The sequence below is a fragment of the Erpetoichthys calabaricus genome, chromosome 3, assembly GCF_900747795.2.
Source record: "Erpetoichthys calabaricus chromosome 3, fErpCal1.3, whole genome shotgun sequence".
In the NCBI taxonomy this organism is placed as follows: domain Eukaryota; kingdom Metazoa; phylum Chordata; class Cladistia; order Polypteriformes; family Polypteridae; genus Erpetoichthys; species Erpetoichthys calabaricus.
The window spans coordinates 142,502,732-142,646,910 of record NC_041396.2 but is presented as its reverse complement, the minus strand read 5'-3'; the positions used below and the strand labels follow the sequence as shown (position 1 = coordinate 142,646,910).

The 144,179-nt window shown below is 38.0% G+C and overlaps 1 protein-coding gene across 2 annotated transcripts; it reads left to right on the top strand.

The window, feature by feature from the left end:
- The first annotated feature begins 48,218 nt into the window (after window positions 1–48,218).
- On the top strand, window positions 48,219–132,706 carry ubxn2a (UBX domain protein 2A). 2 transcript variants are annotated; one of them, XM_028797378.2, is made up of 7 exons: window positions 48,219–48,332; window positions 74,204–74,257; window positions 77,791–77,905; window positions 95,799–95,908; window positions 96,495–96,632; window positions 131,089–131,250; window positions 132,250–132,706. In XM_028797378.2, exons 2-7 carry the CDS (start codon window positions 74,223–74,225, stop codon window positions 132,437–132,439), a joined length of 750 nt encoding a protein of 249 aa, XP_028653211.1. In that variant the 5' UTR covers window positions 48,219–48,332; window positions 74,204–74,222; the 3' UTR covers window positions 132,440–132,706. The 2 variants fall into 2 exon arrangements, with proteins under 2 accessions (XP_028653211.1, XP_051780895.1); XM_051924935.1 differs by lacking the exon at window positions 48,219–48,332 and adding an exon at window positions 70,469–70,513.
- Window positions 132,707–144,179: the final 11,473 nt, after the last annotated feature.

Genomic DNA, 144,179 nt, shown 5'->3' with positions numbered 1-144,179 from the left:
AAATTCATGTTTTATGTCTCCTCTTTTCATTTTTGATTATTTTATTTATGTTGATTATATTTATCATTCTGTAATTTTGGTTTTCTCTCTATATATAAGCTGCCTTTGTTATGTTCCATCTGTTTTGTGGGTGGTCCCCCAAGAAGCAAGACCACCTGCCAATCATCACAAAGGAACTGCCCTCCACCCAATAAATCCAGAGAGTTTTCCACAGTTCCTGATGGTTCATTTTGAATGTTCTTAGGTATGGTGAGTTCTTGTGCTTTTTGTAAATTCTATGTGCCTTGCAATTTTTCTAGATTTTTTCAACCTTATCCTCGTGTTTTGACCTTGCCATTCAAATCTGAAATGGGGCTAGTTTGATTTGGATTACATTGTTGTTATAGGCAATTCCATTTTGCTTTTATACCCCACAGAGCTTCAATGTGATTGGGATATTTTTTTGTGAAAATACATTTTTTGTACAAAGATTTGGTGCTTGCCCTTATTACTAGCTGGGGTTTGATGGTGATGTCCCCCTCAAGTGGGCATTATTGTAATTGTTTTGGACTATGTGCTTTGGAATTCTTTACTGCTTGAAACGTTGTGCACTGTAATGGGACAATCAACATCCCAGATCACACCTAAAATGATGACAGTGTTGTCAGTGGCCTTGCCAATCAGACAGGTCCTACCCTCGCAGTCATACCTGACCCACTACAAATGTTACAGTAAACTAAAATTCAGTAAACTGCCAGGCATCTTTAAAAGAGAGCAGTATAAGGATGACTAACTCCAGAATAAATGAAAGGCAACAAAAAATCTATAAATGGCCAACAAGTATCCTATTCCAATCTTCTGGGGCCAGTTTTTGCGATAGAAAAGGATTTATTGTAATTTGTTGCTGATTGGCAAAGTGAACAATACCAGCTCCTCCATATACCCAACTCATATGTGCAAGAAGTGTTTGAACTTGCTCACACTCACTTGTCTGCTCACAGTATGGGAGCAGATAAAACAACAGAGCATATTAAAGCATGGTTTTACTAGCCTGGCATAATCAAGAAAGTGATACACAAATAAATACTTGTATTGGCAGATTGCACTATTTAGTATTCCAAAGCAATCCCTTTGAATGCGACCAATTTAAAGACTATCATCCAGTAACTGGTTGACGTGTTTGTACATATGAACATCCCCAAAGAAAGAGATGCCCTTCACTTCTGACCTGTTTAAAGAAACTAGCAAACTTCTTTTCATTAAACATTTGAAAACATCTGTCAACAACCCCCAACCGGATCAGTCAGTGGAGAGGTTTAACCAATGACTCGAACAAGTAGTTAGGGAAGGCATGTGAGATAGGGGCCAGTTGCTCTCTCTAGTCCTTGTTGCCTATCGAGAGGAACCATAAACTATGGTGGGTTTTTCTTCATTTGAAATGTTATATGAGAAGCAGCTCAGAGGTATAGCAGTCTCTGTTAAAGAGGGCTGAAATACATGGCATAGTACATACACTTAATATTCTGAAATACATTGCCCAACTCCGCAAGAACATTTACAAAATTCACTGTTGTATGTGAGCATCTACAGTAGTGCCAAAAGTTTTGACAGGGACACAAATGTGTTTTGCAAAATTTTCGGATTCAGTTTTTGTGGTGGAAATTCACGTTGTTTTTATAATTCATTGCAAAGAGATTTATTAGCATAAATAGCTAACTTTAGCACAAAACCCATTTCCACTTGTTTTGGCCCTGGCAGAAAATGATCAGCTAAAAGCGTCCAGCAAGCGCCAGGGCTGTCGCCTTCTGAGGAGTCAGCTACAGAACCATGTTGCCTACAGTGCAGAGCTTGCTCAGTATTGGTAGCAGGCTGGTGCGAGTGCCTTTGCACATACAGTGAGGTGAAGACTTTTGGACAACAGCTTTGTGTCAAGAAGGGCAGCAAAGATGCCACTCCTTTCCAAGAAATTCTGCAGGAATTACAAGGATTACACAGCAGAAGACTGGTGCAAAGTTATTTTTTCAGTTGAATCCTCCCTCCAACTATTTGGGACATCTGGAAAATCAATTGTCCAGTGAAGAAAAAGGTGAACACTACCTACCATGAGTCCTGTGTCATGCCAACAGTGAAGCATCCTGAGACAATCCATGTGTGGGGTTGCTTCTCATCCAAGGCAGTGTGCCCTCTGACAATTCTTTCCAAGAACACTTCATAAATAAAGAATGATATCAAAACGTCCTCCAAGAGCAACTTCTCCCAGCAATCCAAGTGAAATTTGATAATGATCTGTGTATTTTCCAGCATGATGGAGCACCATGACACAAGGCAATAGTGATAACGAAGTGGCATGGAGATCATAACATTGAAAGTTTGGACCCGTGGCCAGGAAACTTCCCAGATCTTAATCCCATTGAGAAACTGTGGTCAGTTCTCAAAAAGTGGAAGGACAAGCAGAAGCCCACAAATTCTGATCAACTCAAAGCACTAAAATGGCAAGAATTGATCACTCTCAGTCAGGATTTGTCACAGAAGCTGATATTCAGCATGCCAGAGCAAACTGTAAAAGTTATGAAGAAGAAGGGTCAACACTGTAAATATTAACTCTACATAAATTTGACTGCGGTGGGTTGGCACCCTGCCCGAGATTGGTTCCTGCCTTGTGCCCTGTGTTGGCTGGGATTGGCTCCAGCAGACCCCCGTGACCCTGTGTTCGGATTCAGCGGGTTGGACAATGGATGGATGGACATACATTTGATGTGTTTGCCAATAAAAGCCTTGGAAACGTATGAAATGTTTAGAATTGTTCTCAGTATACCATGGAAATATGTAAAAAAAATAATCTAAAAATAACGAAGCAGCAAAGTTTGCAAAACACAACATTTGTGTCAGTGCCAAATCTTTTGGCCACTACTGTAGAAAAAGCTCAAGCTCATTTGTGTGATAATGAAACCACCCTCTCAAGCAGGAGATCACATTCTGATCTTGTTACTTATCTCCCACTCTAAACTGCTTGCCCATGGGCAAGGTCCATACAAAACAAAGGAGAGAACGGGACTAGTGGGCAATGTAGTAAAACAACCTAATAGGCAGTCCCTAAAAGAATGTACCATGTCTCCTCCTGATGTTTGGCAACAAATATGCTGAATTATTACCATAGGTACTTCAGCACTTTTCATTCTAATAAGAGGTCTTGAAAATCCTCCTACTAATTAGTTAAAGAGAGTGAGACACAGTCTACTTCAATGAGCTCATAGCCCATTATAAACAGGAATTGTTAACTCAAAGCATTCTGGGTAGTTTGTTACTAAAAAATTCCTTAGTATCACTTAAAGACAAAGGCTTTAAGGGCTTCTTATTATGCATTTATTTGTTACTTATTGGTACTAAATAAAGTCTTTGTTAAGATCTTGTTACATACTGTAGTAGTAACCGACTGATAGATAGCCTCTAGTTTAAAGAGTACCAAAACATTTAGTTTCTATTTTCTAAAAATTTGGAGTGAGGTGCTATCCAATGCTAGGGATCCAATCCTGTGTTCCTCACTCATATCTTTTGTGAAGATAATAATAGAAGATTTCTAAATGGAGCAGAACAACCCAAGGACTTCCAATGATATTTTTTTATTCAACGGTCTTGTTGTTCTTTTATCTTCATGCTTATAACATCCATCAGAAAATGATAATCAGTTTTTCATGTTTCCCTGGATTGCTGATTAAGTCATTTGGAGTAGCAGTGGTTAGCATTGTGTCACTACAGCTCTGGGCCAGCTGCTATCTGTGTGTAGTTTACATGGTCTCTCATTGTGCACAAGACTTTATTGACTGTACTCACTTTTTCCTATACTCTTAATAGTGGTAGGTTCAAATGATGATGCAATATGGTTGTATAAATCTGGTCCAAACTTAGTTCCTCCCTTATTCCGGAAAGTTCATTGAGCCATTCAGAATGTCTTCCTCTCTGATGTGAGCTGTCATTGGTGCTGAACACAACAGCTCTTCTTGTAATAAATTCCTGTTTAGAATATACAGTAAACCTGTGCACATAAACCTGCGAGTAACCCCACATATGTCTTTGCCTTTGTATAGCCCCATGCTAAAGCAATGTATTCCTGAGATATCCATGATTAACTGTTACAAGCCTTTAAGCTGCTTAAAAATGGCTTCCTCACTGGAAACATTAGCAGATGTTTTAAGCTCCTTTTTCTTATTTCAAATTCTGAAAATAGTTTCTTCTAAAATCCCTACTATTTTGAATGAAACTTTTGTCAAACTCCAGCCATGATTCTGTTTTATTGAGGCTCTTTTTGCCGTGTACTAGAGGCAGCATGGTGTTATAGTGGTTAACACTGCTGCTGCATGGATTCAGTGTCCCAGTAACTACAGACAGCAGAGTCATATTATGCCAAATCAGATTAAACTGATTTTCTGCAAACATGGTTATCTCAGACTTCCATACAGCATGCTTCCAGCAGCTTTAATGTTTGATTGTATTTCACACTTGTTGAACTTCAAACATAATGACGAGCTTCTGTACTCAACTGCATGTTATTTTAACTCATATGTATTATATTGAATGGAGATAATGTGTTTGATGATAAATTTAATCTGTTTTTTCTATGGAATGACCCTGCTGTCTCTAGTTATTGAATCACCATCTCTCAGTTTGAATCTCAAGCCAATTCGTTGTACTTTGGATTTTTCTCCTGGGTTTCCTCCCCCATCCCCAGAGACATGCATGTAAAGTTCACTGGCAACTCTGGACTAGCCCTCTGAGTGTGTTTTAGTGGGCCATGTGATTGGCTGGTTACTTTCTTGTACCTACTGCAGCCATTGCCTCCTGCCATGACCCTGAATTGGATTAAGCACATATGAGAATGTTCTGTTGCAAACCAAAGCAAGCATCTTTGCCATTAAAATCCACCTGAAATTTGTTTAAGTGAAATTCACAATTGCTGGACTTGAGAAGTTCACATTTTGGAGTACAAATTAATCAAATGGGTTTGCAGCAAACTCCCCATACATATAAAATTCCTTAGTTCATTCTTTTCAGAACTACCTTTTTTCCTGGCCAAACTTGACACACTTGTCCCTTTTTTCAGGAAATTGTTTCTTTGTTTTGGCACCCTTCATTATCACTTTTGTCATATTTTAATGTTTGAATCAATAAATAATTCACATGAATCTTTCTCATCATGCTAGGTAAGTACTGTATAGATTAACCAGTCTTTATTTAACATGTACAATTTCCATTAATATTTTTCTGCATACACTGCCCCCTAGAGCAAAAGTGTGGTAATACATATATAATTCTGAAAGCAGAATATCCATATCTGAACCCAATTCATTCAGTTTGGTGTTGCAGGAGTCCAGAGGCCCTCTTGGCAACTTTGGGATGGGATGCCAGTTCATCATAGGGCACATTCACACACTCATCCATGCTCACAAATCTCATCAGTTTACAACTGGAAGTTATTTTGAAACACACATCTTTGGGATTTAGGAGGAGAACTAAGGCAGTCATAAATTGAAGTCCAAACAGGGCCAGGTTGGAAACGGTTGGTTTCAGATATTAAAGAAAAGTTCTGTTTTCCATTCTTCACTTCTATTTTGGACCACAGTTTGGACCAATGGGATCCTCCACAAGCCAGAAGACATAAAAGTGGTGTAAAAATTCCTAGCCTAGTTTTCTACTAGTATGTCTATTGTCATTATTGTCACTGCATATGGAGCCTTCATAATTAAGTACTTGCTTCAATAATAATGGAAAGATACTCCCAACAAAGTCACACTTTAATTTAGAAACCACTGGCTAATGTTAATCTGTAAAACCTAGGCCTAAATCAAAACTACAGAGCCTAAATAAATGCACGTTAATGAATATACTTAAGACAAGTGGCTAAATCAATAGTGTGCAACAGCATGCAAAAGGCTGCTACTACAAATACTTCACTTTCCACATTGTATTTAATTGACTAATGTGGCCAGCTGATCAATTAATGAATTGTTGTACTGTAGCTTAGCCAACTAGTGATCTGCAAGTTGATTAGAGAGTTTTCTGGAATATGTGTTAACTAAGTGATTTCATTCCATATAGGCTTCTTTAAAAACATTCACTTTTACAATTCTTCAGAAATATTTTTTTATAAAATGTCTTATAGAAGACTACTACACACATCCTGAAAATGTGTACATATGTTCCTGTGATTCTTATATTGTTTACATTCTCTCTGCCAACTTAATGTCAGTTTTCAGGGTTCACCCAGGAAGGCTGATTGCCCTCTCTGAGAGGATGAATATATTTCTATTCCCAGTGCCATTCCTGACACCATCCTCCTTTAATCACTTTTTCCAACATGCAAGGGACAGACAGTGGCTGTATTCTAACCCAAGGTCACAAGAGTAATTCTGCACCTTGTTATATGGTTAAAAATGGAAGGTGATAAATATCCATCTGTCTGTTCTTCACATGCTTCATCCAGTTCAGACACAATGTCAGGGAATCAGAATCCAGTGAGCACAATACAGGACTCACCCTGATTGTGCAACTAGTCCACTGCAGTAGACACATAATGAAATACAAATGGGCCATTTAGAATTGCTGATGTGTTGGGATTGTGGAAAGAAATAAGAAATGCACCAACACAGGAGAATCATACTGACGGAAATGAAACTGTGTGGATTTTTCTTGGCTAGAGAATGTCTCTTATGTTATGAGAACTCCCTCTGAAAAAAATGGGACATTGTAATGTATTATGGATGTCAGAAGCGTTGATTGCTACCAAGGATGCTTGTCATTTTAATGAGAAACAAGAGATTGGGAAAGGGGGTCACCACAGTGAGGTTTGGAAGAACTGTACATGAATGCTTAGAGAATACCACTAGCTTTGGAAGTTGTTCCAGGACTGCCCTATTAGACAGTCAGTAGATGACTTGGGGGGAATGTTCAACAGGTTTGGATGTTGGAGAGAGAAAGAAATAAATTGGGAGAGTGAAAGATAGAGTGTTTGGTACACAGGTCTGGATGGTGAGTAAGTGGGTAAGCTACCCCACCTTGTAATCAAGAACGAGGCCTACTATACTTAAGCTCAGGTAGGAAATCACAGTTTGACATTTACATTTCAGTGTCTGTTTCTGTTGTTCTTTTAATCATTCCTATCTTGTGTTTTTTGCTTTAATAAATCAGCCACTTTGACACATTTGACTCTCGTGTGTCATGTTGTTATGGGTTGGGGTATTACAACAGTAGGAATCACGACTCCAGTTAAGAAGAAAATGTCAACACTCCTGCTTTTATATTTTTTTGTGTTCTTCTGTGCAAAACTGTTCACCCTTCTTTGTACATTCAAGTGACCATTGTTGAAAAGCAGTTTTAAAATTTTGCCCTCTATTCTGGAGTGAACTTAGGTTCAAGCCACCACAATATCATCTTTATTGTTCTTCAGCCACTTTAATGTGCATGTCTTTAGATTCATGTATTTCAGCGGTTCCCAACCTGTGGTACGCGTAACCCTGGGGGTATGTGGCAGACCAGTTGGGGGTACGCAAAAATAACATTGGTAATGGCGGAAAACTCCAAAAAATGGACAAATGATAAATGATCAAGAAATTAGATCTTTGGGAATCATGTATCAAAAAAGACCAGTGTGAAGTTTTTGAGACACTTCACAGTTTCTTATCTAAGAAAGAGCTGACATTGTCAAAAACAGTAAAAAGTAGTATAATAGCTCACTTAAAAGGACTTAAGGTGTCGTTCAGATAGTATTTTCCAAAGTGAAATAGTGAAGACAACTGGATTTTAAATCCATTCAACGAATTGTTTTTTCAACAAGCCAAAAAACTATCAGTTTCTGAAAAAGAAAAATTGATTGAACTTTCGACTGATTCTTCTTTACAATCTGATTTCAAAAAAAGAAATGTCATTCAAGTTTGTCATTTTAACAAGGGTATATTTCTTATCTGAAACCAGCGAGAGTTAAAGTGGCCCGATTTTGGATTTAACTCTTTAGATGCACGTTAAATCCCATAGTTCATTGGTGTAGATAAGCGATTGAATGTGCCAGGTTTACCAGTGCATTAAAATAGTGAACCCACATTGGACTGCATAAACTTCACATGTACTCAATACGTGAAAAATGAATTCCTTTCGTAACTTGTGTGAATAAGAAGCTGCGAGCTAGTAAGTAGATGGCTAACTAATGTCATTTCCTTTTACTATAAATTAGTGCAGTGGTTAGCTTTGCTGCTTCACGGATTTAACGATCTGGGCTTGAATGCATAGCCTGCTTTTATAAACTTGCCAGTATCCATTTCTGTGGACTGTAACTGTGTGAGGAAAACATCAAACTGTTCAGTGATATGTCCTGTTTCCAGAAAATGATGTACAGTAGCACGTGATGGCATTTGGTGCTCGTCTGACTGTATGAGGAGCACACGTAGTATTGGCCGGTGCGACCTTAAAGCACCTGGTGCACAGGCTATGGTAAGTGGTGGGCACGATATATATACATGGTGGGCATGAGATAGTAAGTTGTACGCACTAAATTGTTTCCCAGGAAGAAAAAAACACCATATCTCCTCAGGTGCTCCGTACGAGTGAGCAGACGAATATCTGTAAACAAAGCACGTACCCAAACCCTTACCCCCCCCCACAAGCCTAATCTTAACCATAGTGTAACGGGGTATACGATGGGCATTTCGTGACTGACGTTCTGGGCAGTACCTGACATACGTCATAGTTATTGCAAGCTGCAGTTAAACCCATCTCCTACCATCCCACACTCCTTTAATAAATAAAAGCCCAGCCGTCTGCATTTTTATATCACCACGCTACAAGAGCTGGAAGTGACGTCAAACTGAAGCGCCAAAGCCTTGGTAAAGGCGTAATTAAGTAGCCCCGAAGCGCACTTTTGTAATATTTTAATGTAACTTTATCTCATACGTACGTGAAAACATGTTGTACGTACGTGAAAGTATTTCGTACGTACGTGAAAACATCTCGTACGTACATGAAAGTATCTTGTACGAACATGAAAGTATCTTGTATGTACAAGATATTTTCATGTACGTACGAGATAAGGGTTGTCCCAAATTTTTTTTCACTGTGCGGTTCAGAGCTTCCGTAGTGAGTAATATGGAAAAAGATGATCTGCTGTGCCAACCCTTAACGGGAGCAGCTGAAAGAAGAAGAAGATGCAGTGAGAGTTACAACGCTAAAGCAGTTATGGTATTTGGAATACTATGGCTATTCCCTGGACTCGCACTGCTTTGACGCTGGGTGCCGCCAGTCTGCAAAACCGATTGGAGAAATTGCTTACGCCAAGGTATGAGTTACCGTGGAAATGTGCGTGGCTTTACGCCAAGTTTAGGTTTTATACATCGCGATTTGAGCGTGGAAACGGGAGTACGCAACATTTCTGTGCGTACGCACCGTTTATACATGAGGCCCCTGGTTTCTATAACTGCAAGACCAATCTTGGTGGCTACCATTATTGGGTTCTCATGTTGGAGAATACTTTTGTATACAAAATTACTGTTCCACCATCCTGCCTGCATTTACTTTAAAATAAATATTTTTGAGTGCTGGGGGATTTTTTTACATTTATTATCCAACCTGATAATCCAGTTCAGGGGCCTCATGTATAATGCCGTGCGTAGAACTCACACTATAACATGGCATAAGCACAAAAGCGGGATTGTGCGTATGCACAGAAAAATCCAGATGGAGGAATCTGTGCGCATGCAAACTTTCAAGTTCTTCCACTACATAAATCCCGATCAGCGTGAAAAGTAATGCACGTGCACACGCCTTCTGTCTCGCCCCAACTCCTCCCAGAATTACGCCTCTTTGAATATGCAAAACAATATAAATAGCTTTCTGTGAAAAGACAATGGGAAAAGCAAAGGGGAAAATATAAGAATTTCAGCGAATACCAAGTGGAGGCAAAGGAAAAACGTACTATTTGTTGGTTTAAACAGTGGTATAATCAACAAAAGAAAGTTGATCGAGTGACAGAGTGTCGGAGAAACTCGAAGGCTCAAGTTCACAAAGTCGCACAGTGCCCGAAATAAAAAAGAAATCACATATCAAAGTCGCTGTGAAAAGGCGAGTCGTAGCGGACCGTCTGAGTGTCATATGAAAGCTTATTAGGGTACAGACAAAAAAAAATAGGCACACAGTGGGAAAAAAGCACGAAATGTCAACTTTAATCTCGAAATTTCCACTTTAATCACGTAGTTTATTTTGCCATTAAAGTAGAATATCATAAACTTCATCTTAAAATCGTTTAATTTACTAGTTTCTCAAATCCCATTGTAACTAAAGTGGCACGTTAAATGCTTTGTTCTTTATTTGATCTTCTATGTGCTCTACATGTGTGAATCACTACCTGCTTTTTAAACGGGCTTTCTCTTTCTCCGACAGGACACATAATCCATTACATTCGTGAAATTACAGCTCTCTGAATAATTAAAATACTGAGATGTATACGTGATATCTTTTTCATGATGGTAGGAATGAAAGCATGTTATTAAACATGGGAACACGGTGGCGCAGTGCTTGTTCATGTCTCACGCAAGAGGCTTACTGCGCCATGCGCGACCTTCAATGAAATAATTTATCACAGAAGTACTGTCTCTTTCAAACGTACTAACCTCCAATTCCTGTCCTTACTTTTCTTTCTCCAAAAACCCAATCGCCACACAATCAGCTATGTAATAGACGTGAAGCCATCTGTAAGCTTAGAACGCCAATTCTTCAAAACTTTTAAGGAACATTGAAATATCTTCGTAGTACATGTTTAATTATTATATCCGTCTATCTTTCCAGTGTCGCGTCAGCACCAGCAAGAATACAACGCAATGCAGGAACAATTACTGAACTAGCTAGCGCTGCGGCACCGTGTCCTCACATGTTTAATTATTAACAATACAGATTATTTAAATGAAGTTAAAGTTTTATCTGTATAATATAATCAACATATTTTGCTGCATTTCATCTTAAAAATGAATACCGTCATCATATGTAAATACGCGCTTTCTAAAGTGGCGCAGGTTGTGCAATATTATAACTGTATCCCAAGTTTACAGTGAGGTGATTGTACTTATAAGTACAAACAGTTCTACAAGGAGCACTTGATGGACTGATTTAGTGCGTTTATAGTTCTTGGGATGAAACTGTTTCTAAACCGCGAAGTCCGTACAGGGAAGTCTCTAAAGTGTTTTGCTGTGGCCCAGGCAGCGTCTGCTTCATGCTGTGTACCGATAATTCTCTTTCCGATCAGCTGCTGCTGTGATTTCCCACTCAGATACAGTGATATAAATACTCCGAGTGGTGCAGTGAGAGTAATATGGAAAAAGATGATCTGCTGTTACAACCCTTAACGGGAGCAGGTGAAAGAAGAAGAAGATGCAGTGAGAGTTACAACGCTAAAGCAGTTATGGTATTTGGAATACTATGGCTATTCCCTGGACCATTATATTGCTGCAGGTTAATTACAATCAGATGCATTACACTAATAAACAATATGCAGTTAGTTTCAGTATATTTATAATGCCGTGTCAGGAATGTGGATCTAGGAAAGAAAGGGTGACCACACAGGAACAGTAGCACTGCTTTGACGCTGGGTGCTGCCAGTCTGCAAAACCGGGCGGATAAATTGCGTACGCCAAGGTATGAGTTACCGTGGAAATGTGCGTGGCTTTACGCCAAGTTTAGGTTTTATACATCGCGATTTGAGCGTGGAAGCGTTCCTACGCAACATTTCTGTGTGTACGCACCGTTTATACATGAGGCCCCAGGACTGTTGGAATTTACAGTATTTTGCCAACAAAGCCACAAACATTCCCACATTTAAACCAGGCAAATTGAGAATTTAGAATTAAAGATTCTGGCCATCTTATACAGATAGTTTTCTCCATACATCAATATGGCATATGGTATATTTGAGCCATTAGGTACCGAGATAATTTTTATCCACATGGTCATAAGGTTACTCACCAGTCATTCACAGTGACAAATGCAGGTTACATCTTGCATACATCACCTGACATTGAGTTTAACACTTTGTATTTTGTTAAATTAATTGTCTGTTGTTGGTTGGCACCATAATCCATTCTTTGGAAGACATACAAGTAGGACCTTCAATGTGCTATGTACTCATATCAATAAACGTACACAATTGATTTTCATTCATCTTTGAAGATGTGAAAGGAAACACTCATATGAACACAACATACAGACATCTCACAAACAATGAATGGGCACAGGATATAGACCCAGGACACTGGATCCACTGCGCCACTAAGGTGCGTTTCAATGCTTTTTCTTCACAATGTAATTTTTTCTAAGAGCTGTTTTAACTGTGGCACTTCCCAAAAACAGATGCATATAACTGTACACACATGAACTATGATCAGATAATATGACTTTCAATTTGTGTTTTCTGAACCAGATTGTAGGTGTGTCATAGTAAAAGCAGTGAGTACTTACAGAATATGTTTTCATGGTTTGCATTTAAAATTCATTTCAAATTTTTAGAAGGATGTCACAGTAGAGAAGTGGTTGGAATTGATGTCCCACTTTCTAATGACCTGGATTTGCATCTCAGCCTGGTCACTGCCTATTCACACGGGCTGTGATTGTTACATGGGAGGGAGACGACAAATCACAGCTTCCCGCTTTCTAATCGGGCCTGTGATTGGTGCTTTGACAGATGCCCAGATCCCACAGTATCTCCCCTTAGGAGAGGCGTTAGGCAAGTGTAATTGAATAGCGGTGCTGCAAGTTTAGCTTTACACCTGTTTTTAAGGCTTATTGACTGAAAGGGGCTTTCATGAAAAAACTTAGGGCTTTGCTACAGGATACACCCTCCACAAGTTAAGGAAGTAAAAATAAAGGTATATATTTCTGTTTTATTTAAACCTTTTAAGTTTGTATGCGGGCGGTATGGTGGCGCAGTGAAAGGTGCCAGTTAGGAGACCCGGGTTCGCTTCCCTGCGTGGAGTTTGAATGTTCTCCCCGTGTCTGTCTGGGTTTCCTCCGGGTACTCCGGTTTCCTCCCACAGTCCAAAGACATGCAGGTTAGGTGCATTGGCGATTCTAAATTGTCCGTGGTGTGTGGGTGTGTGTGCCCTGCGGTGGGCTGGCACCTTGCCCGAGGTTTGTTTCCTGCCTTGTGCCCTGTGTTGGCAGGGATTGGCTCCTGTATTTAGGATATAGCGGGTTGGATAATGGATGGATGGACATTTGTATGCATAGCCCCATTTGCCCGTTTTTGTTTTTTTTCTTGTCTTTTTTTGTATTTCAGCAAACCCGGAGGTTGTCAGTTCAAATCCTGGTACTGACACCACTGTGTGACCCTGAGGAAGTCACTTCACCTGCCTGTGCTGCAAAAAACAAAAGTAATGTAACAAATTGTACCTCAGATGTTGCAAGTTGCTGGAATAAAGGCATAAGTAAAATAGATAAATAAGTATTATACACATAGGAACTATTCATTTATTTTCAGTTAAGTCATCTGCAGCAAACCTTTATAAATGAGGGTTTCTCATTTTTAGATAGTGCAAACTGTTTCTTCTTCATTGAGGTTTTCTCTTGAAGAGCTTTTTTCATTTCATTGAAAATTAAAGCAGCAGCTGCCAAAATATGTAGCTTTCTTATTAATTTTTCAACATTGTGTAAAATAACTTTATAAAGTAACATAAAAGGTTTAAATACTGGCTATCCTTTTACACTAAAATATTACTAAAGAGATACAAAAAAAGTAAAATGCATATGTTGTTTTTCTTTAAGGAGATTAAATATTACTGAAGAAAGAAAAAAAACAAAAAACTAAAACAGCCAAATGGGGCTATGCATACGAACTTAAAAGGTTTAAATAAAACAGAAATATATACCTTTATTTTTACCTCCTTAATTTGTGGAGGGTGTATCCTGTAGCAAAGCCCTAACTTTTTTCGTGAAAGCCCGTTTCAGTCAATAAGTCTTAAAAACAGGTGTAAAGATATTGACAACAAGCTACGCAAACCCACCAAGACATGGAATCATTTAAATCAAGTATCATTACATCTTCCTTTCTTAAAGAGAAGTAAGGCAGTACTTACAAGCTTACATATATATATATATATATATATATATATATATATATATATATATATATATATATATATAATATATATATATATATATATATATATATAGACATACATACATATATATATCTATATATATCTATATCTATATTAAGGATCAGTTTTTTTGTGAAGCAGCCTTAACACAGCTTTTCCGCTGTTTTATAAACGAACGCCAAGGAAGGAGCCTTTTTATTAAATCCAAGGGTTCTTCGCTTTTTTTTTGTTTGTTTATTACGATTGTTATAGTTCTGTTTGTATACCACGTTGTCAGTTCAGCACTCCGGTTGTAATATGACCAAGCCGTGCAAGCACACTCTTGAGAATGCAACGTATAGTTGTACAGGAGAAAAGCAATCTTGCCTGAAATCAATGGCAACCTTTTGTAGGTCTATGAACTTAATTTAAACTTTAGGTTTGCACGGTGCTTTCTTTCCGAAGTACCTGCACTCATGAATATGTCTGTATACGTCAGTCGCTCAAATCCCCGTGCTTCGCACCGGTGAAGTACTGCTTTTAAATTTTTATTAAGAAGAAAAGAAAACCTTTTTAAATTGAGAGAAAATATACTAATAACAATTTGTTAAGGATCTGTTTTTTTGTGAAGCTGCCTTTACTCGAGTGATCACTTCAAGCTGACTTGCTGGCTAACCATAAGCATTACCTGGTAGGTAACCACCCATACAATCAGATTGTGAAACAGGCTACGAATGCCGTGAATGTAATTACCCCGATGTACATGCTGTCAAATAAATGAACCACACGCCGTGGCGCAATTTTAGGGGCTTTGCCTTTAGCGCTGACGTCCGAGGTTCGATTCCCGTAAGGGAGTGAAGTGTGCGCTTCACACCAGCGAAGTACTGCTTTTAAATTTTTATTAAGAAGAAAAGAAAACCTTTTTAAATTAAGTCTTAAAAAGAGCCGTAAAGATATTGACAATAAGTTACGCAAACCCACCAAGACATGCAATCGTTTAAATCAAGAGTCGAAAAACACCATCCCATAATATTAGTTAACGATTAACACATTTCTATATGTATTGTTAGCATACAATACAACTGATAATATGTTGTGCTTATTTATCTGGTGTACCGACATTTTTGCTTGTTTAACGGCTGAAATCCAACGTGGTTTGTGCCCTTCAGAATTAAAACAGTTTGCATTTATCTTTTTAATATAAGGCGAGCTTTTAAGCCTGAGAAATCACCCCGTAAATGCACACGTTTAATTGCACGTGTTAATATATATGCTTACACATACTTAAAAGGTTTAAATAAAGCAGAAATATATACCTTTTATTTTTACTTCCTTAACTTGTGGAGGGTGTATCCTGTAGCAAAGCCCTAACTTTTTTCGTGAAAGCCCGTTTCAGTCAATAAGTTTTAAAAACAGGTGTAAAGAGATTGACAATAAGCTACGCAAACCCACCAAGACATGGAATCATTTAAATCAAGGCGCGAGTCGAAAAACACCATCCCATACTATTAGTTAACGATTAACACATTTCTATATGTATTGTAAGCATACAATACAACTGATAATATGTTGCGCTTATTTATCTGGTGTACCGACATTTTTGTGAGTTTAACGGCTGAAATCCAATGTGGTTTGTGCCCTTCAGAATGAAAACAGTTAGCATTTACCTTTTTAATAAAAGGCGAGCTTTTAAGCCTGAGAAATCACCCCGTAAATGCACACGTTTAATTGCACATGTGTTAATATGTATGCTTACACAGTATTAAAAGACACTCAACAACGTCATTTACCTTTGTTCCCGCGTTTGATAAAAGGCGAGCATTTAAGCCTGAGAAATCACCCCGTAAATGCACACGTTTAATTGCACGTGTGTTAATATGTATGCTTACACAGTATTAAAAGGCACTCAAAAATTAACGTCATTTACCTTCGTTCCCGCGTTTGACTCGTGCTGTAAATCTCTTCCTTGTTTTTAGTTCACGTAATTACGTAGGAGGCGTGGTGACGCGATACGTGACTCCGCCTCCTCCATTAGAGTATATGGACAAAAAACAGGTTCCAGTTATGACCATTACGCGTAGAATTACGAAATGAAACCTGCCTATCTTTTGTAAGTAAGCTGTAAGGAATGAGCCTGCCAAATTTCAGCCTTCTACCTACACGGGAAGTTGGAGAATTAGTGATGAGTGAGTGAGTGAGTCACTCAGTCAGTGAGTCAGTGAGGGCTTTGCCTTTTATTAGTATATATATATATATATATATATATATATATATATATATATATATACTAGCAAAATACCCGCGCTTCGCAGCGGAGAAGTAGTGTGTTAAAGAGGTTATGTAAACATATATATACACTAGCAAAATACCCGCGCTTCGCAGCGGAGAAGTAGTGTGTTAAAGAGGTTATGAAAAAGTAAAGGAAACATTTTAAAAATAACGTAACATGATTGTCAATGTAATTGTGTTGTCATTGTTATAAGTGTTGCTATCATATATATATATACATATACACATACACATATATTATAACACACTACATTTTATATATATATATATATATATATATATACACATACAGATAGATATATATATATATATATATATATATATATACACATACAGATATATATATATATATATACACATACAGATATATATATATATATATATATATATATATATATATATACCTATATATATATACATACACATATATATATATATATATATATATATATATATATATATATATATATATATATATATATAGACATACAGATATATATATATATATATACACATACAGATATATATTATATAGCAAAATACCCGCGCTTCGCAGCGGAGAAGTAGTGTGTTAAAGAGGTTATGAAAAAGTAAAGGAAACATTTTAAAAATAACGTAACATGATTGTCAATGTAATTGTGTTGTCATTGTTATGAGTGTTGCTGTCATACATATATACATATGCACATATACACACACATATACAGATATATTATATATACATCCATCCATCCATTTTCCAACCCGCTGAATCCGAACACAGGGTCACGGGGGTCTGCTGGAGCCAATCCCAGCCAACACAGGGCACAAGGCAGGAACCAATCCCGGGCAGGGTGCCAACCCACCGCAGGACACACACAAACACATCCACACACCAAGCACACACTAGGGCCAATTTAGAATCGCCAATCCACCTAACCTGCATGTCTTTGGACTGTGGGAGGAAACCGGAGCGCCCGGAGGAAACCCACGCAGACACGGGGAGAACATGCAAACTCCACGCAGGGAGGACCCGGGAAGCGAACCCAGGTCCCCAGGTCTCCCAACTGCGAGGCAGCAGCGCTACCCACTGCGCCACCGTGCCGCCCATTATATATACATATACACATATATTTTTTATATATATATATATATATATATATATATATATATATATATATATATATACACATACATACATACATACATACATACATACATACATACATACATACATATACACACATAGATGCACTTACAATAACATAGAAATCAATATAAACAACATTAACATCATTATCATATGAGAATATGAAGTAATATATAAGAAGCACATTTCATATAAATATAAATTATTAAACAGTAAAATCTTCTTCTATAATTTGCTACCGTGGCTTTTCGTTGGTCTGTCCAGGATTTTAAATCACCTGTAGCTTGCAAACCGTTTCACCTATTGACTTCAAATCTGGTACACTGCTATCCGCTTTATGGGTGATGATTGTATCACTCTTTTTATGTTTATTTTATTTTAGAATCAACTCCTATCTGCGCACACCAGGGCGGCCGTGGGCAGATGCGTATGGTGTATTCACTCCATGTTATCGTGCATTGCGCTGTCAGTGGTATTTTGATAAAAGAATTTGAACAATATATAAGAAGCGTATAAATTATTAAACAGTAAAACATTAACATTTAAGAAGTAAAGTTACATTGAGTACTACTGCAGTGCCTTCGGGCATACCTCATTTTTTCTTTGCCCATTACATGCTTAAATGTATACATTTTTTGGTGTACCTACCCGAGAACACGCGACATATAACCGACCGTGGGAGAAGCATGGATTTTAAACACGCGTTGAGTTCATCCGCTGGTCTCCCTCGTGGAATAACTGGTAATGTTTGACTACAATGTACAGCGAGTAAAACGACATTACCTCCTTTTTTTTTTTTACGATCTCTGAGATCTTGCTTTTTTCGGTTCAAGGCTTCATAAGCTCTTTTATGTTCCATGGTGTACTTAATAAGTACTAATTATCCCAAACCATCATCTTTGAATGTTGCAAGACTTTCGCCTTGTATGTAGATCGGGGTAATTACATTCATTGCATTCCTAGTCTGAATCACAATGTGATTGTATGGGTGGTTACCTGGCACTGTAGGGTTGCCACCCGTCCTTTAAAATACGGAATCGTGCCGCGTTTGACAATGAAATTGCGCGTCCCGTTTTGAATCAATACTGGACGGGATTTATCCCGTATTTTTTTTATCATTTTTTTTTTAAAGCAGCGTCTCATGCAAATCATCCCACACGCATTTTATGAAGATGCCTCCTTTCCTACTTTGGATTGGGTAATACTTGATGTCATCGTTAGTTTGATTGGTGTTTTTAACTGTCCACTGAGGAGGGCGTGTCTTTTAAGTACAGTCTGCAAAGTGTTGGCACTGAGATGTGCCGTCAGCGCCATAGTTGAAGCCCCTAACGTTGCGGTCAGCAAGTCGGCTAACATCCGCCATGTGCCGTCTTTCAGTTGCGAGAAGCAGATCATAGAATGGTTGAAACTGTTGCCCCTAACATTGCACCACGGCGTGTGGTTCGTTTATACCTCGTGTCTTCTCATTAAACTTTTATCTCGCGAATATGTTATTGCAATTCGCAGCGGGAGCGTTTCTATAAACTTAATTTAAAGTAACGTTTTACACCGTGCTTTGTTTCCGTTATGAACATGCTTGTATGCTTCACTCGCTCTGTTCTCAATTGTTTAATTAATTTTTTGGTCTTCGCTGTTTCCGGCTCTTCCTCCATTTCCCCCTACTTCGTTCTTTTATCTCGCGAATATGTTATTGCAATCCTTAACGGGAGCGTTTCAATAAACTGATTGAAAATAGTTTTGCATTTACCTTTTTAGTAAAAGGCGAGCTTTTAAGCCTGAGAAATCACCCCGTAAATGCACACGTTTAATTGCACATGTGTTAATATGTATGCTTACACAGTATTAAAAGACAGTCAAAAATTAACGTCATTTACCTTCGTTCCCGCGTGTGACTCGTGCTGTAAATCTCTTCCTTGTTTTTAGTTCACGTGATTACGTAGGAGGCGTGATGACGCGATACGTGACTCCGCCTCCTCCATTACAGTGTATGGACAAAAAATATGTTCCAGTTATGACCATTACGCTTTGAATTTCGAAATGAAACCTGCCTAACTTTTGTAAGTAAGCTGTAAGGAATGAGCCTGCCAAATTTCAGCCTTCCACCTACACGGGAAGTTGGAGAATTAGTGATGAGTCAGTCAGTCAGTCAGTCAGTGAGTGAGTCAGTCAGTGAGGGCTTTGCCTTTTATTATTATAGATAAACATATATACTTATATACAGTGATCCCTCGCTATATCGCGCTTCGCCTTTCGCGGCTTCACTCCATCGCGGATTTTATATGTAAGCATATTTAAATATATATCGCGGATTTTTCGCTGCTTCGCGGGTTTCTGCGGACAATAGGTCTTTTAATTTCTGGTGCATGCTTCCTCAGTTGGTTTGCCCAGTTGATTTCATACAAGGGACGCTATTGGCAGATGGCTGAGAAGCTATCCAGCTTACTTTCTCTCTCTCTCTCTCTCTCTTGCGCTGACGTAGGGGGGTGTGAGCAGGGGGGCTGTGTGCAGCTGCTTCCTGAAAGGACATGCTGCACGGAGCTTCGCATACTTAAAAGCTCAAAGGGCACGTATTGATTTTTTTATCTGTCTCTCTATCTCTCTCTATCTCTCTCTCTCTCTCTCTCTTCCTCTCTCTTCCTGCTCCTGACAGAGGGGGTGCGAGCTGCCGCCTTCAACAGCTTTGTACCGGCGGTGCTTCGCATACTTAAAAGCCAAAAAGCCCTATTGATTTTTTTTTTGACTGCTTGCTTTGCACTCCTTTGAAAAGGAAGATATGTTTGCATTCTTTTAATTGTGAGACAGAACTGTCATCTCTGTCTTGTCATGGAGCACAGTTTAAACTTTTGAAAAAGAGACAAATGTTTGTTTGCAGTGTTTGAATAACGTTCCTGTCTCTCTACAACCTCCTGTGTTTCTGCGCAAATCTGTGACCCAAGCATGACATTCTAAAAATAACCATATAAACATATGGTTTCTACTTCGCGGATTTTCCTATTTCGCGGATGGCTCTGGATCGCAACCCCCGCGATGGAGGAGGGATTACTGTATACATATCTACATATACACATATCTACATATATACATATATATATACATATACACATCCACATATATATACATACTAGCAAAATACCCGCGCTTCGCAGCGGAGAAGTAGTGTGTTAAAGAGGTTATGAAAAAAAAGGAAACATTTTAAAAATAACGTAACATGATTGTCAATGTAATTGTGTTGTCATTGTTATAACTGTTGCTGTCTTTTATATATATATATATATATATATATATATATATATATATATATTATATATATAATATACACACACACATAAACATTTATATACATATACATATATATACATATCTACATATACACATCTACATATATATACACACATACATAAACACACACATAAGACTTACTGAGTGAAACGGGCTTTCATTGACAATCATGTTACGTTATTTTTAAAATGTTTCCTTTTTTTTTCATAACCTCTTTAACACAGTAGTTCTCCGCTGCGAAGCGCGGGTATTTTGCTAGTATATATATATATATATACATATACACACATACATGCAGTTTTAATAACACAGAAATCAATATAAACATTAACATCATTATCATATGAGAATATGAAGTAATATATAAGAAGCACATTTCATATAAATATAAATTATTAAACAGTAAAATCTTCTTCTGTAATTTGCTACCGTGGCAATTTGTGTGTCTGTCCAGGATTTTAAATGACCTGTAGCTCGCAAACCGTTGCACCTATACACTTGAAATGTGGTACACATATAGTACGTCACGTGTACTATCCGCTTTATGGGTGATGATTGTTTTAGTCTTTTTATCTTTATTTTATTTTATTGTAGAATCAACTCCTATCTGCGCACAGCAGGGCAGCCGTGGGCGGATGCGTATGGTGTATTCACTCCATGTTATCGTGCATTGCGCTGTCAGTGGTATTTTGATAAAAGAATTTGAACAACATATAAGAAGCGTATAAATTATTAAACAGTAAAACATTAACATTTAAGAAGTAAAGTTACATAAAGTACTACTGCAGTGCCTTCGGGTATACCTCATTTTTTGTTTGCCCATTACATGCTTAAATGTATACATTTTTTGGTGCACCTACCCGAGAACACGCGACATATAACCGAGCGTGGGAGAAGCATGCATTTTAAACACGCGTTGAGTTGATCTGCTGGTCTCCCTCATGGAATAACTGGTAATGTTTGACTAAAATCTACAGCGAGTAAAACGACATTACCTCCTATTTTTTTTTTTACGATCTGTGAGATCTTGCTTTTTTCGGTTCAAGGCTTCATAAGCTCTTTTATGTTGTATGGTGTACTTATCCCAAACCATCATCTTTGAATGTTGCAAGACTTTCGCCTTGTATGTAGATCGGGGTAATTACATTCATTGCATTCCTAGTCTGAATCACAATGTGATTGTATGGGTGGTTACCTGGCACTGTAGGGTTGCCACCCGTCCTTTAAAATACGGAATCGTGCCGCGTTTGAGAATGAAATTGCGCGTCCCGTTTTGAATCAATACTGGACGGGATTTATCCCGTATTTTTTTTATCATTTTTTTTTTAAAGCAGCGTCTCATGCAAATCATCCCACACGCATTTTATGAAGATGCCTCCTTTCCTACTTTTGATTGGGTAATACTTGATGTCATCGTTAGTTTGATTGGTGTTTTTAACTGTCCACTGAGGAGGGCGTGTCTTTTAAGTACAGTCTGCAAAGTGTTGGCACTGAGATGTGGCGTCAGCGCCATACTTGAAGCCCCTAACGTTGCGGTCAGCAAGTCGGCTAACATCCGCCATGTGCCGTCTTTCAGTTGCGAGAAGCAGATCATAGAATGGTTGAAACTGTTACCCCTAACGTTGCGCCACGGAGTGTGGTTCGTTTATACCTCGTGTGTTCTCATTAAACTTTTATCTCGCGAATATGTTATTGCAATCCGCAGCGGGAGCGTTTCTATAAACTTAATTTAAACTTACGTTTTACACCGTGCTTTCTTTCCCATATGAACATGCTTGTATGCTTAACTCGCTCCGTTCTCAATTGTTTAATTAATTTTTTGCTCTTAGCTGTTCGCGGCTCTTCCTCCATTTCCCCCTACTTCGTTCTTTTATCTCGCGAATATGTTATTGCAATCCTTAACGGGAGCGTTTCAATAAACTGATTGAAAATAGTTTTGCATTTACCTTTTCAGTAAAAGGCGAGCTTTTAAGCCTGAGAAATCAGCCCGTAAATGCACACGTTTAATTGCACATGTGTTAATATGTATGGTTACACAGTATTAAAAGACAGTGAACAACGTCAGTTACCTTTGTTCCCGCGTTTGATAAAAGGTGAGCTTTTAAGCCTGAGAAATCACCCCGTAAATGCACACGTTTAATTGCACATGTGTTAATATGTATGGTTACACAGTATTAAAAGACAGTGAACAACGTCAGTTACCTTTGTTCCCGCGTTTGATAAAAGGTGATCTTTTAAGCCTGAGAAATCACCCCGTAAATGTACACGTTTAATTGCACATGTGTTAATATGTATGCTTACACAGTATTAAAAGACAGTCAAAAATTAACGCCATTTACCTTCGTTCCCGCGTGTGACTCGTGCTGTAAATCTCTTCCTTGTTTTTAGTTCACGTGATTACGTAGGAGGCGTGATGACGCGATGCGTGACTCCGCCTCCTCCATTACAGTGTATGGACAAAAAATATGTTCCAGTTATGACCATTACGCTTTGAATTTCGAAATGAAACCTGCCTAACTTTTGTAAGTAAGCTGTAAGGAATGAGCCTGCCAAATTTCAGGCTTCCACCTACACGGGAAGTTGGAGAATTAGTGATGAGTGAGTCAGTGAGTCAGTCAGTCAGTCAGTGAGGGCTTTGCCTTTTATTATTATAGATATCAACATATATATACACATCACATACATACATACACACACATATATATATATATATATATATATATATATATATATATATATATATATATATATACACATACAGACACATATATATACATATACATATTTACATATCTGCATATATATACACATATATATATCTACATACATACACATATATCTCTGTCTATCTATCTATCTATCTATCTATCTATCTATCTATCTATCTATCTATCTATCTATCTATCTATCTATCTATCTATCTATCTATCTATATACATATATGTCTCTATCTATCTATGTATATATATACATCCCCATGCTTTGCAGCGGCGAAGTACTGCTTTTAAATTTTTATTAAGAAGAAAACCTTTTTAAATTGAGTGAAAATCTACCAATAACAATTTGTTAAGGATCTGTTTTTTTGTGAAGCTGACTTCACACAGCCTCTCCGCTGTTTTATAAACGAACGTCATATAAGGTCTTCCTTTTTCGTTGCTTTGCCAACGGAAGCAGCCTTTTTATTTAATCCTGTTTTTACGATTGTTCTGTTTGTATATCACGTTGTCAGTTCAGCACTCCGGTTGTAATATGACCAAGCAGTGCAAGCACACTCTTGAGAATGCAACGTATAGTTGTACAGGAGAAAAGCAATCTTGCCTCAAATCAATGGCAACCTTTTGTAGGTCTATGAACTTAATTTAAACTTTAGGTTTACACGGTGCTTTCTTTCCGAAGTACCTGCACTCATGAATATGTCTGTATGCGTCAGTCGCTGAAATCCCCGTGGTTCGCACCGGCGAAGTTCTGCTTTTAAATTTTTATTAAGAAGAAAAGAAAACCTTTTAAAATTGAGGGAAAATATAGCAATAACAGTTTGTTAAGGATCTGTTTTTTTTGTGAAGCTGCCTTCACTCGAGTGATCACTTCGAGCTTTAAGCCTGAGAAATCACCCCGTAAATGCACACGTTTAATTGCACATCTGTTAATATGTATGCTTACAAAGTATTAAAAGACACTCAACAATTACACAGTATTAAAAGACACTCAACAATTAATGTCATTTACCTTCGTTCCGCGTTTGACTCGTGCTGTAAATCTCTTCCTTGTTTTCACTTCACGTGATTACATAGGAGGCGTAATACGTGATGACGCGATACGTGACTCCGCCTCCTCCATTAGAGTATATGGACAAAAAACAGGTTCCAGTTAATGACCATTACGCGTAGAATTTCGAAATGAAACCTGCCTAACTTTTGTAAGTAAGCTGTAAGGAATGAGCCTGCCAAATTTCAGCCTTCTACCTACACGGGAAGTTGGAGAATTAGTGATGAGTGAGTCAGTCAGTCAGTCAGTCAGTCAGTCAGTCAGTCAGTCAGTCAGTCAGTGAGTCAGTGAGGGCTTTGCCTTTTATTAGTATAGATATATGTATATGTATATATATGTTTACATAACCTCTTTAACACACTACTTCTCTGCTGCGAAGTGCGGGTATTTTGCTAGTTGTTAATAATAGGGTAAATCAAAATAGATTGCAGATTAAAATCCTAACCCATCATCTTGAAAATCCCATACATTTGATAATGAGAGCAATGTGCTAGCTGAAATGAACAAAAGGAGCATTAGAAGAAGCAGGAGAACACTGTTTTTAAAACAAAAAGAAATAAGGACACTTTCCCCGCTACCATACACCTGTCATACATCCAAACAAATGGATTTAGCATATTCACAGATAGCTGCCCAGCAAAGGTAGCGACCATAAGAGGCAGAAACCATGAAAACATTCGTGTTCACATCACCTAAGATTAAAAGCTCAGGAAATTTCATTTTAAATGTATTTAGATTTGGTTCATCATTTCTTAATTATTTAATGAACAAGGAAAATGAGGTAATGTATGAAAGGATGTAGCCTAGTGTCTTGTATATTCAGACAGTACCATTTTTAGTGGAACACAATGCTGCAGCAACTGAATTAACTTCAAAATAAAGAATCTCCTTATTATTGCCAATTTCATAATGTGATAAATAAAAGAAAGCAATTTTAATATTTTGAAGCTGGATAATTCTCTCTGACTATATAGTGTATTTTTTATGTTTTAAATTCAGTTATTTTCATCATTGACTTTTCAGTATAAACATGATCACCACAGCCGATAACACTCCATTTTTGCTAACAAATCCTGGCTGAATAACTGATATTTCAGCCATCTGTCATGTACTCCCTTGATCGGAACAAATCAACAATACATTTTCTAGGACTGTAACCACTGAACTACAAAATGCATTAAATTAGCAGTATTACAACTTCACTGTCTTGTATTTATTTGAAATTACTTTAATTTAAAAAGTGTTTAGGTATTGAGGGAGTGTTTTGCTGATAATTAGCAAAAGAAGTAAAATATTTCTGTAGCATATTTTAAATGACAATGCTGTATGAGAGTGCATAAGAGTCTTTTGCTTATTTCAATTTAGATGACAATAACATTGTTTTTATGTAAATCTGCAGAACATTAAATCAAGACTGCATGAATGTTATTAGGCTTTTTGTCTTTTTTGTCTGCTTTTTGAAGTCATCTTAAAAATATAGTACTGTGCAAAATGTTTCTTTAAAGGAATAATATGTAATGAAAATGCCTTCAACAATAGAAAAGTTAAAATTTTCCAAACATCAAAATATTTACTATTAAGAGCAGTAAACAGTAACAAACTAAACCAAATCAATATTTGGTGTGAACACCATTTTCCTTTGAAACTGCAGTAGTTCTGTTGGTTCCACTGTTGTGCAGTTTAAAAAGGAAATTGCCTGGTGGTTCCAAAAATCCTGGAGAACTTGTTCCAGTTGTTCAGGACAGTTGTTCTTCTGTGTCTCCAAATAATCCCACACAGCCTCAATGCTGAGATCACAGTCTGTTGTAAGAGTCTTTGTTCTTGTCTTTGCTGAGGATAGTTCTTTATGTTGTCACACATGGGCATTTGAGGATCATCGTCCAGACTGAGCTAAGGTATACAATACCATTCCGGAACAAGAGGGGTCAGTGTCACAAACCGTATCCTCTGTTCGCGCCTCTAAGATGCAGAGATGATACCCAATAATTGCAACTGAATCTTCCCGAGAAGCACCCCCTGTTCCGGTCAGGACCCTATAAAACCAGACATCTCCAGAAAGTGGCATCTCATTTTGGACTTGAGTCTCCGTTTGATGGAGCTCCCCAAACCAGACCCGCTCAAGAGAGATGCTTTAAGTGAATCAGCCCACTTGGCTGTTGAGGTAATTGAGGCAGAAGTGCTGGTTTTCTGTTGCCACTGAGCTCTTGCTTCTTTTCTGTTTTTTGGTGTCTTGCATGGGGTGACACGGTTGGCATCCTAACTCTTCACAACGTGTTTGGGATTGTGATGGATAACACCAACTCTGTTAAGTGAAATGCAGTCCCAAACCTGCAGAGAACCTCTGCCATGCTTCACTATTGGGTGCAGACACTCTTCCATGTAACACTCTCCCGCTATCCTTCTTGTAAAAGGGCTCCTGCTTGAGTTAAACATTTCAAATTTTTATTCATCAATCCAGAACACAAGCTGTCATTGTTCAGCACCCCAGTCCTTGTGTTTCTGTGTGGTGTGGACATATTTCATCTTAAAGAAATAGCATAAAGGCTTAGTAAATGTCAGAAACCTTTTCAGGCACACCAGGAAACCAGATAAAGGTCAAGTGAACAACAAAATGTACACTGAAATATAAGAATTGGTTTTGGAAAATACTGAGCTGGTCAAGTAAATGATGTGGCAGAAGAAAGGTTGATGTAATATACAAAATGTACTGAAGGATGACAAAGAGATGACTAAGAAATCAGCAGATGTCCTACAAATGAGAACGGGCAATTGTCATATGCACAGAAATTTCAAGGGTGGCGGTGCAACCAGAATATAATATAACAGACTTTTGATTTACATAAATCATTTTCAGTGTAAACCAATGAACCAACCAGAGTAAAATGTATGCATTGATTTGACACTGCATGTAAATTCAGTAGTTTATAAAATGAACCTCTGTGTGTTTTCTCAGACCATTCTGATCATTCTAACCATGCTGTAATAGACTGCTTTTAAAGAATGCTCCCTCCAAGGCATATTGCTGAGGAGTAATTAAAAGATACAATGAACAGATTTTCCCCTGCCTGATTACTTGTCCTGTTAGAGGATGTTTCTTTCTTTAATAAGATGTTAAATTTCTACTACAGTGGAGCTGAGTCTCTTGGCTTTGTTGCCACTTCTTACCACTACTTACCTGCTTCTGAAAAGACTTTCCTAAGAGGAGCATGCATGGGCGTCAGTGGTTTCTGCATCTTCAGAGCTGACAGCCGTTCAGCAGTTGTCTGCTGCTCCTACTTCTGTAACTGACCACTGCCTGTCTGCTCCTCAGTCTTACTTGTTTCCTTCATCTTTTTTTCTGAGATCTTGGGCAATACATGATGAAATTTCTGCTTGAGAGAGACCTTGCTGATGCAAAATAACCACCTTGTGTCTTATTGCTATGTTCACTACCATCTGGGTTAAACTGTCAAATCTGCTGCAGCATGTCCTATGAGTTGTCCTTTGCCCATTTTGATTCTTTCTACTTCTGTTCCTGTTACAGTTAATCAGTTTGGTTCAATCAGTTCATTATCTCACTAATGGAATACAAAATACTATAATTCTCTTAACATTTTAGTTTTTAAAAATAAATGTTTGGAATTTCTTCTTTGTCTACTAACACCATAATGTGAAAGTCATAATGTAAACATCAAAGGCAAAATGTTTGTAAAATTCTAGAATGTGTAAGACTTCTGCACAGTATGTAACTATATACACTTTTCTTTCAAAAAGCAGAACAAATGTTTATTTCATTTTCAAATCTTTTTTTTTCTTTAAAATACAGCCTTTCTGCTGTGCCAAGGTTAACTGGACTAAAGAGCAAGATATGCAGGTTTCTTAGAGTTGGGTTTTAAATTGAAAGAAATATAACAGTAGCAAAGGGGCAGCACAGGCATCCGCTGATTAGTGCTGCTGGCCTCATGTTCTTTGCATGCTCTTCTTCTGTTTCTGTTTTTTAGTTTAATTGGCTTCTCTAGAGTGAGTGAATATGGAGGTGTGTGAAAGTACCTCTAAATCATCTGGCTCGCCTCAAGGGATTGGTTCCTACCTTCCATTGGTGCCTTATGCTTCTGGGATAGGCTCTGATCTCTGTAATTCGAGATTAAATTAAGAAGACTTGCTATTTGAATATATGAACGCAATTTAATTCCTGCTGATGTTAATTTTCTCAACTTCATTTAAGGCCACATGCAGGAACCATTACTTTATATATGCAATAGCCATTTTCCTTAATGGACACACAAGCTAATTGAGCTAGTGCTAAAGTAGTTTGATTTCTTTTGTTCTGACTGCAGGGCAAATAACAGAGGTAAGCATTTTTTACTTCAGCAGTTATTTGGATGGGTGAGGGGAAGTAAGTTTTTAACTTTTGAGTCTGATATCTAAATTGTGAAACAAAGTGGTGCCATGGAAATATCACAACATAAAGACAAAAAACATTAACCTGAAAATTATTTAAATGTAGAAAATAACATAATCTAGGACCAAAACACTAAGATTTGTGACATTTTCAAGCTACAGTATCACTTTTTAAAATATATTGTATATCTTAAGGGTGAAAAACAAATGTACAAATTAATCCAAAGTTTCAAAATCCCTGTGACATTCACTATGGTCTCTTTTGATTTTTATCTTTCAAATGACACAATGAAAATGTTAAAAACAAACAAACAAACAAACAAACAAACAAACAAACAAACAAACATTAAGCCCTGTGGTTAAGTTTGGACTTACAAAACAAATTAAAATAAACAATTTGCAGGCACTATTAACATTACTCCAGTAACTGCAGCTAATATGACTTTATCAGACCATGGATTTTGTGCTCCTAAACATCTAAATCTGAACTCTGGATCCTTCTTGTTATATGACTAGAAATAAGTGCTTCTGCTGAAAACAATATGGTAAAGCTGATGAAAAACAAGTACAAATGGTGGTGCTTATTAAATAAAATTGCAATGTAATAACATAAAACTAATAAAAAAATAGAATGACAAAATAGAAAAAAGATTCTCGTCGTCTTAGAGAGTAAAGGCTGGGGGCGTCAAATAAGAGGGCCTGTTTATTTGACATAAGCATTGCTTATGTGATTTTGGGCTATACAGGAAATTACTGTTGTTGCGAGATTCTAAATGTCACATTTTGTGATGCTCGGCATTGTTAGTGCATGTTGTGGATACATGATTCATGAACGTGCAAAAAGCATGACATCACCATGGCTGCATTTTAAAATAATGACACGTTGATCATTTAGTGTCTGCGTTGTATTTTTCAAAGAAAAGTTTCATTGGCACAAAATGTTTTGCTTCTTGAGCAGTTTTTAGTTTTAGTTTTCTTTATAGATTTTTTTAAATTTTAACCTACAAACTTCACAAATTCTGCATAACCCCTGTGGTTTTTATCACTGATAGTCAGAAAGGCTAGATTTAATCTTTTATATCACCCTATAAAAACCTCTTGCCATTTTCTCATAACTAATTATATGCTCTGTATGTTTACATGGACACAACAATTCTATTTCAAAGTTTTCCTTTTTGCCTTTGTATCCATATTTTAAAATGCTTTTCTAAATAACATGGAATTTCCTTTTTAATCTACTGCAGAGTCCCATTAGAGTGTTTGCTTTAACAGTTAGTGATGCTCATTTATTTATAGATTACACCATGCAGAGAAAAGCACAAAATGTAATTTCAGATATTTATTGTGTATTATTTTAATTAAGTGAAGAGATCACAGATCCAGGAGTATGGGTTAAGTTCCCAGCCCAGTCACTGTCTCTGTGGATTTTGCATGTTTTCCCCCACATCTTGCAGGTTTTTTTCTTTAACAGTTTTCCTCACACACCCCAATGATGTCCAAATTGGTCCCATACTACTGTGTGTGTGTCTCCTAATGTCCAGGATTGCTTTCTACATTGCACTCAAAGCTGCAATGGGTGGGCTCCTGCTCACTGTGATCCTATAATCACAAGGTTCAGGAAATTGATCAATGCAATTAAATGCTTCCTATAACTTAAGTCTTCTAAAGATTCATTTTGATAAGTGTCTAAAAAGGAAAGAAATTGTATAAAACTTTTATTTCAATGCATTATCTTTTGTGACATTACTTTACTCATCAAACAGGGTAATTGTTAAGTTTTTCATACTTTAAGGCCATCATGTTTTCTTTGCACCTTTTTTCCTTTTTATACTCTGTTATGGTGCTACAGCAAAATGACAACAAATGTAAAATTCAAGTGCTTACTTCTAAGAGCTCGGGCTATAGGCAGATACCACCAGTATCACCTTTCAACTGAATTTGTAGCTTATGACAAACTGTTACTGTATTTTTCAGAAAATAGTTTGTTTTTGTCTTAATTCCCCCATGTTCTGGTAAAGACTTGGCATGCATAAAGCCAGGCAGCTGCATGCTGGTCTGCGTACCAATCTGTTACAAATCAGGGGCTCTGTGTGAAACAGAACTGTGTGCCTTGCCCAGTGGTAACAGGTGGGAGCAACAAGACGTGTGATTATTAAAAGTCAAATAAATAAAATCACAAAGTTTAAAATCTGTTCTATAGACGGATAAATAAATGAGAGGACATATTGTACAGCATATAAATAGTTTACATACTGAATAATGTTTGAATTTACATACTGTATAAAGAAATGATTTACCTTCTAGATCTGTAAAATATATATGAATCAAGATAAAGAACTTCTGTTGTATATTTTTCATTAAAAATTATAGTTTGTGTTTATCACAATGAGACTACAGGCTGTAAGTTTGCTATTGCTCAACTTAAGATAAGGTCAGGTGAGGCCTGCGGAAAAAAAAAGGGCAAATATATATTCTTGTTTTAGGCAGCTTTGTTTTGATTCATCATGTACATTAGATACAGGCTATTAAAATTGATCATGGATCAGAACATGTTATTTTTCAGTTAATTTAGCAAACATCATGATTTATATTTTATATAAAGCATAAAATGCAGTCAAGTAGATCTTACAAAATATTTGCACATTGAAGCTTTAAAAGACCTGAGCTGAGTAGCATACCTTGCTTTGTTTTATTTGTTCAGTTGCTCAGCTATACAATCTTGTGTTTGTTAGTTGTGTTCTGTTATAAATAACCAGCACTTCAGCTGAGTATGCGTGTTGATAACATACCTGATTCAGATGGCAGGGCTTTGAAGATGATGGCAAGCACAAGGGCTGCTTTATACATTGCTGATGCATAGCCTGAGTCTTTCTGGTTGAAGTCTCTCTCTCTCTATGAGGCTGAACTCTAAAACATCACAACACCTTCTGGAACAGGTGCTTTGGAAAATGGATGGTGTCTGTGTTATCTCACAACTATTTGCCAGACTTAATTGTTTGTTTTGTTCTGGGAAGTGTTATATTGTAGCAATGTAGAAGTACTTTTTTTTACTGTACTTGAATATGTTTTGAGAATATTTAAATTAAGAAGCTTACTCTTGGCATTCAATAAAATGATTGTGTTGATTCACAAAGGAATGCATTGTATCACAATGGTATTGCCTGCTGCAGTCGGTATCATTGGGCTTACACATGCGCATGTCATCTAGTGACAGCTAGTGTGGGTGATGTTAAACTTGAGCACAGCATGTAATCAAGTGACAACAAACATTGTTGGTAAGCATTGAATCCTGCATGTGCTGAGGGTTGTATTTAATCCTTCCAGTTTAGGGTCTGTGATAAGAAGTCAGTGGTGAAGCATGATTTTAATAATCAAGAGTCCTGGAGCGTGCAGGCTCTAAGTGGGTGCAGGTGCATGTATGAGCATGCGCGTGCTGCTCTGTGATTTATTGGGGTGCTTGGATGATCATGCATTCATGTGCAAATGTGTGTGTGTCAGTCAAGTGCTTCAATCACACCTCAGAGCAGATGGAGGACAGCACCTTCGTCCAATCGGGGCTACAAAGGAAGCCAGTATAGCAGGTGAGGGGTACAGGAAAGAAAGAAGGAAAAAGGAAGTAACGGAGGTTTAGGGAGAAAGGCAGGATCGAGAGAGTCTGTGCTGGGAAGAAAGGCGGCAGGTGGTCGGGAGTATGCAAGCAGCAGGCCTGCAATTGATTGTGGGGCTGAGAAAGGGGCACTCCTGTTGAGCTATGCAAGGCAATAGGAGCATGCCGAGGCATCCCATGTCCCACAGATGCTGAGGGACTGGTGGTGGGAACCTGAACCTGGTTTTAAAGGATAATTGTACCTGTCAGTGGGTGTCTTCTATTGGTGCTGAGGAGATGCCAGATTTTGGAAAGAAGCACTGGGGCTCATGGTTTATATAAAGGAAGAATTTTAACCTTGTTTTTATTGGATTAATTGTTCGACATTTTAAACCTCCACTTGAACTTCATTTTTATTTGATTATTTATTGACTATTTGAAACATTGCACTTTTGGACACTTGAAAATAAAAGCACCAAAATATGTTACACCACCTCTTGTTGAGTGTGTGTGTCCTCTTTTGCCCGTCTCATCTTTTGGGTACATTACCAGGGGCTCCAGGTTCAAGAAGCTGCTGGAATCAACCTTGTAGTGTGGAGCTAACCAGACCATCAGAGAGTTACAAACAGCCAGTTATTCTCACAGCAGCGCTGGATGTAAGGCAAGAAGCAAACATGGTGAATGGTATGCTGGTTCTTTGCACATCACAATCTCAAAGCCAATCAGAAAAGAGTGGGCTGCAGAGATCTATAAATAAAGCATTGGTTTAGTTTTAATCCAGTTACTTGCTGTAGATATTTTGAAACAGCTAGTGTTGATACTTTGAATCTTCAGGGGCTTAGGTTGGGAAACAACATTTGATAGACATGATATGTAGTGTACCTATGTTTCACACATTATGCTATTTCATTTTGTCTGCATAACTTGCTTTGCTTTTCCATCACAATAAATAGTGAAGCATTATGGAGAGGAGTCCAAGGACCTTGTGTAAGAAGGGCCTTTGTAGTTGTGTTATACTTGTGTTGTGACTGGGGAGTTCCAAAAGCACAAAGGCTCCAAAGCACTTTCAAATAATCGCCCTCTAGTGGGGGAAAATACTGTCAAACCCTAACAAAAAAGAACCTTGAAAAATCTTAAAAGATATAGGTTTATTTTACAAAACGCTTTGCGACACAAGAAACTCTGAAGAGTTCAAAGGAGTTAAAGCAATCACAGTAAGCAAAGTCCAAATATAGAATCTAGGGGTGTGGTCAAAAAGTAGAGCAGAGGTTCAAAAATCTAGAAAAATCATAAGGCAATAACAGAGGCACAGATACAAGAAACTCTACTCCCTAGCATGTTTGAAATGAACCACCAGGAACTATCGAAGGCCCTCCTATAAATAGGGTCAAGGGCCTGGTGGTGATTGGCAGGTGTCCCCACCCCTTGGAGAACCATCCACAAAACGCATGGGACATAACCTTTGCCTAATCCACTTACACAAATCCAACAAAAAATGTACCCAATAAATAAAATAGACATTGATACCAATAAATGACATAAAATTAGACAACGCGAAAAAGAAACACAACTGTGAACCCCAGCCAGGGGAGAAATGCTGGCTGAAACATGACAACTTATAGAAAGTGATATGTAAACCACAAACAGATTTTTTGGAAGTAGGGTTTATACTTCACTGAGGTCGATTGCTGGAGATAATTTCCAAAATTAATTTGGATTGTTTATCATTATAAATAAGTTATTTCATGGATCTGCAGGAGAGATAATAGAGCTGAGTTATCAGGAAACACTAGTTTAAAAATAGTAAGTAATGATAGTAAGTCTGATGGCCCAGGGTAAAGTTTTCTTTAGTTTGTAGCGGGGCTACATAGTAAGTGTTTTCAATGTTTGTGCGGAGTGCGTTTTGTTTCCATCTTCCTGTTTGCTGTTTATAATATGTGTGTCAGTGAATGTTGTCCCCGTAAATACAGAGGGGACGGATGATGGAGAGAGACCGCAGCCTCAAGATGGAAAGCACCTGTTCACAATCAATTACATCCAGCTCTTTACTATTTAAACAATCAGGAGAGAAAAGAGAAGAAAGGAAGGAGAAAGACAGAGTTTTCAATTTATGACAACAAACCACCATTACCTGCTATTTTTCACATCGCACTTTTGTATCCAGTTTGTTTTTCATTCTGCCGGATTTACTTCAGCTCAATCATCACCAGAGACCCCGGGGTTGGACTTCATTATCCACCACACGTCGAAGAACTAACACGGTGAGATTGTTCAATTTTCCAGGAGATTCAAACACATCCATTCTTTCAGTCATCCGTATTCGGGACAGTAATATACCCGGACTCAAGTTCACGATCATTGTCATTTCCGTATTCATTCATTTTTGTTATTCGTGTTGTTTGTTATATGTTACAGGGGCAAGGGAGCGTTTGTTATTGTGTATATATATGGTGTTTTCACGTTACTGCTTTGGTGGAGGGATATACATATATTTGCTGCGTGGGGAATGTGCAGTAGTGTTTTGTTATGGTGTTCCATTTAATATATTTATTCACTTATTTGACATACCTGCTTTTGTGTGCTTGTGTTTAAACCGTCGATTGAGGGGAAAATATTGTTAGAGGTTCGGCTTGAGAGAGAGAGATATACATTATATTATATATATATATATATATATATGTATATATGTATATATATATATATATATATATATATATATATATATATATATATATATATATATATATATATATACATACTGTATATTATTCATCTCAGTAATTTATCCAGGCCACAGGTCTTCATAGTGTAGCTGCCGGCTGGATAAGAGGTCGGCCGTTACAAGTTCACTGGCCATCATACATTCAGGAAGACAATAAAGCAATTAAACAAGTTAGCTTTCAATGATGACTCTTTTCCTTATCACATTTTATCTTCTGCAAACTGTCCTATTGAAAGATTATTTGTTGGCTTCTCGATTAAACTAATCTTAAGTTCATCATGATCTTCAATATTGTTATTATGGCTCCAGAGAGGAGCAACATGATGTAAGATTGTTGAACATACAAGAATTTCACTACTCTGTGGATGTGACAATACAACTACAATGAAAATGCTGTTTGTTTCAGATTCCCCGGCATGTTTTTTTTTTTCCTTGTGTGTTTTTAGATAATATTGTTACTGTGATCATTTGTAATATTTATTGATGCTCAACATACAATATATTGTCAAGTTATCTTGACCCCTGTGTTAGGGTTTAAATTTTGTGTAGAGAGGGTTAAGCACAGCTTATAGCAAATAAAGAAACAATGTCTTACCAGGGCGGCACGGTGGCACAGTGGGTAGCTCTGCCGCCTCACAGTTAGGAGACCCAGGTTCGCTTCCTGGGTCCTCTCTGCGTGGAGTTTGCATGTTCTCCCCGTGTCTGCGTGGGTTTCCTCCTGGTGCTCCGGTTTCCTCCCACAGTCCAAAGACATGCAGGTTAGGTGCATTGGCGATCCTAAATTGTCCCTAGTGTGTACTTGGTGTGTGTGCCCTACGGTGGGCTGGTGCTCTGCCCGGGGTTTGTTTCCTGCCTTGCGCCCTGTGTTTTGGGATTGGCTCCAGCAGACCCCCGTGACCCTGTAGTTAGGATATAGCGGGTTGGATGATGGATGGATGGATGTCTTATCACAGAAGGCTGGGGGGTAGACCCAGCCGGGACGCCTGGAAGGACCGGGAGGCGGGTTATTCGTTCCCCAGGCCACGAGGGGGCAAACGCCCTGGATAAAGAAGGGACCACGGGGACAGAGCCAGGAGGCTCAAACCCATTGGGGCCTGTGGCCGCCGCCAGGGGGTGCCCCGACCGTCATAGAGCCGGGGAAATCTGTACTTCTGCCACACCTGGGTGGAGGAAGAACCTTCCGGGTGCTTGTGCAGCACTTCCACCACACCAGGAAGTGCCGCCAAAAGGTCATCAATGAGCACCTGCCGCACGTCCAGGTGAACATAAAAGGGGCTGCCTTCCTACAATCTGGGACCTAGAGTCGGTAGTGGGAGCAGGGTGAAGCTCCCGTGAGGAGAGGAAAGGCAGCCCATGGAGACTGACAGAAACCTGTGAGGAGGGTGATTGGTACTGGAAGCACTGTGTGGGACTTATTTAATAAACCCGTGTGTTTTGTGTAAAGTGCTGGTGTCTGTCTAGTGGTGTTCAGACCCGTGTCTCAGTCTGCTTTTTAAATATAAATTGGAATGCGACTTTTGGTCCTAACCTTTTGTGTAGTACTTGTGCTTTAGGCCAGCATTACAGAAACAACCACCCCAGAATAGACCAGTCCACCGTGGATCTCAATCAGACACTCAGGTGTGCAAGTCCAGTTTAGAATTAACTTAAAACACACATTTTTGACATATAACATAAATTTATTGATTTAGATATCATTGTATGAAGAAATCTTGTCCAAAAGATTGATTAACCTGGTCACATATGTAAGGATAGGATGCCTAATTACCACGTGTTCCTGTATGCAGACAGCTCTCTGCTTCACATTTACCTAACTGCTTGCCTAATTTCTAAAGAGAAGTCCTCACTCAGTAATAGTAAATCACATAAGGCTTTAGAACATCTCCAACGCCACAATGCAATGTTTAATCTTCATTTATGGGAAAAGTAATTTGCTCCTGGCTTTTACAGGACAGAATCAAGCTGAGATAAATGAAAAATGTACATAAGAAAATAAGACATTCTCTTGTAGCATTATTTTGTTAATACTGCAAAGAAAATATCACTGCCTTGAAAGTGTAAAATGTTTAATTATCATCACATTTGAATCTCCTTAGACAGAAGGGTCTTACAAGAACATTGTCATCCTTTCCCATTATGGCAGGTGCACACTCCAAATGAACCAGGCACAGATTTCCACTCATCTGCAGGATTTGATTTCTTTCCAATGATATAACAGTGGACAGTCTGATGGAATAAACACAGAAGCAAGTCTGACTAACCATTTATACACACCTTGCCAGAAGACTGTGCCTGCAAATTAAACAAATAACAGATGCGATCAGCAAAGCCTGCTTTTCATATTTCTCTGGGATTTAGATACTACAATGCTATTGAATTGGTGGAAACATTTGTGTTGTATTAACATACAAAACTGTGGTGGCATGACCTCACCAGTAAAAACCCATGTTTTCTGTTTAATGGTTTTCATACATGAATCAAGGATGCTTGGCAAGAAGATAAAGAATCTATGGGGCACACAGCCCTAAATGGAAAAAGATGGGATCATGTCAACAACAACATTTATTTTTATATCACATTTTATTCACATGATGAAGCTCAAAGTGCTTTAAAAATGTCAAAAGAATAGCTGCAAGAAAAAAATTAAAATTAGATAATATTCATAAATAAATCTCTCTATTATGTAAAACAATCTTGGGTCGAGACTTCTCGGAAAGAAATTTTGACGTCCCGCGAGAACAACTAATTTAAAACAAGAGCAACGAATCAAAAAGAGACCCAAAAGCGTTGGAGAGAAAAGAAGGAAAAAAAAACGCAAAAAAGAATAATCTATGTGCAAATTCTGAAAAGAAGGAAAGTAATAATCAGCCCGGACCAAATAGAATTGAAAATTGGCACGATACACATGCAGAGCAGGTTAGAGATTATGAAAGCAGTGGAATTCGAAAGGCTTAAAAAAGTTTTTGCCACGATACACATGCAGAGCAAATTAAAGAATATAAAAATGGTAGTAAAATTCTAAAGTATCAAAAAAAAGAAAGTAAAGATTGCATTAGCACAAACAGAAATTACTCTGAAATAATGGAACAACAAAAACATTGAATATATGGACATAGGTGATATGTCAGAAGTATTTAGATATTGTAAGGGTTTAAAGTTTAAGTCGGAGACTTGTGGATCTTCTAATTCGTGTTGCCATCAGGGAAAAGTAGTGTTGCTTCCCAATGAAGAGGTGTATCCACGAGAATTAAAAGATTTGTTGTTTGGTGAAAGTGAAATCCACAAACACTACAGGCAAAATATCCAAGTCTAAAATAATCTTTTCACGTTCGCAACATTAAATGCTCAAAACGTAGATTTACACAATAATGGACCATATGCTATGGGAATCTGTGGTCCCACAACAATTAAAGCTATGACAAGTTTAATTTCAAAGAAAACACAATTCGGTCAGGTGTATATTTATGATCACAGAGAAGCGATGCAACATAGCATCAAAATAGTTTGTTATGTAACAATCTCTTTAAATGGTATATCTGGTTAACCAAACCCAGGGATGGGTGAGCGAAGCGAGCAGAGGGCAAAGACCCCAGTAACAAAATAAAATCAATACAGACTTACATAAAATAGATATATAATTAGTAGAAATGTACAGTCCTTGTACATAGTATCATATTCAAAACCTCTAAAGATGAGTACAGTGATAAGTTCAGATGGCCAGAGAGAATAGAAAAAATAAAAACTCCCAAAAAGCCACAGAAAAAAAAATTTGCAGGGGTTCCTAGGCCAAAAAACCTCGCTTAGCCCCCACTGGATATTGTATATACCACAAATGCTCATTCATAATTGTTTTTTAGACTTCATCCTAGGGATTTATTGATTCATTTGTGCATAACAGGCAGCTGCGCAGGACTTCAATAAGGTGATGGTGGCGGCAGAATAAGCGTAATCAGAGAAAAATAGAAATTAGTAATGATTGCAAACCCATTACATTTATAATAATTCTATGTATGTATGTATAGAATATTAGGCATAGAGGTAAAATGTAGCTACAAAATTACTAAATTTAAATAAATTAATTTTTAGACATTTTTTAAATGTTCCACAGTATTACCCTAGCACATCTCTATTGGTAACCTGTTTCAGATTTTTGGTGCATAACAGGAAAAGGCTGCCTCTCCAATTTTTATTTGAAGGAGAAAGATTTAAGAATTTGTGACACCCCATCTAGTGGCAAAGTTGCAATCAGACCACACAGTGGGCATCTTGTAGTGCTGGACCAACTGGGACAGATCCATGAGAAGTCAAACATGGAGACACGGACACAAAAAGGTGGTCTTTACAAACAAGAGTGGGTTTATTTACAGGTACAACAAAAATGCCCCCCCCCCCAAAAAAAACTCGCCCTCTCCAATATTAATATATATATAAGTTTCCAGTCTCAAAAATAAAAAAAGACAAAAATGCATACACAAAAAAATGGTCTTCCTAAAAGAAAAGTTCAGGAAGAAGCTACACAAATAAAGTCCAAATTAAAACAAAAAAAGTTACGAAAACAAAGTGCACCAAAAACCAAAATCTATATAAATACCTCCACCAAAATAAAGCTAAACTAGGAGACATCTCTAATATATTTTAACCCCCTATTTTAACTATATATATATATTTTAAATATAGTAGTAAATGATTTACAGGTTAATAAAGATAGAGACCATTTATCTGTTCTCATCCTCTTAGATCGGAGTGCAGTATTTGATACTATTGATCACAATATTCTTAGAAATCGCCTTAGTCAATGGGTGGGCATCTCTGACAGTGTCTTAAATTGGTTTGAGTCCTACCTGGCAGGTAGAAAATTTTGTTAGTTGTGGTAATTATACTTCAAAGACACAGGATATTCTATACGGTGTTCCACAAGGATCTATCCTGGGTCCACTGCTCTTTTTGATCTACATGCTCCCATTAGGTCAGATTATCTCAAGGCATAATGTAAACTACCATAGCTATGCTGACGACACACAACTGTATTTATCAATAGCGCCTAATGACCCCCGACTCTCTTGGTTCATTGACCCAGTTGTGCTTCTAAATGGATGAGTAGTAATTTTCTCAAATTAAATAAGGAGAAAACAGAAATCTTAATGATTGGCAAAAAAGGACAGTGAGGGTATTGAAATAAACTCGATCCATTAGGCTTAAAAGTCAAGACAGTTAAAGACTTTAGTGGTAATTATCAACTCTGACCTGAAGTTTAAATCACATTAGATTACCAGGACAACATTTTTTCACTTAATATACCAAAAATTAGATCCCTTATAACTTTTCAAGATGCTGAAAAATCAGTTCACACTTATTTTTAGTCAATTAGATAACTAATGCACTCCTCTCAGGACTACCCAAAAAAATATATCAATCAGTTGCAACTAGTGCAGAATGCAGCTGCCAGAATCTTAACTAGGAAAAGAAAATCCAAGCACCTCTCTCCAGTTTTGATGTCATTACACTGGTTACCTGAGCCATTTAGAATTGACTTTAAAATACATACATGTGCATCTGGGGACCAATTTCCTGGCTCTAACTAAGTAAACTGTACCAACCTGGGATGAGAGGGGGAGCTAACACTAAAATGATCTTCTCCTTCCTCTTCAGCAGCCAAGAAAAAATGCTCAAGAGGGATGACAGATCCCTGACCAAGAATAACTCTACCTCTTTTGGTCTCCACATTTTAAAGCAGACCCATTCCCAGAAGGTGATGTCAGATACCATACTGACTACAGCAGAGGACAGAGCTCCTGCTAGCCTTTACTGCATTTGGTGTAAAAAAAACTTTTGTTTTGAGCTACTCTGGCTGTCTTGTGTTTTGTTAAATTGGGCTGCCAAGGTGGTATTCCAATCTTTCTTTGGTTCTCTGACTTCTCTGGCCTGGTCACCTCTTACAATATACGCATTTTCATGGAATAAAACTAAGAAATAAGACACATTTTGATGAGACGTTCAAAAAAAAAAAGTCCATAAAATATTTAATGAAGATGGATATCTGATCTGGAAGTGCATGGAGGTTAAATGTGTGATTTATCTCAAAGTCTTTGTCTGTTTTAGGTCTAGGAGATGGCGTGTCTGATCATGCTTCTAATCATGTTTTCTGCCAGCCAGTACAATCATTCAACCATTGCCTCAAGTTATTTAATCTTGACAACAATCCATTTAAAGAGGTGTCTAAGGATATTTTAGAATTTTAACAAAAACGGTCTTAATCATGTATTTTCCAAGTTCCTTGCTTTTTGTTTTTTCCAGTCTTGAACATTTTTGAGCACCTTGATTTTTGTTTTGTCTTTTGGTTTATACTTCAAATTTCTATGTACATCTATGTATTTTCCCCTTGTAAATACCAACTTTAGCCAATCTAACCATGTCACCATATTTTTCATCTGTCTTTTGTATTTGTATCCAGTGGTTAACAAAGCTGCTGGCAGCGTCCAACTACAAGCTCAGTCAAGTCTGCTCTATCCAGTAAGAACCTGATGCCTATCTGATTAATCTTGAGAGTTAACCGGATATTATGTGGCGTTACTATTCTGGGACTTGAAAGGCCAATCTGTTTCCAACTGTGCCCACTCGGGTGGGAGAAATAAAACTGTCATAGATAAACTCTGGATGTTAATTTCTGTTCAGGAAAAGTCTAATCAGTTATTGTGTTCACTAATATGTTGTGTATCACATCAGATTTAAGATTTTTTCTTTTTAGATGCTCTACCACAATTGAAGACTTGTGTGTACTGGATGGTCTCCTTTAATTAGATGTTAATCTATTAACTTATTTTATGTATATTTTGGAATATGTTTTGCATGTAATGATTTGTGGAGAGCCTTGGGCTTCCCTGATAGCATCGGGTACAACTGAAGCGGAGCCCAATCTACCATTTGGCAGTTCTTTTAATGACCATGTGAACTGAAATTTACCACAGCGTTCTTCCAAAGCCATTTCTGTTAGTTGATTCATTTAACTGGAGTGCAGATTTTCACTCGGCAAGACTTGTTCAGTTCACCTGGACACCAAAGGTAATTTATCATCCATAAATATTTATGTCCATAAATATTTGAACAGAGACAACTTTTTTCTAATTTTGGTTCTGTACATTACCACAATGAATTTTAAATGAAACAACTCAGATGCAGTTGAAGTGCAGACTTTCAGCTTTAATTCAGTGGGGTGAACAAAACGATTGCATAAAAATGTGAGGCAACTAAAGCATTTTTTAACACAATCCCTTCATTTCAGGGGCTCAAAAGTAATTGGACAAATTAAATAACAGGAAATAAAATGTTCATATCTAATACTTGGTTGAAAACCCTTTGCTGGCAATGAAAGCCTGAAGTCTTGAACTCATGGACATCACCAGATGCTGGTTTTCCTCCTTTTTAATGCTCTGCCAGGCCTTTACTGCAGTGGCTTTCAGTTGCTGTTTGTTTGTGGGCCTTTCTGTCCAAAGTTTGGTCTTCAACAAGTGAAATGCATGCTCAGTTGGGTTAAGATCAGGTGACTGACTTGGCCATTCAAGAATTTTCCACTTCTTTGCTTTAATAAACTCCTGGGTTGCTTTGGCTGTATGTTTTGGGTCATTGTCCATCTGTATCATGAAATGCCACCCAATCAATTTGACTGCATTTAGCTGGATTTGAGCAGACAGTATGTCTCTGAACACCTCAGAATTCATTCGGCTGCTTCTGTCCTGTGTCACATCACAGAACTCATATATATATATATATATATATATATATATATATATATATATATATATATATATATATATATATATATCTGAGGGAGATTGTAATAGGCCTGTTGCATGTCACCCTTAAGGTACGGCATAAGTATGTGGGTCCACTCCGTTCTCGGCCTGTGGTTTCACAAGGCCGTTCTCTCAAATATGAGGAGATACGACTCAATGCCTTCTGACTCCGTACTAACAGGGTACTAACAGGGAGGCCGGGCAGCCTCCGACTGTGCCACCTCTTTTACAGTGAGCCGCTCTGTGGCATCGGCGAGCTTGCTTCAGTTTTCCACCACCTCATGTTTCAACATCCAGAGCTCTGTCATCATGGTACTCAGTACCGCATTCAGGTCCTGTGCTTCGCTCATTATCTGAATAGTAAATCCTGCCGGCTATGCCAATCTGTGAAAAAGAGACCAGAGAGACAGATTAAGGGTTGGGGAACCGTCCCTGTGTAGATAAACCAAATTATTTGTTTTTTTGTACAGCACAGCAAGAGTGAGCATATACATTAGCCATTGATACTGGAAAGGTATCTGGTTTTATGGTGGATGGAAAAGAAATTGGTGCAGAGATGAGATAACGTGAACGGGATGCGACAGAGATGATGTCATCAGAGGGCGACCGGGTTGAAGTCGTAATGTGGGGACGGCTGAAATGTGGAAGTTCTTCCTAGTATGTGATCGTGTTTTAGCAGAGACTTCACGTATCGGGATTCGTCTAGTCTTTGGTCTTTCTGATGAAAAAAGGAGAGAAGCATCAGTACGCCGTCTTATATCCCCGTCCGGTAATTTTTCACTTTCTGTCTGCCTCCTAATCGTGCGTGTGTGACAATACAGGTAAAATTCCATTATAACGAACTGCCAGGGACCTAAAAAATATTTTGTTGTAATGAGATTCTGTATTTGTTACTATAGTGCTTTCTTTAACTTGTATCCAGGCGTTTGCAATCATTTCAATAGCTTCTTTCACGTTACTTTTAATCTCTTCCTGCCTACAAGTTATGCTGATGAGAATTTTTCTCAGCATTTCCTTGCGATAATACACTTTCAGGGTGCGAGTGATGCCCAAATCCAATGGCTGAAGTGCTGCTGTGCAATTGGGTGGGAGGTATTCAAAGCAAACATTATCTGAATGTGGAAGCATGTTGTGGGCAGCACAGTTATCAGTCAGGAGCTAAATCACTATTTCTTCTTAATATTGTGAGGTTTCTGAACTCTTTTGAGACCCCCCACTCCCCACCCAATGGGAATGACACCCTGAAGTGCGTCCTGAAGTGCGATTGCAGCGTCTGTGGGAAATTGTTTGTCCATTGCTGGGGCAGAGCAATAGGAGGCTCACATTGCTGCAGTGAAGCGCCACAGAAGCAAATCATAAAAGATCGGGGTCGCACTATAAGTCCCTGTCTTGCACCCCAAAACATGAGGCTTAGTCTCAGTACTTTAGCAAAACCAGCTTTATTCAGCTTGAAACAGGAACGGCACAGTTATTTATTGTAGCATGATCTGCCACTCTGCTATACACAGACATAGCAGTCAGGCAGGATCGTGGCCAGGTCAGTGATCAAGTAATCCTGTTACAGTATCTGCATTTACAATTTACGTGCTCCTAACCTTGCATTACCCATCGAGATCTTTTCTGTTTACTTTGGCGGAGAGATGCAGCATATCTATGAGCCTGCTATTGCCCCGTACAGATGCGGAGATCGCACTTTGGGACACTCTTTGGCTTGCTGTCTAGTTGGGGGAGGTCCCAAGAGAGTTTACAAACCTCACATTTTCTTGAATGAGTGCCACATTAATAGGAATGTTTCTTGAACAAGCATCACTGAACCACATAAAAATGCCTTTTTCGACGTCTTCAAATGCAGCAGTTCACATATGTTTGCAAACCGAGATTTTTCTACTTTTTTTTTGCTCTGTCTTTCAAGAAAGTGGACAGTGTTGATGGCGAAATTCCGAATTCACTGGCAATGTCTTTTTTCTTTTTGCAGCAATCGAGAGCTGCAAAAAATTAACAGTTCATATTAGAAAAAAAAACGTTATCGTTTTTTCATGTCTGCTGTTTCTATAGGAGGGTGACAATGAGTTAAATTCCAATGGATGTTTTTCAAATGTTGACGAGCAATAAGTAAAAGGTATCACTGAAAACCGCAGGAAACAAAAATGGCTAAAAAAAACTACAAGGAAAGTTTAAAGAAAGAAAAAAAATTACAGTGTTTCTGTTTGGAGATTGTTGTGCACAACTGAGCTGTGGCCACAGAGCTAACTGCACTATGGATGATTCATTCAGGCATTTCAAGGTCTTTTGTGCACTTCGTTATAATGAAAGTATCTGCTGAATGCAGGGCCGGATTTATATGAAAAGAGGCCCTAGGCTATTCCACTTATGAGGCCCTTTCACCTTCCATTTTTAAGTTTGTAAATTACATGAGAGATAATAAAATTTTGCTAACAATTTGAATGTAGGCCCCTCTTGATCTTGAGGCCCTAGGCTGAAGCCTAGTTAGCCTATAGGAAAATCCGGCCCTGGCTGAATGTACTTCTTAGTAACGAGATTTCTATAGACTTGTGTCATATGGGGAAGCTGTCGGGACCATAAAAATACTTCGTTGTAATGAAAATTTCTTTGTAAAGATATTCGTTATAATGGAATATTACCTGTAAATATATGTGTGTGTGTGTGTAATAAATGCACTCACTGAACAAATTATTAGGAACACTATATTAATACTGGGTAGGGCCTGCTTTTGTTCTCAAAACAGCCTTGATTCTTTGTGGCATGTATTTCACAAAATGTCAGAAACATTCATTTGAGATTCAGGTCCATTTTGACATGATTGTATCATGCAGTTTCAGTAGTTTTGTTAGCTGCACATTCATGCTGCTGATTTTCCATCTACCACATCCTAAAGGTGTTATAGTAGATTTAGAGCTGAGGACTGGGCAGGCTGAATAACTATGCAGGAGGCATCTCGAAACTGTTATTACCAACGAAGGCTTTTCTACTTAGTATTAAATAAATTTCAGTATGCGCATTCAATACTTATTCCGTGTTATTCCACTTTATTAACCCCTAACTTAATTTATGGACTTAATTGTTTAAATTTCTTTACATGTGTGGATTACTTGGGTTGTTATAGACATCTGCTGAAAAATTCATGTCAATAACCCCATTAGATACAGTGGTGTGAAAAACTATTTGCCCCCTTCCTGATTTCTTATTCTTTTGCATGTTTGTCACACAAAATGTTTCTGATCATCAAACACATTTAACCATTAGTCAAATATAACACAAGTAAACACAAAATGCAGTTTTTAAATGATGGTTTTTATTATTTAGGGAGAAAAAAAATCCAAACCTACATGGCCCTGTGTGAAAAAGTAATTGCCCCCTTGTTAAAAAATAACCTAACTGTGGTGTATCACACCTGAGTTCAATTTCCGTAGCACCCCCAGGCCTGATTACTGCCACACCTGTTTCAATCAAGAAATCACTTAAATAGGAGCTGCCTGACACAGAGAAGTAGACCAAAAGCACCTCAAAAGCTAGACATCATGCCAAGATCCAAAGAAATTCAGGAACAAATGAGAACAGAAGTAATTGAGATCTATCAGTCTGGTAAAGGTTATAAAGCCATTTCTAAAGCTTTGGGACTCCAGCGAACCACAGTGAGAGCCATTATCCACAAATGGCAAAAACATGGAACAGTGGTGAACCTTCCCAGGAGTGGCCGGCCGACCAAAATTACCCCAAGAGCGCAGAGACGACTCATCCGAGAGGTCACAAAAGACACCAGGACAATGTCTAAAGAACTGCAGGCCTCATTTGCCTCAATTAAGGTCAGTGTTCACGACTCCACCATAAGAAAGAGACTGGGCAAAAACGGCCTGCATGGCAGATTTCCAAGACGCAAACCACTGTTAAGCAAAAAGAACATTAGGGCTCGTCTCAATTTTGCTAAGAAACATCTCAATGATTGCCAAGACTTTTGGGAAAATACCTTGTGGACTGATGAGTCAAAAGTTGAACTTTTTGGAAGGCAAATGTCCCATTACATCTGGCGTAAAAGGAACACAGCATTTCAGAAAAAGAACATCATACCAACAGTAAAATGTGGTGGTAGTGTGATGGTCTGGGGTTGTTTTGCTGCTTCAGGACCTGGAAGGCTTGCTGTGATAGATGGAACCATGAATTCTACTGTCTACCAAAAAATCCTGAAGGAGAATGTCCGGCCATCTGTTTGTCAACTCAAGCTGAAGCGATCTTGGGTGCTGCAACAGGACAATGACCCAAAACACACCAGCAAATCCACCTCTGAATGGCTAAAGAAAAACAAAATGAAGACTTTGGAGTGGCCTAGTCAAAGTCCTGACCTGAATCCAATTGAGATGCTATGGCATGACCTTAAAAAGGCGGTTCATGCTAGAAAACCCTCAAATAAAGCTGAATTACAACAATTTTGCAAAGATGAGTGGGCCAAAATTCCTCCAGAGCGCTGTAAAAGACTCATTGCAAGTATCGCAAACGCTTGATTGCAGTTATTGCTGCTAAGGGTGGCCCAACCAGTTATTAGGTTCAGGGGGCAATTACTTTTTCACACAGGGCCATGTAGGTTTGGATTTTTTTTTCTCCCTAAATAATAAAAACCACCATTTACAAACTGCATTTTGTGTTTACTTGTGTTATATTTGACTAATGGTTAAATGTGTTTGATGATCAGAAACATTTTGTGTGACAAACATGCAAAAGAATAAGAAATCAGGAAGGGGGCAAATAGTTTTTCACACCACTGTATATATTTACTGAGAAAAACGTTAACGTGTTCAATAATTTTCCCCACTTTATATAATGTATGTGGCGACTTTCCCATACTCCTATACTCAGATATTCGATGGGACTTTGAGCAAGGATTTTCAGGACATACACATTAAGCCTCCTTAGAAAAACGTTATCTATTACAAAGTAGGACAGCGACAAGCTACATTTACCCGCTAGAGAGAGTACTTGATGTCTTTGTGTTAAAGAAAGGTCCATCTTATAAATCAAACTCATCTTCCCGAGAACATTATGGATAAGTTGTAAAATACATAACCAATATCGAGAGAGTGTAAGGTGCAGTGGAGAACATGCGACCACGCGCGCTGCCAGCGTGACATAAAGCCCTCGCGGTTCCCACTTGTCTGTGTTTGTCTGACGCCGCAAGCCCGGCTGCTGACGTCATCAGTGCGGCACCGGGATGCTTACAAAAGGGAGACTGCTCGGCTGGTTGGGCGAGTCCTACTGGAAACTTCCTTCGGGTTCGGTTTTGTATTGAAGTGATAAAAAGGTGCAAATGCGAAGCCGGACACGGGGCACGTTGTGGTTTTGTGTTATGGTGTTTTGTGACTGCGTTTCTTAGACTGTCACATTTTGCTGCTTTCTGTTATGCTTGCATGGGGCATGTTTGGGAGGGGGAGGAGAGGACAAGGGCAACCCGGCTTTTTGCTTTGGTTGTTAAAGGAAAAATAACAGAGGAAAAGCTTCGTATTACAACTCTACTCCGGAAATAGCATGTCATGAGTTGCGCTTTATTGTGCAAGTTTTGTCTTAGTGTATTATGTTCATATTTGAAACGGCATGATTGCTTTTCAGTGTGTTTCTATTGTGTTTGCTTATCCTGCATTATTCAGTATGTCCTGATTTGTATGGTGTGTATTACGGGTTCTTTTCTTAATTATACTGGTATAAGTATGACGCAGTGCCGCTCAAATAACACACCCTAGGCATTTTATATAACAATACATACTGTATGAATATGTTGATTTTATATATGCGCTTGCATTTTTTAAATACTTGGCTCCCTCTTTCTCTTTTATATCCGTCCAAAGTGTAGCAGAACAAAACACAAAGAGACTGTCAATATCAGAATTCTCCAAACAGCATGGCTTCATGTTACTTCTATATTTAGTGTGCCGTTTTCTTGTGGCATGAGAAGCGAGACGAAGCAGAGCGTAGCTGAAGTAACACTGGGTGGCTGTCTGGCAACGGTATTTTATTTAAAGGAATAGCGCGATAATGCAGTTAGTCTGGTTTTTATACTGATTTTGTCATTGTGTCGGGTCTGTGCAAGCCTCCTATTTTACACACTATTTTATTCTGCTTATGCAAAGGCAGGATGCCAAGCAAGGCTTAGACAGACGTGTCAGTTTCAAACCTGTTTAATGTTGTATTTGTTTGCCGTCCACGCATTATAATTTGATTTCATGATCTGGTCAGTGTTACTGTTGCATCCATGCCTTTTATGCTGGGCACTCAAGTGACAATTGTATTTTTTCCTAGCAGTATTAAAAAAAAAACAAATCTTTGGATCTCTTCACATATCATTGAATATTGCTACATGTACGGCTTATTCATTTTGCAAGTTTTGTATTGTTTAGTAAAGTTTTTCATTGGTTATTCTGTATACGTACTCTAAACCTGTTCTTGCTTCATGATTACTGGAGTAAATCTTAGGATGCTGAGACTTAACCAGATTAATTGAATAAAAAAGTTTGTCCTGGACCACAGAATATTGTGTTGGACACAAGTAAACAGACTGGAAACATTCAGGTTTTTGCTGCATTCACTTTTATAACTTTAAAAAAAAATCATTGCTGTTAGGGGTATGTATTAGTTTACAAGTGGGCTAGGGCACAGTACGGTTGGCCTGGCACGGAACAATCATACTAGTCAAAATAAACTAGATTTTGGGGGTTTATTTGCGGACAAATGTGCTCAGGCATGGAACAAATTGCTAGTGTGAGAACACCCTTTGTTATATGCCCTGCCAGTACACTAACTCTGACATAGGAGACATTTCTTATATGGTTTAATTTCTTTTTCAAGAACTTCATTTAAATATTTTTTTGACCCAGTACAGCTTAGTATTTATTGCCAGCAGGTTTTTGGTTAAGGAAAGAAATAAAACGATATAGGTTTCAAAATCATAAAAAGTGACACAGTTAAAATCAAGGCAAGAATGTGTTTTCTATTAACAGCAGTAAATGGCAGCTAATTAAGAAAGTATTAAGAATTTTGAACTTCCTGATGTATAAGCTGATATTAAAATCAAAAATTAAGACAGACAAGAACATAGTTTGGGACACCAGATATGGATAGATGTGAAATGTGAGCAAGAGAAGCATTTTTATCAGTTCTGCTGCCTCCTAGCCATTGAATTCAGGGTTTGATTCATAACCTGGTCACTGCTTGTGTTGAGTTAGCACATTTTCCCTGTGTTTATGACCTGGGTAGACTCTTCCCTAGGTTTTTGTTTCCCTTCCACATTGCAAAGATATGCGTCGTCGTATAAATAGCAAATCTAGATCAATCATTTGTGTTTTTGTGCATGAGTGTACCCTGCGATGGGCTACAGCCACCGCCAGGGTTGGTTCCTCCTGATAACTGAAAGCAAAAGAAAAACATTTATTAATATTTCACCATTATGATTGTTCCTGATATTTAAATGTTGGGAAGTGGGGTTTTAAACATGTAGCATCGTTTGGTATTAGGATGACTTTATTTCTCTTTCTCATTGTTGCCCCCTTGCTGTGCTCTTTCTCTTTTGGCAGAAGCAAAGGGGACTACAATGTGGCTTGTGACTTTTCAGAAGATTCTGTTTGTTTCTGTTTACTTTATTCCCATTTCCATAAGCTGAAAAACAAACAAGAATTTGAATAGTAGTCTTGGTGAAATTTGTTGAACTAGATAAAGCTTATTTGTGCTGGGCATAGTACACTAGTTTTTAGTTTCAACATGTGTACCCATCTCCCATTACAGCAGGAATCAATTGACCAGTGTAAGGAAGAACTTCATTTCCAAATATTTATCATTAGAAATGCTTCTCAACCGTGGGAACAATGAGATTTGCTTATGTGATATAGGGACACAAACATACGATGTCATAAACAATAAATGCACAAAATTAGGGAAAAACATTCACTAAAACATGAGATGCTAAGCCAAATTTGTTAAACAAAATGGCCAAGCCTTTTTCTTTAGTAAGGTGTGATTTGGAAAAAGACAGGACCAACTCCTTCAGCAAAAGCTGTTGACATTCATCTCTGCTGAAAGATTCCACATACTGTGAAAGAGACACCCAGCTAGTTTCTAAAATGCACTTAAAACAGTAGTGACATCAGGTGATGGAAAAGAATGCAGATGTTTTAACTGTGGTCACATTGTGTTGATAGAATATGAAACTGTGGATTCAAATTACTGTATAAAAGTAAAAAAAAAAAAAACCATAAACATGCACTTTCTCCTCGACACTTATAATTGGAGAGCTATGGCACCTGTTGTCTTTCCAGTAGGAACAAAGATAAAGCTGTAAGAATATCTACGCTTTTGTTTTAGTGTGATGGTCTGGGTTGGCTCCACTTTCCCTGGTTGCTTCTTGAAGCCCCTTGATCCCAGAACCGTCAACAGTCGTAACCAAGATGAGCCGGGCAAATGAGGACACACAGTCAGCAAGGAGTTGGTGCAGAAGTGCCAAGTGCTTTTATTAAAATCAATCAAAAGTGTCGAAAAAAACCGAACTGTTCACAAGTGCAGTGCAAGATCTTCCATAAATAAGTAAATAAATAATCTGTTAGGGGTGGGCGGTATGACCAAAATTCTATATCACAGTATTTTTCTAAATTATACCGGTTTCACGGTATTGGACGGTATTTTTTTCCCCATGCATGAGTGAATGTCAACCACATTTTCCACTGTAATTACTGCAGTAGACTGGCTACGAATAACCTATTCCACTGTTATGAGAATTGTACATTGTACAAAAAAACATTTTAATGTGCACACAAGTATTAATACAGGTTTGCATGGCCCCATAAAGTGATAGTTTTCAAGGGGGTGACACTAATGAAGAGAAGGAATCACATTGCATGACAGTTGCAGTCAAAATATAGAACCTTTTTACTGAAAAAATTTTGCAAAAACTTAAACTATGATTTTGACAACATATTTTCAACCATCCAAAGAGGCATTTAGACTTAGTAAAATATCCAGAGGTGCTTGTCAAAAGTGTTCAGTATTGCACTGAACATGTCTTAGAAAAGTAATAAATAGTAAATATTTTTTGTGAACCAACTACACTTTGTTAATTTTAACCATCTCTGTCCACTGACACGTTAAAGTGACTTTTTCAACAACTTTACCATCAATAAACTACATAATATTTAAACTAATAAATAATAACAATAAAATAAATAATAGTATTATTACTGATAGCTGCACTATTACTTCAAGACTTCATGCCCAGGTGCATTACACAGTATTCACCAAATTAAAATAAAATAAAACAAGTGCAACTTTGTGATGACATCCTTACCAACTGTACCATCATTTAGGCAAACTGCATTAATATGGACCTTGCTTCAAGCTAAGCTATATACATAAATAAAATAGCTGCAACTTGCATTTACTGTATAATGCTATTTGCCCTACGGAAGTGCATTAGGGCCACGGTGAAGAAAAAAAAAATACAGTAAAGAGGGAAGAAAAAAAACAAACTACCGGTATATGTCAAGAATAAAGTCGACATGCTGACTTTATTCTGAACATTTCCACTTTAATTTTGACGCTTATGTCAAGATTAAAGTCGACATTTCCACTTTATTTTCATAGTTTACTTCATAATTAAAGTAGAATGTCATAAACTAAACTTCATCCTAAAATCAATGTTTAATTGTTTAATGTTTAATTTACTCGATTTTCTCAAACCCCGTCATAAGTTAATGCAGCACATTAAATGCTTTGTGTTGTGTTCCCCGACCCAGTTGTTAATCACTATGCTTCTTAAACTGACTTCCTCCGCACTAAGAGGAGGCAGCAATCACTGCACAGAACCCATTCATTTCATGGTATTCCTGCTCTCTAAAAATTTAGAATGCTAAGATAAATACTTGATATCATTTTCATGATGAAATGCATTAAAGCAGGTATTAAACAAGCACGGTAGTGAGGCGGTAGAGCTGCTCCCTGGCAGTAAGGGTCCCCAGGTGTACGTTCAGTGTAGAGACCTTAATGGCAGGTGTGACGAGGCTCCAAAAAACTGGATGTATGAATGGGTATCGCACAGGTTTAACTTAAATATTGTGTAAATGTTGGGTTTGTGATCTGGTGGTCGGAGACGTGAACACAGAATTCAATGCATGTTCTTCTGAGCGGACTTTCTTTATTGCACGCGTGCTGTCTGCCTGACGTACCAAAACCCCAGTTCCTATCCTTCCTTTTACTTTCTCCACATAACCAATCACCACACGATAAATGTCTTTGTGAAATTGAAACTAGTTATAAACTTAGCCCATGGAGTCTTTAAAAATATCTTCGCTATACATGTTTAATTATGCCATCTATTCAGGGTTGCGCCCATCCCAGCAAAGGCAGGAGAAAATCCTGAATGAGTCGCCAGCACATCGCAGGGTGAATACGAGCAACACATACACTAGCAGGGTCAATATAGCATAACAAAATCCCACATCCTACATGACTTTGAAAGGAAATTGAAGCATGCCGAGTAAACCCACCAGAAACAAATGCAAATTCAAAGCAGGGAACACCCAGAACCCCTTTGCTGCGAGGCAGCAGTGTAACCTCCATGATTAATACATGCTTTAATGCATTTCATCATGAAAATGATATCAAGTATTTATCTTAGCATTCTAAATGTTCTGAGAGCAGGAATATCATGAAGTGAATGTATTCTGTGCGGCGATCGCTGCGGGTGCCTCCTCAGTACAAGAGGAAGTCAGTTTAAGAAGCACGTACTTGATTTAACATGGCTCGGGGAACACTTAACACAAAGCATTTAATGTGCTATATAACTTATGACAGGGTTTGAGAAAATCAAAATGTTCTGCTTTAATGGCAAATTACGAGAATAAAGTCAACATGTCGACTTTAATCTTGACATAAATGGCAAGAATAAAGTAGAAATGTCGAGAATAAAGTCAACATGTCGTCGCACTATTACACAGTACCCAGGTACATTACACAGTATTGAAAACAAATAAAACAAGTACAACTTGGCTTGCAGTATTATCCAGTAGTATAGAAACAGTATTTATACATTTGAACATAATGGTCCACATCTGACCTTCTAAAACCAAAGCATCTCCAGATAACGGACGCGACTCCTTTTTTTTGGCAAAAGTTATTCTGTGTCATCATGTTCAACTTTATCGTCTGCTACAGCTTCAGTTTCAGTTTCGGAATGTTCTCTGTCCATTTTCAGAGTGCAATACCTACACTACCACTACCTATTTAGTGGTGTAGCAGTGAAAAAGAGCCCCCGTGCAACACCGCTGTGATTAGCAGTGTAGCAGTGAAAAAGTTCCCCACGTGAACAGTTTCCCGCTGCGTCACGTTCCGAACATCGTTTAGGCAAATTAAACCGGTGTTGCGGTATAACAAAAATCCATATCATAACAAAAATAAAAAACGGTTTTCGTAAGAACCGTATACCGCCCAGCACTATAATCTATAAAAACAAAAGTGTCAGGTGGAGGTTAAAATTTTCAAAAAATTTTCCACTAAAAACAAGGTAAAAAACCCAAGCCCCAATGTTTTTCTATAAAATCTGGGTTCTCCTCAGCTTATCCCATCAGGACCCTGCATGAATGATGAGACGCCCGCCAACAGGGGTAGTCATCTATTAAATCATAGGGTTTGGTGTCCTTCTGACAGCATGTCGGCAGAACTCCTCACTGAACCACATGCATATCTCTGTCGGCCAGTCGGTCTGTGTCAGAAGGGAGACACTGTACAACAGGGCTGGTCCTACTCCTCTGCACTGTTCTGAGGGGCGCCCCTTCTCCAACAATGCACTTGAGCACTAGCCTGCTGCTTGCTTCCCTGGGGCATACTTCCAACTGTCTTCCTCCTTTCCTCATGAGACAGGGTCCTTACTGTCTTGCCTCTTTCTCCAACCATAACCTCTGTTATCTGTCTCTTGTTTTTGATTCTGATTTGATCCTTTTCATTTTTTTTCTGTGCTCTTTTCCCCTGTATGCTGCACAGGCTCCCTGTATACTACCTGATTGGGTGCAGGTGTTGTCTTTCACCTACTTGCATTTGCACGTGAATGCATGAGTACCCAAGTACCCAATCAACCCCAGAGTGGTGCACCAGCATGCACACTCCCACACCTGTTCAGAGTCTGCATACTCCTGGACCCAATTATTTATTTAATAATCGTAGTTAACCATGGACCACTTATCACATTTAGGTGCAATATTTTAAACACATAATTTCCTATAGAAAAAACTAAAAAGGCAAACAATGCATCAATCCATCAGCATACCTATCGGTATGTCTGTAAGCAGTAAAAAGAACTGTTCGCAGGCATCATCTTTGCTTACAATGGTTAAAACAGCAAGAGCCCACATACATCAACAAGTGTTTATATGTGATGATAAACATTGCTTATTGTATTCACCGTATTGTGTACTGTATTGCATCCAAGAAAGTGCTGACACTACTTTTTTTCTTAGTGTGCCCACACTACGTGGTGCAGTGTCTGTCTCACTAAAGTAGATTTTCTCTAGATTTTTTTCTCTTTGCTAACTGCTTGATTATAACCTTGCTGCTGCATCCATGCCTTTATTATAAAAAACACCAGTATGGGAAAACTTATTTATAAGTTCTCGTTGCGTACTTCACTGGATCTTGCAAAATTGAGGAGCTTCAGGGAGGGAGGTCTCCACAATCCATTTTACTGGGGCCTGTCAGAGATCTTGTTATGATACTTGATTTTATTTAAGTTGATTTGTACAATTCAACATGCAATTTGAGAAGGAAGCTAAATATTGTTCTCTATGTAAAGTGTATTGTGATTGGGCGAGGGGCTGAGTCTTTGGTAGGGAGGTCACTGTACCAGAATTTTTGTATTCAATACCAATTCCAGTGAAATTTTTCAATACCTGATAATGTTTCGATAACATGACAAAAACAGAAACCCCACTAAGTGGCTTTTTATTAAAGTACCTCCATTATTGAACAATATTGTGCCTTTTTCTATAATGTAATATTAAATATATAAATATTAACAACAAAATAATGGTATGTCCATCTAATAGTAATCTTATTATTGTTGAAGTAAACTGGTATTGGCATTCATAAATATCAAAATACAATACAAACCTTGAATTTTAGTATGTGGCAGAGATGAAGACACCCCCAGTATAACAACAAATAGGGGGTTCATAATTTTTGTGGGGATTTCAGCATTAGGGATATCACAATACCAACTTTTCTGTATTCAGTACCAATACCAGTAACGTTTCACAATACTTGATGCCTAATTGATACTACAGCAAAAACAGAAATTGCATTCATTTATTAAAAGGCATTTTCACACCTAGTTAATTTTTGTGTGTTTTTTTTTTTTTCAAACTCTGGTGCAATTTCCTTGAAAATCTGATTTGTTAAGGTAGATGTGAACATGCCAATCGCTCTGCACAATTACCAAAAGTTGATCAGAGCAAGACTAGCAGGTTCATTGAAACTTGTACAGATGATCGGCACAAAAATTGGGAAAGGAAAAAAAAAATCAACTGCTAAAACAACCATCAAAATACATACATACATAGTGAAAAACTAATAGCAGTGCCTTGTGATGCTGACAGTCAAACCTAATCTTTAATCACAGTAGTAATGTGCACAGATGGAGTGTCCTCTTGATGTGATTGCTTTTTGGGTGCAATGCAGAGCTGTAGGTACATCAACTTTGACAAATGTAATATGCCTGTATTTAGTGCTTGATTTGGAATCGAATGATTAGTGGTACTCTGTGGTGATACACTATCATTCAATCAGTTTGATCAAAGTTTTGGGTCACTTGAGGCCCATCATGAAATATTGGTGCACTGCCATGCAATAACTTTAGTTAGAAGAGAATGGCCCAGTGAAACTTAAAGCTCCACAATAGTATACCATTCGCTCAAAGAGTGGTGGGGTTTCTCTTGAGAAACTTAAGAGTGCCACAAGAATAGCATACTGGTACTCCAGTACGCAAACTGGAAATTGTTCCATTTCAAGCACTGAGTAAATGTTACTCAAACAATCCGAAATGAACATTAATAGCAAATATTTACAAGAGATACATATGACAGTAGGCATTTGATTATGGATAAACTAAACTGACTTTATGTTCATAATTTGGCTACTGGAGAGTACATTTGCAACTTCATACAGTTAAAATTTTGCTTACTTTGGTATGTCTTTTGTCATAAAAATGAAGCATATCAGTGATATGCCCAGAGCAGAGGTTGCCTTTTTTTTGTACACTTGCCTAATGGAAATGTTTTCTTTTCATACCATTTGTAATCGTGCATATTTTTCATCTATTCTTCTAGTTTTACAATAATAAGTTTTTTGTTCATAGAGGTTTGGTAAATAAACAAAATAATTATGGAAAATGAAGCAGTATGGAAACACAGCTAGTGTTAACCTGCAAAGGTATTTTTTTCCCAGGAAAAAATGTTTCTGGCCAATGAAATAAGTCCATGATACACCTACAGAATGTTTATTGATATATTTAGTTTGCTTGAAAGTCTGTAGTGTGAAATGTAACTAAACTAACTGGAAATTGAAATAAAGGAACAAATTATCCCTAGATTGGGAACAAAGCAAATGGACTAGGAGAGTGAAAATGCCTTAAAAGTACCTCCATTATTTAAGTGAACAATGCTGTGCCTTTTTCTGTAAACAGTACAGAATAAAAATACTAACAGTAACATCAGCTTTAAAATTGTTATATATCTTTTAAGTAGTTACCCTGCTATCATTTAAGTAAACTATTATTGGCATTCATAAATATCAAAATACAATACTAAGCTTTAATGTAGCTTATAATTCATGTAGACAAACAATGTGACAAACACTGACAAACAAGTATGATTAATTTAGCAAATTATAAAATTGTTCAGGATATTTTCATTTGAATAAATTCTTTTAAGCATTCTTTTAAAATCTGCTTTGTCATAGAACCATTATTTTAGGTTTGCAACATTTGCTATTGTAAGATTTATATTTGCAACATTAAATTGTTAAAAACTTACTAAAGATTTTTATCTAACAAATGAGTCAAATTAATTGAATTTTCAAATATCACAAACTCCTGATGCTTTAATTTTCCAAATCTCTCCCACTTTTTTATTTTTGTCCCAACTTTAAGGATTCCTGTATGAAATCAGACTTGTCAGTTTTACTTTAATCCATTATTTCAGAATTACTGTAAAACACCTTTGTTCTTCTCTAATTTGTATAAGATACCTAGAATATATTTTGTTATTGCTTATGTCCATGTATAAGTCCACAATTGAAACATTAACTGGACTGAGCTTGCTTGTATTCAATTGTTACATACTAAGCGACTGCATCCCATTTGCCAATGTACCATTTAAATATAAGATATATGTGCTTTTTCAATAAGTTCATCCAATGAAATTAATGACACAAATTTAGAGTTTGCAGGTTCATATTCAGCCATGAAGTATGCTGCTTTGGCTGTCCCGCTAATTTGCATGTGTGTCTCTGTAATTAGGCATTTCTATTAATGCAGTATATGCTGTAGTAAGTGAGTTGTGCCTTTGAACCACTGAAATGCTAAGAAAATTTTATTTTCATATGAAAAAATGTGACGGCTTATTAGGTTGATTGATAGGTAGATGGCTATCCGGCTTATCTATCTATTTGGTTTAAAACATTCTTCAATTTTTACTTGCTACAGCTGTTGTTAGTGTGCATTTTCCTCCCACAGTCCTGTTAGGGTGATTCTGGAGTGGCCCATGACCCTGTACTGTATATGCTATTTTGAAAGTGGATGGATGCTTGGATGGACATCTGTAGGTGTACACATGACAGTCTGAGTTCCTTTATTGGGAATACAGTGGTACCTCGGTATACGTCTGCTTTGGAATAAGTCCAACTTGGTATACGCCCTGTTTGGACGTGAAAAATTTTGCTTGCTGTTAAACAACACCGACTCAAGTCCTAGAGCTTTGATTCCCGATGCCTGCGAGTCGTCTATGACCCATCTTCTCCTGCTCAGGACTCCATCACTGGTTCATGGGCGTCGGACACCGGATTTAATTTCTCCATTTCAAGACAGCATCACTTTTCCTCGGCCTGCAATCGAGTAGTAAACACTGCTAATCTTCGCACGCTCACCCGTGCTCATCCTGCAACAAGCTCTTCTACCTCTATCAAGGCTGCTCTCTTGAACGTGAGATCAGTGTCTAATAAAACTTTTATTCTGCAAGACTTCATTACCTCAAATAATCTGGATTTCTTCTTCATCATTGAGACTTGGATTTTAAATGGTGACCCTTCTTGTTTTACTGACATGACTCCAGCAGGTTATTCATTTTTAAACTCTCCTCGCCTGACTCATCATGGGGGGGGGGGTATTGCCACTATTTTTAAAAGTATGTTCTTGTGTCGGAGCCTTACAAGGGGTCCGTTTAGGAGCTTTGAACTTCAACTTTTCGAAGTGTGCAGCTCCCCTTCTCTGCTGTTTGCCGTGGTTTATAGACCTCCTGTAATTAATGATACTTTCATCTCTGAATTCTCTGATCTCTTGGCTGATATTACCCTCTCTCATGATAAAGTTTTTATTGTTGGTGATTTCAACATTCACGTTTGTTGTCAATCAAAACCTTTGGTCAATGACTTTTTATCACTTTTGAACTCATTTGATTTTATACAGCATATTAATACGCCAACCCACTCTCTCGGTCACACCCTCGATCTCGTTCTTACTCGTGATATTTCAGTGAATAATATTGATTTTTGTGATGTTTCTTTTACTGATCATTTTTCAATAACGATGGATCTGAATATTACTGTTGATGTCCCGACTAATAGCTGTCCCTCACGCTGCTCGCGCTTTTTAAATTCTTCTATTATATCTGATTTTAAAACCATTTTCTCTAGTCTTTATGTGCATGACCAAAATAATGGTATCGATAATTCTGTAGTAAAATTTAATTCTTCCTATAAAACGATTTTAGACTCAATTGCTCCACCCAAGATACACAGTAATAAGGGTAGACCTGCTCCCTGGCTAAATGAAAATACACGATCACTGCGCCACGCCTGTCAAACTGCTGAACGGCGTTGGAAAAAAAAGATGGACCGATTGTCTCTAAACAGATTTTTAGGACTTCTCTTTTCAATTTCCAGGCTGAAGTTAAGATAACGAAACAAAACTTCTTTGCCGATTTAGTATCCCGTCGCTCAAAGAATCCTAGGGTCTTATTTAATTCAATTAATGCGGCTATTCACCCCCACTCTGCGATGGGATCAAATAGCATTGTTCATTCATGTGACCAGTTTCTATCATTCTTTGTCAGCAAAATCGATACTATCCGCCGTGGCATTGTTCAAACGGGCCGTGAACTTTCTACTGTTAATCATGACATTGTCTTAGAATCCTTTGATCTAGTCTCACTTTCACAGCTAAAAAGAAATATTGACACCCTTAAACCAGCCCCCAGTCCTCTGGATATTGTACCACCACGTCTCTTAGTGGAAGCCTTTGATGTGTTGGGCCCACCCTTATTAGCCATCATCAATGATTCTATTAGTTCGAGAGTTGTACCCTCATTTTTTAAACATGCTGCAGTCCGTTCCCGTCTAAAAAAGGCAGAATTAGATCCTGGAGTTTTAGCCAATTTTCGTCCAATTTCCCAACTGCCATTTCTGGCTAAAATTCTAGAAAGAATTATTTATAATCAATTGGTTGATCACCTTAACTCCAATAATTTATTTGAGATATACCAATCTGGCTTTAGGCATTATCATAGTGTTGAAACGGCACTCCTGAAAGTATTCAACGACATCTCTATTATTACTGACTCAGGTGATGCAGCAGTCCTTCTCCTCCTTGACCTGTCTGCTGCCTTTTACACTATTGACCATGAGATATTGCTGTTGCGGCTTGAACATCTTGTTGGGCTTAAAGGGGCTGCTCTTAACTGGTTCAGGTCATATTTAACTGGTAGACACTTTTCAGTGACTTTTAATTCCTCTTCTTCATCTGCTGCTCCTCTTAAATATGGTGTTCCTCAGGGATCCATTTTGGGTCCTATTTTATTCTCCATATACCTCCACCCTATTGGAGTGATTTTTAGGAAATTTAACATTTCTTTTCACTGCTATGCTGATGATACTCAGGTTTATATTCCTGTCTGCAACTCTACAACAAATCAACTCCACAACTGTCTGTCTGAACTAAGATCCTGGATGGCTAATAATTTTCTTGATCTAAATCAAAATAAAACAGAGGTGCTTATAGTGGGTCCATCAGCTAAAGCCCAAATTGGTCTTGGACTTCTCGACTCTTTCTCTGTCTTTTCCAAACCTCAAGTCCGCAATCTTGGTGTTACCTTTGATAGTAACCTCTCTTTTGAGAAACAAGTAAATTCTGTAGCCGTGAGTTGGTTTTTCCAACTTCGTCTATTAGGTAAGATAAAGCCTTTTTTATCTTCTAGGGTTCTTGAGATAGCTACTCATGCGTTTATTTTTCCTCGCCTCGATTACTTCAACTTGCTGTATTCTGGGATTAACAAATCCCTGATACACAGGTTACAGTTGGTCCAAAATGCTGCCGCTTGCTTTCTGGTTGGGGCAAGAAAGTATGACTCTGTTTCTCCTATTTTAGCTTCTTTACACTGGCTGCCTGTCAGTTTTTGAATTGATTTTAAAATCTTGCTGCTAGTTTTTAAATCTTTACATGGGCTTGCTCCTTCCTATTTATCTGAACTGTGTGTTTTACATCAGCCATCTAGAGTGCTTAGATCTTCTGGTCAGCTGTCTCTGGTTATCCCTTGTACCAAGTGTAAAACCAAGGGTAACAGGGCCTTTGCAGCTGCTGCGCCTCGCCTGTGGAACTCTTTACCTCATCATATAAAGGAGTCGTCTACAATTGAACTGTTTAAAACAAGACTAAAGACTCATTTCTATTCACTTGCATTCTGTGACCTTCAGTAATACTGATGGTTTCCTCTTTGCGATTATATAACATTACTTCTATTTTTTTATGTATATAACATTACTTCTATTTATTATGTATTTTATTTTATGTTCATATATTTTATTTCTATTTATGTTTTATGTTAATTTGTTTTGTTTTTCTTTTATTCTATTATTGTAAAGCACTTTGGCCACATTACAATGTTGTTTTAAATGTGCTATATAAATAAAAAAAAAAAAAAAATATATATATAGTGCATCCGGAAAGTATTCACAGCGCATCACTTTTTCTACATTTTGTTATGTTACAGCCTTATTCCAAAATGGATTAAATTCATTTTTTTCCTCAGAATTCTACACACAACACCCCATAATGACAATGTGAAAAAAGTTTACTTGAGGGTTTTGCAAATTTATTAAAAATAAAAAAGCTGAGAAATCACATGTACATACGTATTCACAGCCTTTGCTCAATACTTTGTCGATGCACCTTTGGCAGCAATTACAGCCTCAAGTCTTTTTGAATATGATGCCACAAGCTTGGCACACCTATCCTTGGCCAGTTTCGCCCATTCCTCTTTGCAGCACCTCTCAAGCTCCATCAGGTTGGATGGGAAGTGTCGGTGCACAGCCATTTTAAGATCTCTCCAGAGATGTTCAATCGGATTCAAGTCTGGGCTCTGGCTGGGCCACTCAAGGACATTCACAGAGTTGTCCTGAAGCAACTCCTTTGATATCTTGGCTGTGTGCTTAGGGTCGTTGTCCTGCTGAAAGATGAACCGTCGCCCCAGTCTGAGGTCAAGAGTGCTCTGGAGCAGGTTTTCATCCAGGATGTCTCTGTACATTGCTGCAGTCATCTTTCCCTTTATCCTGACTAGTCTCCTAGTCCCTGCCGCTGAAAAACATCCCCACAGCATGATGCTGCCACCACCATGCTTCACTGTAGGAATGGTATTGGCCTGGTGATGAGCGGTGCCTGGTTTCCTCCAAACGTGACGCCTGGCATTCACACCAAAGAGTTCAATCTTTGTCTCATCAGACCAGAGAATTTTCTTTCTCATGGTCTGAGAGTCCTTCAGGTGATTTTTGGCAAACTTCAGGTGGGCTGCCATGTGCCTTTTACTAAGGAGTGGTTTCCGTCTGGCCACTCTACCATACAGGCCTGATTGGTGGATTGCTGCAGAGATGGTTGTCCTTCTGGAAGGTTCTCCTCTTTCCACAGAGGACCTCTGGAGCTCTGACAATGACCATTGGGTTCTTGGTCACCTCCCTGACTAATGCCCTTCTCCCCTGATCGCTCAGTTTAGATGGCCGGCCAGCTCTAGGAAGAGTCCTGGTGGTTTCGAACTTCTTCCACTTACGGATGATGGAGGCCACTGTGCTCATTGGGACCTTCAAAGCAGCAGAAATTTTTCTGTAACCTTCCCCAGATTTGTGCCTCGAGACAATCCTTTCTCGGAGGTCTACAGACAATTCCTTTGACTTCATGCTTGGTTTGTGCTCTGATATGAACTGTCAACTGTGGGACCTTATATGGACCGGTGTGTGCCTTTCCAAATCATGTCCAATTAACTGAATTTACCACAGGTGGACTCCAATTAAGCTGCAGAAACATCTCAAGGATGATCAGGGGAAATGGGATGCACCTGAGCTCAATTTTGAGCTTCATGGCAAAGGCTGTGAATACTTATGTACATGTGCTTTCTCAATTTTTTTATTTTTAATAAATCTGCAAAAATCTCAAGTAAACTTTTTTCACGTTGTCATTATGGAGTGTTGTGTGTAGAATTCTGAGGAAAAAAATGAATTTATTCCATTTTGGAATAAGGCTGTAACATAACAAAATGTGGAAAAAGTGATGCTCTGTGAATACTTTCCGGATGCATCTATATATATAAAATCCCTGTGTGCGTCCAGGTGTCTTCTGGTGAAGTACGCATGCGCGGGGCACGGTGCGAGCGCGATATTACTGTCAGAGAAAGTTAGAGGCGAACCACACGCCGTGGCGCAACGTTAGGGGCATCGCCTCTGGCGCTGACGTCCGAGGTTCGATTCCCGAGAGGGAGTGCAGTGGAGTGTGTACACCTGATGAGCCCAGAATGAGGGTGAAACACGTGTCGTGTACTCTTTGCATTTATTTGACAGTAAAACTATTTTCAACCATATATATATATATATATATATATATATATATATATATATATATATATATATATATATATATATATATATATATATATATAATATATATAAAAATAAATAAATAAATTGACCTTTGTTTGGAATACGACTCGCGTGCTAGAACACCGTGTGTGGTATAGTGGGTCCGCGGCTTCAAAAAAAGGGCCAGGTTTTAACCCGTATAGCCGTGTCGTTCTCCGTGGGCACGATTGCACAACCATGGGGAAGTTAATGAGGTAGTTGGAGTAAGTCACACCTGCACAGGTGGGCTGTGATCGGGAAGAGTGAGACTGCATTTTTAACCTCGGATTTTATCTGATTTATTTATTGTTTTTATCCCCACAGAACACTTGTTTTTATGGATATTTATTAAATAATTATTTATTGAAACCAGATGCACTGCACTTTTTTTTTGGACACTGATTTTTGTTTTAAATAAAAGCACTTGGCATTCTTGCACTATCCCCTGACTTCATTTGAGAATTGTCCTCATTTGTCAGCTCATCTCGGTGACATTACCAACGCTTTCGGGTTCAGGACTCCCGGTAAGGATGTATGGGAGCATGGAGCGGACCTGCATTGTCACACCGCACGCTACCCTATGCTGCCCACAAGTGTCAGTATGGCAGTTGCTAGCTTTCAGTGAACAACCCGTGCTATAACTCTATGTGTAAATTTGAATTGATTGTTGAAAAGTATGAAGGTGGCATGCGTATCCGGGACATGGCTGCTGCATACCGTATGCTGAGAACGATGGTATCTATGATTGTGAAAAACAAAAACATTATTAAAAAGTAAAGTGAGGTTAAATTTTAATTTATTTCATCTAATTTGCTTTTGTATTTATGTATTTTAGTGTTAAGCTTTGTTTAAATTATTTTATACAACCCCATCAATGTATAATATGCCAATAACAATAGGAATTTTTTTCATGGGAACGGATTAATCATTTTCCCTTTATTTCTTATGGGAAAAATTCTTTTGGTATACGTCCCGTTTGATATAAGTCAAAGGATCTGGAATGGATTAAGGATGTATACCGAGGTACCACTGTATGTCAGACATTGCACTTAAAAGTTATTAGTCGCTCCTGTTAGAAATTCATGACAATAAAAGTTAAACAATTACATTGTTTTATCTGTTGCATGATTACACTTTCAAAGCACGTACAAATCTATTTCTGAACTAACTGTATAATGGGATAAAAGTGGCAATAACGTGAATGTTTTTTTAATAGTGGCATTCCCCCAGTCACATACTGAATTCCTTTCTCTTGAACACAGAGCATTTCCAGACATGACTTCTGCTGTTTTTCTTTTCAGCATGTTTTAATATGGTGGAGTAGCATCACCACTGTGAGCGGTTTTCACTTGTACTTTTTACTCAAGGTTTTCTCAGGTACAATTGTTACTTTTGAAGTAATTCATCTGCTTGCAGTCATGCCAAATGTAGCACCAACTCAATAGTAATGATACTGTAAAAAAGCTAATACTGTTAAGTGTTTGGAATTATTGTATCGAATTGGTACTGAAGTTTTGGTTCATTTGACGTTCCTAGTGGATTCTGTGATGGTGAGCTGTCCAGGCCCTGGTGCAGCAAAGCAGCTCCAAAACATTAAATTTTACCACGTGCTTCACAATTAGTATCCAGTTTTTTTGGTCAAATGTTGTCTTTGGTTTTCTCCAAACATGTCTTCAGGTACTATGGCCAAATCACTCTATCTTTGCCTTTTCTGTCAGAGTAGATTGTTCCAGAAGTTATGGCCTTTGTCCAGGTGTTAATGGGCAAACTTTAGTCTTTTTTTCACTGTTATTTTTCCTGGACAGCAAAGGTTTCTTTCTGACACACTTCTCATATAGGTCTAATTCAAGCAGCCATTTGACATTAACAGTGGCAAGAGCTACTTGTGGGTCCCATGATAAAGTTCTGCGGTTCTTAGAAACTTCTTTCAGTATTTTGCATTCAGCTCTTCGGCTGACCTTGCTGGGGTGGCCTGGACAAGTTGGCAGTTCTTTGAAATCTTCTCCACTTGTAGATGTCCCAGACAGTGCAATAGTTGATTTCCTATTGATTTGAAATCTTTTTAAATTACTTACCAGACTCCTAGGCATCTATAACTTTCTCTCTTAAGGCCTGTAGGCTTTATTATAGCATACACTTCAACAGCAAAGAGCAAAACACATTACCTGCCTAAGGTTTATATAAGTCAGGTTCCACTAAGATTTTCACTATTGATGTTCTGTTGCATCTGATTCTAATTTTAGGTGTTTGAGGTAAGGATAAGTGAAGTGTGCATTTATGTTTTTAAATTTACACTGTAAACTACTAAATGTAAATGTGGCATGATGTTTGTTTTAATAATTCACATTTATCTATGGGTACTTTTTAAAATGAACATCAAATCTTGATATTCCCACATAGATTGAAAAAACATTTCATGAAGTGTACTTCCTTTTTCACATGAGAATGGTATAACATTACTTTATATGTGGTACTTTTAGGTTTGGTTTTGTTGTGGTATGGTCTTGGAAAGGCATATTTTACATTTTAAAACTATACATACCTTACATATGCCTGAATCTAAAGTTGATTCTTGTTCTTGTTAATTTGGATCCAACATGACATAACAATGTAAACTATTGCCACTCTCATACATAATTTTTGTTTCTTCCTAGGCTAGTTCCCTTCTAGCCTAATATTGATACATTTTCTGACATAAATCTTGTAGAATTTAATCTGTCTGCATATGTTGCTATTTATGGTCTGCCATTTGACAATCTAAACCTATCAAACCTATAAAAGCTCATTCAGACAGTCTGGGATTTTCATCTTCTCTTCTTAATCTATTATTAACCAGTGAAACATGTGGACCCACAGTTCTGATATATAATGCAAATAAAACCAATTAAAGATAAGGAACTATTAACACCTCCTGTGTTTTGTAAATAGTTACTAGTTTTAGTTCATCTAGAAATTATAATGAATTTCGTCATTTCTGGTGGCTAATCTCAAACAAGGAAAATTTGACTATTTTGACAACACATTTTTTTGTTTTGAACGTACGCTAACTTGCCTTCATCTTATTTCTTGCCTTTCACCAATCACCTTCTGCGATTTGCTTGATACTCAGCAGATATTACTTCACTTCTTTTTCTTTCGCTATTATGGTGGTTATCACTTGGTTTTTCATACAATTTGCTATCATTTATTTATATTTATTAAAGTTTGATGTTCAATGATCAGTAACACAATACTTAACTTGATTATGAATTCTGAACATGTATGTACCATGTCTTGAGCGATTATCAATAGAAGGGCTAATAGGGACCATGCTAATATTACAATTAACTTTTTTTGGCCACTAGCTTTTTTGAATTTCCAGAATATATCAGGTTATATTTAGGATTACTTCTTCCTTGTTTATGTGCTTCCATGTCTTGATTTCTTATTCCTTGATGTTTAGCAGATGTCGCTAGTGTTGTTTTTCTTTCTGCCAAACACATAGCCACAGGTCACTTTGCTGTCACTTATGAGCCACTATGTTGTTGCTACCGTTTTTTTTATTTTATATATACAGTATCTATATATTTCCAGAACATAATCAGACTAAGATCTAGACTAAGACTAAGATCTAGGTTCAGCCCCAATAGTTTGCAAGTAAACATATGACAGACAGACAGGTCTTAATATTTTATATAAAGTTAATTAAAGTTAAATTAAAGTTACCATATATTTGTAAATTTGTTTGTTTAATGGCGGTAATGTGTTTTGTTAAGTTGGAGACTATTTACTCTTAACAAGTTCATCATTACATTTGTATAACGTGTACTGCTTCAGGACTGTGAAATCATTTCCTTAGCCCTATTGCTAAATATTTGGCAATCTCCATCCAGTTATCCATCCATCCATTTTCTAATACACTTATTGAGTTATCATTATATCGACTCCCGTGTGTGCTTTTGCTTCAATAAACCATGTTTTAATACTTTATTTTTTTGTGGCACATCTTATATCCAGGCCTGGGCAACTAACTTCCCCATCAGTCCTGACTACACTCTGTCCTGTTGATAATTAAAAAGCAATGGAGTAGTAAAGTAAGAAGCCTGTAAGAAAAAGTTGCCTAAGACCAACCATAATTAATTGGAATACTGTATTAGTATGTGCCTTCATTCTCATGTGTTTTTTAATGTTAGCAAAATGGGAGTTTAGTTAGTGTATTAACAAATAATGGTATCAAATAGACATACTTAATGCATGTGCTTGTCAATAACTGATATCTAGGTGTCAGTAGACTGGGGTTTCTTAATATGGCTTAAATTTACTTTGAGCTGTAGTATTGGATTAGTAGTGACATTTCCCAAGTGACTTATACCTGCTTTGGTAATATCTATTTGCCAGGTACTTTTAGCTTGGTATCTAAGCTTGGAACCTAGGTGACAATAATTATGTTCTAATGCCCTAGGTGTTTGCAACACTTTGGTGCAGTGACAGACCTGCTGTTTCACAGCTCCAGAACACTGGGTTCAAAACACAGCCCAGACTCTTTCTGTATGGTATGTGCAAGCTTTCTAAATATCTATGTAGGTTTTTACTCATGCTGTCTTTCTACTGAACAAGTAGGACTACATGATTATATGTACTTTAGGTACAGAAGAATGTGTTTGAAATGGATTAAATGACACACAAACTAAACTAACAGGAAGATTCACATTAACAAATGAAGAAGTTGGAACATGTAAAATAAAATGCAACCAGAGGTTGAATTGTTGGCTTCAGTAAGACATCTAATAGTTAATGCTGCTGTTTCTTTGTTTCAATTAATAATAGCCAAGACAGTTTTACATTGTTAATTGCTGTGCTTTTTTCAATTTGGCAGATGTATTTATGCAGCTGGCACTAGCTTAGCTGCACTTGTGTGAGACATGGGGAACTTAGCTAAGTTTAATAACTAACCTTTTGCATGTTACAGTCTTTTTTTTTCAAATTTTAGTGATATTATTGTAATCATTCCATACAAATAGATAAATTTTTACAAAAAATAGGATTGAAAACAAATCAACCCTCCCACCCCTGAGAAAGAGAGCATGGCCAACGGACTAAAACGTAAAAGCTAGTAAAAATACATAAATTGATGAGTTTAATAGGCGGTTAAAGATAAATGGAGAAGAAAAAGAAATGGGAAGAGAATCTGCTTCCTTGGTGCTTTATGAGCTTATTCTAAAATAGTTTTTTTTTTATTGATTTTATTGAAATCACACAACATTCTATACAAATAGATCAATTTTACAAGAATAGGATTGAAGACGAATCAACCCACACCCCTGAGAAAGAGAGCATGGGCAGCAGAATAAAACTTAAACCTAGTAAAAATAAGCAGATAAATAGATTATTAAGTGAATGTAGATAAATGGATAAGTAAAAGAAGAAGAGAAAAGAATAGGGAGAGAATCTGCTTCCTCATTGCTTTAAAAGCTTATTCGAAAATATTAGTGATTAGATCCTGCCAGGTTTGGAAGAATTTATGCACAGATCCTCTAAGTGAAAATTTTATTTTTTTCCAATTTCAAATAATATAAAACATCAGTTATCCACTGACTTAAAAGAGGAGAGTTATGATTCTTCCAGTTTAGCAATATAAGTCTGCGTGCCAATAGTATAGTGAAGGCAATCACAGTTTGTTTGTCCTTCTTCACTTTAACACCAAACACAGCTGTTAATGGGTTAGAAGGGATTGTGACACCAAGGCTGTCTGAAAGGCACTTAAAATTTTTTGTCCAGAATGATGTTAATTTGGTGCAGGCACAAAACATGTGATCCAGTGAGGCTGGAACTTGATTGCAGCGTTCGCAGGTTGGATCTTGCCCTGGAAACATTTTGGACAGTTTTAAGCGAGACAGATGTGCTCAATATATAATTTTGAGTTGAATAATTATATGCTTTGTGCATATGGAGCTTGAGTGAATTCTCTGCATTGCTACCTTCCACTCCTTTTCTGAGATGTTGAGTGAGAGATCCTTTTCCCATTGTCCTCTTGGATCTTAGAAATGCTGTCTGAGTCCTCGAAACTGAGCAATATTTTTTTCCAGCATAGAGGAAGGTGGGAGATGAGGAAAATCAGGCAGATTCTGTTTAACAAAGTTTCTAATTTGAAGATAGTGAATGAAATGTGTTGCTGGAAAGTTAAATTTGGAATGTAATTGTTCATAGGATGCAAAGATGTTGTCTATATAAAGATCTCTAAGTAATTTAATCCCAAATGTTTTCCAGGTCATAAAACTGCATATGTTTGTGAGGGTTGAAAAAGGTGGTTCTCATGCAGAGGTGCCACAGGTAAGATTCTCCATCTTAAAATGCTTTCTACATTGGTTCCATATTCTGAGTGAGTGAAGCACAATTGGGTTATTAGTATATCGGCGATAACTTGCATTAATAGGGGCACAAAACAGGGAATATAAAGAAGTACTGCAGGATTTTATTTCTATTGCGCACCAAGCCTTTGTATGTTCATTTATTTGTGTCCAGATTTTTATAGCTTGTATGTTTGCTGCCCAGTAGTAAAACAGAAAGTTGGGTAGAGCCATGCCACCTTTTGCCTTAGGTCTTTGTAGAGTCGCTCTTTGAATACGTGGATGTTTTAAGTTCCAAATAAATGAGGTTATGGTTGAATCTAATTGCTTAAAAATGATTTGTTGATGTATATTGGAATGTTTTGAAATAAAAAGAGAAGCTTAGGAAGGATATTCATCTTAACAATGTTAATTCTTCCAGCTAGAGTGAGATTTTGAAGGGTTGACCATCTATGCGAGTCTTGCTTAATTTTTTCCATACAGACAGTGAAATTTTGTTGATAAAGAGCTTTATGTTTACTTGTGATATTTACCCCTAGGTATTTAAACTGATCTGCAATGATAAAAGGGAAGGTGTCCAATCTAATATTATATGCTTGAGAATTCACTGGAAAGAGTACACTTTTATTCAAATTAATTCTGAGACCAGAGATCTTTTGAAATTCTGTAAGTGCTGTTAAGACTGCAGGCACAGAATTTTGTGGGTCTGATACAGTACCATATCATCTGCATATAGAGAAATTTTCTATTCCAGTCCTTCTCTGATAATCCCATTTATCTAATCAGCCAGTGGTTCAATGGCAATTGCAAATAGCAGTGGTGACAAGGGGCATCCTTGTCTGGTACCACATTCTAGTTTAAAGTAGTCTGAACAAATGTTGTTAATACAAAATGAAGCTTCTGGATTGGTATACAGTAGTTTGATCCATGCACAAATGTTCGGGCCAAACCCAAATTTCTCTAATGTAGTGAAAAGGTAGTTCCATTCAATCATATCAAATGTTTTTTCTGCATCCAGCGATAATAATATGTCTGGGGTGTTTGACTTTGCTGGTGAATATATTACATTAAACAGGCGTCGAACATGTTAGTCTTTGAACAATTATGTTCGGTATGGTGTAGGTATTTTGCCAAGGTAATGCCAGTTATTGTTTTTTTACACTTTGCCACAGAGGAGTGGATGGGGTGTATAAAATGAAGTATTAGCTCAGAAAGAAATAACTACAGTAATTTGCTTAGGATTGTTTACTTTTTTATTCTTTGGTACAATTGGTTAATTGTCTAAGGGGGAAGGTTAAGGTAAGTAGCAATCCAAAACTAACATGAAAGGTGAAAGAGTCTGGTATCGAATGAGGTTATTGTGACATCCGGAGCCCAGTGTTTGTCTGTTTTTTTGCAGGCAAGTGAAGAATATCTTACGTGAAGGCCAGTTCCAAAATGTTCTTAGTTGGTTAAAGGGATAGAGGCTTCAGCTTAATGCTGTGCATTTGGAGTTTATATAGGACTATGAGAGGGTCATTTTGACTGAATCCATTTATTCAGTTTTTTGTGTATTTGAACTGATGGTTGCTCATAAATGTACCAGGTAACATGGAACCTGGCGCCAAACATAGGTGATTAACTCTGTATACATCTCCTTTTATTTGAGGCCTATTTGTTGGTGACTGTTAGGTTAATCAAGGTGATTACCACTTGGCACTGATATGGCCCAAAGTGTCAGGGTGTTGGCTGGACAAACCCCAATTGACCCACACAGGTAGAGGTTCTACTTGGAATGCATATTGATACCTTCTTATCAGCTCTTCCACCCCTGGGGGAACGTCTCCTCACTCTGACTTTTAAAAATGTGTTTACTTTAGAGATTTTAATTGAGAAATGGAAGTGTAAAAGGAGTGTTAACGTTGTTGCTGTATATTTTTAATTGTTATTTCTTTTTAAAAGATAAACCAGTCTTTGAAAAATGTTGAAACAGTTTCATAGCTCTTATGGCAACAAGACATTTAACTTGGGCTGAAATTCTTACTCGATCTCATAGTTTAACCTCTATATCGAGGTTCTCATGATGATACGTAATATTGCATATTATATCATTTGTTCTTGGTTTATTAAGATTTTTATATTTCTGTACCTGTTTATTGCTTCCTATTGTAATTCAGAACATTGTTTCATATATTTCTTTTATTTCCGATGCAGTGCTTCATATTAGTTTGTACCCAGTGTCAGTCATTTAATCTTTATTCTCTATTTTTATTCTATTTTACCTTTTTAAAAATCTCAGTAGTGCTTTGAGCTTGTTCAAAGGCTCCATATAAATAAGTGTATTATTATTACTATTAAAAGAATGCTACCACAATTCTGTTACTTTTAATCATACATGGGTCAGTGGTATTTGTAATTGCTGTACAGCAAAGTCTGTTATACCACTTTTTTATTAAGTGAAAATCTTGTTCAATATAGCTTTAAGACTGCAGCTAGCTGTGACAAATGTTGTAGCCTAGTACGTAAGACCACGTTCACATTACTACATTTTTGTTTAAAAACGGAGACATTTGTCTCCATTTTTACCTCTCATCCACACTATACTAGCGTTTTCAACTCACAAAAACAAATACTTCTAAAAGTGCTTTCCAAAGCCGCATACTTTTAAAAATAACGATGTGGAAGGGCAAAAACAAAGCAGACTCTATCACACTCTGATTAGTTCATGTTTATTACGTGGCTCTTCCTTGACTAGATCCTGCTCATTACAATTTCTTATTCCCTAATTAGTTACCCTTCACGGAAGAAAAACATATTTCGACATATCAGGCATAGAAGAGTTGCTTTCTATGACGCTTGCTGTGTTGTTTACCTCTATGCATCTATATTGCATTTTGTATGAATCTGAGAAATCATGGTTAAGCAACTAGTCACACCACATGATAGTTGCCAGTCATATATGTGCTCAAACTACACAAGCACGTTGAACCTGATTAACAAGACATGATGTGGGTGCTCAAATTATACTCTTATGTGTAAAATTCACATTGCACAATGAATTTTGGGAAATTTGATGACATCATCAGAAAATTGGCTTAAAAGCATCTCACTATAAGACAACCGACTGAAATTTCTGACATGACAGAAATTCTTTGAATTGTGTAACAACTCAATCATAAGATGTAGTTGGGCATTGCAACCACTCTCGTACTTAATGTGAAATGACTGCTGATGAAGCTGAAATTTGGGCTGACTCAGAAAATCACACAAAAGAGGCTTAAAATCACGCCAAAGTTATACAGTATATGCCAGGTTACAGACGTTTGTGCTATGTACTTGACCAATGTAGGCAGACAATAACATCATATGCATTTTTAGATAATTTCAGTATGGATAAAAATACTTCTGTAAACAAAGTTAAAATGCTAATGCAGACAGAGATTGTTTTTGTTTGAAAATGTAGTTTTCAAACTAAAACATAGTAGCTAATTTAGTAGCCTAAGGTATTGAATAAGAAAACAAAAAAAAAAGTCTCAGTCTGATAGGTTTCTGATTATAGAAAAACATGAACACTCCATCTATACTTGACCTGCTAAAGTAACTGTTCACTTTTTGTTAATATGCTATTTTAAATATTATGTTTGTTTAAATTGCAAAATGTTCTAATAAATGAAATTTTGGTATTCTCTTTCAGATGTGAATATTAATACAAGATGAAAGATCTTGGGAACACCCAAAAAGATGGAGAGTAAGTCATTATAGTGAATTTGACTGCATGCTCAAGAGGTTTCTATAACAAGCCATAAATGTCACTCAAAAACAGAAATATTATCAAAAGCTCAGGGTCATAACAATAAGAAGAGCAACTCGTCTGATGCTATTACAAAGGTTGGGTACACCAAGCTTGAACAATGTCTCCAGCTGAATGTTCCTTCTTACTGAATTTCATCTGCTCTTCCAAAAGAAAAGATGTGTAGGAAGGGCTAGAGCAAACTATAGGCAAAAGGAAAAGGTGGTCATAAAGTCCCAGCCTAATCCTATCAGACATCAGACTGTAGCCAGTCATGGAAGTGTTACCAGGATGGTGCAAGGTTTCACAAGGACCCAGCTGTGCTGGTAAATTTTCAGTAGGTTCCCAGGAACTACAGGAAAGGTGTAATAGAAATAAAACAACATCTAGATTTAGCCTGAATTGATTCGATTCCTGAGTGTTAGTGAACAAATCGGATAATTGTTTTCTTAGAAAGTCCTAGTTTACAGTGTCAAAAAGGAAAATTTTACATTTTGTCTCATTGTGTAACAAACAAAATGTTTATGAAGTAACACATTAGTCTAAATAAAGATGTTTCATTTGTACCTTTTACCTAAGCACTCTTGTAACCAGAGAAAGAAGGATCATAAACATATTTATGACCAATTTCTGTATTCTCGATAGGTAACAGCACTGTAGTACACTTTGCAAAACCTAATTTATATAGTTTTATTTTTTTTATAAATTAACTTAAAATACAAAGGTCTCACTTTCCAATATGTTTTCAAAATGTCAACATAAAACACAGCCTTAAGCCAGACATGGTTATATATTTACTTATTTGTTCTGTACATATATTTATGTTCAAATTTTTAGACCCTATCAAATCAGTCAGAAATTGAAGTAGACTGGCTAGAAGGCTTGTAGCACTTAAATGTGTTCAGTAATTGATTTATAGATATTGCCACTTGAGGGTAACATTCGTAGACTGCTGCCTACTGATGAAAAAAAATTATAATTTGAAGATGTGAATTTTCAAATATGCTGTAGTTAGGCAGATAGGGATTCTTCCATTTTAACAAGATGCCAGTGTAATAACAACAACAACAACAACATTTATTTATATAGCACATTTTCATACAAAAAAGTAGCTCAAAGTGCTTTACACAATGAAGAAAAGAAAAGTAAAAGACAAAAAATGAAATTAAATAAGACAACATTAGTTAACATAGAAAAAGAGTAAGGTCCGATGGCCAGGGGGGGACAGAAAAAACAAAAAAAAAATAACTCCAGGCGGCTGGAGAAAAAAATAAAATCTGCAGGGGTTACAGGCCACGAGACCGCCCAGTCCCCTCTGGGCATTCTACCTAACATAAATGAAATAGTCCCCTTTGTATTTACGGTTCTCATGGAAGGACTTGATGATGATGGTCATGCAGACTTCTGGCTTTTAATTCATCACTGTTGGAACATCATGGTGCTTTGAGTGGATGGTCCACCAAAAGGACACCGGAAAAGGAAACAGAAGAGAGAGTAGGGGTTAGTACAGATTTTAGAGCCACCATGAATAGTTATTATAATGAATTGGATATACAGAGTATCAGGATTAAATTACAGTGAAGTTATGAGAAGGCCATGTTAAAATAATGTGTTTTCATCAGTTTTTTGAAGTGCTCCACTGTATTAGCCTGGCGAATTCCTATTGGCAGGCTATTCCAGATTTTAAGTGCATAACAGCAGAAGGCCGCCTCACCACTTCTTTTAAGTTTTGCTCTTGGAATTCTAAGGAGACACTCATTTGAGGATCTGAGGTTACGATTTGGAATATAAGATGTCAGACATTCCGATATATAAGATGGGGCGAGATTATTTAAGGCTTTATAAACCATAAGCAGAATTTTAAAGTCAATCCTGAATGACACAGGTAACCAGTGTAGTGACATCAAAACTGGAGAGATGATAATGAAGGTTATCTAGATGTAGTGTTCATTAAGCAATGATTTTTCCATGAAGTGTTTCCTCAAATTTGGCAATTTAAGGATTACAATTTTTGGTGATCCTGAGGATAAGGGTGAAATTTGATTGGAGTCCGAAAAAATGTAAGCAGAACATTTCCAAAACATGACACCATAGGTTGTCTGGTTTTTAGAGCAAGCTGTGCAAGTCTGGTCTGATTCAGGGTTATGTTATTGGCAACTCAAGTTGAATAAGATTTATGCAATGCATAATGAAAATGAATTTCAGTACATGGAGAAATGCACAGGTGAAAAAGAATGTATTCTCTCCAGAGCTAACTTTGATACGTTTTCCGAAAATCTAAATATAAGATGCACAGTTATGGAAGTATTGGAATAGACATGAAGTATTTCCATTGTCAGTATTAGATGCATAGTAGGAAAGTTTTCAAAACTGCTTTTAGTGAAATTATGAGTTTGTGTATAATGGTGAGTTTAGATTCAAGGTTTAAAGGATTTAGATGTACATGCATGGCATAAAGTTTTATATGGACTTTCTTCAGTTTTGCTTTAGGGAATATCATTTATACAGAATGCTTGAAGTTTAGGTGTGTCTAAACAAATAAACTTTATTGAGCAGTACTTTTGTAACATTTTGAAAACAAAAACCTCTTATAGTATTCCCTAAATGTACAGTAAATACAGTACAGAGAATTTAGCTTTCTTAATGAGCAGTTTGTGAAAACATGGGCATGCTGATTTATTTGATAAAATTCCAAGCTTCAACATGGCTCAGCCTGCTTTGTGTTCAAGTTGAGTCCCAGTTGGGTTCTCCTGGCAGCCTCTTGACAGACAGGCACCTACATTGCTTTAAGAATATTGTGAGTATAAAAAGAAACTAATTCATTAAGCATATGCATAAATTTATTATTATTTATTTATGCATATTTTCATGTTCATATTAGATTTCATTTTTTTGCCCAGCAAAGGCAATATTGTAATTTTGTTTTATTTTAACTGCTAAATTTATTTTTTCTTTTTTTCCTAATTTTTATTGAATTTATTAAAATCAAATAACACTCCATACACAACTCGAGTTTTACAAAAAGAAAAAGAAAAAAAGAAAAAGGTTTGAAACAAATTAACCCCCCATATCTGTGCTAAATTTCTAATAGCATATATTGTGTTGGTGTTAAAAGTGGAAATATGCTTTATGGTGATGAATTTAATTGATTATGCCCTCTGGCTCTCGGATTCATTCATTTATCTTTGTTCAGTTCTTATAGTTAATGTATATAGACTGGTGGCTCACATGACTAGTTGACAACTTTTCAGGATGCCAGTATTTAAATATTGAAATCACTGTTTTGGATGTTAGATTTTTTTTCTGACTTTTGGCAATGCAGGTTTTTAAAATCTTCTTCTTTCGGCTGCTTCCATTAGGGTTTGCGACAGTGGATTATCTGCCTGCATCTTGTAAGATTACATCATGCAATGCATTCAAAGCAATAAGATTGAGTAAACCGTCAGTAGTAGTTTCTTTCTCACTTTGACTAATGCTTTTTTGTTTTGTAGGATAGATGGGGAAGAAAACTGTGACGAACAAATACACATGGACAGAAGCTTTTCTGTTGAAGATTTGCTGGATGAAGTTGAAAAGATTGGCACTGTGTCCAGCAGTGAGGAAAAGGTAATTGATCGAAAAAAGATTTAATTTCCTGCCGACTATACCTCTGTAGAATAATTATTTTCATAAAATATTGAATATGTTTAGTTTATTGCAGTATGAGACTCAGCATGACAAAGATTGAAGTGAGACATTTTTAAATCAGAATCTCATACATAAAATGCACCTATAAATAAAATGAGTTATTCAAATTCAAATAAGTGATATTTGCAGGATAGATCCGAAAGTAAACTGTGAATAAAAAATACACATGGACAGAATCATTTCTGTTGAAGATTTGCTGGATGAAGTTGAAAAGACTGCTGCAGTGTCCAGCAGTGAGGAAAAAGTAATTGATCAAAAATTACTTAATTTCCTGCCAACTATACCTCTGTAGAATAATTATTTTCATAAAATATTGAATGTGCTTAGTTTATTGCAGTATAAGGCTCAGTGTGAGAAAGATTGCAGTGAGACATGTAAAGCAGAATCTCATACATAAAATGCACCTGTATCATTCATATATATATATATATATATATATATATATATATATATATATATATATATATATATATACAACTAGTCATTTAGCCCATTACATTAACGGGCGCTAGAACAGTAGTGCATAAACATTAGTAGGAACAGTCTATATTAAATGGCAAGGGACTTTGACCTCATTCATTTTGTTGGTCGTATTTTTCTTTCTTTCAGTCTTTCTTTTATTGATGTTTACATGCTGAGCTGACCGTTCTTCGTGGGCTGCCGCCGTGTAATTTTCTGTGACAGTAATAATGTCTTGTACGGCTCTATTCAATAAGGGCGCGCACAAAAAGGCGAGCTTCAAAAGGGCGACCTCAATTGAGCGCGGCGAATAAAGGCGTTCGTAGATAATTTAGTTCAAATGGCTCTGGAATATGTGAAGAGCAACAAAGGTGCAGATCTTTATTTACGTGTGCCTTTATTCGCTGCGCCCAATTGAGGTTGCCCTTTTGAGGCTCGCCTTTTTGTGCGCGCCCTTATTGAAGGATACCGGCTTGTACGTCCACTGGCTTGTACGTCCGTAATATGCCTTTAATTTTCTCTGGCGGTAATACAGGCGTGCGTGTCTGTAATATGCCTTTAATCTCCTCTGACAGTAATACTGGCTTGTATGTGGCTGTAATATGCGTCACTGTATTGTGTACCTTTAATTTCCTCTCTCAGTAATAAAGGTTTGTATTTCCGTAAAACGCCTCTAACTTTCTCTGACAGTAATATCGCGCTCGCACCGTGCCCCGCGCATGCGTACTTCACCAGAAGACACCTGGACGCACACAGGGATTTTATATATATAGATGCATCCGGAAAGTATTCACAGAGCATCACTTTTTCCACATTTTGTTATGTTACAGCCTTATTCCAAAATGGGTTAAATTAATTTTTTCCCTCAGAATTCTACACACAACACCCCATAATGACAACGTGAAAAAAGTTTACTTGAGATTTTTGCAGATTTATTAAAAATAAAAAAAATGAGTAAGCACATGTACATAAGTATTCACAGCCTTTCCCATGAAGCTCGAAATTGAGCTCAGGTACATCCTGTTTCCCCTGGTCATCCTTGAGGTGTTTCTGCAGCTTAATTGGAGTCCACCTGTGGTAAATTCACTTGGTTGGACATGATTTGGAAAGACACACACCTGTCTATATAAGGTCCCACAGTTGGCAGTTCATGTCAGAGGACAAACTAAGCATGAAGTCAAAGGAATTGTCTGTAGACCTCCGAGACAGGATTGTCTCGAGGCACAAATCTGGGGAAGGTTACAGAAAAATTTCTGTTGCTTTGAAGGTCCCAATGAGCACAGTGGCCTCCATCATCCGTAAGTGGAAGAAGTTCGAAACCACCAGGACTCTTCCTAGAGCTGGCCGGCCATCTAAACTGAGCGATCGGGGGAGAAGGGCCTTAGTCAGGGAGGTGACCAAGAACCCGATGGTCACTCTGTCAGAGCTCCAGAGGTCCTCTGTGGAGAGAGGAGAACCTTCCAGAAGGACAACCATCTCTGCAGCAATCCACCAATCAGGCCTGTATGTTAGAGTCGCCAGACGGAATCCACTCCTTAGTAAAAGGCACATGGTAGCCCACCTGGAGTTTGCCAAAAGGCACCTGAAGGACTCTCAGACCATGAGAAAGAAAATTCTCTGGTCTGATGAGACAAAGATTGAACTCTTCGGCGTGATTGCCAGGTGTCACGTTTGGAAGAAACCTGGCACCATCCCTACAGTGAAGCATGGTGGTGGCAGCATCATGCTGTGGGGATGTTTTTCAGCGGCAGGGACTGGGAGACTAGTCAGGATAAAGGGAAAGATGACTGCAGCAATGTACAGAGACATCCTGGATGAAAACCTGCTCCAGAGCGCTCTTGACCTCAGACTGGGGCGACGGTTCATCTTTCAGCAGGACAATGACCCTAAGCACACAACCAAGATATCAAAGGAGTGGCTTCAGGACAACTCTGTGAATGTCCTTGAGTGGCCCAGCCAGAGCCCAGACTTGAATCCGATTGAACATCTCTGGAGAGATCTTAAAATGGCTGTGCACCGACGCTTCCCATCAACCTGATGGAGCTTGAGAGGTGCTGCAAAGAGGAATGGGCGAAACTGGCCAAGGTTAGGTGTGCCAAGCTTATATTCATATTTGTAATTGCTGCCAAAGGTGCATGGACAAAGTATTGAGCAAAGGCTATGAATACTTATGTACATGTGATTTCTCAGTTTTTTTATTTTTAATAAATTTGCAAAAACCTCAAGTAAACTTTTTTCATGTTGTCATTATGGGGTGTTGTGTGCAGAATTCTGAGGAAAAAAATTAATTTAATCCATTTTGGAATAAGGCTGTAACAAAATGTGGAGAAAGTGATGTGCTGTGAAAACTTACCTTATGCACTGTATATATATAAATATATATATATATATATATATATATATATATATATATATATATATATATAATATATATACAGTGGGTACGGAAAGTATTCAGACCCCCTTCAATTTTTCACTCTTTGTCATATTGCAGCCATCTGCTAAAATCATTTAAAGTAATTTTTTCCCTCATTAATGTACACACAGCATCCCATATTGACAGACAAAAAAAATAATTTTTGAAATTGTTGCAGATTTATTAAAAAAGAAAAACTGAAATATCACATGGTCCTAAGTATTCAGACCCTTTGCTCAGTATTTAGTAGAAGCACCCTTTTGAGCTAATACAGCCATGAGTCTTCTTGGGAAAGATGCAACAAGTTTTTCACACCTGGATTTGGGGATCCTCTGCCATTCCTCCTTGCAGATCCTCTCCAGTTCTGTCAGGTTGGATGGTAAACGTTGGTGGACAGCCATTTTTAGGTCTCTCCAGAGATGCTCAATTGGGTTTAAGTCAGGGCTCTGGCTAGGCCATTCAAGAGCAGTCACAGAGTTGTTGTGAAGCCACTCCTTCGTTATTTTAGCTGTGTGCTTAGGGTCATTGTCTTGTTGGAAGGTAAACCTTCGGCCAGTCTGAGGTCCTTAGCACTCTGGAGAAGGTTTTTGTCCAGGATATCCCTGTACTTGGCCGCATTCATCTTTCCCTCGATTGCAACCAGTCGTCCTGTCCCTGCAGCTGAAAAACACCCCCACAGCATGATGCTGCCACCGCCATGCTTCACTGTGGGGACTGTATTGGATAAGTGATGAGCAGTGCCTGGTTGTCTCCACACATACCGCTTAGAATTAAGGCCAAAAAGTTCTATCTTGGTCTCATCAGACCAGAGAGTCCTTCAGGTGTCTTTTAGCAAACTCCATGCGGGCTGTCATGTGTCTTGCACTGAGGAGAGGCTTCCGACAGGCCACTCTGCCATAAAGCCCTGACTGGTGGAGGGCTGCAGTGATGGTTGACTTTCTACAACTTTCTCCCATCTCCTGACTGCATCTCTGGAGCTCAGCCAAAGTGATCTTTGGGTTCTTGTTTACCTCTCTCACCAAGGCTCTTCTCCCCCGGTAGCTCAGCTTGGCCGGACGGCCAGCTCTAGGAAGGGTTCTGGTCGTCCCAAACGTCTTCCATTTAAGGATTATGGAGGCCACTGTGCTCTTGGGAACCTTAAGTGCAGCAGAAATTTTTTTGTAACCTTGGCCAGATCTGTGCCTTGCCACAATTCTGTCTCTGAGCTCTTCAGTCGGTTCCTTTGACCTCATGATTCTCATTTGCTCTGACATGTATTGTGAGCTGTAAGGTCTTATATAGACAGGTGTGTGGCTTTCCTAATCAAGTCCAATCAGTATAATCAAACACAGCTGGACTCAAATGAAGGTGATCTCAAGGATGATCAGAAGAAATGGAAAGCACGTGAGTTAAATATATGAGTGTCACAGCAAAGGGTCTGAATACTTAGGACCATGTGATATTTCAGTTTTTCTTTTTCAATAAATCTGCAACAATTTCAAAAATTCTTTTTTTTTTTGTCTGTCAATAGGAGGTGCTGTGTGTACATTAATGAGGGAAAAAAATAATGTAAATGATTTTATCAAATGGCTGAAATATGACAAAGAGTGAAAAATTGAAGGGGGTCTGAATACTTTCCGTACCCACTGTATATATATATATATATATATATATATATATATATAATATATGCAGCTGGAGATCCACAAAGGGAGAAAAAATGAATCGCGTATCATAAAGTAGTTTTTATTCCTGAGCTTTCAACCCCTGCCAGGGGTCTTCATTAGAGGATAATGCTTAGACTTACAAGAATCAAAGGCAATATATAGCAAAACATTACGTGGAGGGGGTGGGGGGGTGGAGTATTGGGTGTACAGTTTATTTATTATGAACATGTTCTTCTTAAGTTTGCATATGCTGGATTTATGTCCAAGTGTCTGTTGATGGCGTTCTCAGTTGATAGCCAAGATTCGGCCAGCTCTCTGCCTCTTTTAGTACTGGCCTTAAATTTTACTTGTACATTGTCCCAGTTAAATGTATGTCCTGTTGATTTAGTATGCGTGTAGATCAATGAAAGTGAGACCTTTCTTCTGACGGCGTTGCGATGTTCTTGTATACGTATTGCGATTCTTTTTGAAGTTTGTCCTATGTATACCGCTTAGCAAGAACTGCAATGAATGCTATAAACTGCGTTTTGTGTTTCTGCTATCGATTTCTTGTTTTTAGCATTAAAGATATACACTGTATATAATATGAACATAATATGCACGAATCATGTACAGATACTTCTAGTCAGTTTTCCCGCTCTTCATTGTCTCCAGTTCTGCTGGCACCAGGACCCATCACAGTTAACACCAGAAGCACCATGGTCAATGCCAATTGGTATTGTGTTTTTAAATCCATTCATCAGTGTCACTCTCCTGTCCTTACTCAACTTTCTATTTTACTACATTTCAAAAGCTTATGTTGTCACAATTATGAAAGTTTATTCATAAAATATGATTGATTTATATAACATTTTTTTTTACACAAGAAAGCCACAATCTACTTCATTGAATGTTTCTGTACAAACAAGACAGGTTAGTACCTATTTATCACAATGTATGCTTTTCCACATGCCTGTCTTGAAACTGTCTTCTCTCTTTTATCAGCTTTTCTTTTCTTGGACATTGCAGCCAGTTATGAAGGATACCAGCGGCCTTGAAACCAAGATCAGTATTGAGTGGAAAAAATGACGTCAGCTTTAGGGCTGGCAAGTGTTTTTGCCGTAGGCAAAGCTGTTAATTGCTCCCTGTGCCATCCCCTCCCCCCATTTTTAATAAATGATGCCAGAGAAAACTAGCAGTTTACTACTAATAAAAAATTAATATAAATTTGACTTAGCATTTTAGCAACTGAGTATCTATATATATATATATATATATATATATATATATATATATATATATATATATATATATATATATATATATATAATTCACTAAGCCAGGAAACAAGTAGCCGACCATGGAAAGCACGCCGGAAGGGGCGTGGATTCACTAAACCGCCGACAAGTAAGACGCCAATGGCACACGCAGGAAGGAGCCACGCCCACCAACTCTTAGACCATTGGATACGACGAAAAAATCACAGTCACGCCCACCAACTCGGATGCGATGCCTCGAAAAACATGCCGTCATTTCTGTTTGTCTGTGCCACATTCCACTTGCAGCTCTGAGCTACGTTGACTTTTCATTAGTCAACCTCAGTGGAATCTTGGTTCACACAGAGGCAGCGCGAGAGAGAGACAGAGGCACACACAGGCAGTGCGAGAGAGAGAGCCGCGCGCGCGCACACACACACACACACACACACACAGAGGCAACGCCCGCCTCGAAAAACATGCCGTCATTTCTGTTTGTCTGTGCCACATTCCACTTGCAGCTCTGAGCTACGTTGACTTTTCATTAGTCAACCTCAGTGGAATCTTGGTTCACACAGAGGCAGCACGAGAGAGAGCCGTGCGCGCACACACACACAAACACACACACACAGAGGCAACGCCACAGAGAAACAGAGGCATACACAGACGCACACACACACAGAGGCAACGCCACACAGGCAGCGCGAGAGAGAGAGCCGCGCGCACACACACACACACACATACCACAGGATCACCTGTGACATTGCCTTCACGTTGTTTTCCTTTTATTTATAATCCTGTTGAGCACATCAGACACCCAGGCAAACAACACTGAATAATCAATAGCTCCAACTACTTTGCCCGCCCCCACTCCTCACCTGAGTCGGTTTCGTCTCTATTCAGCAGTGTTTGCCAAACTCGGTCCTGGTGAACCCCTGTGGCTGCAGGGTTTTGTTCCAACCAGATTCCTAATCATTAATGCCGGTGAAACTCATCCGGGATAAGTCGGTTTTTCAAACGCAGCCGTGTAGCAGATTAGTCTAGCAAGATGTAATAATCCCAGATGAATGCGCGGCCTCGCGCTGAGTGAAAAGCCAATATATATTGAGTCTACAAAACATGATCACCAAGTCTTTGATAAAAGAACGGGCGCATTTTTTTCACACAAGCTGAGTGGGTAGGTGTTAGTTAATTAGCAACTGGAAGGATTAAAAAACATTGAAAAAGCGGCGCGGATTGGTTTGCAGCGTGTAAAACAGTTTGTTTGTCGCGGATAATTTCCTATCCACACAGGGACAAACCGGGAAGTGAACCCACAATGTTCCACAATGCACCGGGCCACATGTTCATTTTTTCCCCTGTGCTTAAAAGACATTAAAAAACTGTTTCTCAACTGTGACTCCCGAACAACTCAGTACGCGAAAAGCGGCCACAATCGCAAACAACAATGAAAACTCTACGTGACTCACAGGTAGTGATGTGCCGTTCTATACTAAGGTTTCGACACTGTGTCGAGCTTTCAAAGCACTGCAGATTTTAATACTTGATCGAATAATGACATCTGTGATTTAAGGATTTCACATTTTCTTTCTCAAATGTGCTTACCTATATCATGTCAAAGTACAGGGATAAACCTTTATTTTCTGTCTACTCCGTTTTAATTAAGACAGACCAAACAAAACATTTAAGGCTATTAAATGTGGTCTCAAGAAAAGATCAGGGTTAATTATAGTACTAATATTGAATGTGAGCTATGGACCCGCTATACCACAGGAACACATTGCCTTCAAGCCTGCTCTCGCTCACTGTAACTTACTGGCTTTCTCTCTCTCTCTTCACTCGCTCACACACTGCACAGGGGAGAAATGCCCAAACCACGAGTCTACACTGTGAGTGCGATGATTATTTATTTAAAAATGGGCTTTTGAAGGGGAGCTGTGGACCCGCTATACCACAGGATCACCTGTGACATTGCCTTCACATTGTTTTCCTTTTATTTATAATCCTGTTGAGCAGATCAGACACCCAGGCAAACAACACTGAATAATCAATAGCTCCAACTACTTTGCCCGCCCCCACTCCTCACCTGAGTCGGTTTCGTCTCTGTTCAGCAGTGTTTGCTAAACTCGGTCCTGGTGAACCCCTGTGGCTGCAGGGTTTTGTTCCAACCAGATTCCTAATCATTAATGCCGGTGAAACTCATCCGGGATAAGTTGGTTTTTCAAATGCAGCCGTGTAGCAGATTAGTCTAGCAAGATGTAATAATCCCAGATGAATGCGCGCCCTCGCGCTGAGTGAAAAGCCAATATATATTGAGTCTACAAAACATGATCACCAAGTCTTTGATAAAAGAACGGGCGCATTTTTTTCACACAAGCTGAGTGGGTGGGTGTTAGTTAGTTAATTAGCAACTCGAAGGATTAAAAAACATTGAAAAAGCAGCGCGGATTGGTTTGCAGCGTGCAAAACAGTTTGTTTGTCGCGTATAATTTGCTATCCACACAGGGACAAACCGGGAAGTGAACCCACAATCTTCCACAATGCACCAGGCCACATGTTCATTTTTTCCCCTGTGCTTAAAATACATTAAAAAACTGTTTCTCAACTGTGACTCCCAAACAACTCAGTACGCGAAAAGCAGCCAGAATCGCAAACAGTGATGCGCCGTTCTATACTAAGGTTTCGACACTGTGTTTTTAATACTTGATCGAATAATAACATCTGTGATTTAAGGATTTCACATTTTCTTTCTCAAATGTCCTTACCTATATCATGGCAAAGTACAGGGATAAACCTTTATTTTCTGTCTACTCCGTTTTAATTAAGACAGACCAAACAAAACATTTAAGGCTATTAAATGTGATCTCAAGAAAAGATCAGGGTTAATTATAATACTAATAACAAGAGCGATTATAATGATACAGTACAAAAGTAAATACTAATTGAAAGAGCCGGGAATGCATGAGGTGAGGCGTCTTATTTTGTTTAACTCTTGCTATCGTATAGTACATTCTGCCTGTCGGCATTAGTTATATTTATATTTTTTAGACATCAGACACTAGAAGCTGCTGACGAACCCTTCTCTTCGTTGTCAGTCTGTAGCTGCGAAAAAATAAAAGCAATACGACTTTTAACAGATGTCATTGAAGTGTATCATAACTTTCTGTAACGTTAATGAAAATGGCCAGGAGGTGTCACGAGACAGGCGAGTGTCAAATGCTTCGAAGCTTCAATACGATTTCCGACACAATTGCTTCAAACATGTTGATGCTTCGCGAGGCTTCACCCCGCCCATCAACGTCCTTCCCCTCTCCTCCGGATTTTTCAAATGTTAATTTTTTCCCTGTGCTTAAAAATCATTTAAAAAGCGGCCTGATTATGCGGCGTATGGTACGCCGCGGGTTGGCTAGTAAATAATATATAACGATAAAATATAATGAATAAATTAATTGATTGATGGTAGTTCTAGTTTACAAACAGAATATCAGTTTGAAAAAGTAAATATGTTTAATTAAAAAGCTCACACATGATGGCTCAGTTGTATGGTTTTGTATTAATTTTCAGTAATTTCACTAACTGATCACATTAATATTAGGACAGAATAATCATAATGATGATAACAATAATGTTGTACAGGCATAATATGCATACAGTGGTGTGAAAAACTATTTGCCCCCTTCCTGATTTCTTATTCTTTTGCATGTTTGTCACACAAAATGTTTCTGATCATCAAACACATTTAACCATTAGTCAAATATAACACAAGTAAACACAAAATGCAGTTTTTAAATGATGGTTTTTATTATTTAGGGAGAAAAAAGATCCAAACCTACATGGCCCTGTGTGAAAAAGTAATTGGCCCCTTGTTAAAAAATAACCTAACTGTGGTGTATCACACCTGAGTTCAATTTCCGTAGCCACCCCCAGGCCTGATTACTGCCACACCTGTTTCAATCAAGAAATCACTTAAATAGGAGCTGCCTGACACAGAGAAGTAGACCAAAAGCACCTCAAAAGCTAGACATCATGCCAAGATCCAAAGAAATTCAGGAACAAATGAGAACAGAAGTAATTGAGATCTATCAGTCTGGTAAAGGTTATAAAGCCATTTCTAAAGCTTTGGGACTCCAGCGAAGCACAGTGAGAGCCATTATCCACAAATGGCAAAAAGATGGAACAGTGGTGAACCTTCCCAGGAGTGGCCGGCCGACCAAAATTACCCCAAGAGCGCAGAGACGACTCATCCGAGAGGTCACAAAAGACCCCAGGACAACGTCTAAAGAACTGCAGGCCTCACTTGCCTCAATTAAGGTCAGTGTTCACGACTCCACCATAAGAAAGAGACTGGGCAAAAACGGCCTGCATGGCAGATTTCCAAGACGCAAACCACTGTTAAGCAAAAAGAACATTAGGGCTCGTCTCAATTTTGCTAAGAAACATCTCAATGATTGCCAAGACTTTTGGGAAAATATCTTGTGGACTGATGAGACAAAAGTTGAACTTTTTGGAAGGCAAATGTCCCGTTACATCTGGCGTAAAAGGAACACAGCATTTCAGAAAAAGAACATCATACCAACAGTAAAATATGGTGGTGGTAGTGTGATGGTCTGGGGTTGTTTTGCTGCTTCAGGACCTGGAAGGCTTGCTGTGATAGATGGAACCATGAATTCTACTGTCTACCAAAAAATCCTGAAGGAGAATGTCCGGCCATCTGTTCGTCAACTCAAGCTGAAGCGATCTTGGGTGCTGCAACAGGACAATGACCCAAAACACACCAGCAAATCCACCTCTGAATGGCTGAAGAAGACTTTGGAGTGGCCTAGTCAAAGTCCTGACCTGAATCCAATTGAGATGCTATGACATGACCTTAAAAAGGCGGTTCATGCTAGAAAACCCTCAAATAAAGCTGAATTACAACAATTTTGCAAAGATGAGTGGGCCAAAATTCCTCCAGAGCGCTGTAACAGACTCATTGCAAGTTATCGCAAACGCTTGATTGCAGTTATTGCTGCTAAGGGTGGCCCAACAAGTTATTAGGTTCAGGGGGCAATTACTTTTTCACACAGGGTCATGTAGGTTTGGATTTTTTTTTCTCCCTAAATAATAAAAACCACCATTTACAAACTGCATTTTGTGTTTACTTGTGTTATATTTGACTAATGGTTAAATGTGTTTGATGATCAGAAACATTTTGTGTGACAAACATGCAAAAGAATAAGAAATCAGGAAGGGGGCAAATAGTTTTTCACACCACTGTATATTAAATATATAGGTTTTAAAGTGTATGCTGACCAGTTCGGCGATTATGCGGAACTCTAGCCTTGGAGTATTTTGATTACACTTACTGTATTTTGAGGATTTATAACATGATTCCTCAAACACACGTAAGTGAGTCTAAAACCACTCCTAATGGCAGTGCACTGTGCTTAAAAAAATAAAGGAAGCAAACAAAATAAAAATAAAAATCTATGTAATGTATGTATCCAAAATATGCATTGAGAAAATAAGGGTGGAAGAGAAGATAAAGGACGCACTTGCTAAAAAGAACACAGTAGTAATACAAATTAAACTATGAACTTGCACCTAGAGAAAATAAACAATTAAGGACATTTACCTAAAGACCACCTCTGCTTAGTCTAATACATTGCACTTTGGGATTTAGAAAACCACTTGCAAAGGGTTCCCTGGTTAGCACATAAAGTTGAGAGAAATGGTTGCAGTCTGGACACAGGTGAGAATTTGTTGGTAAAGTAATGTACATCCATTTACATCGACGTTATTCTATCCAGCACGATTGATGGTACCTGACCTTGTTAAAAAAAATGGATGTACTGTAAATTCTGCTCATGATCTTGTCCGGTGTATGTTACTCGTCTTGCATCCAGCAGCAGTGGAGGAAGTGCTGTAAGAAGCGCTGGGGTAGTGATTTGGTGAGGATTAAGCTGAAACTGGCTTTGTTTCATCGATCATTTGATGCTCGGATCTGGGAAGGCTGTGACAAGCAGAATCTTTTTCTTATCTGCTGGACCCTTCAACTTAAATATACTGGTCTTCCACCTGTGGCCGTGGATCAGTCGGTTGGATCTCTCCGATGTCTCCCTGGAGTTAATTATGGTAATCTTCACCTATTGGGAGCTCCACAACATTTAGTGAGCGAATGCTTCTTTATTAAAATCACTTTGTTCAATGCTAGAAATTTACTGAAAAAAAATAATTTTAAATGAAGCTTTTATCTCTTGTGAATTGGACTTCTAATTTCTGACAGATACTTGGCTGAGCGAGAGTGACCTAAGCTTTTTTTCTGAACTTTCTCCTCTGGTTTGTAGTTTTTTTTTTTTTGTTTTTTTTTTTAAGCACTCCCAGGTATACAGGCCAGGATGGAGGTTTGGCTGTAGTTTTTAAGAATCACTTTAAATGTCAGTTATTACCTACTGTGACTTTTTCTAGCTTTGAGGTTCAATTGATTAAGGTGGTGTATAGACCTTCCCACTCATGTAAGGATTTCATCCAAGAATTGTCTGATTTTTTTTGGAATCAAATCATGTTATATATGATTGCGTTTTAGTTCTTGTGGAGTTTAATATTCATATTTCTTGTTCTTCCAAACCTCTGGCCAAGGATTTTTTACATCTTATGGAGTCTTTTGATTTTGTTCAGTTTGTTACAGGTCCCACTCATAAACATGGTCATATCCTGGACTTTGTATTTTCGTCTGGATTCTCTATTTATAACATTGAAATGGATGATGAATATCTTTCAGATCACAGCTTTATTACATTTGATGCTAATCAGTGCCCGATCCTCCTAGTAATTTGTTGTGCAACTTTATTTACGCATCTGCTAGCCTTTTCTGTAATTCTTACGAAACTTTCTTTATCATCTAGGGGTGAAGCTTGTGAATCAGTTCACATCTACTTGTATGGGTGTTTAGAATGTTGTAGCTCCAGTGAAAGAAAGGAAACGTAAAACCAGAAGACAGCTGTAGTTTAATGATGCTACACATTCTCTGAGAAGGATATGTAGAAAGGCTGAGAGAAAGTAGAGGAAGGATTGCATACTTGTCTCCTATGACATTTTCAAAGACACTTGTTAATTATCAAGAAGCTGTGAAGGCTGCAAGAACATTTTTTTTTTTTTCAAATGTTATTGCGAGCAACTGTGATAATCCTATGATTTTGTTTTTGATGCTGTGGCTAATCCTTATGGGAGTTTTTGCAATACTTTATCAGTAAAATTACTGATATCAGAGATAATATTGTACCTGTTGCTCCGGATCTGTCAGTGGGCGTCATTCACTTATCTTCATACTTCATCAGTTTCAGCTAGTCTTATTTTCGGACCTGACAAAAATTGTAAGTTGTATGAAGCTGTCTGTTTGTCCTCTTGATTTAATGCCTGCTCAGTTCTTTAAAGGGGTGTTTGATGTAATTGGTCCTAATGTGCTGTCAATTGTTAATAGATTATTGAAGATGGGGACTATTCCTATGTTCTTTAAGCATGCAGTGTTTCAACACCTGTTAAAAAAGCAAACCTTTATCCCTTGGTTCCTAGTAGCTTTTGTCTCATTTCCAAATGACTTTCTCGCCAAAGTTTTGGAGAAAGTTGTAGGTACAGCTACAGGCTTTTTTGGAGCATAACAATATTCTTGTTAAGTTTCAATCAGGATTCAGAACATTTCACAGCACTGAATTAGCACTGCTAAGAGTGACGAATGGTCTACTGCTGGCAGCTGATTTGGGAAGTGCTCAGTGCTAATTTTATTGGATTTGAGCACTGTGTTTGACAGAGTTGATATGGCATTCTGATTAACAGGTTTGAACGTTGGGTTGGTATTCGGGGTACTGCCCTTAAGTGGTTTGTGGATTACCTCAGATGCAGGATGTCTTCTGTATATGTTGGTAGTTCAGCGTCTCCTACTGCTTTTCTAATCTGTGGGGCACCCCAGGGGTCTGTTTTAGGTCCGGTCATCTTCTCTTTATATGTTACCATTCTGCTCTATACTAAACAGTTATAACATCCTGTATCATTGCTATGCTGATGATACCCAAATTTACTTCCCATTGCAATCGGGGAATTGGAGTCGGTGACAAAGATTTTTAACTGCTTAGGTGATAATGAAACATTCGATTGCACTTAACTTCCTGCAGTCAAATGAGTCAAAAACTGAAGTAATTCTATTTGGTCAACCCACTGTTCTCTGAAACATTGTTAGCACATTGGGTCCATTTGCTCAGCACTTAAAGCCCTGTGCTCAGAGTAATCTTGGATTCAGGTTTTAAATTTGACAAACAGATCAGTGCTGTGGTAAAGATTAGTTTTTCCTACCTCAGGGCGATCAAGGAAGTCAATCCATTTTTGTCATTTAATGACCTACAAAAGCTCATTCATGCTTTTGTCATGTGTTGTTTGGATTATTGTAATGCCCTGTGTGTTGAGGTATCCAGTACAACACTGTCTCACCTGCAAATGGTGCAGAATGGAGCTACTAGAGTTTTGACCAGCAAGCAAAAAAACGGATCACATTGCTTTGTTTTTGTCCTGTCTTCGTTGGCTCCCTGCTAGTTACAAGGTGAATTTTAAGATTTTATTGTTCGTTTTTACTTAGCTAATCTACTCGTCAGCCAGGCAGCTGAGGTCTTCAGATCAGCTATTGCTTACTGTCTCAAGCACATGGTTGAAGCTGAGGGGTGATCACGCCTTTGCAGTGGCTGGCACTAAATTATGGAACGCTTTGCCCCTTGTAATAAGGTCGGATCCCACACTTAGTTTTAAGTTTCTGCTAAAAAAGCACTTTTATTCACTTGCTTTTTAGGTTATGAATTTGAGTGTTTAAATCTTTCTATTTATATTGTTTATACTGTGTTCATCTTATATATGTATTTTATTTTGCATAATTTTATGTAAGCTATTTATGTTTGTGTGTTGATGTATGTATAATGTTTACCTTTTGTTTTTCTTGATAATTCCTTATCTGGCTTTTATTTCATAGTGTTACCTTTTATTCTATGTAAAGCACTTTGGTCAACTTCTAGTATTTTAAGTGTGCTATATAAATAAATAAAAAAGTTTAAAAGTTGAATACAGTGGCACATGTGAAATTTAGCTAGCGTTTTCTTCATGAGATGGTCAAATCTTTTGCAAATTGTTAAAACACTAAAGATTTTTATGGCAGTGTAGCAATCCTACCTTATTTCTACCTTTTCCTGTTAGGTCATTATGAGCAGCCTGTTTTCATTCTAACTCCAGGTTAGTGGCTGTAGTGCATGTGCCATGCATAAACACGATAACTACTAGAGGCATTTAAAGTCCTAGTGTAAATTTCAATAACTGATAGAATCTAAATCTAAAACTCCTACTAAAGCTGTTTTTTGTGAAAACTAGTAGACACTAGTGCTCTTGAGGCACCAGTGCAGTTAAATGTTCTACTCCTTCTGAATCTGCTTATTCTAGCACAGAATCATGGACCATACCAATAAAGTATTTATTTTTAAAAATATATTTGCCCTTCTTTCTTATGTTTTATTATTTATATGTGATGGCAGCATGAAGCTAGATAATATTTTAACCTAGTACAGCAGTTTGAGATGAAAATTAATGAAACCTATCTAATAACTGGTAGAAGTTTATTAGTAATTTAAATGTACAGTATGTATTGTTAATAAATCTTTTATGAACTTTTTTTGCTTGAGCAGCTGGTGATGCAGTATTTCAATAACTCATTTTTACATCAGTCCTGAAATTTGAATTTTGACCAGGATATTTTGAGTATAAAGTCATAAGTTGTTAAAAAAAGACTGCCTATATACAGTACTATGAAGTGGCTTTTAGGATGGGGGTTACTGTTTGAGTGTTATTTTAATACTGTTTGCAAGTAGAATATTTCTTTGGTGTTTTCTACTGGCAGCTTTCTGCAAATATATTTTTAATTGATGACTAAAGAGAAGACTTTTTGAAAAAAAATCACTACACATTATTTTAATATTAGGTGACAGTAGAAAGTTGCCAGTACTTGACATGAATCCATGCTGACATCGTCACTATCTTACAAATGGTATGAACCATTTTGAAGTAGCTTCTCCGACCTATTATATTGCCATTTTGTCAATGTACTTTATGTCCTCTGTTATCCTAATTTTGTGGAACACTTTTAAAAATATTCTGAATGGATTATTATAAACTATATTTACACAGCCCCAATAACCAAGAGCAGTTTCTTAAACTATGGGTCGCATCCCAGAATGGGTCACAGGTTGCCGTTGTTGGGCTGTGTAAGATCGTGAGTCACCATTGCATTGTTTAAGCAAACGACATTGCTCTCCTCCAAGGGGAATTCCCTCCCCGATCTGAAGATAGGCATAGAATAGGTCTTGAAGACACCAAAGAAGGGCAAGATTTGGTTGTGAGAAAAAACATTTTTAAGAAACCCTGACCTAGAGGAAAATACAATGGCTACATGCTTGAGAATTATGCACAAGCACTAAAACATATTAAAGATCACATACATATAAAACGCATATTAATGCGTGAGAAAATTATATCCACATATATGGAATTTTGGGGTGGGACCAATGTTTTTTGTTCAAATCTTGCATCCTGCTGCTGCTTGTCAGGAATTTTTCAGATTCTTCCCATGTTTACATGTATTTTTTCTATAGGTCCTCTGTTCTTCCTTCTATACCCTCTGTGCTTATGCATAGCCTTGTGATGGACTGATCCCATGTCTAGGTCTTGCATTGTGCCAGGAACTTTTAAAGTGTCCAGCAGTCAGCTTAGTTGAATTTGAGACCACTTTTAGATTGTTTCAGTAAACATGCTTGATCTGTCAGAAGCAAAAACTGAAAAGCCTGTTGCAAAACAAATCTCTCCCATAAATCATACCTGTACTGATCTTTCTGTCTGTGTCCTTTCACATAGTTTTAAAGATACCACTCAATGGAGAAAATAAGAAATTAAGCTTATTCTCAAGGTTGGATCACACCTTTCTCCCGCACTAAACTACCAACTAACTTTTTCAGTCTTTGTCTTCATCTTTTCTAATGGCTGCCTTTTTGCCTGAACTCTAGTCTTGCATTTTTCTTCTTCCTGCATACATAACTAACGTGTTTCCTTTTAAGCTATATGCCTACTTAATGGTTTATAGCTGAATTTCTCTGTTTTGTTTCAGAATGAAAGAACCTTTTGCTTACTGAAATATTATTTTCATATATAAAAAAATTACACCTCAATCCTCAGAGAAAACATAGCTTCACATTTTAACTACCAAATTTACTGTCTGCTTCTGTTTGAGATGTCTCTAGGTGTGCTGCTCTTCTGTATATTAAAATATTTACACTTCATGGGAAATATATTAAAATAAACTTCATCAAATCTTAATGCTTTAACTTAGGTTATGTTTTAATACAAAGTATTAAATTTGAAATGTTTGGAAAATAGTCCCATTTATTTTTTCCTTGGTGCTGAAAATCTGTCTTATTATATAAAGTGCATTTTGTAAAATAAATTAAGATCACATTATCATTTTTTAAGCTCTCTAGGAATATGCCATTTCTGTTACTTTTACAGAATGATACAAAAGTTTTTGATGTTTCCTAATTATACTTCTGTTCACCTCACCTCATATTTTAATTTTTGTATAATTTTTTGATGTGCATTAATGAAGCTGCCTTGAAAGTGGTTCAGAAATGGATAGATTGATTTATTTATTTTCATTCAGAGGATAGATAACTAAATTAAATCCAGTGATCTACTGTAACAGATTAGAGGTTTAAGTTAAAGTGCTGATATTGAAGATGCATTTAGTTAGGGAAATATTTATTAGACTAAAATTATATATATTATTTTGAAAAGTAATTTTCCAGAAATTGTTACCATTTGAATTTCATGTAGAGTTTTGTCTGATTGGGCCCAACATTAAAATAAAATTCTTACCAGTATATAATGCTATATTATTGCTTTTATTACAGGAAAAGTGATTATATTAAAATTAATGCTTTAAACTCCATTAACTTTCAATTATTTTCTTTCTAAGTAAGTCCTTTTTTACCATTGATTTGAAGGCAGAGATTGTTGTGAAACTGTGGAAGAATGGATTTACTGTAAATGATGGAAGTCTTAGGAGTTATAATGATACTGAAGACCAACAGTTCTTGGAGTCTATAAAGAGAGGGCAAGTAAAAACAGTTGCTATTGATTTTTTTCCTATCACCTGACAAAATAATGTAGAGTATTTTTTATCTATTCATCATTTATTTGCATCCACAATGTCTAATTCAATAAAAATACATTGTAAAAGCAGCAAATTGTTCCATTTCAAAGGTGAAAGAGTAGCATAGTTTTTTTTTTTTTTTTCAAATATCAGTAGACCAGTTGTAATTAACCAGGCATAATAAATACACTGCAGCACGTTGGAGGTTATTATTTTATTTTGTATTTGTGTTTGTTCGCCCCTGATGTATGCTTTATTTACAAGTAACCGTCCCAGTATTTTTAGTCTTTGGATTCCTGTGTCTACAAATGGTAATGCCACAATGATTCCTTTTTGTTATACTGGTCTATAAGGAAAAACTAAAAAAGTCAACTTTTTTCTTCTTCTTGCTGAAAATTTCTTACACTGGATAAAAATTATACATCTGATGGCCTAAACACAATCATGTAGGTTAGAAAAAAGGGAAACAAAATGTACCAGTAACAAATGTTTAAGTAAGAGTAATATCTTTCCTCTTTTAATTTTTCTCTCATTTTACATTTTTAAGGGAACTGCCCCATGAGCTGGAAAGAAGTTTCCCTGAAGAAGAGCTGGAAGTGAAAGTGAAAGACTACAAGGAGGAGCAATATATCCCAGGAAAGAAAGAGTTTCATCCTTTTACAGGCCGGGGATACAGGCTAGGGAGGTGAGGATATAATGCCTACTTAGATTATGAATTTGGCTAATGCAACAGATATGTTCTTTTAGTGTTTATGGCAGTATTGCAAAGCCTGAAAAATTTAATTTGACCTTACAGGTAAAGCAAACATTTATGTATATTCATCGATTGATACTTTTAATTATTCTTTACTTATGAGTTTAACAGATAGGCAGTAAATTTTTAATACCAAGAAGACTGCAATTTTAATTATTTTGACCAAAAAGAATAAAAAAAAACAAACCACCAAACATTTTTCATTTGTTTCTATATAGTGCTACAACCCACAAAATGATCAGATGAAATTAAATACAAAAACCAGCACTGAGTAGGCACAGACACTATACTAGTACTATATAGGGATGACTTTAAAATTTTGTGCTTTGAAATGTGCTGAATATTTGGTAACTAGTTTAGGTACTGCAAAAATGCATTTACTCTTATGTAACAAGGCCTTAAAAAAGGCTTATTTTGCTCTTCATAACACAAAATATCAGTATCTATATATATATAATTCACTAAGCCGCCGACAAGTAAGACACCCATGGCGCACACAGGATGGAGCCACGCCCACCAACTCTAAGACCATTGGATACGACAACAACTCGCAGAGCCACGCCCACCAACTCGGACGCAGCAACTCACAGAGCAGAGTGTCATTCGCATTCGCCTCTGCTACACTCCACATGCACCTCTGAAGAAGTATGTTTGTCGCGGATGTGAATCGCTATATGCGGCATGTAGAACAGTTTGCGAGGGGTATCCCATGGTCTTACAGTTGGTGGGCGGGTCTCTGTTAGTTGCTCTTGCAAGGTTCAGTCTCTCCCTGTGCATTTCCTGTGCGACACACACACACACACACACACACACAGAGGCAGCATGAGAGAGAGAGCCACGCACACACACAGGCAGCGCCAGAGAGAGTGCCGCGCACACACACAGGCAGCGCCAGAGAGAGACAGACGCACACACACAGATGCAGCGCCAGAGAGAGAGCCGCACACGCACACAGGCAGCGCCAGAGAGAGAGCCGCACACACACACAGGCAGCGCCAGAGAGAGAGCCGCGCACACACACACAGGCAGCGCCAGAGAGAGAGCCGCGCACACACACACAGGCAGCGCCAGAGAGAGAGCCGCGCACACACACAGGCAGCGCCAGAGAGAGAGCCGCGCACACACACAGGCAGCGCCAGAGAGAGACAGAGGCACACACACAGGCAGTGAGAGAGAGAGAGCCGCGCACACACACATGCAGCGCCAGAGAGAACAGGCAGCGCGAGCGAGAGAGAGGGCTGGACTCATAAGGTAGGAAGGCAGTTGAAGAATGCACTGGGCTTGATTTTGTTTTCACTTCTGTTTACAGCGATCGGTTCGTAGTGTGCATTTTTGAAATGTTACTTTTCTTGGTAGTTTATTAAATTACGGATTTTTTCAAATGTTCATTTTTTGTTGCTATAGTGCATACTATTGCAGTGTTAGTTTTCTCTGTTGTTCAAGGTTTTCTCAGTGTTATTCAGTGTTTTTACATTTAGTTTACTATTACGCCGTGCATTCTATAGTTTAATTAACTATATTTGTGCTTAAAAACTTACAAAAATATATATTTACATACAGTTCGTATGGTCTGGAACGGATTAATTGTATTTACATACAATCCTATGGGAGAAATTGCTTCGGTTCACGACCAAATCGGTTTACGACCAGAGTTTGGGAACGAATTATGGTTGTGAACCGAGGTTCCACTGCATTCTTTTCGGTTATGACGCATGACCGCGTCCACCATCACAAACTGTTTTACACGCCATGGTCTTAGAGTTGGTGGGTGGGTCTCCGTGAGTTGCTCTTGCGAGCGGGCACATGACCAGGCGGTGTGTATGCTTCGAGAGCAAGGGTGGACGCGACAGCACCATCTTTAAGAAGAATCATATTTGTCACGGATGTGAATCGCTGTATGCAGCGTGTAAAACAGTTTGCGAGGGGTATTCCATGGTCTTAGCAGTGTCTATGCTTCGATGTGAATTGCTGTATGCAGCGTGTAAAATGCTGTATTGTATGTTGCCCTCTCCAGAGTAACATCTTTTCATTCACCTACAGTTGTATCCTCAAAACCAACCCCATTTGGACAACTGTTTCTTTCAGGAAGTGTTCACCCATCAATACATAATTATGTGGCGTATGCTACGCCGCGGGTTGGCTAGATGTTGTTTATTTCTGTGCTGTGTGACATATTGAGGTGATGGTAGAATCACTTCTAAATATGAAGTATTCACAGATCTTGTACTAAATATGTTATATCAAGAAAAATACATCTCAGTTGAGCCACCTCTGACCACCCCAAAGTGAAGTTTTGTTAGTAGGTCACATTGGAGAGATGAATAAATACTTTACTGATACTTTGTAAGTGTTATGAAGCCCCAAAGAAGTGTTTGTTAAGGTCTTGTTACATAATAGTAAATGAGTAACAGGTGCATTTTTTCAGTACCTAAACTAAAGTATTACCTCATTTTCAGTTAAAGCCTGGCAGTTAGAATGTTTTGAAAGGCAACCTACCTCTTTCTTGTTTATGCTACAAAGCAGTGATCCTTCAGTGGCAGTATGCCTGATCAAACAAAACCTGCACAGCTGCATACCTTACTAAATTCATCACTTTACTGTCTTTTGAGAAGATTTGTGTGTACTGTTATTGAAAACTCATTACTTTTCCATTCACTATCAGACTGTTATAAGAGAAACCTGTCTGTGTTGATTCTTACGTAATATTCAGAATACAGAGACTATAGAACTGTTAGGGTCTAATGTCATTATATAATAAATTTCATGAACTAAAAACTTTTTCATTTAACTCTATCAAAGCAAATTTTGAGCAGAGTCAAAGTCATAAAAAATTAAACTGGTAAGTATGGAGATGCTTGAGGGGCAGTGTATATATAACATATAATATATATATAAAGGTATGCTTCATGCAGTTGATACAAGTTGATCCAAAACTTTGAAAACAATATAAAATGTAAAAGAACTCAATAGTGGAGAAAATAAAAACAGTAAAAAAAAAAAAAAAAAAGGCAGTGATACATGATAATGCCTATTAAACTAAAACTTTTAACATTAGCTGTTGGATGAGTACTTCAGTGTAAAAGATAAAAGAGAAAATTTTAAAAAGTAGATATAGATGATGTTGAAAATGCTAAAGCCAAGTCTAGGAGGATATTTGAATATTTCACCAGTAAAAGAATGGTATAGTAGGATGTGAAATTGTCAAGAAATGCTGAGCATGTTTGGGTCCGGCCAGTACTTGGATGGGGAGATCATCAAGGAAAAGTGTGGGGTATTGCTGGAAGAGGTGTTGGTGAGGCCTGTAGGGGACACATACCCTGTGGTCTGAATGTCAGTCCCAATGTCTCGGTGCAGTGATGGGGACAGTGTTCTGTAAAATTGGCATCCTTCAGATGAGACGTAAAGCCGAGGTCCTGACTCTTCGTGGTCATACAGTAAAAGATCCCTGGGTGTCCTTCGTAAAGAGCAGTCCAGGCTAAATTGCCCTCTATGGCCTAGTCATTTTGGCCCCCAATCATCTCCTGTCTCTAATTTTCTCTCTCTCTCTGTCACCACTTAACAGCTAGTGTATGGTGAGCATACTGGCACAAAAATGGCTGCTGTTGCATCATCCAGATGGATGGTACACATTAATGGTGGATGAAGTATTTCCCCACTCACTATGAAAAGCACTTTGAGTTGTGAGAAAAATATTATATAAATATAAAGAATTATTATTATTACAGAAAAAGACCTTAGTACTCGTTTTCTCATTTTTTGGACATTTTTCACCTCCCAGTAGCTATATACTACAAATGAATATACTGTATGTTTTGGAGAATTAATAAGTTAAGTTAAATTGTAGTAGCATTAAACTTTGCCTTTGATTACAGATATTTTATATCAAATAAACACCACTGGGGCGGCACGGTGGTGCAGTGGGTAGCGCTGCTGCCTCGCAGTTGGGAGACCTGGGGACCTGGGTTCGCTTCCCGGGTCCTCCCTGCATGGAGTTTGCATGTTCTCCCCGTGTGTGTGTGGGTTTCCTCCGGGCGCTCCGGTTTCCTCCCACAGTCCAAAGACATGCTGGTTAGGTGGATTGGCGATTCTAAATTGGCCCTAGTGTGTGCTTGGTGTGTGGGTGTGTTTGTGTGTGTCCTGCAGTGGGTTGGCACCCTGCCCGGGATTGGTTCCTGCCTTGTGCCGTGTGTTGGCTGGGATTGGCTCCAGCAGACCCCCGTGACCCTGTGTTCGGATTCAGCGGGTTGGAAAATGGATGGATGGATGGATAAACACCACTGAGACTGTAATATACTAGCATCCATCAATCTTTTGTTCTTTTGAGATGCTTTTCCAAACCTTTGCTCTGGCCCTTTCAGCTGCTGTTTCTTTTGAAAAATCTGAAAAGTGAAATGCATGCTCAATTATATTTAGATGTACAGATTGATTTGAAACATTTTTTCCACTAATCGGCTCTGTATTTGCCTTAGCAAAGTACTTCCAGTATTGAAGTGGTCCTTCACTGTGTAGCAAGATACCTCTTTTTTTTTCTTACATACATGCACAATTCCTGTATATTTTAGAAGTAATTCTTCAGGTTTAGTCATCCACTGAGTAATTAAGTTCTAGAGGCAACCATGCATTCCAAAGTCATGAGACTTCTCCACCATGTGTAATATGTAAAGTAATATGCTTTGGTTCATGTGTAGATCATTCCTTTTTTCATGCATTTATGTTGCCATTAGTTTGCTTATTTTATGGGCAACTCTCAGTTGGTCCACTAAGAGTTTGTGCTAATGTGTGCATGAATAATGTGGCTATAAATGTACACCGCCGTGTATTGGACAGTAATCCAGTGCTAGGTTGGTCACTATCTCATACCTGAGATTGCCGGGATAGTATATAGCCTTTTGTAATTTCCTCAAATTTGATTAAGGATGATCAGTAAAATGAGTGAATAAATTGATGTGTTACTGTCACTTTGTTCCAAAGCTATATAATCTTCTGGGGAAGACTGATTAATTACAGTTTGAATACTATAGTTGTTTCTTTTGTTTTCAAGATATTCTAAAATTGTGTACAGTGTATATAATGACTGTAAAGACAGTTGCTTTAAACCGGTGGCACATCATATAGTTACTAGTCAAAGAGCAAACTCATCTACACCAGTTCCTGGATTTAATTGCCTTGAGGATGTTAAATTACACTAGGAATCATAGGGAATAAAAAATAACATGACTGGGTAATAACTTTACAGCACAGTTTTAAATTTCTATCACTAGCACGGGTTGTCTGTAAGAAAGTTTTCCAGGTATGGCAAATTCAGCTGCAGTGTCAGTCCTTTCTCTTTACTGTTTTCATTCCTTTATAGTTGTACAAACATGAGACATCAGACATACTAGCCTCTTTTCTGTTTGCACGGTCCAAATACTAGTTTTCCCTTTTTTATGCATACAGTGTATGCATTGTAATTCTGGGTCAGTGGCTATAGGTTGTCATCTGTCAAGCATACGCAACAGCCTGACCCTACAACTTGACAAAATTAAACCTGTATCACTTTGTTGCAGACTGATCTGACTGAATCTGATTAGATGACCTGTGGTCATGGGCAAGCACTGTGACTGCACCCACCTTACTAAGAGTATGCAAATGTAGGTTACAAGTTTTTGGAGTTACGGGGAAAGCAAACACTAAAACCAGCACTATATGTTAAGTACACTTTTATGTGAGTGAAATCATTCAAATAAGAAATACTTGGCAGCCATTTGTTGCAAATTTCACCTAAATTAAGGCATAGAACCCATAAAGTGATATCTCTTTATATTTATATATATATAGTGGCACGCGGCTGGGGGTGGCACCCACCCGGGATGCCCAGGAAGACAGGAGGAGGGCTCATGCCTCCTCCAGACCACGAGGGGGCGACCACCCTGGTTCTTTTGGGGACCACGGGTACAGAGCTGGGAACCCTGTAGGGGCCTGTAGTCACCGCCAGGGGGCGCCCCCATGTCTGGAGAACCCTGGACCCCAGTGCTTCCGCCACACCCTTCCGGGTACGCAGCCGGCACTTCCGCCACACTGGGGCGTGTCGGTGGGAGATTGCTGGAACACACCTGGAGCACATCCGGGTGCTTATAAAAAGGGCCGCCTCCCTTCACAGAGAGGCTGGAGTCGGGTGGAAGACGGACGAGGTCAGTGAAGAGAGAGAGAAGGAGGCGGTCTGAAGAAGGCATAGTGTGGTTGGCCTGGACTTTGGGGGAGATTGGGGTTTGTGTGGCACTGAACATTGTAAATATTGGTAGTGTAAATAAACGTGTGGTGATGAGTAAAACATGTCTGCCTGTCTGTGTCCGGGGCTCGTTCCACAATATATATATATATATATATATATATATATATATATGTATATATATATATATATATATATATATATATATATATATATATACTGTATATATATATATATATATATATATATATATATATATATATATATATATATATACACAGTGCATCCGGAAAGTATTCACAGCGCATCACTTTTTCCACATTTTGTTATGTTACAGCCTTATTCCAAAATGGATTAAATTAATTTTTTTCCTCAGAATTCTACACACAACACCCCATAATGACAACGTGAAAAAAGTTTACTTGAGGTTTTTGCAAATTTATTAAAAATAAAAAAGCTGAGAAATCACATGTACATAAGTATTCACAGCCTTTGCTCAATACTTTGTCCATGCACCTTTGGCAGCAATTACAGCCTCAAGTCTTTTTGAATATGATGCCACAAGCTTGGCACACCCACCTATCCTTAGCCAGTTTCTCCCATTCCTCTTTGCAGCACCTCTCAAGCTCCATCAGGTTGGATGGGAAGCATTGGTGCACAGCCATTTTAAGTTCTCTCCAGAGATGTTCAATCGGATTCAAGTCTGGGCTCTGGCTGGGCCACTCAAGGACATTCACAGAGTTGTCCTTAAGCCACTCCTTTGATATCTTGGCTGTGTGCTTAGGGTCGTTGTCCTGCTGAAAGATGAACTGTTGCCCCAGTTTGAGGTCAAGAGCGCTCTGGTGCAGGTTTTCATCCAGGATGTCTCTGTACATTGCTGCAGTCATCTTTCCCTTTATCCTGACTAGTCTCCCAGTCCCTGCCGCTGAAAAACATCCCCACAGCATGATGCTGCCACCACCATGCTTCACTGTAGGGATGGTATTGGCCTGGTGATGAGCGGTGCCTGGTTTCCTCCAAACGTGACGCCTGGCATTCACACCAAAGAGTTCAATGCTTGTCTCATCAGATCAGAGAATTTTCTTTCTCATGGTCTGAGAGTCCTTCAGGTGCCTTTTAGCAAACTCCAGGCGGGCTGCCATATGCCTTTTACTAAGGAGTGGCTTCCGTCTGGTCACTCTACCATACAGGCCTGATTGAAGGATTGCTGCAGAGATGGTTTTCCTTCTGGAAGGTTCTCCTCTCTCCACAGAGGACCTCTGGAGCTCTGACAGAGTGACCATCGGGTTCTTGGTCACCACCCTGACTAAGGCCCTTCTCCCCTGATTGCTCAGTTTAGACTTCTTCCACTTACGGATGATGGAGGCCACTGTGCTTATTGGGACCTTCAAAGCAGCAGAAATTTTTCTGTAACCTTCCCCAGATTTGGTGCCTCGAGACAATCCTGTCTCAGAGGTCTACAGACAATTCCTTTGACTTCATGCTTGGTTTGTGCTCTGACATGAACTGTCAACTGTGGGACCTTATATAGACAGGTGTGTGCCTTTCCAAATCATGTCCAATCAACTGAATTTACCACAGGTGGATTCCAATTAAGCTGCAGAAACATCTCAAAGATGATCAGGGGAAACAGGATGCACCTGAGCTCAATTTTGAGCTTCATGGCAAAGGCTGTGAATACTTATGTACATGTGCTTTTTCAATTTTTTTATTTTTAATAAATTTGCAAAAATCTCAAGTAAACTTTTTTCACGTTGTCATTATGAGGTGTTGTGTGTAGAATTCTGAGGAAAAAAATTAATTTAATCCATTTTGGAATAAGGCTGTAACATAACAAAATGTGGAAAAAGTGATGCGCTGTGAATATATATATATATAAATCAGAATCAGAATCAGCTTTATTGGCCAAGTATATGTACACATACAAGGAATTGGACTCCGGCTTTACTTTGTATTGTCCCTGATGCTGTGAGATTGACTTAAGTGTTCATGAGAGTGATGGCCTGAGGAAAGAAACTGTTCACATGTCTGGTAGCTTTGGCGTACAGTGCTCTGTAGCGCCTACCAGAGGGAAGAAGTTGAAAAAGGTTGTAACCAGGGTGTGATGGGTCTGCAGTGATGTTTTCTGCCCGTTTCCTGACTTGAGATCTGTATAAGTCTTGAATGGAGGGCAGATCAACACCAATGATTTTTTCTGCAATCCTGACTGTCCGTTGAAGTCTGTTCCTGTCCTGTTTTGTGGCTGAGCCAAACCAGACTGTGATAGATGCACAGAGAACAGACTGGATTACTGCAGTGTAAAATTGGATGAGCAGCTCCTGAGGCAGGTTGAACTTCCTGAGCTGGCGCAGGAAGTACAACCTCTGCTGGGCCTTTTAACAATTGTGTTTATGTTTAGTTCCCACTTTAGGTCCTGGAAATTGTGGATCCCAGAAACCTAAAGTTTTCCACAGCAGACACAATGCAGTTGAGTAGTGTGAGATGGGGCAGCACTGGGGGGCTCCTCCTGAAGTCCACTGTCATCTCCACAGTTTTAAGCTTGTTCAGCTCCAGGTTGTTTTGACCGCACCAGAGGGCCAGCTGTTCGACCTCTCGTCTGTATACAGACTCGTCACTGTCCTTGATGAGGCCAATGACTGTCATATCATCTGCGAACTTCAGGATTTTAACAGACGTGCCTCTTGAGGTGCAGTCATTTGTGTAGAGGGAGAAGAGCAGAGGAGAGAGGACACATCCCTGGGGGGGGCGCCAGTGCTGACTGTTCGTGTGCTGGATGTGATTTTTCCCAGTCTCACTTGCTGCTTCCTATCTGTCAGGAAGTTTTTGATCCACTGGGAGATGGGAGCTGGTACAGTGAGCCAAGTGAGTTTGGTGTGGAGGACTTCTGGAATGATAGTATTGAACGCCGAGCTGAAGTCCACAAACAGGATCCTAGCATATGTCCCTGGAGAGTCGAGATGTTGCAGGGTGTAGTGCAGTCCCATGTTGATTGCATCATCCACTGACCTGTTTGCTCGGTAAGCAAACTGTAGGGGGTCAAGCAGGGGGTCTGTAATGTCCTTCAGGTAGGTCAACACCAGTCTTTCAAAGGATTTCATGACCACAGACATCAGGGCGACTGGCCTGTAATCATTTAACCCTGCTATGGAGGTTTTCTTTGAAACTGGGATAATTGTGTAACGCTTAAGGCAGGAAGGAACTTCACATAGCTCCAGGGATCTGTTGAAGATCTGTGTAAATATGGGGGCCAGCTGATCAGCACAGACTTTAAGACAGGAGGGTGACACACCATCTGGACCTGGTGCCTTCCTGATCTTCTGTCTCCTGAAGAGCTGACTCACGTCCCCTTCACAGATCCTGAGTGCAGGTATGGTGTCAGTGGGGAGGGGCAGGGGCTTGGTAGTGAGTGCTGGGACTGTATTTTGATTGGCGTGGGTGAGAGGTGTGAAAGAGGGATTATCAAAACTGCAGTAGAACAAATTCAGCTCGTTGGCCAGTTGATGGTTCTCTTCAGTATGGGGGGATGGTTTCCTGTAGTTGGTGATGTCTTTCAAACCTCTCCACACTGATGCAGGGTCATTGGCTGTAAACCTATTTTCCAGCTTTTCAGTGTAGCACCTCTTTGCTACTCTGATCTCCTTTGTCAATGTGTTTTTGGCTTGATCATACAGGATTCTGTCCCCACTTCTGTAGGCCTTCTCCTTAGCCTTACGAAGCTGCCTGAGTTTTGTAGTAAACCAGGGTTTGTTGTTGTTGTATGTGCGAAAAGTTTTCATGGGCACACACATATCCTCACAAAAACTGACGTAGGATGTCACAGTGTCAGTAAGCTCATCCAGGTCTGTCGCTGCAGACTCAAAAACACTCTAATCAGTACAGTCAAAGCAGGCTTGTAGTTCCAGCTTTGCCTCGTTGGTCCATCTCTTCACCGTTTTCACCACAGGCTTTGCAGATCTTAAGTTCTGCCTGTAAGTCGGGAGAAGATGAACCAAACAGTGATCAGAGAGTCCCAGGGCAGCACGAGGGACAGAGCGATAAGCATCCTTTAATGTTGTGTAGCAGTGGTCCAGTGTGTTTTTGCCCCTGGTAGGACACTTAATATGCTGACTGAATTTTGGCAGTTCTTGCCTGAGGTTTGCTCTGTTAAAATCACCAAGAACAATGAGCAGGGAGTCCGGGGGTTTGTGCTCCATGTTAGTTATCTGGTCAGCCAAGTGTTGTAATGCTTCACTAACACAGGCCTGAGGTGGGATGTAAACACCAACCAGAATAAACAAGGAAAACTCCCGCGGTGAATAGAACGGTTTACAGTCAATGAAAAAAGGCTCTAAGTCTTATATATATATATAATATAGTGTCCTTTTTTTCAGATTGTTTTTAAGGAAGTCAAGCACTAACACTGAATGTCCCCTATCATGTTTGCCATAATTTTTTCTTTTTTTTCTTTTCTTTTGCTTTTTCCAATCACAATCACATAAAAATGAAAGAACACTGAAATCGAAAAGTACAGAAGAATTTACATTGCATATTCTTTTTTCTTAAACTGTTCATTTGATACCTGTTGTTTAAATTTGCATTATACTTTCCTAATTTGCAGTTCTGATGCATTTTGGTTTTTGCTAAACATTTGTAAAGAGAATAGAAAGCATTTATTTATTTGAAATGTTACTTGTACAAAGATAATGGGTGACTTTGTGTAAATCTGGCATAAGTTTGTGCTTTGTTTAAGTGGATATTATTTTACCTGTACAGTTTTGGTCTTGGATCCATCTGTGTTCTAGATTATGTTTTCCAATATTTTATACAGTATCTTACGTCACTGGCCACTGAATCCTAAATGTTTCTTGGCCACAGAAATCAATGGCTGTCACTGCAAGTCCAGATGTCAAAGAAATATATGCTACTCAGCTGTATGTAATTTACAGGCCTTTAGTTAAATATGTGGAGGTTACAAAATACAGTTTCTCTTTCTACTGGTTAATGCAGTCTCTTGGCAAAGGTAATGTTTTTACTTCAGTGTATATACCAGGTGGACATTTACTTTATGTTAAAATTGCAAATAGAAAAAGAAATACAGGCATATTATACTTTATTATATCTTTATTTTAACTGATAGTTCAATTTAAAAATGTGTAGTGTTTTAGATCCAAATCACTTATTTACAGTGTTTGCAAGAAAATGCAGTGCCAGACTTCACTGCACAAATGATACATTTATAATTCTATCATACTTTGACATACTACCACCACTTAACAATTTTGTTTATTTTAATTTGTTTACTGAATTCTATTGCATTGTGCATTTTGGAATTTTAACAGGGGATTGTTGATAGTTTTTGTGTGGGTCTGTGTTTGATATTCCATGTATATTCCAAATGCCTTTTTAATGAACTGTTTTTATATGGAATAAAAAATGAAATGCATTTTAATGCTTTACATTTACAAAATATTTGTATGCAGATCAAAAACAGGAGAAAAGTAATTCACAAGTTTCATACAACTTATGGTAAAAAAGGAAAAATAACTCACAGATGGTTCCAAGTCAATGTAAAGGCTGAGCCTGCTTCATGTCTGCTCAGTTCTGCTTTTCATTCAGCCTATTCCTGTATTTTTAGAGGAAGGATGAAGGTTACTGAACATTATTGACTGTAAAAGCTTTCCGATGTTGATAAATATTGTATGAATGACAACTAAAATGAAATATTAGATGCTTGTCTTTTAATATCAGTTTACCTTTCTTCCACATTGTATATTTTTTGAACTAGTCTGACAATTTCTGAAACTTTTCTGCAGTTGACGACACAGCAAAAAAGTTTACCAAAACTAAAAATATTGTAACATTGGTGCACCAGACCTTGGATACAAGCAGGGTTAGAGAGGAAGATGCTTTGCAGACTGCTTGTGTCTGGTTGGTGAAGACAACACTCACCTGTTGTTAAACTCTGTTATAAAAAACATCCATTGGTTGTGGTGGGTTTCCGTCCTGCTGTGGATGGCTCAAAGAGATGAAGTGAGACAGAGATGTGAGCTCAGACTCCATGATCACGAATTGGTGCGGTTGGTTGGCACTGAATAGAGGAGCGAGGTAAGGGAGACAGGCGTTGAGTGGAGAATCGATGTACCCTGCAGATGAGAACTGCAGCACTAGTCTAAAGTACATTAATACAGGACTACTTTCATGCAACAATTACAGAAAATTCCAGTTATGTTTATTTTAAAATCTATGTAAAGCAATTTAAAAGCAATCTTCGAAACTGGAATGGATTTTTTTTTTTTTGTATTTTAAGAACGTCAACCTTGCCTGGAGTGCTGTGTCCCCCCAAGTATAGTCTGGTGGGAAGTTACAGTAAGTTAGACGACTCAAAAATATATATATTTTTGTTAATTTTATTAAAATCAAATAACATTCCATACAAGCAAGTCAAGTTTAACAAAACTAGCTTCAAAACAAATTAACCCTTACCCATGAAAAAGAGAGCTAGGCCAGCAGATTCTAACTTTAAACTATTAAAAATAAATAAATAGATAAATTAATAAAACTAATGTGTATTTAATAATGTTATTTATTAGATCCTGCCAGGTTTTGAAAGTGTTTTGTACAGATCCTCTAAGTGAGAATTTGATATTTTCCAATTTCAAAAAGTATATAACAGTTACCCACTGACTTAAAATGGGTGAGTTAGGAATCTTCCAGTTGAGCAAGATAAGTCTACGTGCCAATAGTGTAATAAAGGCAATTGCAGCTTCTTTGTCCTTCTCCACTTTAAGCCCATTTGGAAGTACTCCAAACACAGCTATTAATGGATTAGCAGGGATTGTGACACCAAAGTTTCTGATTTGAAGGTAGTGAAAGAAAAGTGTTGCTGGAAAGTTAAATTTGGAGTATAATTGTTTGTAGGATGCAAAGACATTGTCTATATACAGATCTCTAAGTGATTTAATTCCGAATGTTTTGCAGACATTAAAAATTGTGCACGCTTGAGAGGGTGGGAAAAGGTGGTTCTCGTGCAGAGGTGCCACAGATAAAAGTTCTCTATCTTAAAATACTTCCTACATTGATCCCATATTCTGAGTGAGTGAAGCACAATTGGGTTGTTAGTATACTGGCAATGACTTATAGTTATTGGGGTACAAAGCAAGGAATACAGAGAAGTACTGCAGGATTTTATTCCTATTGCCTGTGTATGTTCATCTATTTGTGTCAGTGGTCTAGGTTTTTATAGGTTGTGTATTTGCCGCCCAGTAATAAAATTGAAAGTTGGGTAGAGCCATGCCACCTTCTGCCTCAGGTCTTTGGATGTTTTGAATTCCAAATAAATGAGGTTTTAGTTGAATCTAATTTCTTAAAAAATGATTTACTGATGGATATTGGAATGTTTTGAAATAGAAAAGGAAACTTAGGAAGGATTTATTTCTCTTGACAATGTTAATTCTACCAGCTAAAGTGAGACGAAGAGTAGACCATCTATGCAAGTGTTGTAATTTTTTCCTTTGCACTGAGAGTGTCTAATAGTGGTATTTGTAATGCATCCAGAAATGCATTAGGTTGTGTCGTGTCTTCTTTAAATTCCGTAGAATATAAGGACTTATGGTAGTCTCTAAATGTGTGCATTATATTTTTATGGTGAATGATTTTTGTCTCCATCTGTGTTGGTGATTGCTGGGATTGCATTGCAAACTTCCTGCTTGTGGATTTGTTGAGCTAAGATCTTATTAGCTTTCTCTCCATGTTCATAATAATGATGTCTTGTATTTAAAAATGAGTTGTTCCGTTTCTTTAGTTGTCAAGAGGTTGTGTTCTGAATGCAGAGCCTATCTTTTCCTATTAAGTTACTCATTTGGACACCTGGCATGTTCTTGGTCTATTTTGGTAATTTCACTGATTAGCTGTGATACTTTCTTGGTTTCCAATTTACTTCTGTTGGAAAGATGTGGGAAGGATATGAGATAATCTGTCCTCTTAAGAAAGCCTTCAGGGTTTCCTAGAGTATTCCTGCAGAAACCTCTGAGGATGTATTTGTCTCTAAAAAATGTCTATTTGCTTGTATATAAATTCTGTACAGTTCTCGTCTGCTAATAAAAGTGGGCTAAGACGCCAGCTGCGAGATGAGTATGTGAGGCATAATTATTTTAGCTCCATGATCAAAGGGGCGCGGTCGAAGACAACAATAGCATCATAGAAATATAAATATTTCTAATTTGAATTTTAGTATTTTGGTAGGTGACTGGTTACTTAATCATGAATGTTATACTTATAGAAGAGTAAAAGCAATCTAGGCATTTGACTTTATCATAGCCTTATCCCCACCCCATTTTTCTGTTTTGGATGTGATGGTTTGATAGAAGCTAGCAGTAGTGCCTTTGAGATATAGTACTGGCCAAGTTGTTGTGGAGTTTGTACATTCTTCTTTTGTCTTCATGGATTATTGCATAGATTCTCCAGTTCTTTGTCTAAAAAATTGAAGACATGAGTGTTACATTGTTATCTAGAGTCCTTTAATTAGCACAGTTTGAGCGTGTGTGTATAAATGTTCTCTGCTATAAACTGGTGATACATATAGGTTTAGTTGCTACCTTTTCTATTGAGTGTGACATATGTGGAGTAGTAACCATCTACATCGCAAAGCATACAGAATGAAACAGACAAACAACAAAGCTAAAAGGGGTTATTTTATTGAAAATGTCTCCAGGTGAAACAACTTTTAAGAAAATAAAGCAATGTTATTCCATATAATATGATTTATTTTCAAAAGAGATGTTCATCTTTGCATTCAGTAGCAAATGTCATTACTCTTTTATCATTCACATTCTTCTTTTTCTTCTTTCGGCTGCTCCCGTTAGGGGTTGCTACAGTGGATCAACTGTCCACATATTGATATGGCAAAATTTCACACCGGATGCCCTTCCTGACATAACCCTCCCCATTTATCTGGGCTTGAGACCGGCATGAAGAAACACAATTCAAACTGAAAAAAATAATTACATCATGGAAACTTAGTGTGGCAGATGAAAGATATATCATGATTACTTCCCTTCAAAATCAAAAGATGTCCAGCAGAGCCATCAGCTCAGAACTAGTAGAAACCCCTGGGACCCAGGTACACCCATTACTGTCTGGCAAGAAGAGGTCTTCATGGAAGAATTGCGGCCAAAAAGCCATACCTCCGACGTGGAAACAAGGCCAGGTGACTCAACAATGCACGGAAACACAAGAACTGCGGTGTATAAAAATGTCAGAATGTGCTCGGGACTGATGACGAGTCAAAATCTGAAATGTTTGGCTGTAGCAGAAGGCAGTTTGTTTGCCGAATGGCTAGAGAGAGCCTAATAAGTGTCTTCAGACAACAGTGAAACATGATGGAAGTTCATTGCAAGTTTTGGGGCTATATTTCTTCAAATGGAGTTGGGAATTTGGTCAGGATTAATGCTGTCCTCGGAGGCTGAGAAATACATGCACATACTTACCCTTCATGAAATACCGTGTCTTTTGTGTGTGAGTGGTGTGAGTTGGGCCAAGGCTGGGTGTGTTCCTAGGATCCCCACCAAAAAAATAAACAAATCAGCGGCTGTTCGACAATATGAATCTGAGTGGCACCAGGCTGCTACAAACTTACAACTTTTGAACCACAATAGTACATTAGTGGATGTTCTCTGTAAATTTTTTTTCAGATGTGATTATAGCAGCTTGTAATGAATGCCTTCAATATTGCATTCAAAAATCTCCCATACTGGGCTTTTTATTTTTTACCAACCATATTGATCTTTGATTCTATCTCAGGCACATACAATTTATAGACAGAATTTTGCCACCTGCAGCAAGACCGTCTTAACAGCATTATAGGCCCCTGGGCAAAGCAGTGCACTGGGAACCCTACCTACACAACCACTCAAAGGAATAAAAATGTGAATGGTCGATAATATTAAACATATATTTATTATATTGGTACTTCCAACAAAATCAGTGTTTAAACATTAAAAATGCTGCACAGCAAAGATTAATCAACACAAATGTTTGAGCAACATGAGCCTTGAAAAACACAAAAATTTCAACATATAAATGATATTCAATTGGTAAACCATACAGATGGAGATGGCACAGTATGAAATTGCTATGAATTATTAATTGTAAAAAAATTTTTGCAGAGAATTGAGTTGAAGTGACGTCAACATATACGATTTTATGTTATATACTGCAGTGCGAGGTCCGTACACATACATGTAAGTGAGGTTGCAGAGGTGACTATGATACAAAATCAGAGGCGAATGCCAATGTCCACTTGTAACACAATAACAAATATTTATAGTTTAGTATAGTATTTATTTATTGACAGCAAGTCACAACATACATAGATTAGCATGGGGCCCCTAAGCTTGTGGGGCAACTGCCCAGAGTGCCCATGCATTAAGATGTGCAACCTAACCTGCAAGCCTGTGAAGATATCAAAAATCAGAAAATATATTCTACTGTGTTCTGTTAGATGTGATCATGAAAATCTTGTGGGCTTTGGAAGAACAGGGCTCTTAGGTTTGAATCAGTTTTCAGACTCCACCTGGCTCTACTGATGGAAACCAAGAAAAACAAGCATTTAGTGTCAAGGTTAGGGGCAGTGAGACTTGAATAGCCCATGCATAAGAACAGTAAACCTTTAATAAACAGAGGAAGAGCAGGTAATCGGTGTATAGACGGGCACAAAACGACAGAGACTGCATCTGAGATTATTAATAATATATACATTATCTAAACCTGTTTATTAAGGAACCTGGAGCTTACCCCAGCAGGTTTGGATGTAAGGCAGGAAAAATCCCTGGTTTACAATATGTATGATATGGCTGATGTTAACAACAAAAAGAATATGGTATTTCAACTATCATTTTGAGAGAGAGAGAAAAATTGGAAAAATAATTAACATAAACATAATTCTGCTACTGGATTATTTTCACAATATCAGGTACAGTACACCCTTGAAATTCGTGGGGGTTACGTTCCTAGAGCAGCAGCGAATTGTGAAAAAATGCAAATTATGGATGTGGTTAAAAAAATGCTTATTTTTATAGTTTAAACTCTAAATATGCCCCCAAAACACTTTAATTTCATTTCAACCTCAGCTTAATACATTACCTAAAAAAAAGAATGTAAAGGTAAACCCATCTACTGTACAGTACTGTACTGACATGTCACCCGCAGTGCTAGAATGTGAAATACCGATGTTACCGCTATATGTACTGTAATTCATGCAAGCGCGTTTTCATTGCCAGAAACCTTAGAAGGTGCAGGGCGTTTCAACGGCATCTTGGGGCTTTAACCCTTAAACTGCCACATACTTGGGGGTTAATGCATCCCTGGACGCCAAATACTTTTTTGATGCAGTTTCACAAAGAAAAAGTAAAATTTTAATGGAACACATTTTTTTTTCCATGCAAAGTGCATCAGAATTACTGCAACACTGATCATTTTACACACTGCCAATGAAGTGTAAAAACTATTTAAAAAACTACTGGAGCAATATGTACAAGGTGCAACTGACGCCGTTGATGAAATTCAGCAAATCACCGAGCCAACTGCATTTGAACTGGCTGCACGCAAGCACACAGAAGTAAATACTGATGCTGGCAGGCTAGTCTAGTGCAGCGACTCAATCCCAGAGACAGTAAGGCTGCAGGGCCGGCAGTTGTCATGAGCTGGCTGCTCAACGAATGTACGGCACTGACTGATCAGCTCCGGCGTGCTGGTAAATTGCACTGGGAACCGACAATAGCCGGTTGCGGCGTTCAATGAATGTACGTTGCCGAGTATACTCGGCTCCTACGTGCTGGCAAATGGCACTGGGAAACTACTATAGCTGGTTGCGGCAGTTTAAGGGTTAAGAAGAACAAAACAGAAAACATGAGAACACTCAGCTGGAGATGCATCACAGGGCAGCAGTCAATCAGCAGCAAGATTCACACCGTCAAGAAGACGGTGATTTATTTATTTTTATGGTGGAGATTTCAGGGACGCACCCAGCCTTGACCCGACCCGCACGCACTCACAAACGGAGACAAAAACAAAGCAAACCGGTAATCAAACAGCAAATAAACAATATAATGAAAACAACGATACCACCCCTGTTCCCCTTACGGCAATTATACATTAAATGCAACAAAGCACCAACAAAACACACACAGTAAAGTCCATGAAAAATGGCAACGGATGAAATGTATTGATGAAGATAGATAATCCAGAGATCTGCATGTTGAATGGGAATGTAAAGATAGTACTACCAGTAGTTCCTGAAATGGTGAAGATGGGTGGACGGGTTCAGGAGCGCTCCTTTCTTCACAGGATAGGAATGAATCCACTTACAGTCCTCATGTACACAGGTAGACAGCAGACAATCCAGATCCCAACCAGGAAACAATTCAGGACAAAATGAATAAGTACAGGTAACCCAACAGAAAGAAGGCAGAGAGACAGGGACTTGAAACACAAATTACAAAAACTTTTTTTTTCTTATGGTCACCAGCCCCCTTTTTAAAAGCTGCGCGGATATCCTTTAATAATAATAATAATAATACATTTTATTTATATAGCGCCTTTCCCATCCTTTGACCCCAACAGCCCCTGCACCCTCAGCAGAAGACCAATCAGAGCCACTGCAGGGACTGCTGGGAGTTACAGTTTCAAATTCTAGTAGAGTACGCTCTCGGATTGGCTACTTTCACCATCCCAAGCCTCGTTTTCCTCTACAGTTGCTTCCTGTTCTCTCTACAGTGCAGTATTGCCATGAAAAAAGCCATAAAAAATTGCGGTGGATATTTGCGGTTTCCGCTAACAATTATTAGTTAGGTTCTAAGGAAAAATCTGTGAACGACTGATGCCGCGAACACTGAACTGCGTCATCGCGGGAATCTACTGTATTTTGAGCTGTGAAAATAAACTAAAAAAAGAAATTAGTAAATATAGAATAAATACAAAAACACATTAGTAGGTTTAGTTTCTCACCAGTTGGCAGACTCTGTTCGCATACCTACCTGTAGTTCAGTAGAGACTTTGCCAACTCAGGAATTTTACACGGTTTGTAATTATACGTTGTTAAACGTCTTTTGTTTTAAAGCAAAAGTGATTGGTATGTAACAATATGCTGATCTTGAATGATGACTGTCAGTCTCTCGATCAGTGCCGTTTTATTTTCCGAAAGGATTTCTCCTGTGCAAAGTGGCAAGTGAATTGTCAACAAAAAGCAGGCACCTGAGAATTAAACTGAAATGTTACTCATTCGTGATTTTTCTGTCTTTATGGTAAAGGTTTTGTTGATCAGCAAATTCTGCTTTCAGGCGTTTGAATTGCATCAAGCGCAAAGAAAGGCAGCACAGGAAATCGCTTTCTATTTTACACGCTCCTATTCAGCTTGCTTTGTTACCGCAAATGCTTCGTGAACACCAGTCCTCTGTCACCAGGCGCCATTCGCTGGATGAATATATGCGGGTGGCTCATGGTGGATGACTTCCTATTTTAGAGTTAAAAGTTACAAGGGTTAAAGACTAATGGCAAAAACATTAATTCAAAAACGAAAACTATTTTTAGTGTATTATTATTTTATTTCAGTTAGTCTTTCCAGCTATTTTAATAGTCTCGTTTAGTTTTAGTTTTTCATATTGGCTTTAATTATGTAATTTCAGTTTACGAAAATGTTTTTTTAATAATAGTTTCAGTTTTGATTTTAGTTTTCATTAACTATAATAACCTTGGTCACCAGAGCCTGTTTTGCCATTCAGCAGACAAGGTACAGCTATGTCTGAGTTGGTGGTAGTTCTCACATGCTACTGTTGATCATCTCTACCTGTAAGGTATTTTTTATAACTGAATATCCATGTAGCAATGAGAGCAAAGAGTTATCTCTCTATTATAAAAAACAATCCTGGAAGAGAAAGACCGGAGACGAGACGTGATCTTCACGTTAAGATCACGGAAGACACTTAGAAGACCCGTGAGACGAAAGAGAATGGCCACGGAGCGTCTCACGTGGGACCTTAAACATGAGACTTTGTGCCAAGAGATTGACCCAGGACTGTCTCGCGATGACATAGAACATGAGATTCTTGTAAGACACGCCCTACTTACAACCAATATCAAATAAGACAACGGGCATCAAAACATTCAGTCGTCTAAAGGATTTGAGCACACAGAGATCCACGGTCTCGGCGCATATAAAGCGTATAAGGACAATACGTTATAAATGAAATGTCGACGACTAAGCGAAGAAGAAAGCAGCGTGGAGAAAAGAGACTCAAAAGAGTTGGAGAGAAAAAAAGAGCAAAAAAGAAAAACAATAATCTAGGTGCAAATTCAGAAAATAAGGAAAGTAATTATCAGCCCGGAACAAGTGGAATTGAAAAAAAAGCACGTCCAATCGGGCTCAGAATTAAAAGGCAGAGAGTAAAAGACAAAGTAGAACTTCATAAAGACGTTCACAAACGTTGGCGCTATACACATGCAGAGCAGGTTAGAGATTATGAAAGCAGTGGAATTCGAAAGGCTCAAAAAAAAAAATAAAAGTTTGGCGCAATACACATGTGAAAAAAGTTAAAGAATATGAAAGTAGGAAAATTAGAAAGTGTAAAAAAAAAAAAGAAAGTAAAGATCACAGTAGTGCAAACAAACAGAAATTATTACTCGAAAAAGGGAAAATAATCACCACAGAACAGGTGTCATTGGAAAAAAAAAGCAGGACAAAGCGAGGTCAGAAATAAAAAACAGAGTAGAAAACAAAGTAAAATGTCATAAAGAGGTTAAAAAACAAGGGAGCCAAACACATGCAGAGCAGGTTAGAGATAATGAAAACTGGAATTCAAAAGATTAAAAAAAAAAACAAAAAAACGTAGGCATTATTAGTGATTATTAACTGTTGATGATGTAGATCGTTTTGTCTGTGCTGAAAATTCCAAACAGAGAAACCTATCCTGAATTATGGTACAAAGTCATTAAACACATGTCTCACATACCTCATTTAAAAGATTCAGCATATTGGGACTCCAAAGATTCCAAATATTGTTTTTACAGAAGTTCTGAAATAAAAGTGAAACTAATGAAATAGCAACAATTCAAAGAAAAAAAAAATCTTAAAAGTGTATATCTAGAAAACCAAACACGGGGGTTGGCGAGCGAAGCAAGCAGGGGGCAAAGCCCACTAGTTTTGATAAAGAAAAAAAAGAAAAAGTCTGAGAATACAGAGAATGATTCTACTTGTTAAAATAGGTGAAAATATGGATCTCTCCAAAGGACAGCAGCCAAGTAATTTTTTAATTCTAAATTTTAAATGTTTAGAATTTACAATATAAACATCTCTTACGCTTAGAATGAAAAACAAAATATTAATAATTTATCATACACTCACTAGTTGTATGTTTCCTTTTAGAGGGCGGTAGCTCCCTAGTTGGAATAAGTTCTTTTGTAATTGCGGCGTTTTAAGTAACCGAAAACTATATAGATATGATATTAAAAGGCGATATCCCTCCCATAGTGATACTGCGGTAAAAATCACATAAGAGAAAATAGCTTAGCTTTCTTTACTGACGATTTACGCGGCATTACAGATGGTGGAAGCCGTAGCAAGACAGTACTATTTGTATAGTGGGATCTCGATGTATACAGTCTGCCATTTTCCGTCGCTGCGCTGGAAGGCTTGTCAGGACGGATGACGATATGACCCATCCGTCCGTCGGCTTCAAAGTATTTGGCTTTTATACTGGTTCCTCCATGTGCAGGCCCTTTCTTAGGTTCCAAACAAGGGAAGAGGATTCAATTTCATCTCTAACATACAGAAATAGTACAATGCCCATTTTCGATTTGTACCTTCTGTCTTCAAAGGCTTGCCTAGCAGTTCTAAATGCTGAGAGCCCCGTGTGCTAACTTTGGCCTGGCCTGTACATGTGAGCGGATTTCTAAAATAAGTTTTGTACAGAGCACAGTGACATTAAACTTATATTCATATTATACTGTATTAGTCCACTAGGGGGCTCTAATACTCTGGTTTATTTTATCAGTTTTTAAAAAGACATCCATATTACTAACCGAGAATGCTAAACCGGATGATGGACGCAGGCACATCCGGCCATGGGCCGTAGCTGCAAAAAGACGTACTGCGCCGGCGCAACAAACAGTCCGCGAGAGTCGGCCGAGGACCCGAGAAAGGCGGACAAAAGAGGGCGAGAGAGGCGGATGAGGGTCCGCGAGAGATGCAGGCGCAAAAAGAGTCCGACAAGAGCACAGAAAACAGGAGTGAGCACATACAGAAAGGAGTCACAAAAATGAGGCTCAACAAGCACCAAAATAAGGAAAAAAAACATTACAGAGTACTCAAACGAGGGGAAAGCACGAAACACATTGCACACGAAACTAAACACAACAAAAAAAAAAGAACAGACGAGCGCACAATAGCAAGGCACGACCATACCCCCGCCACCCTACAGGCACGGGACGGGACGGGACACACACCAAGAGGGGGATTCAACAAGCCCATGGAAGACCAAAAAAAAGAACACGAAACCACCCCACAGACCCTACAAGCAAGGGACGGGACACACACAAAGAGGAGGATTCAAACAAGACACAGGAACACAAAAAGAAACAAAACGCTCGCGCAACAACGATCCCCCCCACACATCCATAAGAAAAAATGTCTCGACTCCAAAAACGCAAAGCTCAACTAAAGCTTCTAACTAACGATGTACCTAAAAGTAAAAACTTTATGAACTGCATTAGATCCTACAATAGTTCATTTGCTTTTGCATATACCGGAGTAAATATCAGGCCACCAAAAGGCAATGGACCATACTGCTTTCGCATATGTGCACAAATACTGCATCGCATTGGAACAGTGCACCCTGAAACAAATCAACAACGCAAATATGCACAAATCTACATCCTAGATCCACATTACGCAATCTATCAATCAAAGTGTTGCATCGCAACAGGCACGGATTCAAAACGAAACACCTCCCGTCTCAGACATACGTTAATGGCAGCGAAGGCTACAACGGGCTTCTCACACAGCACAGGCAAATCGATTACAGCTCCAAAACAACACGTCCCAAATACTACACATGCAACAACGCGCCTCTCAAACGGCACAAGGAAAACATACACCAGGAAAATTCATTCGGATTAATGAATGTCATTTGCAATCATTGTCATTCAGTTCACTTCCCTGAAGAAACAACTGGCAATACAAGTTATACATTTACACGTTGTTGTCAAAAAGGTCAAATTAGACTGCCTTCTTTACATTCATATACTGAATATCTACAGAAGCTTATAACTGACGATGTACCTGAAAGTTAAATCTTTATCAACTGCATTAGATCCTACAAATCGGTATCCACTATGAACATTAACGGTGGCACTGCACGTGACATCCGTCTTGAAAAAATGTTGTTTATTGATGAATGTACAATGACATGAAGTCACTTACTCAACACCATTCATAAACTTCTACAAACGTTTATGAATAATAGTATTCGATTTGGAGGAAAGGTACTTTTATGAGGAGGAGATTTTAGACAGTGATTAGCTATTCTTCCAGATGCCATGCACTCAGCTATTGTTCAGTGCACCTTAAAATACGCAGACAATTGGCATTACTTTCAAAAGATACAGTTAATAAAAAAGATACGATGTCCAGAACCAGATCATAACAATTGCTTATTACAACTGAGAGATGGTACACTCACCAATACAGATGGACTTCAGCCACATATTATTACAATTCCTCAAGCCTTTATCTGCGACGACTTAGTTACAGAGACATTTGGAACAGCAATCTCATTAGACCAAATGCCCCTTTTAACACAACGCACTATATTATGTCCAAAAAATATTAATGTGGAAAACATAAATACCCAAGTCATTCCATTACTTCCTGGAGAGACACAACTCTTTCTAAGCTCTGACAAACTTGACTCTGATCACAACAATAACCATCTTAAATGACCTTACAAGTTCTGAGCTGGAATTACCTTTTACACTTAAACGGCGTGTACAAAGAAATTTTCAAATAAACCTTCACACTGTGCCACACACTTTAGTGTTTGATTTCTATTTGCATCATCTACACCGTCACACTATTCTATATCTCATTCATACATCACGCTCTTTGTCATTCCCAACACCAGGGGTTGGCGAGCGAAGCCCACCCCACAGACCCTACAAGCAACGGACGGGACACACACAAAGAGGGGGATTCAAACAAGACACAGGAACACAAAAAGAAAGAAGACGCTCGCGCGACAACAATCCTCACCCCCCCCCCCCCCCCCCCCCCCCACACACACACATCCATAAGAAGTGACACCCAAAGCCACATATTCTAAAGTGAACGTCAACACCTTCACACTAGACAGCATAGGTGTCAGCATAGGTGGATCTCCTTACAATAAAGCACTATTAACCGTTCAACTGCAGAAAAGGAAACATATTAACAGTGACTGCGATCCTCCGGAGTGGCAGCAAATCTGTTAATAAATGGTCGTACATGTCACTCAATATTCAAAATACCGGTCCCAATCACAGAGACATCAGTATCCACTATGAACATTCACAGTAGCAATGCCCGAGACATCCGTCTTGCAAAACTGATAATTATTGATGAATGTACAATGGCATCCAGTCACTTACTCAACACCATTGATAAACTTCTACAAACGTTGATGAATAATAATATTCCCTTTGGAGGAAAAGTTCTTTTATTAGGAGGAGATTTTAGACAATGCTTAGCTATTGTTCCACATGCCATGCGCTCAGCTATTGTTCAGTCCACCTTAAAATACGTAGACAATTGGCATTGCTTTAAAACAATACAGTTGGTACAAAACATGCGATGTCCAGATCCAGAATATAACAGTTGGCTAATACAACTGGGAAATGGTACACTCACAAATACAGATGGACTTCACCCAGATATTATTTCCATTCCACAATCCTTTATCTCAGACGACTTAGTAAAAGAGATATTTGGAACAGCAATCACATTAGACCAAATACCCCTGTTAACACAACGCACTATATTATGTCCAAAAAATATTAATGTTAATCACATTAATAACCAAGTCATTTCATTACTTCCTGGAGAGACACAGATCTTTCTAAGCTCAGACAAAGTTGACTCTGATGACGACAATGAACATATAAATTTCCCCTTAGAATATTTGAACACTATTAACCCTGCCGGATTACCACAACACGACCTTGCCCTTAAAAACGGAACAATAATCATGCTATTAAGAAACCTTAACACAAAACAGGGTTTATGCAATGGCACACGGTTAGTCGTCAACACCATGACACGCAATGTTATTCAAGCGACAGTTCTTACAGGATCACATGCTAACAATACTGTTCTCATTCCTAGAATTGACCTTACAAGTTCTGAGCTAGAATTACCTTTTACATTGAAACGCCGACAGTTCCCCATTAAACCTGCATTTGCCATGACCATCAACAAATCACAAGGACAAACCATGGACAAGGTTGGCATCTACCTCTCTGAACCCGTTTTTGGACATGAACAACTTTATGTTGCCTTCTCACGTGTTCGCCGTTCATCTGACGTTAAAGTTAAAATTATAAATAATCCATGCCAAGGAAGACTCATTCAAGGACAAGACACCATCTTTACTACTAATGTTGTATACAAAGAAATATTCCAATAAAACATTAATATATGACAAACACTCTATTTGTTATTTCTATGGGCATCATCCAAAGCTGCACACTATTCTATATCTAATTCATACATCTGACTCTTTCTCATGTCCCAACGCCAGGGGTTGGCGAGCGAAGCGAGCAGGGGGCAGAGCCCCCTAGTTTAATTAGAAGGGACAACAGCTGTTTTCTAGAGGACTGTGAAATAAATGGCATCTGCAAAGAAAAAAATCAGATTAGATTTTAGCTGTCTTCCTATAGATAGATAAAGTAACTGGACTTTAAGATACATAATATTGCACTACAGTTATAAGAAGCATATTATTGTCTCTTACAGTCCCAAATGTAAATTGTAATAGCGGTTGCCAGTTGACTAATTAAATAGATTAATTTTCACTAAAATTATAAGTACTATTATAAGCAGCTGCAATTGAAAAAGACTGAACTCTTGTGAAATCAGAATACATTTGTTAATTTTGTTTTAGTAATCAGCACCACATAAGTAAACCGTAAATATGAAGGAACAATTATTGAAAATCTCCTGAAGAAGGGGCCTGAGTTGCCTCGAAAGCTTGCATATTGTAATCTTTTTAGTTAGCCAATAAAAGGTGTCATTTTGCTTGGCTTTTCTCTACATTCATAATGGCTAACACGGTACAACACCCCAGTACTGAAAATCTCCATATAAGTTTATGTACTTATCCATTATCAAACACACTGAAAATCAACTGCATTGTCAGGAGGCCTGTCCTGTTTATATTATGTATAAAACAAGATCCAACTTTGGGTGAGGTACAAATCCATCTCATACTTATGGGGTCAATCTACAGTCCTCACACAATCCATCCAACCTGCATATTTTTTTTTTGCATGAGGACAGTATACCAGATAAAAAGTCCACACAGACACATAAACATTCAAATTCCATGCAGACAGTGGCAGGACCCAGATTTGGTTCTTGTAATCTGCAAGCTGTGAGGCTACATTTCTAATTACTGCACCATATAGCTTTCTCTCTTTTTTGTTTTTTAGAAGAAATAACCTTTTAAAGGATCTTTCTCAATAGGTCTAGATGCTTTTTCTATTTTGTTATGGAAAACTCAGGTAGTGTTGAAAATAAGAAATCAGCATGTAGGATAAGTTAAATAGACCTCAGCTTTTTTATAATCACATTATTCAAACCATGATTAAAATAACAACCTGTTGAAATTATTCAGGAAGAAAATATTGTATAGTCTACAGTATCTTTACCTCCAGTCTTTCTTTATTAGTAGTTTAAATCATGTCTAAAATGCTCTTTGGATTGTTGATTGATTGATTGTCAAAATGGAATTTGTGATGCTGGAGTGCTAATCGCAAAGTTTTATTTAAGTGATCTTGCTCTTCTTTACATTAAAAGCAGAATATATTAACATACTTTCCTAGAAGAATTTTGAAAATGTTAGGTCAAGCCACATCTGCATATTTGGTAATCATTTAATGTGATATCCTATAGTTTTTATAGTACTGTTTTTCATTAAGGCTCATTCATTGAATTTAAGAAGTCAATTATTGAAGCAAAGGTATATTTTTCAACTATTCATTAAAATGGTTGTGCTGTTATGAAAAGCAACAGTTTTCAAAATAGCAACATGAATTTGAAGTTGGATTGAAAGCTAATTCCAGGCTGTAATATTAAGCTCCTGTGCTTAATGCCCAGGGGCCATATGTATAATACTGTACGTAGAATTCACACTAAAACATGGCGGACAAAAGCGGAAATGTGCGTACGCACAAAAAAATCCACTCCATAAATCCTGGTCAGTGTGAAAAGTAATGCACGCACCTGCTGACACTCCCTAAACTCCTCCCAGAATTACACCTCTTTGAATATGCTAATCAATATAAATAGCCCTTAAGCTCAGCGTTTTGTGAAAAGGCAATGGCAAAAGCACGGGGAAAATAGAAGAATGTCGGCGAATTCCAAGTGGAGGCAAGGAAAAATGTACTATTTGTTGGTTTAAACAGTGGTATAAACAACAAACGGAAGTTGATCAAATGACATAGAGTGTCGGAGAACTCGAAAGCTCAAGTACACAAAGTCACACAGTGCCCGAAATATAAAAGAAGTTGTCAAATATCAAAGTTGCCATGAAAAGGCAAGTCGTAGCCCACCGTCTAAGTGTCATATGAAAGCTTATTAGGGTACAGAGAAAAGAAAAAAAAAAAATAGAGACACAGTGGGGGAAAAATGCTTGAAATGTCAACTTTAATCTCGAAATTTCCAATTTAATCACATAGTTTATTTTGTCATTAAAGTAGAACATCATAAACTTCATCTTTAAATCGTTTAATTTACTAGTTTCTGAAATCCCATCGTAACTAAAGTAGCACATTTATGTGCAGTATGTGTTCTATGTGTGTGAATCACTATGTGCTTCTTAAACTGGCTTTCTCTTCCTCCGACAGGACACAGAATCCATTACATTCATGATGTTACAGCTCTCTGAATAATTTAAATACTGAGATGTATACTTGATATAATTTTCATGATGATAGGAATTAAAGCATGTTATTAATAAACATGGGAACACGGTGGCGGAGTGATTGTTCATGCCTCATGCAAGATGCTTGCTGCGCAGTATGCAACCTTCGATGAAATAATTTACTGCAGCAGTACTGACTCTTTCAAATGTACTAACCCCCAATTCCTGTCCTTCCTTTTCTTTCTCCAGATACCCAATCACCACACAATCCGCTCTGTAATATAAATTAAGCCATCTGTAAATTAATTCTTCAAAACTTTTAAGGAACATTGAAATATCTTAATAGTACATGTTTAATTATTCTATCCATCTATCTTTCCAGTGTCATACCAGCCCCAGCAAGAATACAGCGTGAGGCAGGAACAATCATGAACGGGACACCAGCTCCTTGCTAGCACTGCGACACCATGTCCTCACATGTTTAATTATTAACAATATAGATTATTTAAATGAAGTTAAAGTTTTATCTGTATAATGTAATAAACATATTTTGATGCATTTCATCTTAAAAATGATATCGTCATTATATGTAAATATGCGCTTTATAAAGTGGCTCATGTTGTGCAATATTATAACTATCGCAAGTTTACAGTGAGGTAATTGTACTTATAAGTACAAACAGTTCTACAAGGAGCACATGATGGACTGATTGAGTGGTGTAGCGGATCCACAGCTCAAGTCAAAAAGGCCACTTTTTAAATAAATAGCCGCCGTACTCGTGGTTTAGAGAGGGGGCGTAGTAGTGTGGCCAGAGCAGGTTCTCGGGTGAATTTGTGATGTGGGCAGTCCTTGCTTAAGTGCACAGGTGAGGTGTCGTCCGCATCCGTAATTGATGCCAGGAGCTGCTAATTGCCACACCTGATCCATGTCCCCATAATAAATAATAGAAGTGCGAGGCGGCTAAGGTAGGAAAAAAAAGAAAGAAAAAAAAGAACGTGAAGGAAGCAGGAAGGAGAAAGCCGGTGCACGAGAGTGAGCACAGGCTCGTGTTGATTGCGGGCAGCTGGGAGAGGTGAGACCGAGTGGGGTGTTTGGCTGGAACCCGAGGGCCGACAGTAGTGGTCGCTCCTGCTGAGTACTTGTTTGGAGCAGGAGTGACCAGAAGAAGGTTTGCTCGCCACAGTGAAGGCAGCGGGAGTCGGGGAACTTGGGAAGTAGTGAACGTCCTGGTCACTGGGGAGTCCAAGTCCCAGTCTAGGTGAGCAGAACCGGAGCCAGGGATCGAAAAGGCCACCAGGCCAGTACGGTGTAGAAGGTCAGCTGCATGTAGGGTGAGTTCCCTGGTGCATAGCCTGGATGGGAAAAGCAGGGGAGTCACCAGTAAAAGAAGGCACGGGGCTTTGTTTTAAAAGACTGCTTCCAGCCATTGTTTTAACCTCGGTTTTAAAAGGATTTTTTTCTATTGGATTTTAATCTCCACCAGTTCACTCATTTTATTGGATTATATATTTATGGAAATTTGATGCACTGCACTTTAGTTGGACACTGTTTTGTTTTGTTGATTTTTACAATTAAAGCACTTTGCACTGTTTGCACCATTCCCTTGCTTTGTTGTGTCTCACTGTCCAGCTCATCGGTGACATTACCAACAGTGTCGGGTGCAAGAGCTCCCAGAAGCTGGATGGAAGCATGGAGTAGAACCCGCATCATCACAGTGCATTTATAGTTCTTGGGATGAAACTGTTTCTGAACCGCGAGGTCAGTACAGGAAAGGCTCTAAAACATTTGTCGCATGAGAGCAGTTCAAATAGGCAGCATGGCTGAGGCAGCGTGTGCTTGATGCTGTATACCGATAATTCTCTTTCCAATCAGCTGCAGTTAGAGCTGTGATTCCATACTCAGATACAGTGATATAAATACTCCGAGTTGTGCAGTGAGAATAATATAGAAAAAGATGATCCACTATGGCAACCCCTAACGGGAGCAGCTGAAAGACAAAGAAGGTGCAGTGAGAGTAACAACGCTAAAGCAGCTGTAGTATTTAGAATAGTTTGGCTATTCCGTGGTCTATTATATTGTTACAGGTTAATTATAATCAAATGCCTTAATGTAATAAACAATATGCAGTTAATTTCGGTGTATATGATAAAGCCGTGTTAGGGATGTGGATATAAAAAAGAAAGGGAAACCACACTGGAACAAAAGCACTTCTTTGACGCTGGGTGCCACCAGTTTGCAAATCCAAGTGGAGAACTTGCAAACACCAGGGTTTGAGCTACCGTGAAAATGTGCATGGCTTTACCCCAAGTTTAGGTTTTATACATCGTGATTTGAGCATGGAAACTGTAGTATACAACATTTTTGTGAGTACGCACCGTTTATACATGAAGCCCCAGGTCTGCTATGCTTAGCCAGGAAAATCATTTAAATTAGTCAAATCTTGGGTTCGCAGCTTTTACATTAATACATGGGTAAGACAGAAAATCTCAACCCAAACCAAAGGATAGTACTTACAAGTACTGCCACAGTGAGTCAATAAAGCTTAGAAGTTTATAGTGTACAGTGGGCTGAAAAATGATATCAACTCAGCTAAAATAAAAATTCAGAAATGTTCATAGAGCCAAGATTAATGTAGATAACCAGAATTATATCCCAGATTTAATTTTGTTTATTTGTATTAGAAAATTCTAGAAAGTCTTCTGTCATCAAATAAATCAGTGGAGGTTTTTGTGAAGAAATATACTCATTAAAAAATATATACAGTATATGATATTAAAAATTAAGTTAAGAGTAAAGCCTGCAATTTTCTTATTGTTTTGTTTCAAAAATATAATTTGTGTTCTTTTTTTATTTTAAACAGCATTTGTGGCTTATCTTAGAGTGACAATTATTCCAAAGCCTGTTGTACTTTGTTTGGCTACTGTAAATGTTTATAGTGGTTTTTATGACAAGAAGTTCATCTGTATTTTTAGAATGGTTCAAAATCAAAAAATAAATGAAATTTAATTCATCTCTTCAAATGGTCAAATTACTGATTTATGTGTTGCATATTGTATCTTTCCCTTACTTTAAATCTTTTATCAAATAGAACCTTATTGGCAGCTAATTCTGGCAACATAAGGCAGAAGAAGTTCTGAATAAGATACCACAGTAATCCATTGCTAGTTACATCCAGATAAACCACAAACATACAAAACTGGGCAATTTACCATCTCCATTTGACCTGACTGGATGTGTTTAGACAGTGGGTGGAAGTTAAAGCCACAAAGAGAAACCCATACCAAAACAGGGGGGACATGCAGTCCACATTGTGTATTCCCTTAACCAAACCAGCTCCTCAGTACTTTGATGCAGTAGTGCTTCCTACTTTACTTCTGTCAGATGTAAATACCTGTATATATTTTAATTGGTTCAGTTTACCAATTAATTAGGAATGAAAAGCTTTTGTAAAAGTTGGTTATTGAGCCATGGTGCAGAGTTTGCAGAGCTGTAGGACATGTGTGGTTTCTGCATTTTTCTTAGTTTCTATGGATATACTGTGCTGATAATTTACTTTCTTTCCTTGCAGATCATCTTATAGACTCACCAGAATTTACAAACATAGTCAGATTGTCTTACTTTCAGAATACAATAAAGCCATAATTTAGAATGGCTAAAAACAAAAACAACAATAAAGAATAAAAATATGCACAATAATCTCCATGCATCCAAAATGAAACAATAGATAAATATAGTTTTTTGAACCTTTTTTATTGTCATGTGTACAGAGTACAGTGGAATTCTTACTTACATGTGCTAATTAACATATGAATAACATGCCACTAATATCAAGCACCATATATTAATAAATTTCAGTATTCATTGGGTGCATACTGAGAGAACTATTTATTTAAGGAGTTAACAGTCCACATCTGTTTACTCAAAATACAGATTATTTATAATTTTAGTAATTAATAACTGATAATTTCAGTGTGTTATGCCTGGCTTTTTCCACTAAGAGTAGGTAATCCACCTGAAGCTTAGCATATTTAGAAAAGTGCTATATAAATGCATCCAGTTTCCAGTTTCCAACCCTCTGAATCCGAACACAGGGTCACGGGGGTCTGCTGGAGCCAATCCCAGCCAACACAGGGCACAAGGCAGGAACCAATCCTGGGCAGGGTGCCAACCCACCGCAGGACACACACAAACACACCCACACACCAAGCACACACTAGGGCCAATTTAGAATCGCCAATCCACCTAACCAGCATGTCTTTGGACCGTGGGAGGAAACCGGAGTGCCCGGAGGAAACCCACGCAGACACGGGGAGAACATGCAAACTCCACGCAGGGAGGGCCCGGGAAGCGAACCCGGGTCCCCAGGTCTCCCAACTGCGAGGCAGCAGCGCTACCCACTGCGCCACCATGCCGCCCTATATAAATGCAATTAATTATTAATTAATATAACATGGTAATTGGCAATGACTAGGTTGGACAATGAAAATAACTGCTGTTGATGATAATGAAATAATATAAAAAAATTTTACTTGTTGCTGAAATCACTATTGGGGTGCCTCTCCCTTCACTACAGGACATATTTCACAAACGCAGTGTCCGCAAAGCCTGCAGCATTGTGCAGGACCCCTTACACCCCCCTCATGAACTTTTCACACTTCTGCCATCCAAGAGAAGATACTGCAGCATCAAAGCCAGATCTGCCAGGCTGCAGGAGAGTTTTTACCCCCAAGCTGTCAGACTCCTTAACACCATGCTGCCCCCTGGGATCTTCCATACTGCCTCAACCACCTCTAAAAACAGAACTTCTATACATGCGAGTCACTTTCCTGCAAAGTTGAGTGTGCATGTAGAAAAGAACTGAAAATCGCATACTGACCTTTAAGTATTTTGACACTCTTGATATCCTTCTGCTGTGAAACATTCTGACCTGTCATTGTTTACACATGTCTTAAACAACTATTATCATACACTGATAATTTCTGTATTATCTCTTATTATTTATTATTTATTTATTATATTACACATCAATATTGCTGCTACTTGTTTGTCTTGTCTTTGCACAATGTCTTGACTTGTTTGTGTTTTAATTTTACAATTAAATTTTAATTCTATTTTTAATTTATTATTTGCACATCATGTTGTTACACTGTGGACCCTGAGCTTCGCAATTTCTTCTATCTGTATACTTGTATATGGTTGAGATGACAATAAAGTTCACTTTAAATCACTTTGACTTTGAACCTTCAGAGTACAGGAGTAACAGTTTAGTTTACATTATGCTGTTCGCAAAAAGAAAACCTTATTAGACATTATTAGAAAGTATGACGATGAGCTATTAAAAATTTTGTGTCCAAAGTGTTAACAGATAGGTACAACAAAAATAATTATACCAAATTTATAGCTAGATCAGAATATGGAGAAATGTTCAAACTGCATAAAATCTGAAACATACAGTATTTACAACATCTCCTTACAGACAAGTTGGAGGGGATGTCATGAGTCGGGGCATGGGTTGCACCTGGAACGCATTTAGTTATCATTATTATGATATTATTATAATTTTACTAGTGATATTAGTAGCATAAATGTAATGAAATTCCTTGTCAATGCATTTACAAAGTAATGCATCTACATTAATGAATTGGGAGACAGGGTGACCTGATTTTGAATCTTATTATACTTAATTCAGATCTTAATTAATTTGAACATTGTGCTCACCAGAAATGTTAAGATTGAACCCAAAATATGTATTATTCTGTAAGGTTAAAAATGCCTGAGTTCATAAATACTTAATAAGAGGAATATGATTCAAGTATACAAAATGTTACTTTTTGTTTTTATTTTCAGTTAGAATTGCTTGCAACTATAGTAAAATGTCAGTTTTGATTTTTACTGTTGCAGATATCTGCAGTGGACACTATTGCTGAATGTGGCCTATGCTCCTGGTGGTCCCATACCATAGCTAGCCATAATTTGTGCTCAAATAAATTTCAAAGCCAATTGTAGTCTTTCTTAACTCTTTAACTTACTGTTTTAGTGCCACTCCGAAGGTTATAACTAAATCTCAGCCATCATGTGAGGTGACTGAAGAGTCTATGGATCCGGTTGTTACGATTAGTGATTTGCAGCCAGTTACCAATATCCAGATATGGATGGCAGATGGGAGAAGACTGGTACAAAAATTTAATTTAACTCACAGGTAATGTAGAGGAAGTAAGCAAATTTCTTATATTTTTCTTTAGTATTTTATTTATAAAGCAGAAAAGATTGTGTGAAAGTTTAGTCTTAAAATATTTTTACTATAAAGTGTACCAAATCTGTTTCTGGTTTGTGCTTCGTGTACATTTTGTTCAGTTTCTTTGTGAAGTTAATCTGAAGATAGTGAGGTTTAGAAATGGGGACATTACTAGTAATAGGCATAAATAAAATTTAGTATAGTTGAGAGCACTGAGACCTCAGATTATAGATGGATTCTTAGATGATTCTTATTCCATCTTTATCACTGTTTCAGCCAAATTCAATCTATTTTGTGAATCATTTAATCCTACTAAATTAACTTTCAGGCCTTAGCTATTTATAGAAAAAAAGACACACAAAGCCTACTTTATCTACTGCCTTTTTAATAGCTTTCCCAGAAAGTTTTTTTTAATGAAAAGCACATTAAATAATCAAAATTTTATTTTTATTTTTTAAATTTTTGTCTCATTTGGCAACACATTTTCTATGCCATCAATTTTACTACTGCGTTATTTTCACTGGCTATTACAATAAGTTAAATTAATCACATAGGAGACACAATAGTATAGTGTAAATTGTAGCAATGTTGAGGAACACCTTTTGGAGAACTTTTATATGATTGCCTCAGTAAAGCTTGTTTTCACATAGTCTAAAAATGACAATTTACATTGTATTTTGTTTAAAATTTTTAAAACTCTAAAGGGATATCCATAAGTAATTTTCAATGTTAAACCCAAATATACAATATACAGTTTGAGATTAAGAACTTGGTTTATTTGCAACAATTGTTTGTTTCAAAATTAGATTTTTTTTTGTTTCAACTAACTGCAGTTTGGTTTCAATATTAACAGTTAAGTGCTAAAAATGCAAGAAGATCCTGAAGTTAACATGAACATGTTTTAAGTTATTGTTGAACTGCAATTGCTAAAACCAGTTAATTTTCTGTCATCATTTTCTTTAGGATCAGTGATGTGCAGAGTTTCATAGAAAAATCTCAGGGACCTAGTCTTAATGGACCTTTCATCCTGACAACCTCCTTACCCTTTCGTGAGTTAAATGAAGAGGATCTTAGTCTTCAGGAGGCTGGGCTTCAAAATGCAGTTATTGTTCAGAGACTCTTAAAAGATGAGTCTCCTTTCGGGCATTCCTAAGGAATTATAAAGTATAGCATTCACTTCATGTATCTTTTGAATATGTGAGCCTTTAGATTGGTTTGGGTTATGTGAAGTCTTCCTCTCAAAAAGCAGCGTTTGTGTGTATGTGTTTGTTTTTTTTATTTTATTTTTTTGTAATTATCACTTTTTTGTTATTCTCCAATATAAAAGCCTCAGGTTAACTGAAACAGAAGCCTGTGATGATAAGAACTTTTTTGTTAATGTTGATCTTTGAAACTGCAATAAAGAATTTTTATTCTTACAGCTTGTAAAACTTACACACATGCAATTCTTTACTCATGTCAAGAAGGTTTATTTTTCTCTGGTACAGAACTTCATGCTTTGTGGGAGCTTTCACCAAAGAATTCAACTATTGCTAATGTGTTTACTGCCTTATTAATCTCAGATTTAAGACAGATAAAAGTATTGGGTATAACACTGTATTATTATTTATTTTAGAAGTATGAGTAATTTAGTAATAACTATGCTACATGCTAATTCACCTTTCTTTATAATAATAAATTACTAATACATTGTAATTGAAACTGTACTTTTTTTTACTTAGATTTTTTTTTTGTATATTATGTAGTAATTTTTTGGGTCATATAAATTGCACTTAATTTCATGTATAAACTTATACATGCACTTTTCATCCACAAATTAACACAGAATATTTTTCTCAAATGGTACATAAAATAATAATCCTTTATTGAATTTCAGCAGGTTATATCATAAAATATGATATATTTTGCCAGTTTTTACAGTAGTTTATAAATTTATATGTGTAGTCTTTTTCTTCTCCAAAAAAGGTAATTTTGTGCTTGTCTTATTAGCTAACCAAGTGACATAAATTACAAACCTGCATAATGTCAGCAAAGGTGCTAAAATTTAATATTAACATTCTTTTTATTGCACACAGTTTTAAATTATTAGGCCCATAAAACTAGAGGGAGTGTTAAGGAACAACCTTAAAATTGCATTTGCCTAAATGCGAAGGAGGTAGGATTGGCAGTTGTTTGCTGTGAAACCTAAAGTACATCATAAATAAAACTGATTTACTGTTACATTTGTTGTTCTGTAAAAGCAAAGACGTGAAAATAATTTGCTTGGAGAAATGTCTGTTTATCCATTCATCCATCCACTTGTATGTATGGATATATATGTACAGAGAGTTTAAATATGTATACTGTGGATACATTCATAAATACATATGGTATATTCTGGTTAATTAATAAGTTAATTTTCAAATGTGAACATAAGAAAACGTATAATCTTTTGTACATATTAAACCATACAAGTTGTAAGAAATGAGAAGTAGCCTATTCAAACCAAGATGGTATTACTATTTTTTTTTCAGTACAAAAATTGATCCTGTCGACTTTCATCTGCTTCATAATAATTAAAAACATTTTTAGAATTGATTCCACATACGTTTTTTTATTCTGTCACAATTATTAGGTAAACATTTATGGTTTATAGGACATGGAAGCACAACACAGAAGCAGTCATTTCAAATTAAATTTATTTTATACTTGTTTAGAAAGTACCATGTACTGTACTTTGACGGTACAATTAAGAACAATGACAATGCATTAAGTTGTTATTCTCTGTTTAACAATCTTTTTTTCCCTCATAGATTGTTAATCACTGTAACAGTCTTGTTTTTTTAATTGATTATATTACAGTGCCAAAGCAAAAATTATCAAAGTTAAAAATAACTAGAAGCAGTGTTTATCTATTACTTATTATTATTATTATTATTATTATAATTAAGCTGTTTGTTTTTAAAAGAAGTATGTTACACAATGCCCGTGAAATGTATTTGTGACATGCATAGGCAATACACAGTGTCTACAGCTGTGTTTAAATTGCTGTCTTTTTTCTGTTTCTTTAGCACACATACTGTGGCTATATAGAATATTTACCATCCTGTGTGTGAGGATATGGCCTTATGCTCACATGTGCTAGAGTAGGGGTCTCCAACCTTTTTTCCTCTGAGAGCTACTTTTACAAAATGAAAAGGGCCGAGAGCTACTCATGTTTTCTAACGTTTATTCTCATAGCTTATTTCAACCCAAACAAACTGAATAAGCCTGTTTTGCCTGAACATTTACAAAATGTTGGTGTCCACAACTCACATTTTGCATTAAAACATCACAAAAAAATATTTAGTTCACCTGCAAGTGCATTTTGTATGTCTGTATGCATTTTCTAGTGTATCTCATACTATTCAATTAAAAAATGAATGCTGTCAAAACAAAACAATTCAATTACAAATACACAGATATTAGTTATTCATTTGTCATTTTGTTACATGTCACTGTTTCACTAAACAACAGTATTCATATGTCCAGTTGCATGTTTGTTGTGTTTTTAGTTAGTCAGATGACTGGCACTGCATGGAGTCAACAGAAGAGGTGTATGGTGGAGTGTAGCCACTTAGGTTCACTCTTATGGAGTCATTTAAATGTTCATCTGTCAGTCTTGTTCTGATCTTTGATTTCATGACATTCATGTCAGAAAAGGCAGACTCACAGAGGTATGTAGACCCAAACAATGTAGACATTTTCAGAGCGGTTTGGTGAAGATTCTTATAGTTATGTGGCTCTACTTAGCTCCAGAAATGCTGAGAATGCTGTTGAGACTTTAACTGCACATTATTTTGAAGGTTTACTAATATATAATATATAAAATCCAATGTCTGTCATGTCTGTATGTCTGCCCACTTTTCACGAGAGAACTACTTAACAGATTTAGATCATTTTTTTTTTCTATAATTTGCTTGAACATTCCAGTTATTTTGCAACTTCTCTCATTTCGCTATGTATCATAGTTCATTTGCAGTATCGATTTATTTGCGCGAATTTGGGAAACATGCAGTGGCCCGAGGGGAGGGGCCTTCCTCACTCACTCGGCCGCTTCAGGGTGTGTACCTTGACTCCGCTTAGCTAGCAAATGAGAGAACAATTGAATTCAACTTTGTTTGATATTTAAAATAAAGTGTTACTTAGGTCTTGATGAGTTTGAGTGTGGATATTCTCAAGTGTATGCCACATTGAAAAGATAGATTGCAATTCAGATTGTGGATCGTGATATGATTTTTTAGAAAGATCGCCCACCCCTAATTTGACTAATCAAGTTTTCAAATTTATGTAGGATTCATTAACCCTTTGGTGAGCTACTTGGAAAGAGGTTGCGAGCTACTGGTAGCTCGCGAGCGACGTTTTGGAGACCCCTGTGTTAGAGAAATTATTAACTTTTCTTAACAAAAAAGGTTTTGATTGGCTAACTAAAATATAACAAGTATTAAAGTCTATCAAAGCTGACTTTTATTTTTGCTGGGCCATATATGTACTATTGTAATTGCTATGTTTTGACTACAATTTTACATATTTTCTTTGTCTACCGTTTAAATTTTGGAGATGAAAAGGCCTAAAACATTTTAATTAAATTCGATGAATGGTTGGTTCCAAAAGTATTGCTCTCCAATATAATTCATTCATGTGGTAGTTGGTGTGCCATAGTTATTTGAATATTTTGTTAACATTTTTTTCTATATTTCTAATCACTTGGCTCCTTCACTATAAATGCATCCTTCCATTTCCTTCCACTACTTTCTCATTCTAGTATTCCAGTTTTTTTTTTTTTGACTTGGAGCTCTCTAATCGTTTTGAACAAAATTCTCTGGCATGCTGTATGTACTGTAACAGCTTTTAATCATTTTTGTGATGTGTGTGTCATTTATGCTGTCATAGTTACTTTGCTACTGCTGACTTTATGTAGCAAGTCATCTATATGAGTGAACAATTAAATTGCTATGACTTTGCTTTGGCTGTGAATCAGTTTGTATGAATTTCTAGCCTAAAAAGAGTTCAAACACAAGTACTGTGGTCATTATTCCATTATTTGACTCTTCATAGTCATTCATCTAACGTTCTTAGTTGAACCCTTTGAAACATTAAACAATAAAGTTTACAAGTATATGACATGGTTAAACATGACGTGTATTGAACAAGATATGTATTTGCAATGCTGAAGTTCATGCCTGGAATTGGTTCATGTAATTGTATTTAATGACCAATGGAATACAAATTATCATGTAAAAGTGTATTGCTGGGTTTTAAAGTCACATTACTCAGTGGTTAAATTATTTAGGACTTCTTCTTCTTTCGGCTGCTCCCGTTAGGGGTTGCCACGGTGGATCATCTTCTTCCATACTGTATCTTTCTGTCCTCTGCATCTTGCTCTGTTACACCCATCACCTGCATTCCCTCTCTCACCACATCCATAAACCTTCGCTTAGGCCTTCCTCTTTTCCTCTTCCCTGGCAGCTCTATCCTTAGCATTCTTCTCCCAATATACCCAGCATCTCTCCTCTGCACATGTCCAAACCAACGCAATCTCACCTCTCTAACTTTGTCTCTGAACCGTCCAACTTGAGCTGACCCTCTAATGTACTGATTTCTAATCCCGTCCGTCCTCGTCACACCCAGTGCAAATCTTAGCATCTTTAACTCTGCTACCTCCAGCTCTGTCTCCTGCTTTCTGGTCAGTGCCAATGTCTCCAACCCATATAACATAGCTGGTCTCACTACCATCCTGTAGATCTTCCCTTTCTCTCTTGCTGATACCCGTCTGTCACAAATTACTCCTGACACTCTTCTCCACCCATTCCACCCTGCCTGCACTGTTTTTCACCTCTCTTCCACAATCCCCATTACTCTGTACTGTTCATCCCAAGTATTTACACTCATCCACCTTTGCCAACTCTACTCCCTGCATCCTCACCATTCCACTGACGTCCCTCTCATTTACACACATGTATTCTGTCTTGTTCCTACTGACCTTCATTCCTCTCCTCTTTAGAGCAGATCTCCACCTCTTCAGGGTCTCCTCAACCTGCTCCCTACTATCGCTACAGATCACAATGTCATCAGCAAATATCATAGTCCACGGCGACTCCTATCTAATCTCGTCTGTCAGCCTGTCCATCACCATTGCAAATAAGAAAGGGCTCAGAGCTGATCCATGATGTAATCCCACCTCCACGTTGAATGCATCCATCGCTCCTACCACAGACCTCACCACTGTCACACTTTCCTCGTACATGTCCTGTACAATTCTTACGAACTTCTCTGCCACTCCTGACTTCCTCATACAATACTACAGCTCCTCTCGAGGCACCGTCATGTGCTTTATCCAGGTCCACAAAGATGCAATGCAACTCCTTCTGGCCTTCTCTAAACTTCTCCATCAACATCCTCAGAGCAAACATTGCATCTGTGGTGCTCTTTCTTGGCATGAAACCATACTGCTGCTCACTAATCATCACCTCACTTCCTAACCTAGCTTCCACTACTCTTTCCCATAATGTCATGCTGTGACTCATCAATTTTATTCCCCTGTAGTTACTGCAGTCCTGCACATCCCCCTTATTCTTAAATATTGGCACCAGTACACTTCTTCTCCACTCCTCAGGCATCCTCTCACTTTCCAAGATTCCATTAAACAATCTGGTTAAAAACTCCACTACCATCTCTCCTAAACACCTCCATGCTTCCATAGGTATGTCATCTGGACCAACGGCCTTTCCATTTTTCATCCTCTTCATAGCTGTCCTTACTTCCTCCTTGATAATCCGTTTCACTTCCTGATTCACTATCTCCACATCATCCAACCTTTTCTCTCTCTTTTTCTCTTCATTCATCAGCCTCTCAAAGTACTCTTTCCATCTACTCAACACACTCTCCTTGCTTCTGAGTACGTTTCCATCTTTATCCTTTATCACCCTAACCTGCTGCACATCATTCCCAGCTCGGTCCCTCTGTCTAGCCAATCGGTACAGGTCCTTTTCTCCCTCCTTAGTTTCCAATCTTTCATACCACTGATCATACGCCTTTTCTTTAGCCTTCGCCACCTCTCTCTTCACCTTGCGCCTTATCTCCTTGTACTCTTGTCTGCTTTCTGCATGTCTCTGACTATCCCACTTCTTTGCCATCCTCTTCCTCTGTATACTGTCCAGTATTTCCTCATTCCACCACCAGGTTTCCTTTTCCTCCTTCCTCTTTCCAGATGTCAACCCAAACACCCTTCTTGCTGTCACCCTTACTACATCTGCTGTAGTTTCCCAGCTGTCTGGTAACTCTTCACTGCCACCCAGTGCCTGTCTCACCTCCTCCCTAAACTCAACCTTGCAGTCTTCCTTTTTTAACTTCCACCATTTGATCCTTGGCTCTGCCCTCACTCTCTTCCTCTTCTTGATCTCCAACGTCATCCTACAGACCACCATCCTATGCTGCTTAACTACACTTTCCCCTTCCACCACTTTGCAGTCTTCAATCTCCTTCAGATCGACTCTTATGCATAGGATGTAATCTACTTGTGTGCATCTTCCTCCACTCTTGTACAACATCCTATGTTCCTCCCTCTTCTTAAAATATGTATTCACCACAGCCATGTCCGTCCTTTTGGCAAAATCCACTATCCTCTGACCTTCTTCATTCCTCTCCTTGACACCATCACCTCCTCATCTCCACTGTTCCCTTCACCAACATGCCCATTGAAATCTGCTTCAATCACCACTTTCTGTCCCTTGGGTACACTGTTCATCACTTCATCCAACTCACTCCTAAAATCATCTTTCTCACCCATTGCACACCCAACTTGCGGTGCATATGCACTAACAACATTCATCATCACACCTCCAATTTCCATTTTCATAATCATCATTCTGCCTGACACTCTTTTCACCTCCAAAACACTCTTGACATACTGTTCCTTCAGAATAACTCCTACCCCATTTCTCCTCCCATCCACACCATGATAGAACAATTTGAATCCACCTCCGATCCACCTGGCCTTTCTCCCCTTCCATTTAGTCTCTTGCATGCACAATATATCAACCTTCCTTCTCTCCATAATATCTGCTAACTCTCTTCCCTTACCAGTCATACTGCCAACATTCAACATTCCTACCCTTAGTTCCACTCTTTACTTTCCTCCTCTCCTCCTGCCTCCGGACATGTCTCCCCCCTCTTCTTGTCCTTCTTTTTCTTCGGCCAACAGCCCAATTTCCACCAGCACCCTGTTGACTAACAGTACTGGTGGCGGTCGTTGTTAACCTGGGGCTCGACTGATCCGGTATGGAAATTTGTATTATTGTTATTTAGGATATATTTCTTGAAATGAGCACTATACTTAAATATTCACTTAACTTTATTTTTGGGTTATGCAGTGTATATCTCCCGTTTAGGTGTTTTCCTGAAGGATTATGCTATTATTCAGTCCTCTGGTAAAGCCAACCATGAGCTTTAGTGCTAGAAAGCTTGTTGCATTTCTTATTGTTGTTCAGGATCAAACATCAATGAAGTTAAACATAATGAATTGCCAAGTTGTTAAGTATTACTGCATCTGGATTCAGAAACTGCAGATAAAAAAGTACATTTAGAGTTTTGTCTTATATGGCAGGTATATAGTGAATGTTTGATATTGTTATGAGATATAAATTAAATAAAAATCAAACCTCTGTTATGTGGAAGTGAAAAAAGATATGGACTATATTAGTTACGAAACATGATCTATGAAATGCTAAAGGATTTTTGTAGAAAATGTTTATTCATTGTCAAGTATAAGTAGACATTTAACAATTTCTTAAATTTTACTTTTTTTACAGCACTGGTTTCATTTATAAACTTAAGTACTGTGAAATGTGGCGGCTTCCTTTAAACTTATTATTTTTTGTAATTGATTTGAGGTTTTCAGAATATCAAACATTTTAAGTACAGTACTGTTTAAGGGTAGGGCAGTTGCAAATCAAAAGTAATTTAATAGTGATGTGAAATAGTTTTATTAATGTTAGAGATACTTAGATTTTACATTATAAAATTGTCAATGATAATCAAATTATTGTATGATAGTGAATCCTTATGATCATGAAAATACACAGCTTTGTAGCTGTGGTACATGTGTTTATTACAAGATGTACTACGTTATAAATTTAACCAAATCTAAAGTACAAAAATACAGCATTTTAACACCTAAATCATGCAGTGCATACTGCAGTACACTGTAAGTACGCACTACTAAATCCATGCTTAGGTCAAGAATGTGCTGCTGCTGCAGTAAATAATTATGCAGAATTGACAATTATAGGTAAAATGCCTATAGTACTGAAAATTCAATCAACATTGGTCACAATGAGAAATTACAATATTAAATTTAATGATTATTGTAAAATCTATTTTCCATCCATCCATTTACCAACCTGCTGAATCCGAACACAGGGTCACGGGGGTCTGCTGGAGCCAATCCCAGCCAACACAGGGCACAAGGCAGGAACCAATCCAGGGCAGGGTGCCAACCCACCGCAGGACACACACAAACACACCCAGCACACACTAGGGCCAATTTAGAATCGCCAATCCACCTAACCTGCATGTCTTTGGACTGTGGGAGGAAACCGGAGCGCCCGGAGGAAACCCACGCAGACACGGGGAGAACATGCAAACTCCACGCAGGGAGGACCCGGGAAGCGAACCCAGGTCCCCAGATCTCCCAACTGCGAGGCAGCAGTGCTACCCACTGCACCACCGTGCCGCCAAAATCTATTTTATTTCTGTTTATTAAAAAAGTTATGTGATGAATTAAATATAACATATTGAAATTGAAAACTTAAAAACCCAGCCACAGGGGATGCAAAACCCAGTGTATTTCTTTGTGCCAGTCCCAAGCCGGATAAATGGGGAGGGTTATGTCAGGAAGGGCATCCGGTGTAAAATTTTGCCAAATCAATATGCGGACAACAATACAAATTTTCATACCGGATCGGTTGAGCCCCGGGTTAACAACGACCGCCACCAGTACTGTTAGCCAACAGGGTGCTGGCAGAAATTGGGCTGATAAAGGATAAAGATGGAAACGTACTCACAAGTGAGGAGAGTGTGTTGAGCAGATGGAAAGAGTACTTTGAGAGGCTGATAAATGAAGAGAACGAGAGAGAGAAGAGATGGGATAATGTGGAGATAGTGAATCAGATAGTGCAACGGATTAGCAAGGAAGAAGTAAAGACAGCTATGAAGAGGATGAAAAATGGAAAGGCCGTTGGTCCAGATGACATACCTATGGAAGAATGGAGGTGTTTAGGGGAGACGGCAGTGGAGTTTTTAACCAGATTGTTTAATGGAGTCTTGGAAAGTGAGAGGATGCCTGAGAAGTGGAGAAGAAGTGTACTGGTGCCAATATTTAAGAATAAGGGGGATGTGCAGGACTGCAGTAACTATAGGGGAATAAAATTGATGAACCTCAGCATGAAGTTATGGGAAAGAGTAGTGGAAGCTAGGTTAAGAAGTGAGGTGATGATTAGTGAGCAGCAGTATGGGTTCATGCCAAGAAAGAGCACCACAGATGCAATGTTTGCTCTGAGGATGTTGATGGAGAAGTTTAGAGAAGGCCAGAAGGAGTTGCATTGCATCTTTGTGGACCTGGATAAAGCATATGACGGTGCCTCAAGAGGAGCTGTGGTATTGTATGAAGAAGTCAGGAGTGGCAGAGAAGTACGTAAGAGTTGTACAGGATATGTACGAGGAAAGTGTGACAGTGCTGAGGTCTGTGGTAGGAGCGACGGATGCATTCAAGTTGGAGGTGGGATTACATCAGGGATCAGCTCTGAGCCTTTTCTTATTTGCAATGGTGATAGACAGTCTGAGAGATGAGATTAGACAGGAATTCCCGTGGACTATGATGTTTGCTGATGACATTGTGATCTGTAGTGGTAGTAGGGAGCAGGTTGAGGAGACCCTGGAGAGGTGGAGATCTGCTCTAGAGAGGAGAGGAATGAAGGTCAGTAGGAACAAGACAGAATACATGTGTGTAAATGAGAGGGAGGTCAGTGGAATGGTGAGGATGCAGGGAGCAGAGTTGGCGAAGGTGGATGAGTTTAAATACTTGGGATGAACAGTACAGAGTAATGGGGATTGTGGAAGAGAGAGGTGAAAAACAGTGCAGGCAGAGTGAAATGGGTGGAGAAGAGTGTCAGGAGTAATTTGTGACAGACTGGTATCAGCAAGAGTGAAAGGGAAAGTCTACAGGACGGTAGTGAGACCAGCTATGTTATATGAGTTGGAGACATTGGCACTGACCAGAAAGCAGGAGACAGAGCTGGAGGTAGCAGAGTTAAAGATGCTAAGATTTGCACTGGGTGTGACGAAGATGGATAGGATTAGAAATCAGTACATTAGAGGGTCAGCTCAAGTTGGACGGTTGGGAGACAAAGTCAGAGAGGCGAGATTGTGTTGGTTTGAACATGTGCAGAGGAGAGATGCTGGGTATATTGGGAGAAGGATGCTAAGGATAGAGCTGCCAGGGAAGAGGAAAAGAGGAAGGCCTAAGTGAAGGTTTATGGATGTGGTGAGAGAGGACATGCAGGTGATGGGTGTAACAGAGCAAGATGCATAGGACAGAAAGATATGGAAGAAGATGATCCGCTGTGGCAACCCCTAACAGGAGCAGCCGAAAGAAGATGAAGAAATTGAAAACTTAAAACAATTTTTTGATTCAAGACCAAATAATAGTTTTAATTAAGTAATTGCTTATAATTTTAAGGTATGTTAAACAAAGAAAATAATTTGAAATAACTGGCAGTTAGATTTTGATTTGGAGCTACCAGTTAGCCAACCCTGCACTTTGGCCTGCGTGAGAAAACTGGAGTACATTCAAAAAGAACAACATGATTCTGTGCAAACCTCATACCAACTGTGACTGGAATCAGATGTGAAATCTGGACTCTGGATCTGCAAGGTAGCAGCACTAACCACTACAAGAGTAAGGAGTGTATCAGGTAAGTTGATCTATGTTTGTTATTAAATAAAATAAGCTATATGTATTAATACATTGTTTATCACAGTGTCCAAGAACGATGACATGTTGTTCAGACGTGCAAGTAAGAAGTTCACTGAATTCTGCACATGACACTACCACTACATCAACCAGATCCTTATTCACTTATTTTCATATTGCACATCACCAAATTAACAGGTCAGATTATGTTTGCAAAGTCTACCATTCTTTATTAAGTTCTGATGTGGAAGACATTGCACAGCTCTTACTTACTTTTGTGATTTATTATTGAAATAAGCCTTTCTTACAGTACATTATTGGTTTAGACTGGCTGTGTACTGTAGCATGCTATCTGGTTCACTGTGGTAGGCTGTCAGAGCTTCCTACGTAATGGAGGCTCAGATTCCCTGGTTTGAATGAGAGAGAGAGAGCATGTCAAGGTGCCAGTGCCTGCTCTAGCATGAACAATACAAAGTATTTTATTTGCCAGAAGAATATATTTTATGCAAAATAAAATGAGGAAATGTGATCTGGTACTTCCTTAAAGCTGTTGGAATTTCTTATGTTTAGCACTTCTCTCCAAGTCCAGACATTAAAAAACTTACAGCTTTTGAGTTCACAAAAAGTGGACAGATTTAATGGTGCCTTTGGGATAGCTTAAAGCATTTGGTAATGAACTGCCTGCCATAACCTGTTAAGTGTTAAAATGAAGTATTAAAAAGTTTTTCAGTTATGTTGTTTATCTGACGTGTCTTGTGGCGCCAGAGGGTGGAGACATGTGGCATGTTTCTCCTTGCAGACGTAGGTTTTTTTGTATATAATTTTTTATTTGTGATGTTTGTACAATCAATTATATTACTTATGACCGGCATGCCCTCGGACCATGTATTCAGAATTCAACTCT

Excerpts from the sequence above, each read along its gene's own strand:
- ubxn2a (XM_028797378.2), top strand. The coding sequence starts at position 74,223 with ATGAAAGATCTTGGGAACACCCAAAAAGATGGAGA. Across the intron at positions 95,909-96,494 it reads TTGGAGTCTATAAAGAGAGG|GGAACTGCCCCATGAGCTGG; the intron begins GCAAGTAAAAAC and ends TACATTTTTAAG. Across the intron at positions 96,633-131,088 it reads CGGGGATACAGGCTAGGGAG|TGCCACTCCGAAGGTTATAA; the intron begins GTGAGGATATAA and ends TTACTGTTTTAG.